General features: G+C 37.1%; 9 protein-coding genes and 1 long non-coding RNA gene across 10 annotated transcripts; 8 read left to right on the plus strand and 2 right to left on the minus strand.

Moving 5' to 3' along the window:
• The first annotated feature begins 12,786 nt into the window (after positions 1-12,786).
• LOC141649859 (auxin-responsive protein SAUR64-like) lies at positions 12,787-13,194 on the plus strand. Its single transcript, XM_074458532.1, has one exon. It carries the CDS (start codon positions 12,787-12,789, stop codon positions 13,192-13,194), a length of 408 nt encoding a protein of 135 aa, XP_074314633.1.
• Positions 13,195-24,910: 11,716 nt separating this feature from the next.
• LOC141646374 (uncharacterized) lies at positions 24,911-26,370 on the plus strand. The gene is made up of 2 exons (XM_074454286.1): positions 24,911-25,470; positions 25,807-26,370. Exons 1-2 carry the CDS (start codon positions 25,117-25,119, stop codon positions 26,233-26,235), a joined length of 783 nt encoding a protein of 260 aa, XP_074310387.1. The 5' UTR covers positions 24,911-25,116; the 3' UTR covers positions 26,236-26,370.
• Positions 26,371-27,784: 1,414 nt separating this feature from the next.
• Positions 27,785-28,159, plus strand: LOC141649860 (auxin-responsive protein SAUR66-like). Its single transcript, XM_074458533.1, has one exon. The coding sequence runs from the start codon at positions 27,785-27,787 to the stop codon at positions 28,157-28,159; it is 375 nt and encodes a 124-aa protein (XP_074314634.1).
• Positions 28,160-29,124: 965 nt separating this feature from the next.
• LOC141649861 (auxin-responsive protein SAUR67-like) lies at positions 29,125-29,502 on the minus strand. The gene has a single exon (XM_074458534.1). It carries the CDS (start codon positions 29,500-29,502, stop codon positions 29,125-29,127), a length of 378 nt encoding a protein of 125 aa, XP_074314635.1.
• An 890-nt stretch (positions 29,503-30,392) lies between these two features.
• On the plus strand, positions 30,393-30,767 carry LOC141649862 (auxin-responsive protein SAUR64-like). Its single transcript, XM_074458535.1, has one exon. The coding sequence runs from the start codon at positions 30,393-30,395 to the stop codon at positions 30,765-30,767; it is 375 nt and encodes a 124-aa protein (XP_074314636.1).
• A 5,983-nt stretch (positions 30,768-36,750) lies between these two features.
• Positions 36,751-40,840, plus strand: LOC141648244 (lysine histidine transporter-like 7). Its single transcript, XM_074456763.1, has 5 exons — positions 36,751-37,213; positions 38,681-38,814; positions 39,321-39,763; positions 39,894-40,025; positions 40,163-40,840. The coding sequence occupies exons 1-5, from the start codon at positions 36,816-36,818 to the stop codon at positions 40,649-40,651; spliced, it is 1,596 nt and encodes a 531-aa protein (XP_074312864.1). The 5' UTR covers positions 36,751-36,815; the 3' UTR covers positions 40,652-40,840.
• A 9,595-nt stretch (positions 40,841-50,435) lies between these two features.
• On the plus strand, positions 50,436-53,147 carry LOC141648245 (lysine histidine transporter-like 7). Its single transcript, XM_074456764.1, has 5 exons — positions 50,436-50,862; positions 51,175-51,308; positions 51,497-51,939; positions 52,169-52,300; positions 52,467-53,147. Exons 1-5 carry the CDS (start codon positions 50,483-50,485, stop codon positions 52,953-52,955), a joined length of 1,578 nt encoding a protein of 525 aa, XP_074312865.1. The 5' UTR covers positions 50,436-50,482; the 3' UTR covers positions 52,956-53,147.
• Positions 53,148-53,618: 471 nt separating this feature from the next.
• Positions 53,619-54,874, plus strand: LOC141646375 (uncharacterized). Its single transcript, XM_074454287.1, has 2 exons — positions 53,619-53,844; positions 54,188-54,874. The coding sequence occupies exons 1-2, from the start codon at positions 53,662-53,664 to the stop codon at positions 54,743-54,745; spliced, it is 741 nt and encodes a 246-aa protein (XP_074310388.1). The 5' UTR covers positions 53,619-53,661; the 3' UTR covers positions 54,746-54,874.
• Positions 54,875-55,355: 481 nt separating this feature from the next.
• On the minus strand, positions 55,356-58,927 carry LOC141648246 (uncharacterized). The gene is made up of 3 exons (XM_074456765.1): positions 58,236-58,927; positions 56,643-56,828; positions 55,356-55,912 (listed from the first exon to the last, which is right to left on the minus strand). Exons 1-3 carry the CDS (start codon positions 58,713-58,715, stop codon positions 55,613-55,615), a joined length of 966 nt encoding a protein of 321 aa, XP_074312866.1. The 5' UTR covers positions 58,716-58,927; the 3' UTR covers positions 55,356-55,612.
• A 15,805-nt stretch (positions 58,928-74,732) lies between these two features.
• Positions 74,733-75,825, plus strand: LOC141646377 (uncharacterized). The gene is made up of 2 exons (XR_012545528.1): positions 74,733-74,807; positions 75,484-75,825. It is a non-coding gene; the product is annotated as an uncharacterized LOC141646377 (long non-coding RNA).
• Positions 75,826-144,179: the final 68,354 nt, after the last annotated feature.

A 144,179-nucleotide genomic window follows, 5' to 3' on the forward strand; every position in this document is an offset into this window, starting at 1 on the left:
CGGGGGCCGACTCGAGTTTTGCTAGTAGCCGACCGGGAGGTTCATGGGGCAACAGAGGTGGACGGGGTAACCGGGGGCGGTTACAACGCGGTGGTGGTGGATCTTATCGGCGTCGAATAACGGTGTCACCCAGGATTCGGCGCAGCTAAGCCTAGTACCTCCAATGCTTGATTCGGGGTGGAGGACGAGAAGAATAGTGGAAAGCTCTTCATGATGGATAAGCGGGAAGCACGGGATGATGCTCATGTAGTTCCGGTACCTTTCTTGTTAATAATGTACCGTCCTTTGTTTTGTTTGATTCCGGGGCTACACATTCTTTTGTGTCTAAAAGTCATCTTTGTGTCTATGGGTTTGGGTAAGTTTGAGGTTGTAAAAGATGATGTGTTCATACCTTCTGGGAGTCGTGTCGTGTCTCAAGTTATATAAGGGTATATCCATGGTGATTGGAGGGGTAGATTTACCAGTAAACTTGTTAGAGTTTCCTAAGGATGGGTTTGAGGTGATCGTTGGGATGGATTGGCTAGGTAGGTATGATGCCAGGATAGATTGTAGACAGAAGAGAGTGTCTTTAAAGAGTCCCAAGGGTGTTAAGGTGTCCTATAGAGGGTTTGTGGTAAAGCCTAAGTGTAGGTTTATAGCGGTTATGACTTTAAAGTCATGTTTAAGGAAAAAGTGTCCCTTAATCCTTTGTCATGTGAGAGATCACCGAGTAGAGCCGCCGACAACTTCGGAGATTTCTGTGGTGAAAGAATTTGAAGATGTATTTCCTGAGGAAATACCGAGTTTGCCTCCCAAGAGGGATGTCGATTTCAGCGTGGAGCTTAAGCAGGGAACGGGTCCTATATCTAAAGCACCTTATCGTATGGCACCTAAAGAGTTGGTTGAGTTGAAGAAGCGATTACATGAGTTGTTAGACAAGGGTTATATCGGGCCTAGCGTGTCACCGTGGGGAGCTCAGTTCTTTTTGTAAAGAAGAAAGATGGGAGTATGAGATTGTGCATTGACTACAGAGAGCTCAATCGGGTTACGGTGAAGAACAAGTATCCGTTGCCGAGGATTGATGATTTGTTCGATCGGCTAAGTGGAGTGGTGTATTCTCTAAGATTGATGCGAGGTCGGGGTATCATTAGGCGAGGATAGCAGGACGAAGATATTCCTAAAACAGCGTTCCGATCTCGCTATGGTCACTACGAGTATGTAGTGATGCCTTTTGGGTTGACCAATGCGCCAGCAGCTTTTATGGATTTGATGAACCGGATCTTCACACCGTTTTTGGATAAGTTTGTGGTTGTTTTCATCGACGATATCCTAGTTTATTCCAAGACTAAAGAAGAGCACGAAGAGCACTTGAGGATAGTTTTGCAGACCTTGAGAGCAAATCAGCTCTATGCCAAGTTATCCAAGTGTGAGTTCTGGTTAGAGGAAGTGGCTTTTCTAGGCCATGTAATATCCAAGAAGGGGTATCTGTGGATCCTAGTAAGATTGAGGCCGTTACCAAGTGGGAATCGCCGAAGAATGTTCCTGAGATTCGGAGTTTCTTAGGCCTTCACGGCTACTACCGGAGATTTGTGAAGGATTTCTCTACCATAGCACGGCCTATGACATCCTTGATGAGGAAAGAAGTCAGATTTGTTTGGGATGAGAGTTGTGAAACGGCGTTTCAGACCTTAAAAGAACGCTTGACCACAGCTCCTATCCTAGCCTTGCCAGAGGGTTGTGAGAACTTTGAGGTCTATACCGACGCTTCAAAGAACGGTTTGGGTTGTGTCTTGATGCAGGGAGGAAGAGTGATAGCCTATGCTTCGAGGGTGAAGCAATATGAGGAGAACTACCCTACTCATGATTTGGAGTGGGTGCGATTGTGTTCGCACTTAAGATTTGGAGGCACTACCTTTACGGCGCAACTTTTAAGGTGTTCTCTGATCATAAGAGTCTAAAGTATATCTACACTCAGAAGGAGCTTAACATGCGACAGAGGCGGTGGATGGAGCTGATTGGAGATTATGATATGGAGATCATCTATCACGAGGGTAAAGCTAATGTTGTCGCAGATGCTTTGAGTAGGAAGAGCGTTCATTCGCTATGTACAGCTATGTCCTTGCTGAAGTTGAGAGATGAGATGTCTAGATTGGGGATCTTTATGATTCGAGAGGGGAATACCATCGGGGATTTGACGATCGAGCCGGAGTTGTATGAAAACATCAAAAGTAAGCAAGAGCTTGATCCTAAGATCCAGGAGTGGAAGTCAACGGTAGAGAGCGGAGCAACATCTAGGTTCTCTATACATCCAGATGGGAGTGTCCGTTTTGATGGGAGATGGTGTGTTCTCGACGATGCGAGTTAAGGAGAATGATCTTGTCTCGAGGCTCATTGCACTCCTTATTCAGTTCACCGGGTGGTGACAAGCTTTACTGAGAGACCTTAAGAAGACTTTTTGGTGGCCGAACATGAAGAGAGATGTAGGCGAGTTCGTGGCTAGATGTTTGATTTACCAAAGGGTCAAAGGTGAACAAAGGAGACCTCAAGGTAAGATTCAGTCTCGACAAGATGCGAGTGGAAGTGGGAGTCGATCTCCATGGACTTTATTGTGGGGTTACCTAGGTCACAACAAGGTAACAACATGATTTGGGTGATCGTGGATAGGCTAACCAAATCAGCCCATTTCGTCCCCATGAAGGATACTTGGTCTAAGATGCGGCTGGCATTGGGTTACAGAAAGCATGTGGTTCGGTTACATGGTATCCCGAAAGATATTGTTTCCGATCGTGATGCGAGGTTCATATCAAAGTTTTGGCAAGAATTGCAAGAGTTGATGGGTACAACATCGAAGATGAGTACGACTTTTCATCCGCAACCGATGGTCGACAGAACGGACCATCAAGACCTTAGAAGACATGCTAAGGGCATGTGTTATGGACTTTGGAGGCAGTTGGGAAGACAGACTGGATTTGATCGAGTTTTCATACAATAATAGTTATCATACAAGTATTGGGATGGCACCATTTGAAGCTTTGTATGGCCGGAAATGCCGAAGTCCGGTTTGTTGGGATGATAGTTCCGAGACGGTGGTTTTAGGGCCACAATTGGTTCAGGATATGGTTGAGCAAATCCAGTTGATTCGCCAAAAGATGAGAGCAGCTCAAGATCGTCAAAAGAGCTACGCCGACTTACACCGCAGGGACATTGAGTTCGCGGTAGGTGACAAGGTGCTTTTGAAAGTGTCACCTATGCGAGGTGTTATGAGGTTTGGGAAAAAGGGTAAGCTAAGCCAAAAGTTTATAGGTCCTTATGAAATTCTGGACCGTGTTGGCGAGGTAGCCTACAGATTAGCTTTACCACCAGCTTTGGATAGAGTTCACAATGTTTTTCATGTGTCTCAACTCCGGAAATATGTGAGTGACCCGTCGCACATCCTCGAGATGGAGAACATCGAACTTGATGAATCCTTGTCCTATGCCGAGATTCCTAAGGAGATTCTTGATCGCAAGGTTCGTAAGACCCGGAATGGTGAGACGGTCTTACTCAAGGTCCTTTGGTCTAATCATAATGTAGAGGAAGCAACATGGGAACCCGAGGAAGCTATGCGAGACCGCTTTCCTAACCTTTTTGATCAGGTATGTTTGGTTACGGGGACGTAACCGTTGTCTTTTAGGGGGGTAGGAGATGGTCGCGATAGTGTTTTGTGTTTTCTTTGCTTTGTTTGATTCGTGTCGGGAGGTGCGTTTTGTGTAGTTCCTTGGAGTTGTCTCATGTGAGTGTTAGAGTCTTGTGTCGTGGTGTTGTGAGTCTTGTGTCGTGGTGTTGTGCTTGTGTATAGCAGAGTGTGAACTTCGGGACGAAGTTCTTTTTAGGGGGAAAGATTGTAACAATACGGATCTTCTTTGGAGCCTGCTCGACCGAGTAGAGCCTACTCGGCCGAGTAGTGCTCTTAGTGCGTGTTATTTCGGTTCTGCCGAGGAATACTCGGCCGAGTATAGCGAATACTCGACCGAGTATTGGACACTCGGCCGAGTGTTGTTTCACTCGACCGAGTGTCCGGTTTGGCGAAGTTATATTTCGACGGTTTGATTAAGGAATGATTAGGGTATTTTATAATTCCGCGTCAGTTTCTAATATCACTTTTCACAGCGTTAACATTGCTACGTACCCTAATCCTACCCAAATCATTCCCTAATCATCCCTTTGAGCATTTCGTAGCATCTTTGTGTCGATAATTTGCGGTGATTCTTGCGTAAAGGTTCTTGTTGCTTTGTTGGTAAGTACATCTTTGTAATTATTGCATCGTTTCGGGTTGCTATACATTTATATGGAAGGGGATGTTGGGAATTGTTCAAAGTGTAATTGTGTTGTATGATCTTTGTATAGGAGAAGACTTCGTAGATGAGCCTTTTTGATTGTCCGTGTTGCTTCTCTTTGTGATTGCTAAGGTAGGGTTTCCCTACTCAATTGCTGTGCTTTACATGACATATTATTGTATTTATCGTTGTCTATTGATCATCGTAATATGGAGATTGTTGTGACAGTGTTGGTGTGAGGGGATTGAGATGACAGTAATGTCATGTGATTGTGATTGTGGTGGAGTCACTTGCGGGAGTGGCTTCACACCCTAGTTCGCCCTCCGTGGAACCCGCCACGGGAGGGGATGTGCACATGAAGGGACAGGGATTATTGTCGCTCGTTGAGGAGCTGGACTAGGTGGGATCGGCTGCGGTCACCCACTGGCGGCGAGGATTACCTGTTGCGATGGGTAATCTGGCAGGGCTACACACTTTAGTGTGTAGTCGGTTACTATGTGAGACAGGGTGATTGGGAGTGGACGATGATCAGACAAGTATTGCATTTGTTTGTCTTGTTGTTGCATAACACTGACCCCGTTGTTGTTTGTGTAATCTGCGGTGATCCATTCGGGGATGGTGAGCAGGCTTGACAGGTTTTGCTAGTGAGAGCTTGGGGATTATCTTGGGAGAATTGCCACCACGAGTCATAGCATCACTGTCTGAGTCTTAGCGAGTTTTCCTTTATTATTAAGACTTTGAGGTTGTATTTCTTTAGACAGTATTTGGTTTTGGATATTGTAAACTTTGCATTTTACATTACTTTAATAAATGTGCTCAGTTCAGACGCTTTTGATATGTACTAACCTCGGGCAACCGAGATGGTAACAGTCTTTCATACTTGGGTGGTCCTGGTAAGGTACCTTGGTATGAGGGGGTGTTACAGGTACGTATTCCAAAAAACGCTTTGAATTATTTTTTTATTATATTTATAGTTTACGCTAAATAATAAGCGTGACTCACTGACTAAAATTGGTAAGAATACTAGAAAAAATCGACGAATAATATAAAGGGTTATTTGATAAGAATAATCCAAACTATGACCGTTCTGCTCAAAATAATCCAAACTATACATTATCTCATAATAATCTGATCTATTCTATCAATTAACTTTTAATACCTTGTTGCTCCTAATGACCGATTGTCAGCGGTCAATTTTACCTATTCCAAGTTACCTACTTTTTCTCCCCTTCTCTTCATCTTCCACCTTGGTTTTATTGTTCATCTTTTCCAATGGACACTAAGACCGTTCTTCTCCAATTTTCTTCCTCCATCTCACTTCCCCAGATCTGTTTTTGAAAAATCTCTTCCTCCATTTTATTTCCCCAATTGATAATTAAATATTTTCTTCTTCATCTTCTTTAAATTGAAGAAGCATAAATGTCTATAATCATATTTTTTTTCTGGGAAAATTGATTGATTTATAATGGTGAAGTTGAGAATTCAAGAACACATTCTTATTCTCAAACAAAATTAATCATAACTGTTACTTTGTTAAAAAAAAAATCAATCAAATTGCACATTTGACTCTACCCTTTCCTGTTTCTTCATCCTACTCCCTCCCCCTTTTTTGTGAATTTTTAAGCTTCTGGGTTCACCCAAGATTTATGTTTTATTGAAGCAATCACTGTTTTTGTAAGTTCTAGGTTGTTTTATTTTAGTAATTTAGATGGCTAAAGTTTGTGAATTTCAACACAAAAGTTGATTTTGGTTAATACCCAAAATAGTTTATAGTTATTCTCTTGTTAAAGTCGTAAACTTTACCCCTCTTTGTAGCTGATATTGAATCCTGATTATTGTCTATTGAATCCTGAGTATTGTGTATTGTTATTGTTATTGAATCATACCCAGAAGGGCATCTCAAGTTTCTTGAATCACATATAATATTAAGTTGTTTCGGTTTGGATTTGAGGGTGCAAAGGGGAACGGACATGTTGGACAAAAATCAAGGATGATGAAGATTACAAATTGATGATCAATGAAGCATACAAAAGAAAAAGATGAGAGATTGGATGAGGAGATGAATAAAAGTTGGTAAAAATAGGTTTAAAATGGCTTTGGGGCGAGGTGACCTGGTAAACAGGTTGCCCTTCCACCAAAGCATTAATAGTTAAATGATAGAATAGATCGGAGTTTTATGAGATAATGCATGGTTTGGATTATTTTGAGCAGGACCATCATAGTTTGGATTATTTTTATCAATTAACCCTAATATAAATTGATACTCCATGAGTAAAAAAAAAGAGGAGGAGAAAAAAAACAAAAATTACATTAATTATTACTGTGGATAGTAGAAACTACAAACTACAAACAACAAACTACAAACACTTCCCCTCACCCTCCCACTACCACTACTTTTCACAAACTGCTTCAGCCTTCTTATTTCTCAAACAATGATTTCGCTCAATTTTTTTTCCAATATGAATTAGCTAGATATTTAGCATTATAGTAACTAATTAAGATTTATGACGGTAGATTGTGGTAGTACAAAATAAATTGTTTTCTCAATAATTTTACTTGTTTTGTTTTTTTTACTCATGCATGTCGTCCCGGACGTCAATTTCAACATTGATATCGACTGGGGGTTTAGAGGCGAGTTCTGAGAATTTCTGGCTAAAATATGCAGCATGTATCGACGACGTTCATGAGAGGTGTTTAGCTCCGGCTCGGTTTGAGGATTTCACCATTACAGAGGCAAATCCTAAACCATCCCTTTTCAACATCGTTTTTGAGGGAATACACCCCGATGAAGGTAAATGTCAGATTTTCAGAATATAACCGATGTGAAAGTAGCCGGGAACGAAGGATGATAAGTAGCCGGGGAAGATGATGACGTAGCCGTGGAATATGATATACATATACCCCTGGAAAATTTAATCATGTGAAACGATGAAGAAAGGCTGGTATGGTATGGTATGGGTGTGATCGATTGATGTTCTATTTCACTGAATTTGTAGCTGTTAATGTTAGTATCAGTTTACTCACACGAGTTTCTGAAATATTTTACTGGAAAAAATCGGCCGAGCTTAGCTGGGTTTTAATTATGATGATAGCCGGCACTAGTATTTAGCATTTTTGAAGAGTTAGGAACAGGGCGGCCGGTGAATTCTGGAGGCCCTGTAGCGATTATTAAGTGGAAGACTCAAAACTATTAATTGCCATTTACTTGTCCTAAATGAAAATTATTAACACCGAGCTTATAATAATTGATCATGGTCGACTCGTCGTACATTCTTACGAAGTAAACGAAAAAACAAAAAATTTGAGAAAAAAGGACACAAATATATGAAAAAAAAAGAAATACTACGATTTATTTTAGGCATATACAAAACGCAAATTATATAAATAAGACGATTTCATATCATGAGACGATTCATTTTTGTAAAATAACTACTTCCTACTTGTTTATTTGTTGTAAATACTGTATCTTTTTACACAATAATATTGTCTCACAATAATTAATAATTTATTATAAAGTATAAATAAAAATAAAAAAAAATAAACGATGAAGATACTCCGTATAACAAAAGAACTGAAACCAAGAAAGTAAAATAAATTTAAATAAATAAATTTAAAAAACTGATGGGGAATGGGGATGCACGTGAATGTTGGGTAAACAAAAACACGGTAGAGTGTAGACTAGCGACTTTACGAGTAGTCCATAGAAAGGGAAAAGGCCAAAGTCATTTTCTTTTAATGTTATGGATTGGGCTTAAATTTTGGGGCCCTATTTCCCCTTGGGCCCTTGTGCAGTGAACCGAACTGCACAGCCTTTGCACCGCCCCTGGTTAGGAATGATAAACACCTAAGAGGGGGAGGGGGTGAATTAGGTGTACCTTTTTAAAATTGTGTTCTTAACTTTGTTAATTGATAACTTAAGTAAAGAACCTTAAAGCACAAACCTTGAAAAACTTAATAGAATGTAAGTTCACAAGATGGTACAATCGTTTTATGTCACAGTATAGCTGACTGTGACACAGAACTTGATTAGATATAAACGAGAAATAGCAAAGTGAAAGAACGTAAAAGTAAATGAACAGACAAACGACATTTAAAAATTGGTTCAACCTCTAGTCTGTGGCCTACGTCCAACCGTTATTTTATTGCTTGTTTAGAAATTTACTCAAACTTACTAAATCCCTTACAATGAAAATAACTCGCCAGCCTACTCCGGTTGCACTCAAACTTAAAGCTACTCCGCTTCAAGAGTTTATACGTTCTATCTCAAGGTGTACAGAATCTTTGAATCTCAAGAGTTCATTTGATGAACATGGAGATTACAATTAAGACTTAACACGAGAATTATGGAACAAACTCATTATGTCATAGTACAGCGAACTGATACTTGGAGATTTACAGCTTTTCGAAAACAAATGAAGAGTTTAAAATCTGAAAAACGTTTTGCAAATACTTGAAGAACAAAGCTTTAAATGCACAAATGATTTGCAAGGTTTTACAATAAATGCTTTAGAAAGTTTTAAGAAATAAATGAGACTAGGCCTCGTTTGGTTGCCCTTTCTAAATCATGGGAGTTGTAAAATCCCATGAATTAGAAAATTGCAACTTGTTTGGTTGCTCATTTTTTGCCATGATGTTGGAATTTTATTTTCCAAGGAGTTTCAAACTCCTCCATAATGGAGGAGTTGGATTACCTAGTCCCCCCTAGGTAATTGCAAACTCCCGTGTAATTGAACTCCTACATCAGCAACCAAACGGATTTAGCTAATTCACGTGAATTTGATGTGGGAACTTAAATCCCATGAATTCGATATTCCGGTGGAATTGTATTCCAACGGGCAACCAAACGAGGCCTAATACACTCTATTTATAGTGGATTTGATCATCAAGTAGTACAACTTAGATAATTAAATTCAATATTAAATAGATAGCCTTTGATTGATGGCAAGTGTTGGGTTGTAGGCTTGGATCACAAGGTCTTGAATTAAAATCAGAAAACTCTTCCTAAAACACTCAACATGCGACACTTTACCAAAATGGCAAAAAAACTTTTCTAGCTTTAAAAATTTGACTAGTTCAACTTAACATTTAGGTAAAAGGTAAATGCACAAATCTAGAGGTTTAATCAATGTGGATTTGTGACTTAAGATTTCAGATTTGTTTTCAAACTTTGAAGATTCAAATGCTAAGGTTTGAAATTTGTAAAGTTTTAATACTTAACATTTCGAGTAAAAAGATTTTCCATACGGTAGTATCAGAAACCACGGTGCAGTGCACTGTTGATCTACTTGACATAAGTGAGAGTGTTGCACTTACTCTTACAATTTTCGACTAAGGCTAGGATAATATCTTGACTTCTTGATTGCTCCATCTTGATCATGTTGAGCCGTCATGTCATTTGAGATTCCATTTAATTGCTTCAATTACTAATGATTTTCAACTAAAAGCAAACAGTCAAATAACAAAGGGACTTGGCATCATTAACCAAATGTGTTATAACAATTTTTGTATCTTGCTTGCATGCAATTGTTGGTTGTTGGTTGTTTAAAAGTTTCTGCAATCAATGACTACGATATACCATCTCTTATTGCTTTCATTCTAATTATAATTTTTCGGATTTCTCAGCTTTGATGTCCTGAATTATACCCATCTCTTGTTATTATTCATTTATTCATGTACTTTCACTCGTGCATACACATCTTTTAACGCTGTTTCATTTATCGGATATTGCTCATCCCAAGGCGACACCAGAGGGGACTGGACTAGGTTCCCTCTTGCCTGCCTCTCTCCATCGTAATCTATAAACCTCACAATTGATATGCATAATGACGACTATCTAGCCACTGATTTCATTTCTCTCATGTCATGTATGCATTTACCCTTCATCACAACTGATAGATGTCTGAGTCTGAGTCTCACTCTCACTAGCTTAGTTTGTCATACATGAACATGATGGTCGCATTAATCAACTGAAGCTCTTATGCGACAAAGATTATCCAGAGAAACCACCCAGTGTCTGTTTCCCCACTCGGGAATGGTAATTTCTGTTTTCATCATATGCATGACTTATGTGCCTGCCTGAATTGTGTCCGACCCTCCTTCCTGCAATTTGTAATATGCGTTACATTTGGTTTGATGGTTTGTAATAGATGAAACATCTCAACCAAAACCTTAAGGTGATGATTGAGGCCCAACTATTATAAATATTCATATTACGCTCCCTCACTCATATGCCTGTCGGGCTTGAAGAGTGGTTGGTTGTGCACCGGCTCCCCCATACCGTGTGCTTGAATTCCACTTCGAGTTTTTGAGAAGTTTTGAGGTTGCTAGGATTCGAACTCGTGACCTACGGTCACACTGGCTCTGATACCATGATAGATGAATCATCTCAACCAAAACTTTAAGGTGATGGTTGAGGCCCAACTATTTTTTTTTTTGGTACACTGAGGCCCAACTATTATAAATATTCCTATTAGTTTGTATGCTGGAATCTGACAAGTAATTGTCCGGGTCGCAGGTTGAATTTAAAAAGTTCGGAATGCTTGCAAATTGGCAGAGGGAGTATACTCTGGATGACATTCTGACCAGCTCAGCAAAGAAATGGCTTCAACACCTCATCGACCTTATATTTTGCCTACATAGTTGTTGTTGGGGTAATAACCCAAGTCCCACATTGAAAAAGAAGAGGAGTCTTACTTAGTTTATAAGAGACCCACCACTCCACTAGTATGAGGCCTTTTGGGAAGAAGCCCAAGAACAAAACCGTGAGGGCTTGGCCCAAAGCGGACAATATCATACTAATGTGACGGAGTGGTGGAGGCAGCAGTCCCAACAAGTGGTATCAGAGCCTTGTGTCGAAAGTCTTCCTGATAATGTGGTGATCAGGCGGCGGGGGGTCCCGTTGGGTGATAACGGCGGTGCAAGATGGACAGATATTATCATTGGAGGGGAGGACAATGATGTGGTCCTTGGTTTGAGGGGAGGTTTGTTGGGGTAGCAACCCAAGTCCCACATTGGAAAAGAAGAGGAGTCTTACCTAGTTTATAAGAGACCCCCACCACTCCACTAGTATGAGGCCTTTTGGGAAGAAGCCCAAGAACAAAACTGTGAGGGCTTGGCCCAAAGCGAACAATATCATACTAATGTGACGGAGTGGTGGAGGCGGCAGTCCTAACAGTTGTCTAATATTTCATACTGGTTGATTCGGATTAAAAGTGTGTTTTTCCTGTAAGACTTTTAAGAAAGTAACTCTACTGTGAAACCTTGCCCTTGTTATTCGTGCATGACATCTTGTAATGCTGTAACACCAAGGCGACAACAAAGGGCATTAGGTTCCTCTTGCAGGCCTCTCCTATCGTAATTTAAACCTCACAATATGTTGAAATCCAAGTTTTCAAATAATTATTTTGAAGCAAACAAATTGTTATAATATGCATACTAGCCACTGGTTTCTAATCACCCATCATCACATTTGAAACATCTCTTACTAGCTTCGAATCCATACTATAATCTCAATTTTACAATATACGTACCAAGTTAACGCCAAATTCTTGTTAGTCCAAACTCCTCTTCTGCCATTCTAAAGAGCTGTTGAAGAATATCACTTTGGAGAAAGGATAAGGGAATCATAAACCTTTTGCCGTCATTCGCGTAAATGAAGAAGTGGCCTTCAGCTACATTAATTAGTTCTCGGCCAGGAAATCCTCCTTCTGCTGGCAGCTGCTAGCTTTTGCCACTTCCTTCCCATTTTTATGAGTTTCTTTGTACTAATCATATTTTGAGTGTATTGAAGAATTGAGTTTCGAACTACAAAACGTAAGATTGTAATAAGAAGTTTACAGGGAAAGTTGTTTTAAGTTTGATGAAGGTGGGATTACTGGCCAAGGATTTATAGCATTTCACCAAAAGACAGGAGACTTAAATGTATCTTGCAAGATTGTAACTCTTTGGTGCAAAACCATGTGAATGTAGGTCCAAAAGAACTAGACAAAGCTGGTGGAAATGTTTGGCTTCTGGTTGCCTGAATTGAACATTTGAAAGGAAGTAGTCTTCAAACTTCGGACCCATCACCCATGTAGGGGCGAACGTTGGTTGGAAAACATTAGTGCAGGCCTTGGGTTAATATTATGTACAGGTCGAATTTAGCCTCAGGTCTGTTAGTTAGGCCCCGTCTGTTTGGTCAGGTATATTATCGAATGTCCCGTGCTGCTGCATTGTCTCAGTTATGATTAGGTAGCGTGTCGTAATTGCAGTGCAGACAGCAAGGAAGCATTGCCAGTGAATTACTCTAAATGATGAAATGAACATCCACATGGGCCTGCCTCCGAAGGAGGACAACAAGGTTGTTACATTAATGTTACATGTTTTCAGCTTGGACCTATAAAAGCCTATAGCCCTTTTATCCAAATTTCATAACTCACCTAATCTCAAAAATTTTCTACACTTTCTATTCTTCGGAAGTATATCTCTTTATCGCAAATTAAAATTTTCAAAAATGATAAGTACAAAGAAGCTCATCAAGATGGCAAGGAAGTGGCAGAGAATAGCGATTGCTAGCAGGAAGAGGGTTTCTTGGCGAAGACCAGTGACCGATGAAGGTCATTTTGTTGTATACACAACTGATGGAAGACGATTCATGATTCCCTTGGCGTATCTAGAGACTGATATTTTCAGAGAACTATTAAGAATGGCAGAGGAAGAATTCGGCATAGCTGCTTCGGTGCCAATTACCTTGCCGTGTGATTCAAGTTTGTTGGAGTACATCATCTCTATGATCCAAAAGTATGTAGCGAAGGACTTGGAGAAAGCACTGATTGCGTCTTTGGCGAGCTGTAGATACTCGTCCATAGCTGAACATCAACAGCAAAATAGGGAACAACATTTGCTCATCTCGAGTTTCTAAGACATTATTTGTTCCTTTCTTCTGTACATAGCAGATGTAGTTTTACCTAGGAATTAGAATTTTCCTCACTTTGTGACTATAAATCATCTGATATGTTTACTCTTTTAAAACAGTCATAATAAGGAACCATACGACATCGTTCTACCATGTGGAAACCTAATGAAAAAATCACAAGTCTTATAATGTGCTCTACAAGATTTATCAACAGTTACTGTACTTTTCTACTTACAGTATCTTGCTAATTACATATTTACACTTCCATTAAAGTATTAAACCAAGCAGCAACATATGTCTTTCTGACTTGTCGAAGAGACGAAGAGTGTATTTGTGGTGGTTGTTTAGAGTATGTAGGTCTTACCGCCTTACCCGAAAACATGCTTAGAACAAAACCATGTGCAACTAGAGGAGAGAGGGAAGCACATGGGGTGCTCCACCTTGTCCCCCTATCCGTTTTGTGAGTAGCATTACCCGTAGAATATTATATTAGGAATATTAATATTAGAGTAAATTATCAATTACACCCACGCCAAATGCACTTTTTTACATTTACTCCCACGTCAATTTTTTTTTTTAAATTACACCCAAGTTAATAGCTCGGTTAAAAATTACACCCCATCCCATTTTCAGGTGAAAAACTGTGTAAAATGACAGATTTGCCCCCGCGTGTTTCTAATTGTGAATGAACCTGTTAACTCTTCATTCACTTCCCCCCTTTCAAAATCTGCCCCTTTCAAATTCCCCCAATTAAATCTTAATTATTAGTATATTGATCATCCGTCACCATCAATCACGTTAATAATCATCTGTAAGTTCCCCTTTCATCTCTTCTTTGTAATTTGTTTGTTGGTTAATTTTTAATTTTTGATTTCTCTTGCTATCAGAACATGCTAAGTTAAATCAGCCAGAATCTATACAATTGCAGCGATTCATCAAAACCCGAATTCAGGCCTAATTAATCCATCAAATTATCTTCATTACTGTCAAAATTCCCGAGAATCAGAAGAAAGGTGCCCTGCAGGGCATTCCTTTTCTGCTCTTCTTCCTAAAACTCAAGCTAATTACACTTATGTTCCCGTCATCAATCTTCTGCCTTTTACCCTCTTGTTGATTTCCGCCCTTCGCTACATCGTCGAAACTCCTCTTCTTCCCCGTCATCAAAAATCGGAATGTTGTTTATCCTAATTTGCGACTTTATCTTTCCCATTGAATTAGTTAGGTTAATTTTGCTCGTCCTAATTTCTAGGTTTTCATAATCTGTGTTTAAAATAATTTGCCATTAAATTAAGTTATGCATTTCTGGATTTGAATTGTTTCTTTATGCATTTCTGGGTTTGGTTTGTATTTCTGGGTTTGGGGAATGAATTACCTTGAGGATGAGGAAAACAATGGAGGAAATCAAATTAGGGAAAATATGAGAGAAGGATGAAGAAGGGAAGGGAATGGATGAGAGAGTAAACATCAAACACACACCAGGTTAATAAAGAAAGGCAGAAGGGCAAAATCGTCCTAAAAATATGTTTTATCCCAGAAATTTTGAAAATTGACGGAAATTTGGCCGGATTCCGATATTGGGTCACTACTACAAATACAGGCAACCACAACGGCCCTTTAACAACGCTTATTCACGAAAATCATCAAAACACGTTGTAGAATTTATTCCGCGAATTTTACCAAACTTAATGACAACGGTTATGTGTTGCTAACCGTTGTTATTGGTTTTAACAACGGGTCATACTTAAACAACCGTTGTTAATGAAAAAACTAATAACAACGGTTAAATTTTAACCGTTGTTAATGGTTTGGCGCCAAATTAGTGAAAAGTAATCACAACGGTTATATTAGAACCCGTTTTTAATACGTTTTAACAACGGTTGTAGACTCAATAACCGTTGTTATTAATATTATGAAAATCTTAAGAACAACATATTGCTTTATTCTGCTATACGCTACAAATACAAACACAAGCTAATACTGCTACTATATCATCCTCCATTCCTCCCTGATCGTCTCTCTGTCTTCATCTCCGTCACTGTTGTCACGTCTTCTCTCCCTCATCGCGCGTGTTTATCAATCAGGTATATATATGTTTCTTAGCAACGCTTATTATAACTAGATATAGGATTTTTTGGATTATTATCTAATTTGTTGATAATTTAGCTTAATTGCTTTCCTGAATTTCGTTTATTTGTTTGCCTATTATTGTATTTTCTGAATTAGTTGCCTATTATTACGAATGTAGAATAATGACTCGAACTTGGATGATTGATGCAAATATGAGTGACCGCACCTACAAGGATGGTTTAGCTGAATTTTATGAATTCGTTTAGAACAATTTGAAAGGTTCTTCTAGTATTGCATGTCCTTGTGAAAGATGTGGTAATATTAGCTATATGGCTTTTCCGGACGTTAAAATACACCTAGAAAAGTGGAGATTTAGTCGATCCTATACACTTTGGATTTTTCATGGGGAATCATTAGAGGAAGAGAATAACTCGGAAGAAGATGATGTTGAGGTACACGAAAGGCTAACTGATGATCCTGAGTTTGCCGAGTTTTTGAGTTGGAAGAGTTGGAAGTAGAGAAGTTGAATGTTGGGTCTATAGATAATGAAGAGAATGATGATGAGTCCATTGCTTTTGAAGATGTAGGTGATGACACTAGTAATTGGGATGACCTTAACAACATGTATGAGAAGTTGTGTGAGTCTGAAGCACCTCTTTATCCTGGTTGTAAGTTCACAAAAATGTCTGCTGTGGTGAAGTTGTATAATATCAAGGGGGCAAATGGGGTGAGTGACACGTGTTTCACTAGTTTTTAGCCTTGATAAAGGAGTTGCTTCCAGATGGTAATGTTCTACCTGTTAAGACATATGAGGCGAAAAAACTAATAAGAGGAGTGGGTATGAAATATGAGAAAATACATGCATGTCCAAATGATTGCATATTGTATCGGAAATTATATCAAAACTTAACCAATTGCCCTAAATGTTTGGAGTGGCGTTATAAGGATAAGGAAGGGATCCCGGCTAAGGTGTTGTGGTATTTTCCATTGATACCAAGAGTCATAAGGATTTATGCGAATCCCGATGATGCAAAAATGTTAACTTGGCATGAAACGGGAAGAATAAATGATGGAAAGCTAAGACACCCGGCAGATGGTAAGCAATGGAAATCGTTCGACGCTAAGTATCCCGAGTTCGGCAATGAACCTAGAAACTTACGTCTAGCGCTGTCCATTGATGGAATGAACCCACACGGAAACATGAGTAGCCAACATAGTACTTGGCCAGTAGTGTTGGCTATTTATAACTTACCTCCATATGTGTGCATGAAAAGAAAGTATTTGATGTTGTCGTTGTTAATTTCCGGCCCTAAACAACCTGGAAATGATATAGATGTATATTTGGAACCTCTTCTAGATGATTTGCGATTGTTGTGGGATAGTGGGATAGAAGTATTTGATGCATATAAGAACGAAACTTTCAATTTGAGAGCGATGTTATTGTGTACAATAACCGACTATCCGGCTTATGGCGACCTTTCGGGCACACAGTTCATGGGAAAGAGGCTTGTCCATTGTGTGGGGAGGATATCGAGTCCGAATACTTGAAGTCTTCTCGTAAGTATGTGTATATGGGAAATAGGAGGTTCTTGTATCATGACCATTGTTATCGCAAGATGCGGAAAGCATTCAATGGAAGACAAGAACTTCGTCAACCTCCTAGAATTTTGAGTGGGCATGAAGTTTATCAGAAAGTAAAGCATATTGAGATAGATTATGGGAAGAAGAGCGGCTCTAAATTGTCTACTCGTGGGTATAAGAAAAGATCCATATTTTTTGATAAACTTCCATATTGGCCTGACCTGGAGGTCAGGCATTGCCTCGATTTCATGCACATTGAGAAAAATGTCTGTGATAATATTATCAATACCCTTTTGAATGTTCCTGGTAAAACAAAGGATAACGCCGCAGCTAGGGAAGATATGAAAATGATGGGTATTAGGCTAGAGTTGGCACCACAGAAGAGAGGTAATCGTACATTTTTACCGCCAGCAGCTTTTACCCTTTCACGGAATGAGAGAAAAGAGTATGTGCATGCTTGAATGGAATTAAAGTGCCACATGGTTATTCGTCGAACATCAAAAGCCTAGTGTCGATGCAAGACCTAAAACTCACCGGGTTAAAGTCACATGATTGTCACACTTTGATGCAACAATTACTACCTGTGGCTATTCGTTCCATTTTACCTGAAAAGGTAAGATATGCTATAACTAGATTCTGTCTCTTCTTCCAGTCCATATGCGAGAAAGTCATCGATCCCGATGACGCGGATTCATTGCGGGACCTCGTTGTAACCTCTCTTTGTCGTTGGAAATGTATTTTCCACCCTCTTTCTTCACTATCATGATTCATCGGACCATTCACTTGGTTAGGGAGATTTTGTACCTTGGGCCCGTGTACTTGAGATACCAATATCCTTTCGAAAGATTGATGAAAGTCTACAAGGACTATACATCTAATCGGTATCGTCCGGAAGGTTGTATTGCTGAACGCGCTATTTTAGACGAAGCTCTTTCATATTGTTACGCTCATCTCTCCCCGAAGGAGTTGATTGGCGTTCCTAAGAATCGTCATAGTGATTGGATGACCGGAAAAGGTATTAGGGGCCGGGTTGAAAAAATTGTGACACGTGAAATGTTGCATTTAGCACACATATATGTGCTAAACAACGAAGATGAGGTGCAACCTTATATTCAACAACACAAAGATGAGCTCAAATACGATCACCAAAACAAGACCGAGAAGTGGATTGCGAACGAGCATACGAAGACGTTTCCGGAGTGGTTTAGGAATATTGTCTTACAAAGTGTCTTGATCAAACTGGTGATGACATCTCTCCTAGGTTACTACGTCTTAGTTTAGGTCCAAATGCCAGGGTCACCTTTTACAACAGTTTTGCCATTAATGGATATACTTTTTACACCCGTGAGCAAGATGAGGTGAGCACAATGCAAAATAGTGGTGTGAGTTCTGAATTTGAGGCAATGCACTTTGCTACTTCAAAAGATAAAAAGCCTATTTGGGGAAAATGCCTTTATTATGGTGTTATTCAAGAAATATTGGTACTAGATTACATTGATTTCACAATGCCTTTGTTTCGATGTAACTGGGTTGATAACAACATCCATTGTGTCCGAAAGGATAAGATGGGATTTACGTTGGTCAATCTGGGTAAGGTTGGCAATAATAAGGATGATCCTTTCATAATGGCATCCCAAGCTAAACAAGTGTTCTATGTCACCGATCCTATGGATAAGAAGTGGTGTTGTCTTGTCTATAAGGAAAAGAAGGAGTAGTCCATCCGATAATGATGATGATGATCGGGATGTCGTTTTTGAGGGAATGGATCAGTCTACCACCGTATCTTATTTCGACGATGTTGACACCGATCATGAGGACACTGAAAGCATCTATATGCGTGATGACCATGGTGAAGGTATTTGGGTTAACGAAGAAACTATGACATCCAAGAAACGTCCCCGATCCCGAGATAGTTCATCGGGACACAAAGTATGCATGCATCTTTGGTGTAAGTTGTCTTATTTTCTTGATCTTATTATTAGATGTGGATCTTTGGTGTTGAAATTGCTTTGAATAATGTTGCGGTATGTATTGTCGAGTTTGGACTATAATGGAATTACAGTAATTTTTAAAAAAAAAAGAGGTTCAACAATAACAACGGTTATATTTAAATTACCCGTTGTTAATACTTTCAACAACGGGTGTAGTACCTCTACCCGTTGTCAATTATTTTTTTTGACATATTTCATTTTGGCGCAAATTTGGTGAACATATATTACAACGGGTATATTTTACCCGTTGTAATAAGCTTTTGACAACGGTTGACTTTTATTGACCCGTTGTTATTAACATACAACAACGGTTTTGTTTTGAGCACCCGTTGTCAATAGTTTGTCTTAATAAAAAACTAATATAGAAACCCATCCAGCATGCCATACACAAACACACACAACATTATTACTCCAACCGTTGGTATCCTGTGTTAATTCTTCTCTCTTCCTCGCTTTTTACATTCTCGTCGCCGTCGCCCGATTTCAAGCCCGATTCCGTTGCCTTCCCTTATCATCTGCTCGTTCTCTTTATCATCATCATCAACAGGTATGTTCACTTTAATTTTGTGTTTCGTCATTAGGGTTTTAAGACGATCATCTTGTTTCTTTTTTCATGCATCTGTTTGTTTTTCGTTTTCTTTGTTATCTTTATCATCCCGCATCATCTACTTTACTCCTCTTATCAGGGTTTAGGATTTTAGAAGCTCAATCTGTTGTTTTAAATTTTCATTCCTATTAGGGTTTAGGGTTTTAGATAATACTCTGCATGTACGTTGTTAAGTTGTTCATTTCAAGCTATATCATTCATATTTGGGTTTTAGGATTATCATGGGTGAAAAACGTAAAAGAAGTCAAAAGAATAATGAGCCTGGTGATAATAAGCCTGGTGAGAGGGGTGCTACGAAGTGCAAGAGAGTCCTTGCAGCTATAGCCGCTAAACAGCCGTTCGAAATAACATGGAGTGAGAAGGGTTTCCCTACTGGTCCAAATGCGGGTCTTTTCTCCAGTTGGATTGGTGCTTGCACAAGACAGTTTGTGCCTATCCATTTAGATGATGTTAGAACTTTGAATCCAAAATTGGCGGAGTTATACTTGGCTCGTATAAAGGAAGGCTTTATTATACCCGATATAAGCCATGATGAGTATTTAATGCATAAGGCAGCGGATGTCCACAGCGGTGGAAGTGTGGCGTTGCTAGGGATTGGTTGTATGTGGACAAGGCAACGGGGAGATGCGTAAGAGCCCACCGGAAAACAAGTGTCCCACCATCAAGCAGGAAGAATGAGATCTTTTCAAAAAGATGAGAACTGCGAGAAGTTTCGGGTTAAATATCCTCGCCTTTTAACGATTTACCTATCATTTTTTTAATTAATGAGTCATTTATATAATCTTTTTATTATCTCATCTACTTGCGCTTTTATATAATTATTTGAAGGCCGTTAGCAAAAGAAATCGTGCTAACATTTCATGCAAGAAGGGGAAATTCTATGGTTCTCGAGGCGTTCTGAGAAAGATAGAAGAGGACCTCGTAAGTAGCATGCATTATTGCCCCGTGAGACTTTATTTTTTTAATCACACTTGGACTTGCATTGATACACATTTACGTGTATAAATGTTACCATGTTAATGTGTAGGTGGCAAAGGGAGTGAAAGAGGTGGATCGGCATGTAACTTATAAACATGGGCACACGCCTAAAGGATCCTGGTCGTCGCATGACAAATACGATGAGGAAGTTTTGGCCAACATAGTAAGCATTATTTTATTAAGACGAGTTCATTACTAACTTTATTATTTTAGTCACAAATATAATTTGAAGTTTATTTAATATATTATAGGATAACGTATTGAAAGAGGTAGAAGAAGGGAAATTCACTCCCAATGGTCGTAATGACGTTCTTGCTAGAGCGATCGGCCGACCCGAACATCCAGGTCGTTTGAGGGGCGTCCCGTTACGGGTTGGAGTAACGAAATATTATGGGAAAACCGCCGAGATAAAGAAGAAAATGAAGACTAAGTCCGAGAACGCTGACATGGTAACATTTATTCTATTATTTTCATTTAAGTTCAATTCACATGTTATTGTTGGGATAAAAATTGTTGACACATTACATTCTTGGCAATCGACTTGATTAATGGCATCCGTACTACTAAAGTGAATGTCGGAGGTAAGCTTTCCGAAGAAGAAGTGAAGATGATGGAGGATGTCATTTCTAAAGGGGGTAATAATAAGGTACAACAGATTGGTGAAGAGGCCGCTACTACCTTGGCAATACATGAGAAGGAAGTATCGGTCAACGAGATTCGAAAGATCGGTACCTAATAATGCTTCGAAGTTGTAACAACTAAAGCCGATCGGTACCTAATATACTTCCTTTTTTTTTTTGTTTTTTTTTTGGGTAAGATCGGGGGTGTGTTCACCGCCAACTTCCGACATGGTGCCATTGAATTGGTTAATTTTATTAGGTAAATAATGGGTCTGAAAAGGAGATGCAACTTGATGAGAAGACGGTGATGGAAAACAAGATACATCCCCTTCAAGTCGGTTCCTGTTTTCGTAAGGTATGCATGAAGTGTTTAATTAGTTAAATTTATATGAATCTTTGAAGTTTGTGCAAAAATCGGCCCGAGACGAAAGCGTTTTTGCAAAATCTTTTGAATTTGAAGCGTTTTTGCAAAGATATAATAATGTATGTATGTGTATATTCTTCGGGCCGTAAACAAGAGGCCAGTTATTCTTTCGACCCTAATAGAATCGAAAAGCCACTTGTGCGTGTTGGCCGGGGTCTCGTAGAAAACAAATCTGCAGCAATGAAATCGTAGTTCATGGCGAAAAACTTTTGCCGAATCATAGAATAGTAGAGATAACTACGGTCAATCCAGGCCATGAAAAATTTCCACTTTCTGTCCCGATTCGTGACGACATTACCATTCGGGAGATGCGCTTGGAAGTTTCATCCAATGGCTCGATACTCACATCTACTTGGCGAAGATATCTCGCCGCCTCCTCCCGAGCAAATGGAAAACGATTGGGGTTAGAAGAAATACCTTTATATATATATATATGTGTTACATTTTTAATTGTTGAATGTTTTTATATGTTAAATTTATATGTTATTTTTTTTTTGTAGGGAACAAAAAAGGCGGCTTTGGCGGATAAGCCTAAGTCCACAGACATGCCAACGACCTCGACTTCACAACAACTTGATGAGGTATGTATTTAATTAACTTCTCCATTTTTTTAAAAATTAACCTCGCCCCTTTATTTATATTTTGTCTGTATTTATAAAAAGCATGGTAATTTTGTGTAGGGGACAAAAAAGACTAATAAGCCTAAGTCCCCAGTCTTACCTGCTACTACTACCTCATCATTGAAAGAGCAGGTTGACGAGGTATTTAATTAAATACGCTTTTATTTTTATTACTCCAACTAGGATATGTTACCTTTGGATTTTTTATTATTTTAATTATCTATACTACATGTGTAGGCTGGTGGTAGTAGCACCACATCAAAGACTCATTCTTTCCGTAGTGAAAGTTAGGAGTATAAACTCCACAAAATATAAAGGGAAGGATTACATGCAAAAACTAAGAACGGGGACGATGATGAGATCGTATGAGGAGGTTGGCCATCGCATAGCCTCCGAGCAACCGATAATTATTCCGCTCGAGGAGGATATTCTAGGGGCTGAGCGCCAAGCGCTTATATCATGGGATCCGCTAGCCGTATGGGTGGACTAGACTAGATTGATGATAGCACACATATTTGTTTGGATGAAGTAAGTTTCTTAATAAATAATTTCATAGTCTAATATTCGACTACTAGGTAGATAGTGTTTTAAATACCGGAATTAATACCGTAATAATGTAGGATATTGCAATTGAGAGTGATCCCTGAGAAGAATATTCCATCTGATCAATACGGATTCCTGTGCCTCTATGTTTTATCTTTATTTATTCCGGATTTCTCGTTCGAACAACGGGTAGATTATATTGCTCAAAGAATTGACGACAACCAAGAAGTCGATTTTTGGCGCTTATAATGAAAAAGGGTAATAAACAAATTAATATTACGTTTCCCCCTACAATTGCATTTTCATAACTAATATATGTACTTGTTAATAATGATGATGTCTCTTGATGTATGACTCATTGGGTGCTAGACCATCATGCCGACAAAGAAAAAGTTTTACGGTTGGACTCTTTACATCATCAACCAAGCGAGACTTTTAAGCACTTGATTAAAATGTAAGTTTATAATACTGATTTATTTATAATAACATTTTCAATTTTTATTTATAGAAAAAAGCTCGTTCATATTTTTGCCCCTAAAAAAATTAGTTTCCGCCTCCTTTTTTATTTTTTAAAAAAAGGGCCTTTAAGAAGAAAAGAGCAAACGAGGAGGATCAACCCACGAACGATTCGATGTTGGCCCCGATTTTATTACGATAACGAGGGGTACGTGCTCAAATACAATAACATTAAGTGCAATATCTGTGTTTAATACTAATACAATACCTAAAGTTCAAGATTCGGATGTGAGCCTTCTCTCGTCTGTTTGTTTTTATGTAATAATAGGCCCCTCGCCACCTTAAAACATACAATGTGGATACTACGCTTGTCGGTTCATGTTGGAGATTATTAGGCGAAGATATCTCGTTATTCCAGAAAGGGTTAGTAATAATTTAAACATGTGTTTATTACTTTTTTTAAATTAGAGCTAATGTTGTCTTGCAATTCTTTGCTATATATACCATGATGTTGCTAATGTTGTCTTGATTTCGCTATATATACCATAATGTATTCTCTTTGTTTTTTCCGCACTATGTAATCAACCAGTCACAACAGATTGAGCAATACTCAAGTATAGATATAGACGAGGTAAGAGACATGTGGGGCAACTACGTCTTAGAATATATATAGATAGAAATGCATGATACTATACTCACAGTTTAGATCAGCTTATTAGTAATTTTTTTGTTGAAGTTAGGGAATGATTAATTAGTTCATGTAAATTCAACTCCTTGTAATTATATATATATATATATATATGATGCTGCTGTTGTGGTTGAATTGAATCTATTGAGTTCTGATGAACCCAGCTATGATTTATCTTTGGTCTTTGGTATATGGTGTCTTGATATATGCGAGGTTTTGAATGACATGAAACAAATTTAATTTTTGAACATTAGGTGTACGTAATAAAAACGGTTACTAAAAAAAAACCGTTGTGAATACCTTTCACAACGGTTAATAAAACTAACACCGTTGTGAATGACATTTACAAATACCCGCGCATAATATTCAACAACAGGTTTTAATCAAAGAACCGTTGTTAAAAGTATTCACAATTTTGGAGGTAAAATTACAACAACGGGTATTAAACAAAGAACCGTTGTTACTAACAATTTCAACAACGGGTATGTAACATAAACCCGTTGTCAAAAGACTTCATAATTTTGGAGGGAAAGTTACAACAACGGTTATACATACGACAACCGTTGTTATATAATTCCCTCCAAAATTTTGAAACACTTTCCACAACGGAGAGCATCCAATAACAACGGCTTTTAACCGTTGTGAATAATTTAGACAACGGTTCCACTAAATAAGCAAACCGTTGTAAATACCTTCTACAACGGCCGCTTTAACAACGTCCGCTTTTTTATTTTACAACGGTTTTTACCCGTTGTTATAGGCTGTATCTGTAGTAGTGGGTGCAATTTGTAAACTGAGCTATTAAGTTGGGTGTAATTTAATAAAAAAATTTGACGTGGGAGTAAATGTAAAAAAGTGTATTTGACGTGGGTGTAATTGATAATTTACTCTTAATATTATTATCTTGTGGAAAATATTAGGTGATCAACTTAGACAATTATAATATATGGTAGAATGCCTTGAAAAATAATCCAAGAATATTCCACAAGATAATATCCTAACAAATATATTATCTTAACGATAATATATTTTCTTAATATTCCTAATATAATATTCTACCTAATATTCTCTAATAGTATTTTTAAATTGCTAACCCTAGAATTGTTGTGTGCTCTATAAATATAAACACAGTAATACGATTATAAATATACAATATTCTATTTCTCACGTGTATGGCTTCATCTTCCTCCCCATATTCTCCACCCAATCTCGAAAATTTCAAAGAGCTCGACCATCAGCAAAAATTCGAGTTTTTGGCCGAGTTTTTGGCCGAGTACCTTGAAAACGATAGAGTGTTGAGAAGCACTTCCGCAGGCAAAGTAAAAGCAAGACAAATCGGGGAACATATTCATAATGTCAAAGAGATGCGGCATCAATCTCGAAAATTTCAAGGAGCTCGACCATCAGCAAAAATTCGACTTTTTCGCTGAGTACCTTGAAAACGATCGAGTGTTGAGAAGCAGTTCGGCAGGCAAAGTAAAAGCAATACCAATCGAGGAACATATTGATTATGTTAAAGAGATGTGGCATATGATGAAATCAGATTTTGAATACACCATATCAGAAGAGCATCATCTCACCGCTCTTCACAATTTGCAATTGGAGAGCGTATGGTCTGGTAAATATGCTCGCTGTTCTGAATCCGTCTCAAAATCGATGCAAACTAAATTAGTAAGCAAAGCAGAAAACTTGCAGTTAAATTTCAAGGTAATTTTAGCCAATTCTGATATGTTTTTTTAATTGTTGACTAATATGTAATTTTAACCGATTGTTGTTTGATTGGTATTAGAGAGGAGATACGATTAGAGATATATTAGGGAAATATTGTTAGGATCTCTGAAATATTCTAGAAATATTACGGGTCATCCTACTATTATTAGGAGTATCATAATATTCTAAAAATATTCTAGAAATATTACGGGTCATTGTACTATACATACGATGACATACTTCATTATATAGTCTTACAATTGGAAAATAGTTTATATTGAAGATAAAAAAACGCTGATAATTTCGTGACGTTTGGTGCGGTTTGAAATGCAGGTGCTGAAGAAGGGCCAAAAACCACCTGTCTCACGCTCTCCGGCCACTCATCCACCAGCCTCTAGGCCCTCTGGTTCTCAGAACCGCCGCTCCGGCTCCGGCTCTCACCCGTCCACCACCACTGTCACTCCCATTGACGACGGAGCACCCTTTTCTGGCAGCATCTCTACTTACCAGGCGGATTCCCTCTCTGCCGCAACTCTCTCCGCCTCAAACCTCTCTGCAAACCACATCTCCGCCTCAGCCCTCAGCGCCTCCACCTTAAACTTTTCCGGCATCAAGTTCAGTGGCCTCGCTATCTCGGGCCTGAATGTCCCATCTCCTAGTATCTCCAACCTCGAGGCATCCCGTCTTGACATTGCCAACCTTAGTTGCTCTGAAATTGTCGCCTCGAACGTCATTGTTTCGGAATTCAACAATGTAGTTTGAGAGGACCTTAGTTAGCTCAAAGTTAGCTCAATTACTTTTTTTTTTTTTCGTTTGAAATTGCAATTGTAGTTGGTTTGATGATTGTTTCCTCGCAAAACCGTATTTATATACTAGCAAGTTTGATTATGAACAAAATTTAACTACATGTCTACATCTACATTATCCTGACATTTACATAAAGGCGGAAAATGGTTACTTTATTAATTTAACAGACTAAAAACTGCGGTTTGGTGAGCTCTTGCTGTAAACATGTCGATGAGGAAGGGCCACATCCACCGAAGGACAAGATGAACGCTTTCTGAAAATCTTCTGTCGTTTGTCTTTGAATCATTGAAATCGCATATTCCATTAGAATTGAATCACATGGTAATGTAATAGGCCCGTCATTCGTTAGTCCAAACTCTTCCTCTGCCATTCTAAAGAGCTCTTGAAAAATTTCACTCTTAAGATAGGTTAAGGGGATTATAAACCTTTTGCCATCATTCGCGTAAATGAAGAAGTGGCCCTTTTCAGCGACATTTGTTCTTAGCCAGGAAATTCTTCTTCTGCTGGCAGCTGCTAGCTTTTGCCACTTCCTTGCCATTTTATGAGCTTCTTTGTACTAATCATATTTCGAGTCTATTGAAAACCGTAATTTGAACTGAAAAATTAATATTGTAAGTAGTTGATAATTAATTAGTGGTTTGAGTAATGAAACTATGAGTAGTGGTAAGGTTTTATAGCAGTTCAGCAAAAGACATGAGACTTAAATGTTTGTTGTTAGATTCTAACTCTTTAGTGCAAAACCATGTGAATGTAGGTCAAAACAGACCAAGCTGGTGGATGTTGTAGTTTCTGATAAACTTAAATTGCTAATTTGAAAGGGAGACATCATCAAACTGCTAGACCATGTAGGGCGAAAGATGTCGCTATCCTGCTATGTTGTCAGTCCTAATATAGTTCCTTCAGCTTCATTCAATCTGTAAGGTTACCACTTATTTGGTTTCAGTCAATATGGAGACTAGGAAACTACAGAAAAACTATGGCTTGACCCAAATGAATACAGGTCTCGAGTCATTTAGGGGTTATTTTGGCTAGTTGGGTCGGGTTAGTTTTGACAGATCTACTACAGGTCAGACTAGTTGGGTCGAGTTAGTTTTGACAGATGTACTATAATATCGACTGTGTTAAATGACCCTCGTCCCGTGTGTCCTGTACTGCTGTTGCATTGTCTCAGTTATAAATAGGTAGGAAGTTAGTAGCTGGAATTTAGACAAGAAGGAAACATTGCCAGTTAACAGAAAATGCCAACTCAACTACTACTCCAAAATCCAAATAAACAATGCACATGCCTCTGCCTTCAAATTATGTGAATAAGTTTGGTTGCATTTAAGTGACATGTTTTCAACTTGGAGCTACAAAACATAGCCTCTTCTATCCAAGTTTCACAACAACCAAGCTCAACATCTACTTCATCTCAAAACTTCCAAATTATTTCCTCATCTATTCGAAAAATAATTTATCTTCTTCCTTTAAAAACAAAATGATAAGTACAAAGAAACTAATCAAGATGGCAAAGAAGTGGCAAAGAATAGCGATTGCAGGCAGGAAGAGGGTTTCCTGGTCGAGACCAATGACCGATGAAGGTCACTTTGTTGTGTACACAACTGATGGAAGACGGTTCATGATTCCCTTGACGTACCTAAAGACTGATATTTTCAGAGAACTATTAAGATTGGCAGAGGAAGAATTCGGAATAGCTTCTTCCGGTCCAATTACCTTGCCTTGTGACTCAAGTTTGATGGAGTACATCATCTCTATGATCCAAAAGCATGTGTCTAAGGAATTGGAAAAGGCATTGATAGCATCGTTGGCCAACTGTAGATACTCCTCAGTTCAACAACAAGAGCAAACTAGTCGACAGTTTCTCGTCTCAAGTTTCTAAATCATTTTTCCCTGTACAGATTAGATGTAAATTTACTTAGAGAATTAATGATATTTCAGGACTCAGGTCAAGGTTTAAACTATTTCTTCATTTTTTAGTCTGTTTGGTGCTTTTAATAGGCTGCGAATGAACCTGATCAACATCACAGAATATGAATTAGGAAGATTTAATATCACAGAAGAATTTTGTTAAAGATCGCGTGAGAAAATACTACTGTCAAATATCACAGAAACAAAAATATACTCCGTATACTGCAAAGTTTGATGCAGTCAATCAGATTGTTCACAGTTCATATTTATATCTGGAATTAATCTTGTCGCGAATGTAATGCCGAGTAATGCTTATGCTTTTTACCTGAACATGATTTATTTTGATTTAACTGAGAGGTTGTGGAAATTAGGATTTAGGACAATAAAGCATTCAAAAGGCCGAGCTTTCTGTCGCAACTTGCAAGGATGAGACTGTTTTATCAGGCGAAGCTATCTTAACATGCCATTAAGTTTTATGCAGGACCTGTTGTACCATTGTTCTTCAGCTGCACGATTTCATGAAAAACTATCAGTAACAATGTGGGAACTGTCATACCATTGTTCTTGCGACCATGAATCTCTTAATCCAGTTTGCTTACCCATCCTTATCTGGTTACGCGAAGTTCTCCATTTCCTATACCATGAACCGATCTTACTGGCAGGAAATCTCATTTACTATAGGTCATGTTATCCCCTTGACTTATCAAGATTGTAAGTTAATTCCAATGAATGAGGTCTCTGCTCATATATGCAGAAATGCGCAGAAAACTACGACTGAGATTAGTTAACATATTGGAATTTTTCGACAGCAAAAGATGAATTGTATAGGCTAAATGATCTGCTATAAGCAAAATTTTGTTACATCTACAATTTCCTGATATTTACATGTAAACAGAAGAAGATGGTTATTTCTTCCATGTCTCACTACAAACTAATTTAACAGACTAAAAATTGTTGTTCGATGAGCTCTTTCTGTAAGCACGTCGATGATGAAGAACGACATTCACCAAAGGACAAAATGAACGCCTTCTGAAAATCCACCGTCACATGTCTTTGTAGCATAGAAATAGCATACTCGATTAAAACTGAATCAGATGGTAATATAATAGCCCCTTCGTTTGTTAGCCCAAACTCCTCTTCCGCCATTCTAAACAACTCTTGAAGAATGTCACTCTTAAGATAGGTTAAGGGGATCATGAACCTTTTACCATCATTCGCGTAAATGAAGAAGTGACCTTTTTCAGCAACATTTGTTCTTGGCCAGGAAATCCTCTTTCTGCTGGCAGCTGCTAGCTTCTGCCACTTCCTTGCCATCTTTATGAGCTTCTTCGTACTAATCATATTTCGAGTCTATTGAAAAACGGGTTTTAGATTGAAAAATGTAGTATTGTATGAAGTTGATGATGAATTTGTGGTTTGAATGATGAAACTATGAGTTGTAGCTAAGGTTTTATAGCAGTTGAGCAAAAGACATGAGACTTAAATGTTTCTTGTAAGATTATAGCTCTTTGGTGCAAAACCATGTGAATGTAGGTCCACAATAAGCTAGACCAAGCTGGTATACCTGAATTGATCATTTGAAAGGGAGTCATCATCAAACTACTACACCATGTAGGGCGAAAGATGTCGCTATATGCCTATATGCCTACATTATCGCCTTATCGGTCCTAATTTTCAAGTTCCTTTCAGCACCATTCAATCTGAAAGGTCAGTTGAGTTCGGTCAATATAGGGACGAGAAAATTGAAGGCCAACTATGGCTTCAACCAAATGAATGCAGGTCTCGAGTCACTTACAGGTTAAGTCTCAGGTCACGGTAGTTAGGTCGAATTAGTATTGACAGGCTAATATTGACGGGGTTTAATGACCGTTGTCCCGCGTGTGCTGTACTGCTGTTGCATTGTCTCAGTTATTAGTAAGAAACATTGCCAGCTAACAGAAAATGTCCAGTGAACTACTCGAAACAAACAATGCACATGCCTCTGCCTCTGCCTCCAAATTATAAGAACAAGTTAATTTCATTTAAGGGACATGTTTTTCGACTTGGTGCTATAAAACATTGCATTGGCCTCTTTTATCCAAGTTTCATAACAACCAAGCTTTAACAGCTAGTTCATCTAAAAGTTTCCCAATTATTTCTCATCTTAAAAATCGCTTTTCTTAATTACGAAACCAAGATGATCAGTACAAAGAAGCTCATCAAAAATGGCAAAGAAGTATCAAAGACTAGCAATTGCGAGCAGGAAGAGGGTTTCCTGGCCAAGATCAGTGACCAATGAAGGTCATTTTGTTGTTTACACAACTGATGGAAGACGGTTCATGCTTCCCTTGACGTATCTAAAGACTGATATTTTCAGAGAATTATTGAGAATGGCAGAGGAAGAATTCGGAATAGCTGCTTCAGGGGCAATTACCTTGCCTTGTGATTCAAGTTTCATGGAGTGCATCATTTCTATGATCCGAAAACAAATGGCCAAGGACTTGGAAAGGGAATTGATTGCATCTTTGGCCAGCTGCCGATACTCATTAGTCGAACATCGAGAGCATACTAATCAACATTTGCTCATATCTAGTTTCTAAACCACTTCTTCTCGTCATTATTTTAAACAGATTCGATTGAATTTATTTAGAGATTTACTGACAGTGCATTATTCAGGTGTAAATCAACATTTTTCCACAATTTGATCATAAGTTGAACATCAAAAGCATACTAATCTCTAGTTTCTAAGACAGGTTTTTCTAAAGGGCACGCGTTAAAGAAACCGTATACAGAATATTTGCAATTTATGGTTTTTTGTGAAAACGGAATATTTACAAGATGGGGCTACCAAACATAACACATCTCATGTAAATTGGTATTTGGCAAATGGCAAGTTGAAATTGAAATATAATTAATTAATTAAATAATTATGAGAATAGTAAGAAACAATTATGCCGGCTGACTCACAATATCATCATGCAAGTCCCGAACAACAGAATAAAATAAGACATCATTATGTTTCTTGTTGCAACAATGCTAGTACTACTTTTGTCTTTGCAAAACGATTCGATTTGAAGGAAATACGAAATTAAAGTTTAAACCCGTGAAATTCTACGTTATTGCGAAGACGTCACACAATCTTATTATTAAAGTGTTCCTATGGGATATTGTATAATATGCTAAGGTATCACTCATTTTCTCTTAGAATAATAATGCTCCTAACTCATCATAGATCCATGGTTTGTTTTTTAATGAAAATAGTCGACTCTAGGTTAAGTTCGGTTAATAAATTATACATAAAATTTCATAAAATTTCATTTAAATTTGAGTACTGACTTAAAAAAATTATTATATGCTTCAAAAACTCGTAGAAAGAAATACATAAAAACTCTATTAAACTGATTATAACGGTACGATACTATTGTACCTTTAAAGGTATAATCTTTTTACCGGTTAAATGAGAATATGTTAGGAGTCAAGACACATATATTCTTTATTAGCAGTGGTGGATCTAGGGGAATGGGGCGAGCAGAGACGCTCGCCCCCGCTGACGGTTAAAAATTTCAAAAAATTTCGTTAAAGTTTTTAAACATTTTCGAGTTTTCCTTCAACCAATGTCTCTGTTTATCTCCGCTGAAATTTTTCACCCAACTGGAATCAATTCGTGACTTCGCAATTTTTTATTAGAGTATACTCCGTACAAAGAATTGTAAGTCTATTAGGTAGGATGAGAGGCCTTATTCCACTAAGCAAATAGCCAAATCGTGACAACTTGTGAAATGTGTTTAGAGTGAGTGGCAGACTATTGGACTTATTTTTGGCCCCTTTAACTTTTGGACTTTGATTTTAATAGCCGAAAAGTATAGTGCTTAGCCGGCCCTATTACAGAGTTAACTAGTATGGGTGCCCGGCTTCGTCCGGGCTACCTAACATCTCTATAATCTAATAAATTATAAATTTTAATAAAATTACATATATTTTAAATTTAATATATAATTTTATGATGATAATAATTAATACCATAAATGTGCATGTTTATACTAATTAGTTATTTTATTTTAAGGAAATTGACTATCTCCTAGTCTTCTACGGAGTATTAATATTTAGGAAAATTATCAATATCTTCTTTATTTTAGTCTCCTTGAAATTGACCATCTTAATTAATTATTTTATTTTAAGGAAATTGACCATGTTTTAGTCTTTTATGTTTAGGAAAATTATCAAGCTTCTATATAATTTAATTTTAACCCAAACTCTATAATATTTGCATTGAGATCCCTTAATCGGGTCCATCACACGGTGCTAGTGATTTAAAACTATATAGTATAATTAATTTGTATAACTTTCTTTAATTATATTGAAGTCCCTTGATTTCTGGATTTAATATATAGTATTGATTTATGATTTTGTTTGTTTATACAAATAACCGAGAAATTGATCTACAAATTCATACTCCCTCCTAGTATGATTATTAGTTCCTTTTTCTTTTTTTTTTACGCTAATTGGGTGTTGGTTTTTCTTTTATTTTTTGGTAAGTTTTGTGTGGTCCAAATTTAAATCTATGTGAAATATGGTATTTTGTGTGGTCCAAATTCATTTCCTTAATTTTGGTACCCAAAAGAAAGAGAACAATCAGACTAGGAGAGAGTATTTGTTATAATTAACGAAATAATCTTTAAGTCTTTCTTTGATTAGCTTTTTTGGCATTAAATGAGGTACAAGGCGGCCAAGGCCAATATGATAAATTGGAGAAAGGAATTCGAACTCATCATGACCTATTTCATAATATATCTGTCTCACTATGACTTATTTCATAATATCCTTGTCTTTAACTTTTAACTACTAGACTAAGACCTTTTCGGTAATTAGCATGTTAACGTGTGCTCTTAGAAAAACCATTACTATATGATTATGTTAATTTATGTAAGTTTCGATTAAGATATTTTTAGTCTAATTGGTTGGGGACTTTGTCATCTCATATTATATATTTGAGACTCATCATTTCAAAATTGGGCAAATTTTGCTTACTCAAGAGGTCAATTATAGATCGGGGGCTTAAAGCTCTGTTCTTTTCGGCTTAATTTCAGCTTTTATTTAGCTCACTTCAGCTCAGCTCAATTTATCTCGACAAATTTCAATCCAATTCAGCTCAGAGCCTTATCAAGTTATCATTACTAAATTTAGATCATGTTGAGTTAATGTATTTTGGGATGAATTGAGATCTTTAGCTAGCCGTATCAAATTGATTTAATTTCACGTGACCTATCATAAGTCATAACACCTAAAAAAAGAAAAATGTAAAGAATTAGAAGGATTAGAGAGTGAGTAGTATACAACTTTTTTTCCTTTTAAAGAGTGTTCTATAACTTGGAACAATGAAGCATTGCATTTTGTTCTTTAGTATAACAAAGTGGATGGCACTTACAAAGCTCGTCCCCTTCACACTTATTCAACAAGCAGGTGCATCTTGTATTCTTGTGTGAGCTTGTTATTTACTTCCTCCTTATCAGTTAATAATTTATATTTTTATTCACTTATAAAATAAAATAAATATAAATTATTCACTGAACAGAAGAACTACATATACATAACAAGTTCTAAATTAAATTACTGTTATACAAACTCGTGCTCGATTGAAGAGTCGGAAAAACTCAATTTCTTGTATAAAATTGTATTGTAATAACTTATTACGGACTATAGAATCATTTTAGGGTATAAAATATAAAATTATGTGCAGAAATTAGCGTTTTATTTTTCTACATCTTTTATCGACACTTTATATTTGTCACACATTTAATTGATGCACATTTTTATTATGTTGTTACTCTATTGTATCTCGTTGAAATAAAAAATTGTCAAGTTTGAAACTCGTTAACAAGAGATATGATCACTCAGAATTTATTCTATAAAAAAAACTTTAACATACAAAAACTCCTAGTTATGGGGTCCAATACGATAACCTTTTTTTTATCAAATTGTAGTTCTCGGAAATATAATCGATTTGAAAAAAAATTGTCACTTTTAGAACTCGTATACAAGAGTTATTACCGCCTTTTAAAGCTTTTCGAATTAAAAAGTTGGGTATTTCGAATAAAAATGACAAACTCTTAAGAATATCGCGTACATTTTTCATATTTTCTATCATTGAACATCTTCTAAAAAAAAGAAAATGAAAGGTCAAATTGATGAAGAAAAAAACAATCTCAACTCTCAACTCGACATAGTTGACATACTTGTATTACAATTTACAATACGCATGACTCTTGAGCGTTGCCCTTGGAAGACATGCATTAAAATTAGTGTCGTGGTTTAGTAAGAGTACGAGGATCAATTACTCATGATTACGTCAGTATGGTCACGTCATTCTTCTTAATATAGTTCAACATATTTTCAACATTTATTGCTTACTCCCTGCATTCAACTCCACCCTGCAATTTTTTTTTTTTGTTCATTCAACTCACTTTACATATTTTCTTATTTGGCTAAAAAATAATCATTTTATTCTTTTTGAAAATTTATATTTACAAAAAAATGTCATCTATGCGACCATCCCCACACTAATCCACCATAAAACCTCACATTTATATTTTTTTTAATATTTTTAACCTCTTCATTCTTGATCCCTGTATTATACTTTTAATAGGTTTTTTTAATCCGTTCCTTAATACCCATGCAAAAAGCAAACTTGTAAAGTGAAGTTGAATGAAGGAAAGTATAAACGATAAAGTACTCCTATGTGAAAAGTCATTTTGTTTTTTTCTAAAGAGAAGTCAATTTGTGATATAACCGCAAGTCTTTCTTGTGACAGATAAAAATAAAATGTTATTTTTTAGACTTTTTACTTTTGTTTTATCTTTTTATGTAGATAATATTTGACCCGTTGCAAGTTTGTCACTGATATACTCGTCACAAATGAGAATTTGTGATATAATATATATATATATACGTTAATTATTTTAGTTGGAAATATATTTTCTAAAAAAGACATTTTGGCGGAAACTACGTACAAATATTTTTCATAATTTTCTACTTTTTCATGGTCAACTTCTCGTCACAAATGAGACTTTGACGAGTAAGGATCCTCATATTAAATCTGGGCCATTACTTATCAATGACTCATATTAAATCTGGGGCTGATCAGATGGTTGTAGACTTATTTCGAAATTAAAAGGTAAATGAACGAGGTAGAAGTATGTAATATAATAATATATATGAGAGAAAAATGGACACAAAAATAATGGAGAGGATCCATTTGGAACTTTGACCCTAAAAAATCAAAATAAGGTCTTGTGAAAAGGAAAGAGTATTAAATAAGCAGCAATTCTCCCTTGTGACGGTCACAAATAAGAGACGGCCAAATGTGACCACTTTTTGATAAAATGTAACCACTCATAAACTGTTCATAAAATGTTACCTATGAAAAAATGGTCACATTTTCTCATAAAATGGTCACATTTGGCCCGTCTCTTATTTGAGACGAACAGTACCCGTCGCAAATAAGAATTTGCATTAAACAAGAACAAAATCTCATTTATGACGGTACGTATCCGTCACTTTGGAGTGACGGATACCATTTTCCCTCACAAATGACCCAAATAGAGGAGAGAGGGAAGCACATGGGGGTGCCCCCACCTTGTCCTCCCTATTCGTTTTGTGAGTGGCATTATCCGTCATTTGCTCCGACCCGTCTTCAACAAGACTAATTGTTAAATAAGATGTTTAACCATATAAACATAAATTTGCAAAAAAAAAAAAAAAAGAGCAAGCGCTAGCTCAAGTGGAGTTTTTTTTACCTTAATCTTGAAGTTGAGAATTCAATACTCACCTACGATATTGTGCCCTCATTTGAACCAAAAAAATTATTTTGATAAAAAAATGATTAATTGACATTGAAATCATTTATGCAATTGCAATTTTTTTCAATTATTATCGTTAAATAAGTTTTATAATGTACCGTAGTTTTATTATTACTATATAAAAATAGAATCCATTTTTGAAATAATGCTCAAAAATAAAATATTTGTCATTTTGGGTCGGTTATGAAAATATTTGTCAAAATGATGTCCATGTAGGCTCATTGTAAACACGCCATTGGTAGTGGCGTGTTTTGTGAAGAAAACACGCCATTAGCAGTGACGTGTCTTTACAACGATTTTTTTTCTCTAACTGACAGAACTTAAAAAAAAAAATTATACATAGACACGCCATAGGGAGTGGCGTGTTTGTTTTAGTCCATTTTAATGAAATGTCTTTCCCTACTCATTGTAAACACGCCATTGGTAGTAGCGTGTTTAGGTCCAGAAATCCCGAGCCTACGTGGACACCATTTTGACAAATATTTTCAAAATCGACCCAAAATGACAAATATTTTATTTTTGAACATTATTTTAAAAATGAATTCATAAAAATAAGATGTTTATGTACTCCTTGCAATAATTACGCGTCACCAAATTGTCCAAATAGCACCAAGTCACAGACTCACAGTGCCACCTTTTTACATACTTGTACAATATTTAGACCCTACATACGAGCATGTAAATAAGAGGGTATAATGCGAAACCTAAGACCACCCAATAACGCCATCTTGTTTTTCAGCATATAAATATAAATACTAAGCTCAAAAGTTAACGCTAAAAAAGTGATCAAAAATGTGGAATACGAGTTTAATACACTTAATGCAACAAGAAGATGAAGAAAAACAAATTACATCTAATAATTCAAACAAAGAATCATCGGTAGAAGAATGTTCATCCAATTCCGTAAGCCACCATGGACCGACGTTGTCGCGGTTTAGTAAGAGTATTACGAGGATTAATCCTTTGGAAGTAGATACTCATGGCAGCAATGGCGATTATGATACCAAAATCACGGTCGACGACGACGTAGAAGAGAAAAATGTTGAAGAATTATTATTTAATCCAGAAGCATGGCTTCCTATTACAGAATCAAGAAATGGGAATTTGTATTATTGCATTTTTCATTTGATTTCTTCTGGAATTGGAATTCAGTCTCTTGCTCTTCCTTTCGCATTCGTTTCTCTTGGATGGTAATTAACTTTTCATATTCATATTCAAGAATTATAAGTTTTTAGTTTCATGTCATTTTCATTTTCGGTTTTTCTATCGTGTGCCTGTGAGACCCGTAATGGTGAGACATGTTCATGCATTAAAAACCTATAATGATGTTCACATGATCAAATATGGTAAAAATTGTGTTCACACTTGAATGATAAAATATCGTAAATCTTTCCTTGTATAGTTGTATAAACTTTTAATGTGTTACTTGTGTGTCTTAAGGGTAGAGCTGATCAAAAGCGGGCTTGGGCCGAACATGGGCCGGGCCTAGCTGCCAAAAAAGTATCCGACGGGCTGTATTTAGTAGCTCGAGCCCGCTAAGCGGGCCATTTTCCACTGTCCGTACCCGCCCACTTCAAGAGAGCGGGCCGGCCCGTGGGCCTGACTAAAATAAAATACAAAAATTAGTGTTTTTATTAAAACACGAGTTTGTTATAGCGACATCCCCTAAATCTTTACAATTATCTTTAAAAGCTTGCCCTTAAAAAAGTATACTAATTTTCAAAATATAAGTTTACTAATTTTGGAAAAAACACAAGTTTGGCAATGTTCTACTACGAACATCAAAAGTTCATTTTTGCCTCGGTATTTGTGCGGCACTGTTAGCGGTTACATACACTCCCGTGTAAATACTTGAAAGTTACTATCTTTATACGACAATCCCGTTAGCATGTCCAATCTCGGAGAATCTTTATACGACAAGTGTAAATACCGACAATCTCCCACTTATACGTAAGGCATAAGTATTCATTTGCGCTACTAATTGATTTAGAGTGTACAAATTGCAAATGAAATGAGCAGAGAACGTCTGAGATTGAGGGTTTGCGGACTTTTATGAAGTTACTAATAATAGCGGGCCTAGCGGGCCGCCCATGGGCAATATTGTTTAGTCCAAGCCCGTCCATTTATTCTAGCGGGCCGAATTTTCTTGTCCATTACCCGTTTAATTTTTGATTTTTCTAGTCCAAGCCCGCTATTTTAGCGGGCCGAACGGGTCGGCTCGGACTTGATCAGCTCTACTCAAGGGCACACATCAGACAGATCGAATTAATTTTATTAGTTTCACGTCTTTTTCAATGTGAAAACTTAAAAGTGGTTGAATAGTGAATTTATGAATCTTACGGTTTGATTTACAAGAATTACAACTGCGGAATTTTAGGTATGATATGATTATAGTATGATGTATTGTAGTACTGTTTTATTTATTTGTTTACTTTTTTATTATTATAAAGAATAAAAAAAGTAAATAAATGATTATGACAGAGCGAGAGTATCTTTTAATATTAATATGATCTTATTCATATAATTTCATATTGTACTGTTGACGATAATGGTAATATGATGTGTTATTCCCTTTTCCTTTTAACAAAAAGCTAACTCAATTTGCATGTAAACCAAAAAAAATTTGATTTATTCAATTGCGTGTGATTGGATTTCAGGATATGGGGGACAATGTGGTTATCAATAGCGTTTATATGGCAACTCTACACTATATGGCTTCTTGTCCGACTCCACGAATCGAACTCGGGTTATCGGTACAGTCGATATATCCAATTAGCTATGTCAGCCTTTGGTTAGTCCACTTACCTACTTGCAAATAATTTGATACTCTATAGTCTATAACTTCTTTCAATACCAATCAAATTTGTTAATAGTGAAGTTTCGTAATCTAGACCGTGCAAAATTGACCCGCTGTCAATGATTTGAATGCTATACATACCGTGATTGAGTTCTGAAGTAAATTAAAACCGAACAAAATTACCTAACACGGAAATTGTCAAATTGATCCCTAGTCGTAACTATTGATCGAAATGACTAATTTGAATTAACTCGTATGAGTTATCTACCTATTGATAAAAGCTACGATATACACGACCCAAAATGACTCGATTTATATTCCAGAGACTCAAAACCCATAACAAACAATTTACCAAAACGACACAGTAATAACACACATGTAAGAACGCGAAATGACTTGACCTGGTTTGGTGTGCATAACCCATATACAACTCAAAATCAGATGACCCATTTGCGAGTTTTATTCCGTAACTATGAAATGTCGTAATTTTGTCATGAAAGGTCCAAAGCTTGGGAAGATGCTAGCTCTATTTCCAGTAATGTACCTGTCAGGTGGAAGTTGTGTAATGCTGTTGATTACCGGTGGAACAACCATGCAGAAATTACATCAAATTCTCTATGAAAACGGTCTCATTGCGCACACAGGATCACTAACAACCGTAGAATGGTACTTGGTATTCATATGCTTAGCCATAGCAATAGCACAACTCCCTAACTTGAACTCAGTTGCTTGGGTTTCCCTGATTAGCGCAATCACTGCACTGGTTTACTGCTCACTCATCTGGGTCCTTTTCGTCACTGAGGGTGGTAGGCCTTCTAGCACGGAATTCAGACCTGTGTTCAAAGGTCCGGAAACTGAGTTGAGTCGGGTCATGACTGTTATTTCCGCAGTTGGTGTCATCTCATTTTCTTTCAGAGGTCACAATCTTGTGCTTGAGATACAGGTGCGCCTCGACAAACTCACCTCCTAAGACAAATTGCTTGCGGTTTTCACACAAAAACGCGCATAATTTATTTTTACGAAAATCATTCAGTTGCATCTTATTGATCAAAGTTGTTTTCTTTTAAATTCAGGGGACTCTGCCTACAAGCCCAAAAGATCCAACACACAGAAGAATGTGGAAAGGAGTACTAGTTTCGTATGCAATGATAGCACTATGCTTGTTTCCCGTAGCAATCGGTGGATTCTGGGCATACGGTACATTGGTAAGCCATTCACTCCCAACATTCTTATACGAGACCGTCTTACAAGTGATCTTGGATCACCTTCATTATTTCGTGAAATTATTTGTTAGTAATAATTTAATATGAGGCCGTCTTACAAGTGATTAAATTGGTTGCAGATGCCTAAGGCAGGGCTACTAAATGCATACGGGAAGTTCCATGGAAACCACGGCTCAAAGTTATCAATGGCAGTCATATACTTCTTTCTCATAATCAACAGTTTATGCTCCTTCCAAATTTACGCAATGCCTGTTTTCGACAACTTTGAGCTACGGGTTGTGAGCATCAGGAAGAAGCCTTGCACTGGGTGGATGAGAACTGGACTAAGAATCCTTTTCGGAGGACTGGCATTTCTCATTTCGGTTGCATTTCCATTTTTACCCCTCTTATCGCAACTAATCGGAGGGATAGCATTGCCTGTCACCTTCGCTTATCCTTGTTTCATGTGGATCTCCATCAAAAAACCCGACCCATACGGGTCAATGTGGTGGGTCAACTTAGTTCTAGGCTGCTTAGGTATTTTACTAAGTGTTGTCTTAGTCATTGCAGCAATATACAACATTGCCACTGAGGGCATTCCTGTACATTTCTTTCATCCGAAGCCATAGATTATAACCTACTAGATTTGACAGTGACATTATAGATGAAAACAATTTTATAGCTTTGTCAAAATTCTTAATATCATTTACATATTATGTTTACATTATTAAGGATATTATAGCTTGACCTTCAGTCAACTATAATCCTACGTAACAAACTTCCTATTCTCATGTATTCACTCAGTCAATTAGATAGTCTCCTACTCCTACTTTATAGCATTAGTTAGCTTAGGGTTCTCCTAATATTGTTAGCTTAAGATTTGTATAAATATAACCTCCTGTAAACTATTCTGATTATCGAATACAATATACATACTATTTCATTCTCTATATGGTATCAAAAGTCTGACGATCCTCACGATCAAAGATAAAACTCCGTCTTCATCTCTGTACCCGCACCCGACCTCTCCTATTCGATCACCATGGCTAACAACCAAATGCAAATCGTCAACACTGCCGACCCGACTCACCCCCTCACCCTTGTCAACTTCTCAAATTGCATTCAACTTAAGGACACCATAACATTCCGTCAATGGAGATTTCAGGTCCGTGCTATCATGAACGGTCTTGAACTCTTCTCTTATCTTGACGGAACCACCGCTGCCCCACCCACCACCATCACCGTAGACCCCACCCCACCCGACACTAAGACCACGACTGCACCCAACCCCGCCTATTCCACTTGGTATAGACAAGACCAACTCATTTTAGGAGCCCTTACCGGTACCCTTGCACCCCCGATAGCTGCGCTAATTGTCAATGACACGACTTCCCATGCCGCATGGACCACCTTGTGTCGTACCTTTGCCAATTCCTCTAGAGGACACCGTCTCCAAATTAAGGACCGCCTTGAAAACATTACCCACACCGATAACATGACCATCACCGAATATATGACCGCCATAAAGGCTTGCACCGATGACTTGGCTCAGCTCGAACATCCGATGGATGTTGATGATATCACTGCTCGTATCCTTCATGGTCTTAATTACGACAAATATGGTTCTGTAATTGAGGCTGTGCGCGCACGTGATACGTCAATATCCTTTGAGTCGCTCCATGAAAAATTGATCCAGCAAGAACTACGCCTCAAACATGCACCCGCACCCACTGTCAACCCATCCACCAATTTTTCACCCTCTGCCAATGCAGCCCATACCCGCCAATATCACACCCACGCCAATTCTCAAACCCGTCCTCCCTTTACTCCACGCACCAACCAACAAAACCGCAACTACACCCCAAAATCGAACTCCCAATCCGGATACTCCAAACCTTATAAAGGACGCTGCCACTTTTGCGATGAAGTTGGTCACGTCGCATCCGACTGTCGTGACTTTCAAGCTAAATATCCCGATGTTGTTTTCCCAACCCGACAGCGCCGTGGCCCTACCCCTCAAGCCCACTCTGCCTCCCACCCATCGACCCAGCCCTCCAATGCTTGGACCATCGACAGTGGTGCTTCGCACCATATTTCCGATGACCTCAATACTCTCTCCCTTCATCAGCCCTATGAAGGTGATGATCTTGTAATTGGCGATGGTTCCGCTCTCTCCGTCACTCACACTGGTTCTTTTCGTTTTTCCTCCCTTAATTCCTCTCTTTATTTTAATAATGTCTTAATTGTTCCGTCTATATCCCGTAAATTATTATCCGTCACACAATTTTGCAATGATAACAACGCCCTTGCTATTTTCTCATCGAGCTCTTTTTGTTTTAAGGCAAAAACGACGGGAGCAGTTCTTCTTCAAGGATCCCTTATTGATGGGTCATACATATGGACGCCATCTCCGCCTCACGCACACACTGCTGTCGCTCCTGGTCAAGACTCCTGGCATCATCGTCTTGGCCATCCCTCCAACAAAGTTATTCAAGTTTTAAATTCCAAGTTTAATTTTCGCATTTTGCTTTCCGATCCCTGTATTGCGTGTCAGATCAATAAAAGTCACAAATTATCTTTTGGTGATTCTACTCTTACATCCACAGCTCCCCTTGACTTAATATTTTCTGACTTATGGACGTCACCCATTACCTCCACCGAATCATACAAGTATTATGTCGTCTTCGTTGATCACTTTACCCACTATATTTGGTTTTATCCACTTAAACGAAAGTCTGAAACCGAAACTGTCTTTCAAAAATTCCGTGCCATCGTTGAGAAATTCTTTGAAAAACCGATAAAACGATTTTATTCCGATAATGGCGGTGAATTTGTTAAATTAACTTCTCACTTAAATATCAACGGAATTACACACTTAACATCTCCGCCACACACGCCTGAGCACAATGGATTTGCCGAACGTCGCCATCGACACATTGTTGAAACTGGCTTATCCCTTCTCACTCATGCTCAGCTTCCATCCTCACTTTGGCCGTATGCGTTTTCTACGGCTGTGTATTTAATTAATCGTCTCCCTACTCCCACTCTCCAAAATGAGTCTCCTTACTTTAAATTATTCTGTCAAAACCCGAACTATTCTAAACTACACAATTTTGGTTGTCTTTGCTTCCCTTGGCTCCGTCCATATACGACTCATAAGCTTCAAGCCCGCTCCATTCAGTGTGTATTTATAGGTTACTCTCTGACCCAAAGTGCCTATTTATGTCTCGATCCTATTACGTCCCGTATATACACTTCGCGTCATGTTCGTTTCTTTGATGAGAACTATCCTTACAATTCCCTCATGCACCACTCGTCTCCTGTCACCTCTATCAACCCTACTGCCTGGTGCCAATTTTCCATCCCCATTGTTTCCCTCCCCTCATCCGTCCCCTCCCCTGCTCCACCCGACTCCACCCACGCCTCCTCTGAAACCACTACTCCCTCCTCCCCACACGACCCACAGCCTACAACGAACCCCACCCCTGCTTCCCCTGCTTCCCCTGCCACTCCCGCGTCAACCCCGACTGCTGCCTCTCCTTCCTCTGCCTCGTCCCACTCTGCACCACCCCCACCACCACCTCCCCCACCGCCACCTCCCCCCTCCTCCTCTCGCCCAACAACTCGCTTGTCTAACAACATAATTAAACCGAACCCGAAATACACCAAACCCTCTATCCCCTCCAAACGCACTACGGCCCTTCTCTCAACCTTACCTTCACAGCATATCACCCCCTCCACCGTCAAACAGGCGCTAGTTGACCCGTCATGGCGTGCTGCAATGCAAGCCGAATATGACGCATTAACCCGTAATCACACTTGGACTCTTGTTTCTCCTGACTCGGCTCCCAATGTCATCGGTTGCAAATGGGTTTTCCGTATCAAATATAACCCGGATGGTAGTTTAAAACAACATAAAGCCCGTCTCGTAGCCAAAGGATTTCACCAAAGACCCGGACTTGATTACACTGATACATTCAGCCCCGTTATTAAACCCACCACCATTAGACTTATCCTATCTCTAGCTGTTACCCATGGTTGGTCATTGCGACAGGTCGATATCAATAACGCATTCTTGCAAGGTACTTTGAATGAAGACGTATATATGGTCCAACCTCCCGGATTCATAGACTCCAAATTTCCGTCACATATCTGCAAATTAACGAAAGCTATTTACGGGCTCAAGCAAGCTCCTCGGGCTTGGTACAATGAGCTCAAACGATACTTTATCTCCTCTGGTTTTCGGCACTCTGTTTCTGACCCGTCACTGTTTATCCTCGCCACTGCTAATATCCGCCTATATGCATTAGTGTACGTTGACGATATAATTGTCACAGGTACTAATGCTCTTGCCGTCGACAAGTTTATTGCTGCCATTTCCACACGATTTTCGCTCAAGGATCTGGGTTATTTATCTTATTTCCTTGGGATGGAGGTCACTCCGACATCGAAAGGTTTGCATTTGAATCAATCTAAGTATGTTACTGACATTCTTACTCGATATAACATGATGGATAGTAACCCTTCTACAACACCTATGCTCCCTCATCCGCCTCTGACACGACAAGATGATCTTCCGATTGAAAATATTTCCGACTATCGTGCTATCATTGGAAGCTTACAGTACTTGTCACTCACCCGACCTGATATTGCGTTTCCCGTCAATAAGCTCGCTCAATTTCTTACTCACCCCACTGTGCACCATTGGACGTCTCTCAAACGGCTACTTCGGTATTTAAAGGGCACTGTTCATCACGGCATTCACCTGTTTAAAAATACTCCCTTTAAATTTCATGCATTTTGTGACGCGGATTGGGGTGGTGATCGGTCTGATTATGTTTCTACTACCGGCTATGTGGTGTTTATTGGTCAAAATCCAATCTCGTGGTCATCTAGAAAGCAGCGAGCTATTTCACAGTCTTCTACCGAAGCCGAGTTTAGAGCGATTGCGGCCACTACATCTGAAGTTTTATGGTTGAAATCTCTTATGTCTGAACTCAGTATTACACTACCGTCTGCCCCTACCATTTTTTGTGACAATCTCAGTGCCACAAGCTATTCTGCCAATCCCGTCTTCCATTCACGAATGAAGCACCTGGCAATTGCCTTTCATTTTGTTCGGGAACAAGTCCAGTTGGGTGCCATACGGGTGCAACATATCAATGGTGACGATCAAATTGCCGATACTCTTACCAAACCTTTGTCCAAGACTCGGTTTCTTCTTCTAGCTTCCAAGATTGGACTTACTCTACGACCGTCCATCTTGAGGGACGGTATTAAGGATATTATAGCTTGACCTTCAGTCAACTATAATCCTACGTAACAAACTTCCTATTCTCATGTATTCACTCAGTCAATTAGATAGTCTCCTACTCCTACTTTATAGCATTAGTTAGCTTAGGGTTCTCCTAATATTGTTAGCTTAAGATTTGTATAAATATAACCTCCTGTAAACTATTCTGATTATCGAATACAATATACATACTATTTCATTCTCTATATACATTGTGCATAACAGCATAAGAACATTAGGAATCTGATATTTGACATCCTAAAAGATGTTAAACACTCCGAAATGACAACATTAGTAAGATGATTTGATTAAACTAGAAGAATATTAATCAACTAAAGAGCTAAGCATTTTAAAACATTTTCTCGACCTAAGTTAAATCTGTATGAAAAGGCCGACATATACAAGCTTTAATAAGGTACATGTACTTTGGGTGATTAGTAGCACAAATTCTCATTATAGACGGGAGATATCCGTCTATAGTTATAGGCCGGCCAAATATCCACCCATTTAAAGCATATAAGAAAAGCAACAAGTTGCATGGTGGGGCCAAAAAATGTTACCACTTTAAGTATATTTAACCCGTCTTTCACTGAATATATCTGTCTATAGTGAGACTAATTGGATTAGTAGTTCAATGAATAATTTGATTCATTGAATGAGCTATGGAAAAGGTCGACAAATGTTTTTAAAGATAATGTTTCATAGGTTCTCCTATATAAAGGATAAATTTATTTGGAAAATCAAAACAACAATATCTCACAAACATTTTTATCAATTATCATATATACCATCTTGTTTAGTCGGATTCGAATCGAATAGAAAACTCTTACTCGTAAGTTTTAACACTGCTACATTTACATGGGCCTCGAATATGAAATATCTGATTAAGTTAAAATTTACCCCTTATCAATTGATTTAAGTGTTCACGACTAAAAGTTGTTCGTTCATTTGTAGGCCGTTAATTTGCAAGTTGAACTAAAATCAAAGGAATAATGAGGAACAATTATGAACAGCACTCTTGGAAAACTACTAAATTAGGTTGCTGGCTGACTCACAATATCACAATGAATCACCTGAATAAGATACGAGAATCTCTTACGTTCCCACTTACTAAAAACACGCTCTTATTACCAAAGCGTGGGGAGAAACGGATTAGTTTAATGTTAATATAATGTACAATTGGTTCATAGAATCATACTTAGCATAGTCAAGTTCCTTTGCTCAAAAGTTCAAAAAAAGTTGTCTACAAAATAATTATTATGACCCTAACAAATGTTGAGACAAAAAAAAAGTAATTATACATGGAGTAATTTACTCCACTAAATAACCAATATTGTTAACTAAGGCCATGTTCTTTCCGACTTTTTAGAAATTTGAAATCGAATCGAAAAATTTGAATTGAATGGAGCCGAATCAACTAGACTGATTTGAATCGAATCGAATCAATTGAGCTAAGTTTGAATCGAATCGAACTAAATCGATTAGAGTGAATCGAACTAAAATAATATTAATATTAATATTGATATTGATATTGATATTGATATTGATATTAATAACTATAATAATAATAATAATAATAATAATAATAATAATAATAATAATAATAATAATAATAACTACTACTACTATTATTATTAAATAATAATAATAATAATAATAATAATAATAATAATAATAATAATAATAATAATAATAATAATAATAATAATAATAATAATAATAATAATAGTAATAGTAATAGTAATATATTAATTTGAGTGATTAACTAGGTAGCGACCATGAACCACCGTTCGCCATCAATCTAATTAGGTGAAATAATGAAGCACCAATTTTCTAGATTGATGTTCAAAGTCTAGCCGTTTATAATCCTAATTTGACAGATTATGTAGCCACCACGAAGCAGCAACAATCCTAATTTAATTAATTAGATAAATAAAAATCGACATACCCTAATTTCATCTTTAACAAAATAAATAAAATTTGGTTGATTAATTAAAACTCAACAAATAATATTAATAATTTATAACAAGTAAATTAATTTATTATTTGAAAAAGTAGAATCCGTCTTGAAAGTTTTAAGTCATTTGAGCAATTAAATTAAGTTTTAGGGAAAAATATTGATTTAAAAGTTCACTTGGTTTAATTTTAGGTGAAAAGGGTACAAAATAGAACGTTATGAAAAAGTGTATGTGAAAGAGTAAAGTTCGTATATGAAAAAACAATTAGGTATTAATAATAGTTATATTAAAATTAACAATGTTATTAATAATATTATTCTTAATTAATATTCATAGTAATAATAATAATAGTAATAGTATTAGTTATATTAATATGAATATTATTGATTTTAATAACCATAATATTCATAATAATAACAATAATGAGGATGATTAGTTAATAATAAATTAATGATAATAATAATAATAATAATAATAATAATTATTATTATTATTATTATTATTATTATTATTATTATTATATAGTATTAATAATATTAATAAAATCTATTAAGTTTAAGATTCGCAAAATTGAAATTGGCTGAATTTAGTGGAGCTGAACTATAGTGAGTCGAATGAATCGAATGGAGTTCATTTGATTTGCATCTTGAATCGAATAGAGTGAACTTAATGAATCGAAATGAGCCGAATCAATAGATGAATCAATTGAAATCGAAATGAACAGGGCCTAAATATAATATAGTTCGAATTGAACTTATCGATTAGTCTCACTTTTATTAATTACACATTTTTATAATGTAAACCATCACAAAAAAAAATGATAATAAAACATGAAATGAAACGCAAAATAAGAAAGAACATTATCTCTACATATACGTACTCTCTCTGTCCGGTCCACTTAATAGACTATACTACCAGTTGTACTATAATTGATGGTGTACAATCTGAACTTTATAATAAACATTTCGAGTTTTATTTTAAAGAATTCGAGATATACCATAAAGTTTCTGAACCTACCTATTTAAACATAAAAAAAAAAACTTTAAGAAAACTCAGAAAAAATTACACATAAGTTTAGATAGACGTGGGTTGGTTGTACGTTACTATTATACCACTTCAGGTATAATGGTATTTGTGGTCCCGATTAATTGTTTACCTTTAATTTTGACACAAAGACCAAGAAAAAAAATAATGGATCAATTATTGGATGATAATTGGATCAAATTGAGTGTGGAGGATTAAGTAACCCATGAAGGGCATTCCTAAAATAGAAAGATAAATAATTGACTAAGACACTCAACATGGAATAGATAAATAAATGACTGAAATGGAGCGAGTAATTAAGGTCATCTTCTTTTGGACTTAATTTTAGCTCATTTTAGTTCAGCTTAATTGTATTTAGTTCAGTTCAGTTCAGTTCAACTTCATTCAGTTCATCTCTTCTCTTCACAAATTAACTCTTAGTTCAGTTCAATTCAGCTCTAATAAGTTTAATTCAGTTAAGCTCCATTAAATTTAGACAGTTTCAGTCCAAAAAAATAGAGCCTAAGTTTAACATTCTTTTATTTTTATTTTTTGGACTATCTATAAGTCTAAGGCGAGGACCATGGTTCTTTGTAGGGGTGGTCAACAGTGCGGGTCGGCCTTGCTAACCCGGACCCGACCCGCCTGTGACCCGCTGATGAAACCGGCCCGCCTAACCCGGACCCGCCCGACCCGCCCTATATCCGGGCCGGTTACGGGTCCCAAATGTCAAACCCGGACCGCCCTAACCCATACCCGCCCATAAACCCGCCCTTGACCCGCCTCACGGGTCACTTCTGACCCGCCCCGCCCCAACCCGGCCCGTCCCGCCCCCTTACCTGGGCCGGTTCCGGGTCTCCCAAAACCTGATCCGGCCTGCCCCGACCCGGCCCGAACACGGCCGACCCGTACTGTTGACCGTTTGCGTTCCATCATTTCGCCTACCCCATATGTCTCCTTATACAACCATTTCATAATTCACGTACCACGGGATTAAAAAAGTAAAGGAAAAATGTTGGCATGTTGCTTTCAGAATATTCAAATAATGCAATTGATTCTCAAATATTACAAAATCTATTACTAAAATCAACACCATAATCAATCAATTAATGATGATTGTATGAATGTATGATGATGATCTATGCATCTTACGTCACTTTATTACATCACAGTCATAAAAATACTAACAAAAAGTAATGGGTCAAATAATAACCTTTAACAATGATTATGTCTAATTGAATTCGTTGCATTTGTGCTAAACCAATGAATTTAGAGATCAATGAAACATACGTGTGAAATATTGGCCCTATAGTAAAGTAGTAGTCCTTGTGGCGGAATTAGAATTTGGACTTAAGGGGTCGGAGAAATTGAGGGGTAGGGATATGAGACGGGTAATGATATAAGGAACACTTGAAAAAAAATATTGTTATTTAGTACCAAAAAAAAAATACAGTAATTTTAACTTAAATTTCCGAAAATCTCATCCATCAGGGTGGGCGAGCACGAAACGCCCCTACTAACCGCCTACACTAATGATGTTTTTGTAACTTAGGAAATGACTCTTAAGAATGTCTAGCAAATTGACATCAAAATGTATAAGAATCATTCTTAAAATGTTCTACAAAAATTATTATGAGTCATTATTTCAAACTAATAATACATTTAAGAGAATTTGTTAGGTGTATCGATTGTATGTACAATATTATAGTACACCTCAATAGTCATTTTGTAGAAGTCTTTTTTTTCTATTCTACTTATACTCCATTTAAAACTCAATTTCAATATTCTTATTGGTAGAGCATGCAATAACATGTTGCTTTTTTAAGTAATACCTCATCTCTCAATCATTTGTTTACATTTGTGGATGTTATTATTGATTGACAAGTAGATTAGTAGATAATAGGTTATGTGCATGATTAAATTACCATTGAAAAACGTGTATAATATAGAAAGGTAAACAAATGAATGACTTTCTAAATACGAAATAGATAAACAAATAATTGGGACTAAAACAATGAATTATTGCATGCTTTAAAAACAAGTATTATGAATTGACATCTAACCGCGTAAAAACTATTCTTACTCCATCGTCGTATATATAGGACTATACTAGGAGCATGCAAAATTGCGTCCTTAAAATATAAAAATATAAGTAGGGTAATTAAAGTATAAATTAGTGATTAAAAATGTGGAAAACAAGTTTAAAGCAGTTAATGCAAGAAGATGAGGAAAATAAAACAACATTTCCAACATCGTTGGAATGTTTACCTATTTCCATAAGCCACCATGGACCGATGTGGTCGTCGCGGTTTAGTAAGAGTACGAGAGTCAATCCGGTGGAAGTAGATACTCATGGCAGCAGTGGTAGTAGCGGTAATGATACAAAAATCACGGTCGAAGACGACGTAGAAGAGAAAATTGTGGAAGAAGAATTTAATCCAGAAGCATGGCTTCCTATTACAGAATCAAGAAATGGGAATTTGTTTTATTGCATTTTTCATTTGATTTCTTCTGGAATTGGAATTCAGTCTCTTGCTCTTCCTTTTGCCTTCGTTTCTCTTGGCTGGTAATTCACTTTTTTCGTGTTTTAACTTTTAACCTTTCGTCATTAGAACTACTGTAATTATCGTCAATTTTAGTTTCGAGTCATTTTCAATGGTTTTCAAGGTTTTAATTATTTTCCAGATTTTACAAAACTGAGAGTAAATGTAAGAATTCGTAAAAAATTTAGAAGTTCGCGATAGGAAGTCTCATTATCGTTAGGGTTGGTATCAAGTCTTTTTCAATGAGTATAGCAACTAGACTATAAGCTAAACTTGCGTATAAACCGAAAAATAATGATGATTCAATTACAAATTCATGTGACTTGGAATTTCAGGGTATGGGGGATAATGTGGTTATCAATAGCCTTCATATGGCAACTCTACACTCTATGGCTTCTTGTCCGACTCCATGAATCGAACTCTGGTCATCGGTACAGCAGATATCTTCAGTTAGCTATGTCAGCATTTGGTTAGTCCACTTACCTACTTGAACAAATAACTAGACTCGACTTGTAAGCAAAAGCTCTGAAATTCAAGCCTAAAGTTCATAAAAATGCTAAAAATAACCCGACTCATACTGACACAAACCGTTCCTGACCCGTTTGACAGTTTTATATGTTTAGTTAATTCTGAAATGTTGAAATTCTGTCATGAAAGGTCCAAAGCTAGGGAAACTGCTAGCTCTATTTCCAGTAATGTACCTGTCTGGAGGAACTTGCGTGATGCTGTTGATTACCGGCGGCAATACAATGCAGAATTTACATCAAATTCTCGGTGAAAATGGTCTGATTGGGCATACAAGATCGCTAACAACTGTGGAATGGTACTTGGTGTTCATCTGCTTGGCCATAGCAATAACACAGCTCCCTAACTTGAATTCAATTGCTTGGGTTTCCCTGGTCAGCTCGATCACTGCAGTGGCTTACTGCTCACTCATCTGGGTCCTTTCCGTCACAGAGGGAGCTGGCCCTTCTAGTCCGGAATACAAACCTGGGTTCAAAGGTCCGGAAACTGGGTTGAGTCAGGTCATGACTGTGATTTCTGCTGTTGGTGTCATCTCATTGTCCTTCAGAGGTCACAATCTTGTGCTTGAGATTCAGGTGCGGCCTCGTCATATATGTTTCGCTCATATCTATAGGCAAATCTGCCTCATTGTATGAGACGCCTTCTTAAATTGGTTACTTCCCGTATTCATACAATGAGACAGTCGGCGTACATTTGCATCAATTTAAAATGAAACCTCCTATAACGGACCACTTTCCGTATTCATGCAAAACGAGTATTTTATTGAATTGCATCTTAAAGATTAAAGTTTTCTTCTTTACACAGGGGACTCTGCCTACAAATCCAAAAGATCCGACCCACAGAAGAATGTGGAGAGGAGTGATAGTTTCGTATGGACTGATAGCTCTATGCTTATTTCCCCTGGCAATTGGTGGATTCTGGGCATATGGGACTTTGGTAAGTCATTCACTTCAAACATTCTATTTTAAGCAAGTTACAAAAAAGTCGCAAACACAAATTCTTATACGAGACAGTCAAATGATCATAAGAGGCTTATGGAAAGTGGATAGGGATTTCAGTTAATAATACGAAACCGTCTAACAAGAGACTAATTTGGTTGCAGATACCAAAGACAGGGCTACTAAATGCATTTGGAAAGTTCCATGGAAACCACAGCTCAAAGTTACCAATGGCAGTCATATACTTCCTTCTCATTATAAACAGTTTGTGCTCCTTCCAAATTTACGCAATGCCTGTTTTCGACAACTTGGAGCTTCGGGTTGTGACCATCAGGAAGAAGCCCTGCACCTGGTTGATAAGGACTGGACTAAGGCTCTTTTTCGGAGGACTGGCATTTCTCATTTCGGTTGCATTTCCATTTTTGCCCCTCTTATCACCTCTAATTGGAGGGATAGCATTGCCTGTTACCTTTGCCTATCCTTGTTTCATGTGGATCTCCATAAAAAAACCCGACCGGTTTGGGTCCGTGTACTGGCTCAACTTAGTTCTAGGCTGCTTAGGTATTTTGCTAAGTGTTTTGTTAGTCACTGCAGCAATATTTAACCTTGTAACCGAGGGCATTTCCGCTAACTTCTTTCATCCGAAACCATAGGTTAAAATCTAGTAGTAACTCCTTTACAAGCCTCCTAGATTTAACAAGGCATTACAAAATACATTTAGGAATTTTTATATACCTAAGTCGAAAATCGTCATATATTATGTAAGAGGATGAGAATCATCTTCCATTCAACAGTGATGTTGAATTAAATGTATAGTGCTAATTGTTGGTCGATACGTAAACAAATGATTGGAATGGAGGGAGCACTATGTTTTACGGGGCGATATTAGGTAACATGAGAACATGATAAACAATAGACTACCAGGATTATAAACAAACAGGACAGGGATCTAGGAACTTGGATCCTTCTCCTACCTAGGACATTGTCACCATAAACAAGTATACAATGATCTCAAAAAGACAACCATGGGCAACATACACGTGGCACAACCCGATAAGTTACAATTATTTACCACACCGTCCAATCAGAGCTTTGTATCTGTTCTATGGACCGACTTGGGTAAATACATCCCCCTTCCAATGCATCAAGAACACAAATGCACTAAATGCAATACTAAGTAGTACTTGATTAAAATATTAAAATCATTTTTTTATGATACATAATTTGGGTTTCAGGTGTTCTTTGCCTATAAATAATCTGCCAATTTCCAAGACTTAAAAAAAATATTACTGTGATTAGCATATAGTAACTTCAAGTTAAGCTTAAAAGTAGTTTTATTGTATCTTACCGGTCATAAGTATGTCGATCCCACACCCAACTGCCTTCAAAAGCGATAAGCCTGATGCCCCGGCTAAAGACCGAGGCCTCTTTGATTGCTTTGGGAAGAAGGAAGCGAAACATGATGTGCCCATGACTGAGGCAGAGCACAAGCCGACTCTTATGGAAAAGCTCCATCGCTCTGGCAGTAGCAGCTCCAGCTCAGTAAGAACCTTGTTATTCACTTTTGTATCAATACACTTCATTTACGTACCATGGCAATTGACCGGGTCTGGGATGGGTTTTGCAAGTCCCAGACTCGTTCAAACATGATCTGGATCCATCGGGTCCAACATCCCATGATCTAGACTCGATGGATTTTGGTCTCATGTGAGCACATTTCAAAATGTTATCTTTTCCGTATTAGAATACCATGATCCGCCTCAATAGTATTGAGGCTGATAGTCTAGCTCGGTGGAGTTTAAGACTCGTTATCATCCCTAACTACAATTAGAGGCGTTCTTATATAATGATCTAATGAAGTGTGGTTTTAATGAATATTTAACAGTCCGAGGAGGAGGTAGAAGAAGGTGGCATGAAGATAAGGAGGCGAAAGAAGAAGGGATTGACCGACAAAATCAAGGCGAAGCTGCCTGGTCACAAGAATGAAGGCCCTGATCCTTTTGCCGAGGGTGATCATAACCACCAACATGCTCCAGAGGGAATGCACTACGATGAAAAGAAGGGATTTGTTGAGAAGATCAAAGATAAGATGTCGGGCAATCACAAGGACGAGACAGCTTTTGGTGAGGGTGATTACAAGCATAAACATGCTCCAGAGGAAATGCACTCATCTGATGACAGCAAGGGCTTCCTTGAGGAGATCAAGGATAAAATGCCAGGTAATCACAAGGACGAAACAGTAATCACCCCAGCTTATACAGCAGCTCCGGAACCTGTTGCAGCTCATGCTCCAACTCCGGCCCCACAGTATTGCCAGCCAGGTGGGCATTGTGGAGGAGAACATGGATCAAATGAGTCGCCAGAAAAGAAGGGAATTTTCGACAAGATCAAGGACATGCTTCCTGGTGGGCACAAGGATGGAGATGAAGCCAAGAAGGTTTAATGATTTACTGATTATCGTCGCTTTACTGGCTTATTGTAGCTTAAGCTTTTACATTCCTGTAATTCCCTTTTTTTCATGCATTTTGTAAGTTATGTGTTAGTTTTTCTTTGTTTCATCTTGTAAGCTTTCTTTTTTTAATCCCAGCTTTAGTTTGTCCATCAAATCTTCTTGTAAGAAATTCTTATGACTGCCTTTTCATGCTCTAATGAAAAACTTGGATGCTTGTGTAAGGTGATTTTACACGAAAATTATTATAAAACCACTTAAAATTTACCTAAACAACACTATTATGTACTCAGGTTATAAATAAGTTTAATAAGGTTATTTGGTTAAAAAAAAAAGTGGTTTTACAGTGTAAATCCGTCTTACAGACTAATTGAACACGGAGAGAAAACTATTACTCCCTCCTATTTGGTTTTGGTCTTCCGTATTACCTCGGAAACGATTCACCTCCAAAATCATACAACTCTACATGCATTTATCAGCTAATTTACCTAGTAAAGTCGTGGAGTGGTGCCGTGGTAGTACTGATTCAGCATTACGATGGCTTTCATTATTCCGTTTAGATGGAAAAAACAACTCTGTACTACCAAATTCAGGAAGGCAAAACTGAAAAAGGTCCAAATAGATGCATCAAGAGTTCACAGGATTCATTATACATAAATTTCCAATGTTAATTACACTTACAGTTCTAACCACATTAATAAGTTGTTCAGTATCTACCCTTCTCAGTCAGCTACCAGCATTACTGCTGATCTAACTACATTAAACCCTTTCTCAACACAAAATAATCGGGTAAGACTTCAAAACCTTCTCAATCTACTACAGATTAGATAATGTTTCTACGACGTGGGGCTAAGCATTGATTCAATTATAGATACAAGAACGAACCAAATTCACAGACTTACCAAGACGGTTGCCATCTAAAGTGACCGGGCATCTGATATGTGTATAGAACTTGGACTTCACTAGCTTCCCTAAGATGTATGCTTTTGACCTCACTGTAAATGTCAAATTCAAGCCCACGCTTCTTACTTTTTCCGGGTGAATGTTACCCAGTTTCGCATCTGATATGAATGACATTCCACCATAGAGAGGGACTTGGTGACAATGAACCAGTGTGGTTATATTTGAATGGCTTTTCCTTTTTTGGTAAAACTTCTTCATCTACAACATTTCATATGATTGAAAGTTTAATTAGATGGCAGGTGAAATACTGAAGGAGAAATAATAAATTTCGACATTTCTATTAAAGCCAACACTAGGTATTCTCTAGTTCTAGATTATGACGGAATAAAACAAAATGATTCCCTAAACTAGTTGTGCTTGTTTTTTATTTCGAATTGCAGACATTTGGACCTGGATTTGAGGTTTTGGGAATTCGGCAACTTGTAATATATATACATTATAAAACTCGGATTTCGTTAGAAGTGTCCAAGTGTCCTACCAATGTCGGACACAGGACTAAGGCAGCAACGACGCCTTTTAAACGGTCAATGATGTACATTTTTGGTCAGCAACTATCACAACTCTTAGATGTACTAAGGCAGAGTTAGTTCCTGCAACTATCATGAACATTACCATAGTCCATAGGACAAAAAATTGCCTTAAAATGTCTTAAAAACAGAGAATCTCAGCCTTAAGTCACATGTGCAACATCATGAATCAAGGATTAGCGCCTTAACAGACACAAGTTGAATGTTCCGGGGTTCCTCGACATTGTAAACTCGTAAAGCCAAAAAAATTGTTCCCTATGCACCTTATTTGTTCTGTCAAAAATAGAATAGCTAACTTCTAATGATATCAAAAACATTGTTCTGTGTCCACTGTCACCAAAAAACGATACGTAAAACTTATCAAACTCCAGTAGCTATGAAGAGATTAAGAGTCTACATACCTGTCCAGATGCAACTTTAAGGTTATAGTGGTACAACTCAAGGGGAGTAGAAGTGACATGTACTCCAAAAAATGTAGCAGGGTTCTTGTAGGTAATCTTGACTGTCGAATTAAGGGACAACATATCAGTTGGAACTCCTGTGCCATCCATTCCTGCTTGTATAGTGAATTCCGAAAACACCATATGCTGCATTTTCAAGGACATTTATCAACTTAACATATTGTCACCCCAAACTATAGGATAATGTCGTCTTACAGTATGAAACGGCCTTTTTACCCGTTAAACACTCATTTGTTATTATCAATAACCAAGTATTTTTATATATAAAAGGACCGCTTCATACTGAAAGATGTCCTACACAATAATTATTTTATTGTCTAAATATTGTATTCATTTCTATGTTCTTAAAATATTAGAATTAACAGAAGAACATTCTCCCAGGTTTAATTAACCCAATAAACAAATCAACTATCTTTGACCATGAGGTCAAACTGTCCATGAAAGATAAACCCATGTGACAGGGATCAGGATTCTTTGTCAGCATGCCCATTAATCAAAATCACTTTTCTTTGTACCCATCTTCTGGTTTTAAATAACTTCTGAAAAGGGATATGGTTTTAAACAAAAGGTTTGTCCACAGAATCTCTACATTGAATCAACCATGACCTTATCTGTTCATCACCAATTTGAAATAAATAAATCCCGGGTACCCAATATGAAACTAGTTTGACGCTGAGACATCCAAAGATGATCTCGGTTACCCAATGTGAAACTATGCTTGAAGCTAAGGTGCCCAATGATCTCGGTTACCCAATGTGAAATACACAAAGAAGAACTCGGGCACCCAATGTGAAACTATGTTTGAGGCTGAGATACCCAAAGAAGAAGATAATGTGAAACTATGTTTGAAGCCGAATTACCAAAGAAGACGTAACTGAGTCTGAGTCTGAGATAACCAAACGGCGTTCATACTGAAAATTTACCAATCAGTTAAACGAACAAGTTATAAATTCCGAAAGGGGGTGTATGGATATCGAAAAAGCGGTGTGAATAACCTGTCCTTAATGAGGCTTATTCTCAGCAAAGATTTCGTGTACAAAATGCTAATATTTTACTTCAATAGGCTAATCTGATTAAATTAATTCGATTCACAACTCCAAAATTGAATTAATTTGTTAAATCACACTACAAAGTTTCATACTTGGTTAACAACAATCCAATTTCCCAACAAATTTGACACTCAAATTAACTAATTCCTACAAAAACAGACCCAAAAATCCGATAATAAATTGAGCACACAATGTCAAAGGCTAGTCAAATTGCAAAGCTGAATCAGTCAATTATAGTCAAATGCAAGTACAATTACAATCAAAGAGTGCTGAACAAGGTGGACTGCCAAGAGGGACAAGAGCTACTGTCCATCCATAAATAAACAATCAAAAATCGCTACTTTTAGTTAAAATTTTCGATTTCTTTCCGAGTTAATCTACTACATTCAACTCATTAAGTCACATTATCGACTGGACAAAATATCATCAAATCCTAACTCCGCCACTAAAAAACCGATAAATGTAGTACAAGAATACAACTAACCTTGACAAGAATGATAGGTTGAAAAGACTTACTAGCACCCCACAAAATCAAAGAAAAGAGTCCAAACAACCCCACAAAACACACCAAAAAACACCCCACATAAAACCTCATAGTGGGCCCACCATCTCCACCATCACCATCACCATCACCATCATCGTCACCATCATTATCACCCTCCTCTAACCCATCAACATGACCCGAATACTCGAGTCTTCGCCCATGGATTCTCCGCCACCCGGACCCACGTGAGAAACGTGAGGTGGAAGACTCACGTGAGTGGTGGACAGGTGAACAGTGGTAGTGGAAATGTCGGGTTGGTGAGCCCATTGGGCTTGACCCGTATGACATTTTGTCTACGTCGTGTTGAGATGGGCTTTCCACGTAGTATACCGCGCCGGACCCGGAGCCCCGGCGCGGTGGTGAGCGTGGTGGTGTTGTTGCTGCGAGACTGGTTAAGTCTGAGTCCGTCTTAGTGTGCATTGTATTAATTTTTAAGAGTAAGTTTCCGAAGAGACGGTTTTTATTATGAGGATGAATTAAGGATGGTGAATTTTGTGAAGAATGGGATGAATTTTTGGGAGTTTTTTTTTTGTTTTTGGGTGTTTTGTAGGGGTTTTGGGGAAATGTTTGAGAGGGGTTTTAAAAACTTTGAAGGTTTTAATGAGGTGGGGTTGGTTTGTGGGGGATGTAGTGTTGAGTACACTTTTGAGCTTTCCTAGGAATAGGATGTTGTCATTGAGGAGGATCCATCATTGGAGTTTTCGACCATTCATGGAAATGGTAATTGGACCTGTAAAACTGACCAATTTAAATAATTTGATTTGTATATGATTCGACAATGAACTAAGGACATCAAGTTGATATGAAATAAGGACCCAAATTTGAGCTTATCGAATATTTGTTAGATCATTCCCAAGGAAAAGGTCGACTTAATCGGGTCAATTAGAATTTTACTCTTAATCACTCCTTATTAACTTGACCCATGTTCACCCTCCCAAGCAAAAGGTCACGACCTGGGTCAATTAATCCAATTATTTTCCACTTTCTAACATTTCCAATCATTTTCTACACTCTACCCCACTAAAACCTCTATCTTGTTGTGAAATAATGAGAAGAAAGAATAGTAGAGAGAATGAAAAGAGAGACAGAACTGTATTCTTATTCCATTATGAAGGGTATATATATACAATACAATGGGGGAAAGGTTTCCATAAGACAATATATTCTAGAGTATTCAAAGATATGGACATCCATATAATAATATTTCATAACACTCCCCCTTGGATGTTCATTACTGAAGAAGAAGCCTCGTTAAAAACCTTACTAGAAAAACCCTATGGGAAAAACACTAGAAAGGAAAAGAGTACAATAATCTTCAATAAACACGCATAATAATAGCTGCCTCGTTAAAACCTTTCCATGGAAAACCCAGTGGGACAAAACCATGGATAAGGAAAAAGAGTACAACACGTGTTTACTCCCCCTGATGATTACATAACTTGATGTATCTTAAAATGATCCATGTTTTGACATTGCTTCTTGATGATCGTTGAAGTAGTACCCATTGTGGTTGATAAACTTGAATCTTCGATCAATAGAAATTCATGACAGCTTCGATATCATATTCTTTGAGAACTCACAATCTGGATATAATCATTTTATAATAACTCTTGGATTTTCATTTCAAAATAATACTTCCGCAATAGTGATATAGTTTCTCTTCAATAAACGACATAACATTATATGTCTAAAACAATTGTCATCTTAATCAATCATGATGATCATGACTATACTATAGCATAATAATGCGTTTACAATGCTACCTCGTTAAAAACCTTGCTAGGAAAAACCCGTTGGGACAAAAAACCTAGTCGAAGGGAAAAAGAGTGTAGCCATCATTCCTTAATCCTTCTCTTAAGGAGAACCAATCCAATAATTATTGAATAAATCATCCAATACCTTTGAGCGGTTTTCTTTGCTAAACCATATATGTATGTGTTAAAAATAAAATGCAATGATGAACTAACTCTCTATATGCACATGATGACTCAAAATGCAAACTGTACAGTTTTCTTTTCCAATATTCATAATTTGGATTGACTTCAGGTCATTAACTGGATTTCTAGTCCATGAGCTCATTTATAATCATTGATTATATGTCGACAACCAAAATGGACTTAATTAAATTTACGATCCCCATTATAAAGTCCATAAAATATCGCGCGCAAATGTATGTAGGTTCCATAAATATATCAATATAATTTCATCACTTCTTGATGATATCAGTACAGTTAAATGATATCTGGATCTGAATATGTATGTGGTACCATTATATTCATTTAAGCCATCTATTATCCTTCAGATATCGTGTCACTTCAGGGACACTTCAAATATAGCAATTACACATCATACCAACTGCTTGAACTTGCTATTTCACATTCATTGGAACCGTCAATTCATCTTGACTTTTTATTATAATACACTTCAAGTGTATATACTTGTATTAATCTGGTAAAAGATATGGTTATATCAAATTCAAAAACCTCTACTCAATGAATTTAATGTATAACATGCTCTGAACTTCTGGTTCAGTAAGGGATCATATTTGTTTTTACCAGCTTTAATTCACTTTTCTCCCCCTAAGATGGTAAAAACTATAACCAATGTATAGTCTAAATATTTATCATAACCACCTTAGATCTCAATTTCTCATATCATCGATGAGAATTTATATGGGCATATTTGTACTATAATGAGATATTTCGGAAGAAATGTGTAATGCGATTGGATTTTAAATGTCTTTGATTTACAATGCCCAATTTAAGAAATCAACGATTTTATATAAAAATCTGAATGTGATTTTTAATCACGGGAACTACTCAGAAAAATCATTATGTGATTACACTCAATATAATGTCAATCCATACACGAACATTTAAGTTCTTTATTCAATATCGAGTAGTGTTTAGATCTCCAACATCATACATACTCAATCTCAGTGTAGTGTCTTGCCTTTAATAAAATTTTTACACGAGAGAATTTCAGCACTTATCTTTTCTTGAAGATAAACTCAAGCTTTATCAAAACGGGTATAGTAAGAACCCGGATGGCTTTAATTTGTCACATCTGAATCATTTCATGTCAACTTTCTTAGTTTGCCAAAAATACACGGCAATCTTTAATAAGAATTGGATGTATCTCAATAATTTAACTTATCACATGCCATATTTTTGTTGACTATATTCATCACGCTAATCTTATGGTTAGTAATACTTTATCCAACCGGATAAATGATGTGACATATGACACAATATGTGTCTCATATATGTAGGCCAGACTCGTCAATATTCCAATAAGGAATATATTCCTCTTTGAGTATTTTCATATGACCTTTCATGAAATATTCACTTTCATGAGATATTTTCATTTCTTTCAATGAACAAATTTGGCTCAATAAGGCCACATCATTAAGCTCAATTAAGGCTTCTTTACTTGGCTCATCAAATGCCATATTATTAGGCTCAATTAAGGCCGCAATGTTAGGCTTATCATAACGCCATATTCTTGATCTGTGTTACAAACAGAGTCTTTATGAGATGTCACATTCAACTTCAAAGAATGGATCAAATTTCATATCTCATCATACTGTTCAACTTCAGGTGAACAAGAATCAAGTCGCAAATAATAAATTTGCCTTTCATAAAGACCGCTTTAAACTCAACAGCGGTTCATATTCTCATAGTCGTGGACTTATGGCCACTTATACAATATGAAAATATTGTACTGATGAGACAGTGTTAAATTATACACACCTTTAAAACTTTAAACTTCATGTCAAAGTCAGAATATGGACATATCTCTCATCTTTGTAAAATAAATCTTTTGGAATTTCAAATCCAAAATTATTTGATATGTCCTTTTTCAAAACTTAAGCTCACATATAAAATTATAGACCAATAATATACGCACATTTGTGGCAATAATTATACGCACCATTATAAATAAGAGATATAATCTATATTTAACAAGATTCAACATACTTAATCATACACCATACAAAATAAAGTAAAACTGACCTTCAAATTATTTCATACCTCGCAAACAGAATATGATGATACTTGATCAAATATGAATTATGGTCATAATTATTACTGTGTATGGTGTCAAAGTTATAAGATGCATACTTTACATATTACAGGCATATTGAGAAATCCATCATCATTAAATTGGTATTCTAATCTTATATTATAAACGAGAAGAAAACATACTTATCAAAAGCTATTAGGCGTTAATCCTTTTGTCTTAATTTGTAGATCATAAGAGCATATATTAGTTGTTAACAAAGATCAACAAATTATCTTCGACATGACGATAATTTTTTTTTTTTTTTTACGAGATAATAATAAGTATCATAGCATTTGGTATATGCCTAATTTATTTTTCTTTCCTTCGTATTAGGTTTACAGCTGATAATTATGTCGTAGATAGTTAAGACATAACTTTGATCTTTGTCATAAAACTCGGAAAATAATAAATTGGATAACAGAAACGTACCTGAATCAGCTAAAGATAATATAATAAGATCTGATATGAACCTCCTGAATATCAGATCTGAATAAAGCTAAATAATAGAATAAGATATGATATGAACCTCCTGATTATCAGATCTTTAATAGATGAACAAATTAATATTCTAAATCCCTTTTTACTCAGATGGTTAAGATTCGTGCTGATAACGTGTTGTGAAATAATGAGAAGAAAGAATAGTAGAGAGAATGAAAAGAGAGACAGAACTGTATTCTTATTCCATTATGAAGGGTATATATATACAATACAATGGGGGAAAGGTTTCCATAAGACAATATATTCTAGAGTATTCAAAGATATGGACATCCATATAATAATATTTCATAACATATCTTACTTTTTTCAATTATTATTTACTAACTAATTATACACAAGTTTTTATTGTAATTTTAAAAAAATAAAAGTACTCCAATATATTAAACATTAATTTAATGACGTACACTTCGGAAAAAAATTATTAAATAACAAAGTTAAAATTTAATAATCGAAAAGCCGATTTCATTGACAATAAAAAAACCGCATACATAATTAAAAAAGCCGCATACATAATTTGAGCAATTAAAAAAAGCCGCATACATTAAAAAAACCGTATACATAATTAAAAAAACCGCATACATAATTAAAAAAGCCGCTTACATTAAAAAAACCGCATACTCTTTGTACTTTTAATGTTAATATATTAGTTTTCTTTTTTTTATTGGATTTTAAATATTGTAACCAATTACAATTTGACACATGTAAGGTCAATTCTTGGGTCAATTTGAGCAAGTGAAGGTCACCAATTGACCTCTTCTCACCTTTTTCAATCCTTGGGTCATCCTAATCTTTTGCTTAAATGTGAATTAAGGTGACCTTTCACCAATTGATCCCCCGAATTGACCTTGCTTGGGAGTGGTCTTATTGAAAATTGATCGTTAATTCATTATCACTAAGGTTGATATTATCAGCACCAATTCTCATTTGTGACGGCGATATCCGTCACAAATTTGTGACGGATACCATTTACTCTCACAAAATATCAATGAGAGGTGAGTGGGGAAGCACATGTGGGGTGCCCCACCTTGTCCCCTCTCCCTTTTTGTGAGAGGTCACAAGTTTGTGACGGGATTAGCCCGTCACAAGCAAGACGCTTTATATTATCAGTCAGGCGCATTAAAATCTTAAGATTTATCACATCAGTTTTTCATTAACTTTTATTATTTTTTTTATTGCTCAAACTCACCTCAGAATTCATAGACTCACCTCAGATTCTACTTTTCCATTTCACTTCTTTTTTTACAAACTTAAAAAAAAAATGACACATGAGATCCATTCATTAGATAATTTTCTTTGAATGTGGGGTCAAGACTCACCCAAAGTCTTAAGTTGAGTCTTAAATTTCCAAGACTCAACTTAAGACTTTGTTAAGACTTTTATAGATTATTGGTAGTCTTGAGAGAATTTTGTCTTAAGAGTTACCAAAGTCTTGTCTCAAGACTACCAATAATCTTACCCTAATAACTCGTTTGTTAAGTCTAAATTGATTATGAGTTTTCCGGTAAGTTTTCCGAAGGACGACAATTTCCGAGTTAGGTTAAAAATGGGTTAAATATTATTCTACTTGTATATTTGTGATTTAAGACTAATTCGTCTCATTGTAGATGGATAGTGACCCTCTCACAAAATGCAAGTAGAAAGGCAAATGGGGGTATCCATTTCCCACCCACTTGCACTATCCACTCTTATTTTATGAAAGGAACGCTATCCTCTATAACTTTAGACGGATCGTGTCCGTCTAATGTGAGATTTTATGATTTAAGACATGACTTTTACTAATTTTTAGACATTTTTCACTTTTTCTTTTGTTCATCTATTATAACTTTGTATATTTTAAGTTTAAAAATGAATATTGTCGTTTTAAATAATAATTTATATGAGTTTTGTAATGAATAAGATGTTTTTGAGGAGGAGGATATGAGATTGGACTATTGGAGTTTTGGGCCATGGATTGTGAAACGGAATTACTTTTTCATGGTATTGAGTTTTTAAAGATGAATTAAAACAATTTTTAAAGGGAAGAAGAATGAATAGATTGTGAAACAGAATTACTTTTTTCATATACGAACTTTATTATTTTACATAATTTTTTTTATTAACTTTGCATAACATACCCTTTTCCTAAATCTAGACATATTAAAGCTTATACATTACTTTTTAGGCAAATTTAACAAAAATAACCCAATGTTTGTCAAGTATTCTGAAAATAACTCAACCTTTTGATTTTAGCAAGAATAATCCAACATTTGATTTTATGTTACAAAAACATCCCAACATCTTACTTATATATACCAAAGATGTCTTAGTCTAGTGGTTAAGACGGAGGTATTGTGTGCAATAGGTCTCAGGTTCGAATCCCCCCTCCCCTCTATTGTAATGCGACTATGTGCGCGCTTCGTAAGACCAAAAAAAAAAAATCTTACTTATATACATATTTCCTAAATGATAATTTACTCATATATTAATTAATTCATTAACTTATTGACCATATACTTCCTCCATTCAACTCCACTCTAACTATTTCTATTTTTTACACTATTCACAAATACACATTCAATCTCGATTTTCTCTCAATATATAAGTGAAAATATATTCATGTGGGATCTTGTTTGATTCGCCTTTACGAGTACATTAAAAATATCTAACTTTTATAATTTTTACAAATACGTAGTTAACGATATTTACCGCGTAAAACACGCGTTGGCAAACGTGATAAAGGAAAGTGGTAGAGTGGAGTTGAATGGAGGAAGTATAAAGTAATTATATAAAATTATGAAAAAAAAAATAGAAAATGAAAAAAAAAGTTGAAAAATATTTCTTGTACTCTTCAAAATCCTAAAAGACGTAAATTATATGGTTTTAAAAAATTTTGAATTCCTCAAAATTGTGGGTTTATTAAAAAAATATATATCTCTTATAAGTATTTATAAATTCTACTAATTTAAAATCTATCTTATTTATTTTCAAAAAATTATATATTTGTCTTATTAATGAATTTTTCATTGTTTAATTAAGAAATTTATAATTTTTTCATTTTTTTGGTTATCAATTTTTTTGTATTTATAATCACGAAATAGACTTTAAAGATTTATGAAACTATTTTACAAAATATACTTTCTCAATATTTGGTAAAATTGTGTAGGTGAGATTTTGAGATACTTTTCTGACAAAAATGCAAAGGTTAGATTATTAATGTTTAAGTTAAAAAGTTGGGTTATTTTTGGAAGACTTGTCAAAGGTTGAGTTATTTTTGTTAAATTGGCCTACTTTTTACCCTAAAATCAAATTGTTCTAAAACTTGAATAATGGATTATAATTCTTCAACAAGTGAATTGTAATTGGTTGTTTAGCAATTAATAATGTGTTTGAAATTATTAGGGTTTGTTAATTGTTAATTATTAGTGAAATTAATTGTTTACTTGTGAATCAATTGTTATCAGTGAAGGTGTAGTGGTTTGGGTGGTGGATGGTGGGTGATGCGCAACGGCGACGATGATGGTCAGAGTAGGGGGATGAGGAGTGCGGCAAATGAGGGAGTGCGGGATATGGGGTTGAGTGCAAGGGGAGAGGGTTGTCTGGGCGTGGAGTTTGGCCGACTGGGAACGGTGGTTTCAATGATCAGGTGGACGGCTGGGGATGGGGTGGTGGTGGTCAGTGGTGGTGGGGAGGCTGGGGATGTGTTGTCGGTGGTCTGCCTTGTATTTTTTTTTTTTTATATAAATCATACTTTGTTCTTTTGTAAATTAATAATTGGTTATTTTTGTAGTTTTTTTTACTGGTTGATTTTTTTTTTTTTATTAATTAACTATATTAAATAATATAGTGGTGAGGAGGATGGCCATAGCGAGGTTGGCCGATGACTGGACTGGCCGAAGGCGGTGTTGTTGATTTAGTGGTGAAGGGAGATGACGGAAGAGGGACAAAACTCAGTCGGGGTGGGGGAATGAAAAAATGTCTAGGGTAATATTATTAAAGACAAATGTAAAAGGGTAAAATGCAAATGTGAAAAAACACGACTCGTGAAATTGGTTGAGAAATATTATTTACTAACAAGGTTTATGAAGTTTCGCCATTTCGGGTTTTCTAAAATCGGTCCGAAACAAAGATGCCATGTAACATGTTTTTAATGCATTCTTCGTAGTAGCTTTTTCATGGACAAATTTTACTCTTTCGTGGACATTTTTCCATAAATTGTCCATGCCTTACCCTTATCTAAAGAAAAAACTCTTTTTTCTTTTCTTCTTCTAAAAAATTAATCAAACCCCTGCCACTTGTCCACCGACCACACGACCTCGAGAAAAAGGAACATACATCAGATTTTAATTTTTTTGAACATTTGTGTGTTTTTTCTGAGCTTATTACCTTAAACTTTATTTATTTTTGAGCATATGTATATTTTTTCTGAACTTATTAAAGTTTATAAGTAAATTTTAATTTTTTTTCCCGTCAAAACTCAAATTTAACTAAGCTTAAATGTAATGTTTTTTAGTTTTATTATAATTTTTTGTGATTAATGTTTAAGTGAATGAAATCAAACACTTTATAATAAAACTCGTAATTTTTAAAACAAAACTCAAAAACTTTATTATGATGCTCAAAAACTATACATTTGGTGGTAGTACATCAAATGTATGATCTGCTTATTGACCTTTACCTTTGCCACCATCAGTCCCCTCCCCTGCCACCCCATTTCCATCAATCTAAATTTTCATACACTCTAATTTTATCTATCCTCGCCTATTAGGCCATGTTTTTAGACTTAATTTTAGCTCATTTCAGTTCAGTTCAGTTCAGCTCTTTTCTTCACAAATTAACTCTTATTTCAGTTTAGTTCAATTCAGCTTGAATAAGTTAAGTTCACTTTAACTTCATTAAGTTCAATTCAGTTCAGCTCGAACAATTTAATTTCAGTCCAAGAAAAATAGGGCCTTACTCATTTACAAATCTTAATTCTCAAAATAAGCAATTTAATAGTTCTAATTTTAACTTCATTACTTAGTTATTAACATTTTTATATCAAAGTAGCTAGATGTAAATTAAATTGGGATAGATTTTAACAAAATAACCCAATTTATATTCATATCCCTTTTCAAAAATGGTTCCAAAAACAACCCATGGGTTTAGATTTTAACAAAATAATAACCCAATTTATACTTTCATGCCACAAAAATGATCCAAAAATTTACATTCAGTTCAAATGCTTATATATTCCTCAAAATAATGGCAACATTATAGATTTTGATTTAATCAAGTTTTATAATTATCGTTTAATTTTGTTAGAAATCCTAATCATTATGCCTAGTTTTTATGTTAAACTAAAAAAAAATAATACCCAATTTAAACAAAAACTCGAGGAAATAGAGCTAGAAGACTTTAAAGGGCACAATTGTAAATTTGTATTAAGCCGATTATTACAAGTTTTACTACAACGATTAGAAATAGAATTCACAAAAACCTTTTCTCACGTTATAAGTTCTATAAATATATATTTACCCAAAACATTCTTATTCAATTAATTTCATCTATAACCCACAAAAAAATTACTTACAACAAACACTACTAAACTATAGAGATATGGATGTTGAAGAAGATATTCGATGGGATTTGGAGTTTGATAAAATTAAAGATAAAGACGATTTAAGTTCGATTATGGAGGATATTTGGCTTTTGAGTGATGATATCCTAATCAGTAGGGTACAGGAGTTATTTGATTTTCGAAATCCGTTAAGCGACGAGTTGAACGAGCTTGGGCTTCAAGTTAGGTTTGAAGAAGTGAACGGAGATCACGTGAAGGGTTTGAAGAGAAAGGCGTGTGATAAAGATGAGAAAGAGGAGGATCGAGGTGGTGAATGTTTGAGACGGAAGAGGGTTTGTCGAGATTTGGGTCTCCATCAAAAGAAATCGAATGATGAGAAATTGGAGAAGGCGAAAAGAAAGTTGCGTGAAGGGTATGATTCCTACTCTAAGAATCGAAAGATGTCCAAGGTGCTTAGCTTGAAGGAGGTCGGATCGAAGGGGAAGTTAAAGAATAATGTTGTCACTACAAAGACGACGATGAAAGGAAAGTTGAACAACAAAGGGCAACAATGTACGAACCAAAACAAAGTTTGTAATAAAGATGGTGCAAAGGATGTAATGGTGATTGACGAAAAGAAGAGATTAAACGACTTGTTCAAATTTTCGTATGCTGAGAGGGTGGAGATGGCGAAAGCAAAACTGCAACAAGGTTACAATCGATGTGCGAGTGAAAGGAAAAAGACTTGTGTGATCAGTTTGAAAGACATCCCTAAGCCGGCTTGTGTCAAGAAAGTTAGTGGGTTCAAAGGTCGACATAGTATCCCGGTGTCAAACACGATACATGGTTACTAATGTTTTTGATGAAAGCATGCTGCGGTAGTATTATTATGGTATAGCTACGTTTATCGTCTGTTTGGGAATCGTAATATTCCAGATCGTTGTGTTACAAATTGTAATGCTCCAGAGGGAATGCACTCACCTGGTGAAAACAAGGGCTTCTTGAGAAGATCAAGGGTAAAATCCCGGGTAATCAATCACAAGGACGAAACAGTAACCGCCGGCCCCTGCCTCTGCCTCTGCTCCAGCTCCAACTTATACTGCAGCTCATGCTTCAGCTCCGGCTCCACAGCATTGCCAGCTAGGCAGACATTGTGAAGGAGAACATGTATCCCATGAGTAGCAAGAAAAGAAAGGGATTTTGGACAGATCATGGCCATGCTTCCGGGTGGGCGCATGGATGGAAACGAAGCCAAGAAGGGTTACTCATTTACTAATTATCTTCTCTTTACTGGCTTATGAACGTTTGGAGACCGGTATTTTCATGTCTTATTGTAGTTTAAGCTTTTACATTCCTGTAATTTCTTTTCTTTCATGCTTTTTGTGAGTTCTTTGTTCATCTTGTCAACTTTCTTTTTAAATCACAGCTTTAGTTTGTTCATCGAATCTCTTTCTAAGATCTTTTTTACGAGTATGCCTTTCATGCTCTAACAAAAAGCAGAAATACTCGCGCAAGGTGGCTTTAAGTTTTAACCATGCTAAATCAAGAAATTATAACACCACAACAACCGCGCCTTTTAAACGGGCAATGATATGCATTTGGTCATGAACCTAGACTAAATCAATAAGTTACAACACGACAACAACCACGCCTTTTAAGCAGTGAATGATATGCATTTGGTCATGCTACGACCACAAATCTTAGGTTTACTACAAGTTAGTTCCTGCAACTCCCAAGAACACTACCCTAGCCTCAAAAAATGTCTCAAAAACAGATAATCTCGACTTTAAGTCAGATGTGCAACATCATGAATCAAGCATTGGCGCCTTGGCGGACACAAGTTGGAGGATCCCGAGTCCCTCAACATTGTAATAAACTCGTAAAGCCAAAGAAATTGTTCTGTATGCACAATAGTTGTGCTGTAACAAAAATAGAATAGCTAACTAGTTCTCATGTTATCAGTCATTATTCTATTATGTTCGCCGTCACCAAGATGATTCTGTCACCCAATGTGAAACAAATAAGAAGATCTAAGTTACGAAATGTGAAACTACATTTGAAGCCGATGTAGCAAAGAAGACGTAACTGAGTCTGAGTCTGAGCATGAGATTCGTCAAAATTTAGAATATTCCAATCAGTTAAACAAACAAGTTCTAATTTCGAAAGGAGGTGTATGGATATAGAAAAATGCTAATATTTCACTTCAACATGCCAAATTTGAATTAATTTAGTAAAATGACACTAGAAAGTTTCATACTTGCTAAACAACAATCCAATTTTCTAACAAATTTGACACTCAAATTATGTACAAGTAATTCCTTCAAATCAGACAGAAAAATCCATTTCAAAGGCTAATCAAATTGCAATGCTGAATCAGCCAATCACAGTCAGCTGCAAGTACAATCACAATCAAAGAGTGCTGAAAAGATAAAGTACCAATCACATTCAGAAAAATCCATTTCTAAGGCTAATAAAAAAACCCGAAATGTATAAGATTACAACTAATGAACTAACCTATACGAGAATCATAGATTGAAAAGACTTACTAGCACCCACTAAATCATAGTTCTATATTTTACCAGGTAACATCAAATCCTAACTCCGTCATTAAAAAAAAAAAACGAAAAGCTTAGTACAAGAATACAACTAACCTTAGTGTTGTTGGAAATAGAGGCTTTGAGAGCCTTTTTTCTTAGTTTCCATTTGTCCCACATTGGTGAGGAAGTGGGTGTTTTATGGGTTTATATAACACCCCTTCCCTTACCTTATCACTAGTGGTCATGGGGAGTCTTTTGTAGAGACTTTGCGAGGTGCTTAATTCAGCTCGCACACACGCGCGAGCTCGGCCCGGATTCGTGATTCGGGATTCGGGATTTGGCAATCGCCTGCGGCGGGCTGTGCCTATCTTTTTGGGCCGCGGGTTTTTGTGTGTCTGTCCAGATTCATTCTGGAATGTGTGTTTATACTCAGTCAATTGAGACTGTTAGTGGGGAGAGGAGTGCTCCTGGTCTCACGCCTGCTGACCGAGTTAAGGGGCTTCTGTTTTGGCTCCTTAACAGCTCTCCTTCACTGCTATAAATAGCACTGCTCTTCACTGCTCCAGAACACACAACACACACTTCTCTTCTCTGCTTTCTCTATATATTTCTGGGTTAAGTAAAATCGTTCCAGGTCTTGCAAACTCGAGTGGGCGAGTTTGTGAGGCAGCAGTAGTGTAATCCTTGGGGACTACCGGTCGTCGCTGATCGCCACCACGGTCGCACCGGAGAAATAGTTTTTTAAGGCAGCGGTTCCGCACCGCGTCACTACCTTTCCTCGTTTGGTATCTCTAATTCTGATCTTGCTTTTTTGCTACTGTTTTTTCCGCATTTATTAATTACTGCTTCGGATTTCAGTAATTAGTTCCATCAAGTGTTAAGTTTTAACTATGTACACCCGGAGAGACGGTGTTTATGGGGATGAATTAAGATGGTGGATTTTGTGAAGAATGAGATGGATTTTGGGGAGTTTTTTGTTTTTGGGTGTTTTGGGAGGGTTCTGGGGAAATGTTGTCAAGGTCTCAAGGAGGAGGATGCATCATTGAAATTTTGGACCATGGATGAAAATGGTAATTAGACCCGATTTAAATAGTCCGATTTGATATCTGAAAAAAAGATCCAAAATTAACCTGAAATAAGGATCTGAGTTTGTCTTGACCCGAATGTTTTCTATTGATAATTGGTTGTTATCCTTAAATAACTTGATAATAATCGACATGAGTATGACCCTAACCCAAATTGACCAACCCAAACCGATCCCACCTGAATTTTGTTAAACCCGAACATACCCGTTTGTCAAGTCCAAATTAGTAATGAGTTTTTCAATATGTTTCTCTTAAGACGACAATATCTGTGTTAGGTTAAAAATGGGTTATCAAGTCGGCACAATGTTTTAGCATTTCTCGCGTACTTTGCCTCTATAATTCCACACGTTGGCTATTATCATTAAAGTTGAAAAGTTGGTTTTTATGAAGACTATACAAAAGACACAAATTTTTCAATCTAGACAACCTGTTTCATTGATACAATGGATACTCCTTTTTTTTTTATAGGAGACCAATTGTACAAAAGATGGATTGCTTTAATAAATAAATTTTCTTTTATGAAAATTATCATTTTAATAAAATAATAATTTTTATGTGAGACAATCTCATTACATAAAAAACAGCTTATTTATTAATACTAAGTACATAAACTTCATATAAAAATGACTGTCTTAGGCCATGTTCTTTCTGGCTAGAGCTGAGGTGAACTGAACTGAACTGAATGGAGCTGAGCCGAGCTAAACTAAACTGAATGAAGCCGAGGTGAACTGAACTGAACTGAATGGAGCTGAGCTGAACTGAACTAAGCTGATTGGAGTTGAATTGAACTGAAATAATATTAATATTAATATTAATATTAATATTAATATTATTATTATTATTATTATTATTATTATTTCAAAACATTATGAAAAAGTGTATGTTAAAGAATAAAGTTCGTATATGAAAAAATAATTAGGTATTAATAATAGTAATATTAAAATTAACAATGTTATTAATAATATTATTATTAATTAATATTCATATTCATATTAATAATAATAATAGTAGTAATAATACTCGTATTAATTATATTAATAATAATAATAATATTATTAATAATAATAATAATATTATGAATTATATTAATATGAATATTATTGATTTAACAATAATGAGGATGATTAATTAATAATAAATTAATGATAATAATAATAATAATAATAATAATAATAATAATAATAATGATAATAATAATAACAATAACAATAATAATAAATAATAAATAAATAATAATAAAAATAAAAATAATAAAAATAAAAATAAAAATATAATATTAATAATATTAATAAAAACTATTAAGTTTAAGATTCGCAAAATTGAAATTGGCTTAATTTAGTGGAACTGGACTGAGCTGAATGGAGCTGAACTGATCTAAACCGAACTGAATAGAATTGAGCTGAAAATAAGCCAGAAAGAACCGGACATCATATCATCATATCATATATTATATTAAAACAACAACCGACTACCTCATTGAATGCCACGTGTCAACAACCTATTCATACGCCACGTGTCATTTGCTTGATTTCTAAGACATAAATTAAAAAAAAAAAAAATTTCATGGCAATCACGTAAAATATGTATGTAGGTAGATTTTGGAGTAATTTTCATACTATATCTTAGGGAATATTTTATAACAATCACAATAATTTAAAATAAACATTAAAATATCAAGTAAATATCCCATCATATTAAATTACAAAATAATTTCCTAAACAACTCCCTAAAATCCAGGATCTATTAACAATTTTGAGTAACATTGCCAAAATTTTATAATGAGAATAACAATCACATATTTTGCTCATTTGACTCTGCCAAAATCTCGCCAAAATCAACTTTGTTCAAATTGAGCATGTTTTTAAAATACGGAATTAATTTTATTCTCCGCCAAATTTGCAACAGAAAAGGAAAATATATTTTTGAAACCATATTTGAAATCTTGCTATTTGTGATATTTTTACAATATGATTAATTAATTAATCGTGAACTTAGGTATTAAGAAAATGTTAAAGACTTGCAGATAAGATAGCCAAAGGCGCAAAAGCCATTTGCCTTTATGTTGTTTTATTTTATTGCTAGAGCGAGTAAATCGTGGTTGATATTGATTTATTATTGCCACCGATCAAAGATGCATACTTGACTTCTCATCATTTCACTGTAAGTGTTTCATAGTTGATTGATTTAATTAATTAATATATTTGTTGGCTTTTGTACAACTATCAAAATTTTCTTGCATATTTTTTAATGAGAAGTTCTTTACGCAGTTCATTAGTTTTGAGTTTGATTTTTTTTTTCTTTAGGTTTTGACGTGAAGCCAGTGAGTAAATGCATAGCTTGATTTGTCATCACTTGTGTAAGTATCGATTTCTCATCTCTTATCTATGGGAATCCATTTCAATTCCTCACTCTGTCTCAATTATTGTTTGCCTTTAATTAAAATAATTTTCATAAAAAATAAAAAACGCAAACAATCGATTACCACATTTATTACAAATTGTAGATTGTTGTATATAAATTTATTAAGAGACCTCTCATAGACTTTTGGATGTGCGATGGTATTCTACTCCTGTATTTAGAATTTTTATGTTGGGTTTGATTTAGTTCAATGTGGACTTAAGTTGTTTACAATTCATTATATTGAATTCAATTGTCTTACGTATGGTCTTCGTCATATCGTTCAACTATTCTTCCTATTTTCAACAAAATGTGTTTGATTTCCGACATTCATCGGTGACCAGGCAACTTCAATAGTTTGCGACGATTTATAGAATAAGGCACTTGACATGCTTTGGAAAAATGTCGTAGAGAGGTACGAATTATCACGTTTTTAATGTATTTAATTATTATTAGTGTTAGCTTGGAGATTTCAAGCTAAAACTGTTTAATTATTTGATTGAGATTTTTTTTTTAGTTTGAAATCATTATTGATCCGAGTAACAATGACTTGGAGCTTCACGTAGGTGATTTGGACAACGAGAGTAATGAACTACTGTTATATGTTAAGCATTGTCATTGTGGACTATTTTGTTCGTGTTGTGCTTCTTATGAACACAATAACTCGACTAAGACCAATGTATATACTATCTCATTTATTTTACGATATAAGTCTTATTTAATGAGATTTTTATTATAACTATTGTTTACATGTAGTAATAGGTGAATCCCCAAGTATACGTGATAACTTGCAAACCACGCATCTTATATCAACCACCCTTTTTGTACCATGGTGAAAGATTTGAAGTCTAGAAGACATGGTCTCATACCATAAATAACTCCTTGAGAATTGTTGTTGAAGGGGTTAGAACCTAAGACCATTAAAAATTTACCAAGTTTTAATTATTAGACTTCACCTTTGCGGGAAAAGGTAGTAACTTTGTGATAAGCTTACCATTGCAAAGAAAATCGCAGAAACAAGTAGAGTTGCAATTTTTTTATTGAAATTTATTCTATATTACTCATGTCTAACTCTTACCACTTCTATGTAGCTGAAATATCAAATTTGAGGTCGTACAAGAGATGCCAATTACGATGAGAAGTGCAAGGAAAGGTCAAACTCGGTAGCATTAGCAATTATGAGCAGAGAATTTCTCCACGACGGCTCCTAATGAGTACTTATTTAGTTTCATAAATTAATATTGCTACTATAAGAGACAATAATTTACGACGATGGTGCTAATAAAGTTCTTTTAATGTAACTATGAATGGTTATAATGTTGTCGGTAAGTGTTTTGTTTTTCAAATGGTGCAAGGTAAGTTTTTCGAATGGTTCAAAGTAAGTTTTTCAAATGGGAAGATTATTTTGTCAAATTATGTACACCTTTTCTATATATTTTCCTTTGTATAGTGACAAAAGTATAATAAGGCGAGCTTAAAAGACTAAAAATATATTTATATTGAATATTAATAGCGAATCCAGAAAAATTTCTTTCTGGGGTCCTGATGAATATTTAAAATCTATATAAACATAAAAAATTATAAATTTATTTTTTTAAACCTGAAAATTAGACAAAATACTCAAAAAAAAATTATGTTTCCGGTGTCCTCACAACGCGGAATGTTGTTAGTAGATCCGCCGCTGTTGAATATATAAAGTTTATTTAGTGTGTATGGACGTGAAAGGATTACACTTTCATTGTTTAATTCTTCACAAATATGTCACCAAATGATCATTTTAAAATAAATTAGTCAAATATAAAAAAAATTTACAACTTTATAACATTAATAATAATATAAAAATAAAAAAGTTTTTTCAATAAAATTGAAATTATTAAAAAAAATTTGCTCCAAATCATATACAATATATTAATATAAAATAAATCTTTCTGGTAGTTTAACGAGAAACAAAAAAGGAGGTTGCATTTTAATCTTGGTTATTCCAACTGAAAACTTACGACATCTAATTTCACCATTGTTGAAAGTTAAGGAGTTAATTGCCTCTTTCGAGATTTTAAAAGGAAATCACAATGACTCAAACTCGCCTCACGGCTCACGCACCGCCCACAAAGGGAGAGCAAACTTGGAAACTGGAAAAAGATAAATGAGAGTCGAGTTGTGGACTTGTGGGAGTTATACGTACGTGATTGATGAGTGGTGAATGGTGGGACGTGAGTCGTGACTGGTGGGTGGTGGACATGGATCATGACTAGATGGTTATTGGTGAGTCACGACCCACGTGTGCGTTGGTGTTGTTAGTTGGCCGGTTGTTGTTGTTGGGTAATTATGTGGTATGTTGAAAAAGTTGGAGGAGAGAATCAGATTTGGGTCTCTAAGGAGTTGATTGTTGGAGTATGTAGGTTTAAGGAACAAGAAGGGTTAGGTGCAATTAGAGTTGGCAAATGAGTCAAACGGGTCGGATTCGGGTCCGGTCAATATATCTACCATATAATTTTACACAAGTGACAATACAACACTAACCAATGACGTAGAAATTCACAACGGTTATGGTTGTATTTACCACCATTTTGATACTTCACATTATAAATGCATAGTTGGTATTTCTTAAGATGGGGTTAAATAACACTGTACTTGGATGGATCGAACAAGCTTATTATTAATCCCTATATATTATGCTTTTGTCCTATGTATTTTATTTGATCCGTTTTAAGTTTAAGACGATATATTAGAATTTAGAACCTAAACATTGATATGTCAACGGGGTAGGAAAATAACATGTGTCGCATTGCAATAGTTCCAGTTTGTGCAATAACAATTCGGTAAATAAAGTATGAAGTTTCATACTCCCTTGACTCCGTTTGTCCCGATCATTCATTCGTTTGCCTTTGGTTTGGACACAAATGACAAGAAAAGAGGAGGTGGTCAATTATAAAATAACAAGTTAATCAAATTGAGTGTGGAGTATCAAATTGCTTATCAAAGGCATTCCTAAAATATAAAGTCACACAATTGATTGAGACAACCTAAAATGGAATAAGCAAACAAATGGAGTTTCTTATAAGGAGTTACTTATCCATTGTTTTACACAATTCGGGTTCAGATTAAGCTTTGGTCCTGAATTCGGGTGTCAGGTAGGGTTATTCAGATTCGCTCAATTTGGACAAGTCTAAGTTACCTCAGCCGCCTACTTCGACTATTTGCAAATAACTTATCAAAAGTCGAGAAAAAAATCATAGTATTTCGAATAAAAAAATTCATAGTATCAAAAGTGTATGGGTAGTAGACAAATTGAATTTTTCTATAATTTAATAATTTACTAGATTCAAAATATATGTAAGTTGTTACTTTTAATAATACTTTTTGTTTCCACCCGTGCAATGCACGGGTTCAAAAACTAGTTATTTTAGAATTTGTGTTAATAAAATATGCAGATCAGCATATGTAATGGATTTAATCAAGAAGGTATACGCGTAATTAAAAAAAAAAACAAAAATTACTCAATTCAAAAAAAAAATTGACGCGGGAAAACGTTGAAAGGGCATAATTGTAATTAGCCCACTAATTTTCCACCGCCATTTGTTTATTGTATACTCCGTATTTGAATTGTACAACGATTAGAAATTAGTTTCCTAAATTCATTACACTTTCCATAAATCAGCAACAAAAACCCTATTCATTCTATTACAATCATTCCTAATTCATTAATTTCATTCATAAATCAGCAATAAAAACCCTTTTCAGTCCATTACAATCATTCCTAATTCATTAATCAGCAACAAAAACCCTTTTAATTCCATTCCAATCACTCTTAATTCATTAATTTCATTCATAAATCGGCAACAAAAAATCTCTGTAGAAGCTGTAATACGTAAAGTTAAATTAGAGAAGTGCTCCGTATTTGTTATTATTAATTAATAATCATGGCTGATATTGAAGAAGATATACGATGGGATTTGGAGTTTGATAAAATTCGAGATAAGGATGATTTGGGTTTGATTATGGAGAATGATTGGCTTTTGAGTGATGATATCCTAGTGAGTAGGGTACATGAGTTGTTCGATCTTCGAAACCCGTTATGTGATGAGTTGAACGAGCTTGGGGACAAATTAGGGTTTGATTTGATGGAGCTTTCGGAGGATATTAAGTTGAGAGACGTGAACAAGGGTTTGAAGAGGAAGTTGTGTGATAAAGATGGGAAAGACGAAGAAAGAGGCGGTGAATGTTTGAAACGGAAGAGGGTTTGTGGAGATGTTGGTGATCTAAACAAATCGAATGTTGTGAGGGAGTTGTCGTATGGTGAGAAATTGGAGAAGACGAAAAGAAAGTTGCGTGAAGGGTACGATTCATGTTCTAGGAATCGAAAGACGTCGCAAGTGATTAGCTTGAATGAAGTTGGTTCAAAAAGGAAGTTGAAAACTGTCGACACTACAAAGACGGAGATGAAAGAGAAACAACAATGTTGGAAGCAAAACAAAGTTTGTAAAGATGGTATAAGAGAGATAAGGGTGATTGACGAAAAGAAGAGATTGAACGACGTGTTCAAATTTTCGTATGCTGAGAGGGTGGAGATGGCCAAAGCGAAACTGCAACAAGGTTACGATAGATGTGCGAGTGAAAGGAAGAAGACTTGTGTGATCAGTTTGAAAGACATTCCTAAGCCGGCTTGTGGCAAGAAAGTTGGTCGCTTCAAACAACGCCAACATTGTTTGCCATTGTCCAACACGATTCGCAGTTACTAGTATTATTGTGTAGCTTAGTTAATCCGATTGGGGATTCTAAATTCCAAGATTGTTGTATTGCAAATTGTAACTATTCTGTTTTTAAGTTTGTATAAATTGAAATTGGTACATGTTTCTTTTTCGATTCCATTATCATGGCATGATTAAGTCTCGAATTGAAGGTGCAGCCAATTTTGATTAAAAAATCACTCTGATGTGATTTGTATATCTCTTTTATGATTTCATTTTACTATTTTTTTAATGGCAATGTTTTAGTATCGGGATTGTCAGTCTCGACAGTAGAGTTGCATTATTCAGAACAGCCTGAATCATTTGCTGTGGTTCCTTGGTTGGCTTTTTGAGGAAAAGTTTGACAGTAGCCGTCAGCAATTGCAGTTGAACTTGTGGAGGCTCTTCAGTAAAACTCTCTAAGAAACCGTCCAGTAACTCGTCAGCATTGTCAATTCGTTCCGCATATTCGCACAGATAGTTGCAGCATGCTATTGTGCTGTTGTGCTTTCGGCTGTGAAGCAACAAATGAAACTTATAAGTAACTAGTACCGACGTCGTTAGAAACCTTCCTTCTGCAGAACCTGAAATACAATTATATGTTGCTTTGAGAAACATCAATCGTATTGTGCAGAAGAGGCCAACAATTTTGGCCTATGAAATTAAGGTGTTCTTCTGCAAATACAATGATCCGATTTATGTCAACAATTTTGGCCTATGAAGTTAGAAATTATGATCAAGCTCGCTTCAGACAGGAATGGTTACTTCTTTCTGCAGAACCAGAAATACAATTATATTCCTGTATGTATGGACACTACAACTCAAGTGTTTAATGGTTACTTCTACTGAGTCCTTGAGTAGAGAACAGCAACACGTATCACGTATGGTCAGAAAGCAATCAAACTATTAAATTGTTTTACTGGTCACAAGTATGTCGAACCCTCACCCAACTCAAGAGTCAAGGCGGATGCCTCTTTGATTGCTTTGGGAAGAAGGAAGAGAAGGATGATGCGCCAATGACCAAAGGCAGAACACAAGCTGAGTCTTATGGAAAACCTGCATTGCTTTGGCAGTAGCAGCTCCAGATCGGTAAAAACCATGTGTTAATTATCTGCATTAATAAATATCAGTTACTAAATTACTTACCAATTACCATGGTAAGTGACTGTGATGGCTTCGCAAGACCCAGACTCGTTCACTCATGTTAGAGACAAACAAGAATGAAGGCCCTGATTCTTGTCTATGTTAGTTCATTTGTTGTATTCTTATACTTTGAGGTAACAAATGAACTAACATAGACAAGAATCATAGATTGAAAAGACTTACTAGCACCCCACATAATCATAGTTCAAATTTTACCAGGGTAATATCAAAATTCAAATCCTAACTCCGCCATTAAAAAGAACCCGAAAGCTTAGTACAAAAATACAACTAACCTTAGTTTTAAGTTTTACCTATGTAGACCTGGAGAGACGGTCTTATGGGGATTGAATTAAGTTGGTGAATTTTGTGGACTTTTTGTTTTTGGGTGTTTTCAGTTTTGTGGGGGGTTCTAGGGAGATGTGGTGAAGGCCTCAAGGAGATGCACCATTGAAAATGTGGACTACGGTCTACGGATTGAAATAAGGACCCGAATTTGACCTGACCCGAATGTTAATTATTTAAAATTTACTGTTATCATTAACTAATTTTCTAATAACCGACTTGAGAATGACCCCAACGCAAATCGATCGACCCAGACCGATTATACCTGAATTCTGTTAAACCCGAAAATAACGAGACTTGGACATACCCGTTTGTCAGGTCTAAACTGGTAATGAGTTTTTCAATAAGTATCTCCTAAAACGACAATATCTGTGTTAGACTATACAAAAGACAAATTCTTGTATCTACTCAACCAATTTCATTGATACAACGGATACGCCTATTTTATAGGAGACTAATTGTATAAAACATGGATTGTTTCGGATAAATAAATTTGCTTTTACAAAAATTGCCATTTTAATAAAATAATAATTTTTGAATGAGACGATCTCATTACATAAAAATAACTTATAAAAGCAGATTGACCCTAAATATGTTGTTTCAGCATAAGGAGATTATAAATGACAGATTATAAATGACATATTTTATCAGACGGTTTGACTAACATATTATAATTAGCAGAATTAATTTAAGTGTTTGGTAGTTGATAGATTACGATTAGTAGATTGTTAGTTTTCTTTGTAAAATGGAGAAAAATTTCCTATTTTACAATATGCTAACCAATATGCTAGGGTAAGCAGCATATTATAAAACAACATATTGACCCCACTAGTAGAAAAAGTCTCATTGACATCGGTTATTTTGCCCCATTTACAACGGTTTTGTGGCGATGTTTCTGGGGGCGACTTATACAGTATTTAACAAAAACATCAGTTGTATAACCGATCTTAATGGAATATAATATACATCGGTTGCAAGGTAAAACCGATGTTAATAGCATCTAAATATCACCTTATTTACATCGATTATGATTAAAATCGATGTATTTTAAATGCTACTCACATCAGTTTTACTTAGTAACCAATGTATATTATATTAACATGAACTTACATTAACATCGGTTCTTAAAAATTGATGCAAATACTTTTTTTAATTCATTTGGGCATTACGGATTCAATAATTACCCGCAATTAAATGTTGCATAAAATACAGTAGCGCCTCACATTCCCACACTATTAAAGACATGCAAATGCAATCAATATAACCCAACCACTCAGGACTTCCAACAATTCAAACACAACCATCTATTATACTAAAAAGTATCATACATATTACAATTTTGTCCATTCATACAACACAAAATGTTAAATGTTTTCAATAGCAATTTCTAGGAATCTAAACCAATTGTACATTATTAGATACATCTGGTGTTCTTTACACAATAAAACGGCCAAAGCTCTCGAACCTCGTTCATTTGTTCAGTTGTCGTCATTTCGTACTTGAAACAAACTACATAAAAATGGACAATAATCAGGAAGGGGATGCAGGATTAGGAGGATTAGGAAGAGGTAGGCACTTTAAAAAAAATACGAACAATATTTATACATTAAAAGTCAAATGAGGTCATTAATAATAATAATAATAATAATAATAATAATAATAATTTTAGCTTCGCCACTTGTCCACCCACCAGACGACCTCTACCTTCGCCACCATCAGTCCCCTCCCCTGCCACCCCATTTCCCATCAATCTAAATTTTAATAATCCCTAATTTTATTTATCCTCACTTATTAGGCCATGTTCTTTTAGACTTAATTTTAGCTCATTTAAGTTCAGTTCAGCTCTATTCAGTTCAGTTCGACTCTTCTCTTCACAAATTAATTCTTATTTCAGTTTAGTTCAATTCAGGTTCAATAAGTTCAGTTCACTTCAGCTTCATTAAATTCAGTCTCGGACAGTTTCAGTCGAAAAAAATAGGGTCTTACTTATTTACGAATCTTAATTCTCAAAATAAGCAATTTAATAGTTCTAATTCTAACTTCATTACTCAGTTATTAACATTTTTATATCAAAGTAGCTAGATGTAAATTAAATTGGGATTGATTTTAACAAAAAAAACCCAATTTATATCCATATACCTTTTCAAAAATGGTTCAAAAACAACCGAATTCAAACAAAAACTCAAGTAATTAGAGCTGGAAGACTTTAAAGGGCATAATTGTAAATTTGTAATAAGTCCCAATATTTTTCCACCGCCATAATTTTTGTAAATCTGAAATTACAAGTTTTACTACAACGATTAGAAATAGAATTCACAAAAACCTTTTCTCACGTTATAATTTCTATAAATATACATTTACCCAAAACATTGTTTATTCAATTAATTTCATCTATAACCCAAAAAAAAATTACTTACAACAAACACTAAACTATAGAGAAGATGGATGTTGAAGAAGATATTCGATGGGATTTGGAGTTTGATAAAATTAAAGATAAAGACGATTTAAGTTCGATTATGGAGGATATTTGGCTTTTGAGTGATGATATCCTACTGACTAGGGTACAGGAGTTGTTCGATCTTCGAAACCCGTTAAGCGACGAGTTAAACGAGCTTGGGGGCCAATTAGGGTTTGAAGAAGTGAACGGAGATCACGTGAAGGGTTTGAAGAGAAAGGCGTGTGATAAAGATGAGAAAGAGGAGGATCGAGGTGGTGAATGTTTGAGACGGAAGAGGGTTTGTCGAGATTTGGGTCATCATCAAAAGAAATCGAATGATGTGAGGGAGTTGTCATATGATGAGAAATTGGAGAAGGCGAAAAGAAAGTTGCGTGAAGGGTATGATTCGTACTCTAAGAATCGAAAGATGTCCAAGGTGCTTAGCTCGAAGGAAGTCGGGTTGAAGAGGAAGTTAAAGAAAGTCGTCACTACGAAGACGACTATGAAAGGAAAGTTGAACAACAAAGGATGTAAAGATGGTTCAAGGGATGTAATGGTGATTGACGAAAAGAAGAGGTTGAACGACGTGTTCAAATTATCGTATGCTGAGAGGGTGGAGATGGCGAAAGCAAAACTGCAACAAGGTTACAATCGATGTGCGAGTGAAAGGAAGAAGACTTGTGTGATCAGTTTGAAAGACATTCCTAAGCCGGCTTGTGTCAAGAAAGTTCGTGGCTTCAAAGGTCGACATAGTATCCCGGTGTCAAACACGATACGTGGTTACTAATGTTTTTGATGAAAGCATGCTGGGCTCGTATTATTATTGCATAGCTGCGTTTATCGTCTATTTGGGAATCGTAATATTCCAGATTGTTGTGTTACAAGTATGTCTAATCCTCACCCAACTGGCTTCAAAAGCGATAAACCTGATGCACCACCCCAGCTCAAGACGGATGCCTCTTTGATTACTTTGGGAAGAAGGAAGAGAAAGATGATGTGCCCATGACCAAAGGCAGGATTCATTGTACACAAACTTCCAATGTTAGTTACACTTACAGTTCTAACCACACTAATAAGTTGTTCAGTATCTACCCTTCTCAGTCAGCAACCAGTTAAATGACTACTGAGCTAACTAAATTAAACCCTTCCTCAACAGAAATTAATTGGGTAAGATCGACTTCAAACCCTTCTCGATCTACCACAGATTAAATAAAGTTTCTACGACATGGGGATAAGCATTGATTCACTGATAGATACAAGAACGAACCAAATTCACAGACTTACCAAGATGATTGCCATCTAAAGTGACAGGGCATTTGATATGTGTGTAGAACTTGGACCTCACTAGCTTCCTAAGATGTATGCTTTTGACCTCACTGTAAATGTCAAACTCAAGCCCAGGCTTCTTACTTTTTCCGGGTGAATGTTACCCAGACTCGCATCTGATATGAATGACATTCCACCATAGAGAGGGATTTGAAGACCATGAACCAGTGTGGTTGGTTATATTTGAATGGCTTTTCTTTATTTGGTAAAACTTCTTCATCTATAACATTCATATGAAGCCGATGTAGGCATGTAGCAAAGAAGACGTAACTGAGTCTGAGTCTGAGATTCGTCAAAATTTAGAATTTTCCAATCAGTTAAACAAACAGGTTCTACTTTCAAATTTAGTAAAAAATCACACTACAAAGTTTCATACTTGCTAAACAACAATCCAATTTTCTAATAAATTTGACACTCAAATTATGTACAAGTAATTCCTTCAAACCAGACAGAAAAATCCATTTCTAAGGCTAATCAAATTGCAATGCTGAATCAGTCAATCACAGTCAGCTGCAAGTACAATCACAATCAAAGAGTGCTGAAAAGATGAAGTACATCACACTTCCTAAAAGTTTCATAGAGATCCTCATCTCTTGCGACACTTTTAGAATGTGTGAGAGCACTAGGAAAAGGTACCTCCACAACATATTCTCTTTCGATCTCCTCAACATGATCCTTGGTTTTGTTGCTTTCACTCTTTTCTTTGTCATTCCTCAAGGGAGTCTTCTCCTCTTCCCCATTAGCTCTAGAGGGTGTCTCTTTCTCTTTCTCAACCACTAGCTCTTCTTCAATTTGTTCTTCAATGTCAATGACCCTCTCATGTGACTTGGCCTTCTTCTTCTTCTTCGGGGGAGATTCTAGGGTTCTCCCCTTTCTCAAAGTCATGGAGCTTGCATTTTCCTTTGGTGGAAATGTTGTAGATGGAATTGAGTTAGAGTTCCTTTGATTGTTCTTGGCCATTTCTTGTGCAAGTTGGCCAAGTTGGATCTCAAGGTTCTTCACTCTAGCATCACTTGAAATTTTGTCCGCATCCATTTTGTCAAATCTCTTGGTATTTTCGGCTTGCCCTTTCATGAGCATCTTAAACATCTCATTTGTAGACAAATCTTCATTTCCTTGGGAGGAAGAGCCTCCTCCTTGGAAGTTCTTGTGGTTACCTTGGAAATTCCCTTGGTTTCCTTGGTTTCCAAATTGGAAGGATCCTCCCTTGGATTGTTGATGATTGTTGTTTCTTTGGTAATTGGAGTTTTGTCCTTGAGAGTTGGAGTTCTTCAAGTGGTTGAATTGACCATTTTGGAAGCTCTTGGAGGTATCTCCTCCCCAACTAAGGTTTGGATTGTCCCTTGACCCAATGTTGTAAGTATTGCCACTCGGATCATACTTATAATACCCTCCCCCATTGGGGTTCCTAGAGTTGTATTGACCGTGCATCATGGCACTCACATTCTCCTTGGTTAGTCCTTGCTCTTCCATGATGGGACAAGTTTCCATTGGGTGTGGCCCTTGACAAAAATTACACTCCACATTAGATCCTTGTGCTCCTCCTTGATTGTTCCCCACTAGTTGAGCAACCATTTTTGTGAGATCATCCACGGTTTTCTCAAGCTTGTGGGAGGAAGGAGAAGGTGTCTCAATGGAGTTAATATTCTTTGACACTCGGCTTCTTCCATAGTTCCTTGTGCTAGCGGCCAACTTTTCTATGATCTCATTTGCCTCCGCCACGGAATAGTTGTCAACTCCACCACCCGTAGCGGAATTAACCATGATTTGGTATTGTACGGTAAGACCATCACAAAAGTTGACCAAAAGGTCATCACCACTAAGGCCATGGTAAGGACATTGAGCAACTAGCTTCTTGAATCTCTCCCAATACTCATATAAGCTCTCATTTGCATCTTGCTCCGGAGAAGTGATGGCTTTCTTTGCATGGTTATGTCTTGAGTCGGGGTAGTATTTCTCAAGAAAAGCCGCCTTCATGTCCTTCCAAGTACGGATTGTACCCGGTTGAAGGTAAAACAACCAATCTTTTGCCGCATCTTGAAGTGAAAATGGGAAAGCTCTCAACTTAAATTGATCTTCCGTGACACCATTTGGAATTGCACCCTCACACATCATATGGAATTCGGAAAGATGGCGATTTGGGTCATCCCCCGCATGTCCATGAAACTTTGGGAGGTTGTGAATGAAATAGCCCTTCAACTCAAAGTTGTCATTAGCCCCCATGGGTGGGTAGGCAATGCAAAGAGGTTGAGTGTCATAATTTCTTGCCCGGAGCTCCCTAATAGTTCTAGTATCATTCGCCATTTGTGGGTATTCCACTTCAATTGGTTCTACTTCTATTGGTTCTTCTTCAATAGGGACTTCTAAAGGTGGTTCTTCTACTCTATGTTCTCTTGGTGGTCTTCGGTACCAAGGGTTAGTGAATAGCCAAGAATATGCTCCAAAAGCGTCTTCTTCCACGGGGGTTGATTCACCGTGTGGTGGAGAGCTAAACATAAACCTTCACACTAACCACACCAATTAGAACTTCCACGTATTTATCAAGGCAAAGAGGAGAGAAATAACTACTAGCATGCAATTTAACAATCACTCTTTTACAAAGACTAACTACACTAATTTAAAGACCAATAGTTCAAAAACAAGCTTTAGCTATGTTGCCTTCCCCGGCAACGGCGCCAAAATTTGATAAGTATAAAACTAGGTCGCTAAAATACTAGAATTAACTACCAAATTAACAATTTATAGCCTAAACTTTGACTCTACTAACTTTCAATAAAAACAATAGTAAAGCGGAAGTAAAGGGTCGAACCCAAGAGAAGGGGTTAAGACTAAAGACTTGAAATGTAAACTATTGACAATTAAGTAGGTCTCTACTTACTAATTAAGGTCCTAATGTCAATATTAACTTAACAAAAGCAATAATCACAAACAATGGATATTAACAAAGGTCAACAAGTAGGGAACATATATGGAAAGGGAATGGTTTTGAGAAACAAACATGGAAATAAGAGTAGAAATTGGAAATCTTCCTATTGAGACAATTCCACAAACAACTAGTATGCAAGATTCAATATAAAGGGAAAACTTGATGTAATTCTCTCTTAGTAACCCAACAATGATGATGCTTGACTCTTTTATTCCTCTCTTACAATTTTCTACCCAATACTATCATCTCAAGATATTGATACATGTAAATTAAACCATCTACAAATACCCTTCAAACTTAAGCAACAATTCATTAAACCATGAAAGGAGACTAAGCATGAGCATAAAGAATTTAACCAAGAGATGAAGCTAGGATCAATTCCTCATAAGATTAAACCATACAAATGAGTAAAAGACATGAACTTTTCTATTTGTTGCATGAATCCTTTAAACCAAATCAACAAACAACAAACTTGCTTCAACAATCCCAACTAAATTAAACCATTTCATTAGGATTTGCACTAATTAAGCAAATAACATGCAAGGATGGCCAACCCAAACATTCATCTACTCAACATAAGAAATAAAGAACAAGAAAAGAACATTAGATAAATTAAGAGAGGTTTAAGAGTCTTACAATCACCAAAGTTGGATACTTTGATTAAATTACATCAAGAATGGAAAGATTAGCCTCCCATAGTCTTCATAAAACCCAAAAACAAAGAAAGATTACAACTTGAAATGGAAAATAGTCTTCTTAATTACTACAAGATTAACCCTAAAAATGAGATTAAAAGAGATGAGATGATGGTAGGTGATGATCCCAGGTCTTCAAACTCTCGGGTATTTATAGGCCTTCACGAAAACCTAGAAAGATTTCCACTTAACAAGCCCACGAAGAAGATTAGAAAAACCCGTAAAGCGGGGATGCGCAGGTGCGCGCAGCTGCGCAAGCACTCGTTCATGCCTGCGCATTTTGGCGCACTACAAGACTGCTTTTGCGCAGTCGCGCACGATCTCGCAAATCTGAACTTCTTTTTCCCACGAGCTAGACCTCTACAATAGCCTTCATTTCTTCTAGTCTTCATTCTTACTTCTCCCAATTGATGTCCGGGTTACAAGTGATCCTTTTGTGCTTTGCCTTGACCTTTGAAAGGTGCTTTAATGCCACTCGGGTTCCATGCATAAGGATTGAGTGCCCAACCGAGTAAACATGCACAAGTTACCACCATATAACCGATTGCCAATTGTTAGGAAAAGTGTACCAAAAGACCCATATTAAAAGAGACGAGGGTGATAAAATCGCCCTCTTAGACCGACACAAAACATAACTATCAAACTCCCCCACACTTAGACTTTTGCTAGTCCCGAGCAAAACCCGCAACAAGCAACCATGAAGTCTACAAGAGAGCGTAGGAGAGTAAGACCACTCTTCCCTTTCCTCTACCTTCTTATGTCTCCCTCTAACACAACCACCAATTAAAAAGAAAAAGACATGACTCAAAATTTGCACATACTCTTCACTCACTCACCCTCCTTATTTCTCCCTCAAACAAGACACGACACAACCACCAACTCCGACTCATCACACAACTCCACCCTCCTTATATCACCAACAAGAGATGGCCACTTTCACCTTATCCCAAGGTGGAAGCAAAGTGGCCTAAGCAACTCCTAAAACAATCTAATTCACCACTTATATCACCCCCTTATCACTCCAAGCAAGGTATGATCATGCTACTTGGTTGGCCACACTCCGAAGTAAATCAACAACCAAAGTAGCCAAAGCAAAAATCCACCGATTTGGGACAAGTTTTGTGACTCAAAAAGAAATTAAATCCTAATCTAGCCTCCTTCCAAGACCCTCCTTATCACTCCCTTCTTATCCCTCCATCTTTTTGGTGTTACAATTTTTCAATTTTTCAATTTTTTTGGTGAAAATCCCTCATTTTGCCTAAGGTGCCCTTCCGGGTTTTCACCTTAGCTTTTCCTTTCCTCTCATGGTGGCTCGCAACTCATTTCTTCATTTTACCTGGAATGCCCTTTCGGGTTTTCATCCCGTCCTCGGCCACCTTCCCAATCTTGCCTAGGCGCCCACCCTTGTGGGTTTTCACCTAGCCGGGATTTTCGTTTTTTTTTTTTTTTTTTTTTTTTTTTTTGCATTTGCATTTGAAAGACAATATACATATGTTACAATTCTCACTCCCCCACACTTAAATTTCACATTGTCCTCAATGTGAGGGAGTGCCAACTTCTTCAAGATTTTAGTTGGAGGGGCCCGAGCCTTCGCCTTGCTCATATGCCCCCCGGTTCTTTCTTCTTCTTTCTCTTCTTTCTCTTTCTTGTTGGGCCCTTATGTAGGCCTCATTCACTTGCGGTTCATCGATGGTGGGTTGATAGGTTGGGTCATTGGAGTGAAGAGTCATGCCGAAAAGGCCTCGAATAAGGCCAAAAGAGTCTTCATGGGCTTTGGCGTCATAGTAGGAGTCGTCAAGGTATTGGTGGTGCCTTTCGTTTTGCACCCCAAATTGTTGACTCACTTCTTCCCGCCACTTGTTTTGTTCTTGCCACATAGCTTGATTGTCCGCCCAAGCTTTGGCACATTGTTGTTGCCATGCTAGAGACTCCTCTTGCCTCTTGGCAATGTCGTCAAGAATTTTCTTTTGGGCCTTTTCGGCCTCATCTCCCAACCGTCTATGCTCCTCAAAAGATCTTCGGAATTGATCAAAACTCTCCAATCTTGGCGTTTGTTGTTGTTGCCAAGAATGGGAGCTCTCAACCCTCCCACTAATCGTTTCCAACGTCCCCCGGGTATCCTCAAAGTACTTAAACAATTTGTGTTGCCACGGTGGTAAAGGTGTACTTGAAGAACCCTCGGCCTCAAACATAGGAGTGTCTTGAGGCGGTTGGTAGGTCGATGGAATGTGTGGGGTCTCATGGAAGCCCCCCTCAATAATCTCGACTTCTCTTTCTTCTTCTAGTTGGGGACCTCGGGAAGGCTCAACGGCTCTTCTCTTCCTCATTCGTTGCGGTGGTGGGTTAGGGAGGTTGCCCTCGGGAGGACAAAAGAAATCGCGGACTCGTGGTCCACTCGGGAGGGGGTCATTCAAGGGAAGCTTCATGTAAGGTGCACCCCCCTCCCCCAACCAATGACAACTCCATGGAACCGTGTCCAAAGAATGAATCATGTGACACTCCACCAACCCCGCTTCATTGTAGAGGTGATTTCCCCACACATGAGGTTGTTCGTCCGGAATTTCCCCAACCAAACTAGCCACAAAAAGAGTGACCAAACCTCCACAATTTATACTTCCTTTCTTTTCACGTTGCTTAGTTGCACCCACCACAAAAAGCCTAGCCCAATCCGGCACTCCCTCCCCCTCGGGCAACATCGCCCACAAACACTCACGGACCCCATCATTGAGCTTGGTAGGCTCCCCCATCGTAAAGAAAAAGCATGAAATCATTCGGGTGAGAATCCGGATGGGAGGGTTTGTGATTGAGGCTATTTTGTCATTGTTTGTCCGGGGTGTTTTCCTTGTGAGCCCAAACCAAGAATCATCCAAGGCCGTACCCGGTAGGTTTATTGGGGAGGGTGGTTTGGTGATCCTCAAAATTTCCCTTACCCGCTCAAAGGTTATGGTGTGCCAAGTTTTGTTCAACCTAAAGTTCACCCGTTCATTCCCTCTTTCCCCCGTGATTTCGATGGTCGAGAGGAATTCTAAGGTGTAAGCGGAGTAGGTGCGAGGTTGAAGAGTAAGGTACCTCTCTAACCCCACCTTAGTGAGGAAGGCAAGGGTGTGGTCAAGGATTCCCATATCCCTCAAGGTTTCCGGGTGAAGGAATTTGGAAATTGGGAGGGGCTTACTCTCAAGGAACCTAAAGTAAGTCTTAATGTTGCTTGGTAACCCTTCATCCCCATTAAAAGGTTTGGGTGGTGCACTTGGTGGAGGTTGGTTTGAGGCTTCCCCCTTCTTCTTAGACTTCCCTTTTCCAAGACCAAAAACCATCTTGTTTTCTTTGTAAAAATTTTCAAAAACAACCACTTACAACAACCAAAAATCTGAAAAATTTCTAAGGGGCAATTCAACAAACACCTTGTGTGCACTAGCACCAAATTGTGTATCTAAGGTAATTTTGTTGAATATTTGCCTTCCCTAACAGAAAATGATTACCAACAATCCCCCAAACAAGCAATTACAAGCAAGAAATCAACTCAACTACTCAAAGGAAATCGAATTGAAAAAAAATAAGACAAGGATAGTGAAGAAAGTTGTTATACCTCCCCGAAAAAATCCTCAATCTTGCTTGAATGTTGTATAAAAACCCTTTTAAAACCCAGAAATCCACTTGAACAAGCTTCAATTCAACCCGGAAAAATTCTAGGGTTAGGGGGATTTGGGGATTTTTGTCAGAAAATTGGAGATTTGATGGTGTTTTTGATGTCAAGGATGAATTTGGTGAAGAAATTGGTGATGAGAAGGAGGTTTGTTGTTGATATGGAGTGATTTGGTAGGATTTTTAGTGGATGAGAGAGGGGGTTTGGTGTTTGTCGAAAAAAATAAAGGAGTAAGTTATGAGGAGGAAGCACGGGCTAAGAGAAGAAAAGAATCGAGATAGCGGAGACTGCGCAGTCGCGCAGTCGCGCATTCTCGTTCCCTCTGCGCAATTTTGCGCTTTTGCGCATGCCTTTTGCGCAGTCGCGCAGATGTTTCGCGATTTTTGCTCGTTTTCTTGTAATTCCAATTTCACTCCTTAGCCAAAATTTTTCCCATTTCTTCTTGTTTTTCTTTTCCTTGGTCTCTTCCTATAACTTTGTTCATCAAACCCGACTCTCATCTCCTCTTGGGCACGCCTTCCAAGAGGGTTCTTGCAAATCACTATATCAATAAACAAACCTCAAGTGCCTTTTTACATGTCAAATGCAAATGAAATTAATTCAACGAAAATTAACATGCGAGTAAATAAATTGCGGAATTAAATTGCGGAAATAAACTACTCTAAGAAAGCAATGAAATTGGGATAGAATATTTACAAATTTGCCGTTATTTAACGTCGATGGCTCGACTTAGTCAAAGTTGGAGAATCAATCTTTATAAATTGGATCTTCTAAAAGAAGATCCTCTTCACCTTGTAGATCGATTCCTTTGTAGTACTTCTTCAACCTTTGCCCATTTACCTTTATCACTTTCCCCGAGGTCGGGTCTTCCACCTCCACCGCTCCGTGGGGAAAAACCTTCTTGACTTTGTAAGGTCCAAACCACTTTGACCTTAGCTTGCCGGGAAAATTCTTGAGGCGACTTTGAAAAACCAACACATCTTCTCCCTCTTTGAAAACTCTTCTTGTGACCATCTTGTCATGCCAAGACCGAGCCTTTTCCTTGTAGATGCTAGCATTGTCATAGGCATTGTGCCTAAGCTCTTCCAATTCTTGTATTTGAAGCTTTCGGTGCAATCCCGCCTCATCGACATTTTGATTAAAAGCTTTGATTGCCCAATAGGCTTTGTGCTCCACTTCTACGGGAAGGTGGCATCCCTTCCCATAAATTAGCCTATATGGGGACATGTCGATTGGGGTCTTATAGGCCGTTCTATAAGCCCAAAGAGCATCTTCAAGCCTCTTGCTCCAATCCTTTCGGTCGGGATTGACCGTTCTTTCCAAGATGTGTTTAACCTCCTGGTTAGAGACTTCCGCTTGGTCATTTGTTTGGGGGTGATATGCCGTAGAAACTTTGTGAAGCACACCATATTTTTGAAGCAAGGTTGAGATTACCTTGTTACAAAAATGAGTCCCCCTATCACTCACAATGGCTTTTGGGAAGCCGAATCTTGAAAATATATTACTTTTGACAAATGCTTGCACCGTCTTTGCATCATCACATTTTGTGGGGATGGCTTCTACCCACTTAGACACGTAGTCGACCGCCAAGAGGATGTAGATGTATCCATAGGAGTTAGGGAATGGCCCCATGAAGTCTATTCCCCAAACATCAAAAATTTCCAAGTAGAGCATCGGTTGTTGGGGCATTTCATTCCTACGTGATATGTTGCCAAAACGTTGGCACCTATCACAAGTAGTAACGAAAATATGAGCATCTTTAAATAACTTGGGCCAATAGAAACCGCACTCAAGGATTTTACGTGCCGTTCTATGCGGCCCAAAGTGACCCCCACAAGCGTACTCATGGCAATGCTTTAGGATGGACGGGATTTCTACATCCGGCACACAACGGCGGATGACTTGATCTTGGCACATTTTCCACAAATATGGCTCATCCCATATATAGAACCTAGAATCGGACTTGATCTTGTTCCTTTGACTAGATGAAAGAGAGGTGGGAAACTTCTTGGTGACCATGTAGTTTACCAAGTTGGCATACCATGGCTCCGTCATCCTCAAACTATAAAGAGATTCATGAGGCAAACTCCCATCGACTACCCCCATTCGTTGCATTTGTTGATCATTAAGTTGTAGTCGACTTAGGTGGTCGGCCACCACATTTGCCAATCCCTTTTTCTCTCTTATCTCTATGTCAAACTCACTAAGTAGGAGAACCCACCTCATTAATCTTGGTTTGGAGTCCTTCTTGCTCACAAGTTGAGTGATGGATTTGTGATCGGTATAGACAATCACCTTGACTCCTAGTAAGTATGAGCGGAACTTCTCTAGAGCATAAACCACCGCCAAGAATTCCTTCTCGGTGACGGTGTAGTTTCGTTGGGCATCATTCAAAAGAGAGGAAGCATATTGAATCACATAAGAAGCTTTGTCATCCTTTTGTCCCAATACGGCTCCAATGGCAAAATCACTTGCATCGGTCATGATCTCAAAAGGTCGATCCCACTTGGGTGCTTGAATGATTGGGGCCGATACAAGTCTTTCCTTCAACAAGTCAAATGCTTCCCTACAATGATCATCAAACACGAACTCCACATCCTTGTGCAAAAGTTTGCACAAGGGGTTAGCGATTTTGGAGAAATCTTTAATAAACCTTCGATAAAAACCCGCGTGGCCCAAGAACGACCTCACGTCTCGAGTATTAGATGGATACGGTAAGGTTTTAATCACATCCACCTTTGCCGTATCCACCTCAATCCCTCTTTTCGACACTATGTGTCCTAACACGATTCCACTACTCACCATTAAGTGACACTTTTCAGAATTTAAAATGAGGTGAGAGTCTATGCACCGTGATAGGACCATAGCGAGGTGGTCTAGACACGAGTCAAATGAGTCCCCATGGATGGTGAAGTCATCCATGAAGACTTCCAAAATGCGCTCTACATAGTCCGAGAAGATGCTCATCATGCATCGTTGGAAAGTGCCGGGGGCATTGCACAATCCAAAAGGCATGCGGCGGTAAGCATAAGTACCGAATGGGCAAGTAAAAGTTGTTTTGGATTGATCCTCCGGGTGAATGGGGATTTGAAAATACCCGGAATATCCATCCAAAAAACAATAGTACTCTTTCCCACCTAACCTCTCTAGCATTTGATCTAGAAAGGGTAAGGGGAAATGGTCCTTCCAAGTGACTTGGTTGAGGCGGCGATAATCAATACACACCCTCCATCCCGTTTGCAACCGGGTGGGGATCAATGCCCCTTGAGTGTTTTTGACTACCGTCACCCCTCCCTTCTTTGGTACAACTTGAGTAGGACTTACCCATTGGGAGTCACTAATTGGAAAGATAATACCCATTTGAAGGAGTTTGATGATCTCTTCCTTGACAACTTCCATCATAGGTGGATTAAGCCTCCGTTGTGGTTGTCGGACGGGTTTTGCATCCTTTTCCAATCGAATTTTGTGCATGCAAGTGCTTGGGCTTATCCCCTTGATATCCGCGATGCTCCATCCAAATGCTCCTTTATACTTTTGCAAAACATCCACCAACCTCCTCTCTTGTTCACCCTCAAGTTGGTTTGAAATTATGAGGGGTAGAGTGTCATTTGCCCCAAGAAAGATGTATTTCAAATTGTCGGGGAGTGGTTTGAGGTTGGGGGTGGGTGGCTTAATGATGGATGGAAGGGGCCTTTCAAGGGAGGCCTCTAAGGATAGAAAATGGGACGGGTTATCATAAGAGTAGGAAGAAAAACATGACTCGGATGGGTGGGAATTCGCGCAGTGCGCATAGATAGGGTCTCCGCGCAGTCGCTTGCAGATTGCGCAGCCGCGCATTGTGGGTGCGCAGCTGCGCATGGTCTCGGCATTCCTTCTTCAATTTTCTTCACTTCTTTTTCATCTTTTGATTCTTCTAGTGGTTCTTCCTTTTCCAATTCTTCTACACTTTCCTGCACATCATTAGACAACAAAAAACGCAACCCTTCCTTCTCGACATTGTTAGTGAGGGCCACCTCAAGTGGGTCCCTATGACACAACATATAAACTTGAGAGGTAATTGGTTCAATGATGTCTAAGAAATAACATGAATGTGAATCGCTAGGTTGTTTCATAGCATCATAGATGTTGTACGTGAGTTTCTTTCCATCAAATTCCATAGTGAGGTTCCCATTAGACACATCAATCTTGGTTTTAGAGGTCTTCATAAAAGGCCTCCCCAAAAGGATGGGAGTGGCCCTCGAGTCGGCTTCCATGTCAAGAACATAGAAGTCGGCCGGGAAGGTTAAGTGATCTACCTCTACCAACACATCCTCCACCATCCCCTTTGGGTATATGTTTGAGCGATCCGCAAGTTGGATCACTACATCGGTTTTGTTCAATGGTGGAAGTCCCAAAGTCTCATAGAGGGCATATGGCATAACATTGATTGATGCACCAAGGTCTAACATAGCATGAGTGAAACTTTTGTCCCCAATAGAGCATGGTATGGTGAACATTCCCGGGTCTCCACACTTTTTGGGAAGTGATTTTTTAAAAATTGCGGAAACATGTTCACTTACCCTTACGCTTTGGGTTCCCTTCCTTGGGCTTCTCCTAGGTGTGCAAAGTTCCTTGAGAAACTTGGCATACCTAGGCACACCTTTCAAAAGATTTAGCAAAGGGATATTTACTTCACACTTCCTAAAAGTTTCATAGAGATCCTCATCTCTTGCGACACTTTTAGAATGTGTGAGAGCACTAGGAAAAGGTACCTCCACAACATATTCTCTTTCGATCTCCTCAACATGATCCTTGGTTTTGTTGCTTTCACTCTTTTCTTTGTCATTCCTCAAGGGAGTCTTCTCCTCTTCCCCATTAGCTCTAGAGGGTGTCTCTTTCTCTTTCTCAACCACTAGCTCTTCTTCAATTTGTTCTTCAATGTCAATGACCCTCTCATGTGACTTGGCCTTCTTCTTCTTCTTCGGGGGAGATTCTAGGGTTCTCCCCTTTCTCAAAGTCATGGAGCTTGCATTTTCCTTTGGTGGAAATGTTGTAGATGGAATTGAGTTAGAGTTCCTTTGATTGTTCTTGGCCATTTCTTGTGCAAGTTGGCCAAGTTGGATCTCAAGGTTCTTCACTCTAGCATCACTTGAAATTTTGTCCGCATCCATTTTGTCAAATCTCTTGGTATTTTCGGCTTGCCCTTTCATGAGCATCTTAAACATCTCATTTGTAGACAAATCTTCATTTCCTTGGGAGGAAGAGCCTCCTCCTTGGAAGTTCTTGTGGTTACCTTGGAAATTCCCTTGGTTTCCTTGGTTTCCAAATTGGAAGGATCCTCCCTTGGATTGTTGATGATTGTTGTTTCTTTGGTAATTGGAGTTTTGTCCTTGAGAGTTGGAGTTCTTCAAGTGGTTGAATTGACCATTTTGGAAGCTCTTGGAGGTATCTCCTCCCCAACTAAGGTTTGGATTGTCCCTTGACCCAATGTTGTAAGTATTGCCACTCGGATCATACTTATAATACCCTCCCCCATTGGGGTTCCTAGAGTTGTATTGACCGTGCATCATGGCACTCACATTCTCCTTGGTTAGTCCTTGCTCTTCCATGATGGGACAAGTTTCCATTGGGTGTGGCCCTTGACAAAAATTACACTCCACATTAGATCCTTGTGCTCCTCCTTGATTGTTCCCCACTAGTTGAGCAACCATTTTTGTGAGATCATCCACGGTTTTCTCAAGCTTGTGGGAGGAAGGAGAAGGTGTCTCAATGGAGTTAATATTCTTTGACACTCGGCTTCTTCCATAGTTCCTTGTGCTAGCGGCCAACTTTTCTATGATCTCATTTGCCTCCGCCACGGAATAGTTGTCAACTCCACCACCCGTAGCGGAATTAACCATGATTTGGTATTGTACGGTAAGACCATCACAAAAGTTGACCAAAAGGTCATCACCACTAAGGCCATGGTAAGGACATTGAGCAACTAGCTTCTTGAATCTCTCCCAATACTCATATAAGCTCTCATTTGCATCTTGCTCCGGAGAAGTGATGGCTTTCTTTGCATGGTTATGTCTTGAGTCGGGGTAGTATTTCTCAAGAAAAGCCGCCTTCATGTCCTTCCAAGTACGGATTGTACCCGGTTGAAGGTAAAACAACCAATCTTTTGCCGCATCTTGAAGTGAAAATGGGAAAGCTCTCAACTTAAATTGATCTTCCGTGACACCATTTGGAATTGCACCCTCACACATCATATGGAATTCGGAAAGATGGCGATTTGGGTCATCCCCCGCATGTCCATGAAACTTTGGGAGGTTGTGAATGAAATAGCCCTTCAACTCAAAGTTGTCATTAGCCCCCATGGGTGGGTAGGCAATGCAAAGAGGTTGAGTGTCATAATTTCTTGCCCGGAGCTCCCTAATAGTTCTAGTATCATTCGCCATTTGTGGGTATTCCACTTCAATTGGTTCTACTTCTATTGGTTCTTCTTCAATAGGGACTTCTAAAGGTGGTTCTTCTACTCTATGTTCTCTTGGTGGTCTTCGGTACCAAGGGTTAGTGAATAGCCAAGAATATGCTCCAAAAGCGTCTTCTTCCACGGGGGTTGATTCACCGTGTGGTGGAGAGCTAAACATAAACCTTCACACTAACCACACCAATTAGAACTTCCACGTATTTATCAAGGCAAAGAGGAGAGAAATAACTACTAGCATGCAATTTAACAATCACTCTTTTACAAAGACTAACTACACTAATTTAAAGACCAATAGTTCAAAAACAAGCTTTAGCTATGTTGCCTTCCCGCAAGAACGGCGCCAAAATTTGATAAGTATAAAACTAGGTCGCTAAAATACTAGAATTAACTACCAAATTAACAATTTATAGCCTAAACTTTGACTCTACTAACTTTCAATAAAAACAATAGTAAAGCGGAAGTAAAGGGTCGAACCCAAGAGAAGGGGTTAAGACTAAAGACTTGAAATGTAAACTATTGACAATTAAGTAGGTCTCTACTTACTAATTAAGGTCCTAATGTCAATATTAACTTAACAAAAGCAATAATCACAAACAATGGATATTAACAAAGGTCAACAAGTAGGGAACATATATGGAAAGGGAATGGTTTTGAGAAACAAACATGGAAATAAGAGTAGAAATTGGAAATCTTCCTATTGAGACAATTCCACAAACAACTAGTATGCAAGATTCAATATAAAGGGAAAACTTGATGTAATTCTCTCTTAGTAACCCAACAATGATGATGCTTGACTCTTTTATTCCTCTCTTACAATTTTCTACCCAATACTATCATCTCAAGATATTGATACATGTAAATTAAACCATCTACAAATACCCTTCAAACTTAAGCAACAATTCATTAAACCATGAAAGGAGACTAAGCATGAGCATAAAGAATTTAACCAAGAGATGAAGCTAGGATCAATTCCTCATAAGATTAAACCATACAAATGAGTAAAAGACATGAACTTTTCTATTTGTTGCATGAATCCTTTAAACCAAATCAACAAACAACAAACTTGCTTCAACAATCCCAACTAAATTAAACCATTTCATTAGGATTTGCACTAATTAAGCAAATAACATGCAAGGATGGCCAACCCAAACATTCATCTACTCAACATAAGAAATAAAGAACAAGAAAAGAACATTAGATAAATTAAGAGAGGTTTAAGAGTCTTACAATCACCAAAGTTGGATACTTTGATTAAATTACATCAAGAATGGAAAGATTAGCCTCCCATAGTCTTCATAAAACCCAAAAACAAAGAAAGATTACAACTTGAAATGGAAAATAGTCTTCTTAATTACTACAAGATTAACCCTAAAAATGAGATTAAAAGAGATGAGATGATGGTAGGTGATGATCCCAGGTCTTCAAACTCTCGGGTATTTATAGGCCTTCACGAAAACCTAGAAAGATTTCCACTTAACAAGCCCACGAAGAAGATTAGAAAAACCCGTAAAGCAGGGATGCGCAGGCTGCGCAGGCTGCGCAAGCACTGTTCATGCCTGCGCATTTTGGCGCACCTGCGCACCCTGTTTGCGCAGGCTGCGCACAGTCTCGCAAATCTGAACTTCTTTTTCCCACGAGCTAGACCTCTACAATAGCCTTCATTTCTTCTAGTCTTCATTCTTACTTCTCCCAATTGATGTCCGGGTTACAAGTGATCCTTTTGTGCTTTGCCTTGACCTTTGAAAGGTGCTTTAATGCCACTCGGGTTCCATGCATAAGGATTGAGTGCCCAACCGAGTAAACATGCACAAGTTACCACCATATAACCGATTGCCAATTGTTAGGAAAAGTGTACCAAAAGACCCATATTAAAAGACACGAGGGTGATAAAATCGCCCTCTTAGACCGACACAAAACATAACTATCAAACTCCCCCACACTTAGACTTTTGCTAGTCCCGAGCAAAACCCGCAACAAGCAACCATGAAGTCTACAAGAGAGCGTAGGAGAGTAAGACCACTCTTCCCTTTCCTCTACCTTCTTATGTCTCCCTCTAACACAACCACCAATTAAAAAGAAAAAGACATGACTCAAAATTTTCACATACTCTTCACTCACTCACCCTCCTTATTTCTCCCTCAAACAAGACACGACACAACCACCAACTCCGACTCATCACACAACTCCACCCTCCTTATATCACCAACAAGAGATGGCCACTTTCACCTTATCCCAAGGTGGAAGCAAAGTGGCCTAAGCAACTCCTAAAACAATCTAATTCACCACTTATATCACCCCCTTATCACTCCAAGCAAGGTATGATCATGCTACTTGGTTGGCCACACTCCGAAGTAAATCAACAACCAAAGTAGCCAAAGCAAAAATCCACCGATTTGGGACAAGTTTTGTGACTCAAAAAGAAATTAAATCCTAATCTAGCCTCCTTCCAAGACCCTCCTTATCACTCCCTTCTTATCCCTCCATCTTTTTGGTGTTACAATTTTTCAATTTTTCAATTTTTTGGTGAAAATCCTCATTTTGCCTAAGGTGCCCTTAGGGTTTTCACCTTAGCTTTTCCTTTCCTCTCATGGTGGCTCGCAACTCATTTCTTCATTTTACCCGGAATGCCCTTTCGGGTTTTCATCCCGTCCTCGGCCACCTTCCCAATCTTGCCTAGGCGCCCACCCTTGTGGGTTTTCACCTAGCCGGGATTTTCGTTTTTTTTTTTTTTTTTTTTTTTTTTTTGCATTTGCATTTGAAAGACAATATACATATGTTACAATTCTCACTCCCCCACACTTAAATTTCACATTGTCCTCAATGTGAGGGAGTGCCAACTTCTTCAAGATTTTAGTTGGAGGGGCCCGAGCCTTCGCCTTGCTCATATGCCCCCCGGTTCTTTCTTCTTCTTTCTCTTCTTTCTCTTTCTTGTTGGGCCCTTATGTAGGCCTCATTCACTTGCGGTTCATCGATGGTGGGTTGATAGGTTGGGTCATTGGAGTGAAGAGTCATGCCGAAAAGGCCTCGAATAAGGCCAAAAGAGTCTTCATGGGCTTTGGCGTCATAGTAGGAGTCGTCAAGGTATTGGTGGTGCCTTTCGTTTTGCACCCCAAATTGTTGACTCACTTCTTCCCGCCACTTGTTTTGTTCTTGCCACATAGCTTGATTGTCCGCCCAAGCTTTGGCACATTGTTGTTGCCATGCTAGAGACTCCTCTTGCCTCTTGGCAATGTCGTCAAGAATTTTCTTTTGGGCCTTTTCGGCCTCATCTCCCAACCGTCTATGCTCCTCAAAACAAATTTGCTTTTACAAAAATTGCCATTTTAATAAAATAATAATTTTTGAATGAGACGATCTCTTTACATAAAAAATAACTTATTTATTAACACTAAATGCATAAACTTCATATAAAAATAGAATGTCTTGGTTTAGAATTTGTGTTAATAAAAATAGAACGTCTTAGTGGAGGGTGGGAGTGCCTCAAAGCGTTGCAATTGGCAACGAATTGAAAGGTCTCGGGTTCAACTCTCTGCGATTATCTGTTATTATAAGGGATGTCTTACTTGGCATATGTGCTTCGCAGGGTATTGCATATGCCCGGGGATTAAACCCCTCGCCATTAAAAAAAAACATCTCAATTCAAACAAAAAATTGACGCGGGAAGACGTTGAAAGGTCATAATTGTAAAATTGTAATTAGCCCGCTAAATTTCCACCGCCATTTGTGTATTGTATATTTGAATTGCGTAAATTTAACAACGATTAGAAATTAATTTCCTAAAATCATTACACTTTCCATAAATCAGCAACAAAAGCCCTATTCATTCTATTACAATCATTCCTAGTTCATTAATTTCATTCATAAATCAGCAATAAAAACCCTATTCAGTCCATTACAATCATTCCTAATTCATTAATTTCATTCATAAATCAGCAACAAAAAATCTCTGTAGAAGCTGTAGAAGTACTCCGTATTTGTTATTATTGAAGTAAATTAACAATCATGGCTTATATTGAAGAAGATATACGATGGGATTTGGAGTTTGATAAAATTCGAGATAAGGATGATTTGGGTTTGATTATGGAGAATGATTGGCTTTTGAGTGATGATATCCTAGTGAGTAGGGTACATGAGTTGTTCGATCTTCGAAACCCGTTATGTGATGAGTTGAACGAGCTTGGGGACAAATTAGGGTTTGATTTGATGGAGCTTTCGGAGGATATTAAGTTGAGAGACGTGAACAAGGGTTTGAAGAGGAAGTTGTGTGATAAAGATGGGAAAGACGAAGAAAGAGGCGGTGAATGTTTGAAACGGAAGAGGGTTTGTGGAGATGTTGGTGATCTAAACAAATCGAATGTTGTGAGGGAGTTGTCGTATGGTGAGAAATTGGAGAAGACGAAAAGAAAGTTGCGTGAAGGGTACGATTCATGTTCTAGGAATCGAAAGACGTCGCAAGTGATTAGCTTGAATGAAGTTGGTTCAAAAAGGAAGTTGAAAACTGTCGACACTACAAAGACGGAGATGAAAGAGAAACAACAATGTTGGAAGCAAAACAAAGTTTGTAAAGATGGTATAAGAGAGATAAGGGTGATTGACGAAAAGAAGAGATTGAACGACGTGTTCAAATTTTCGTATGCTGAGAGGGTGGAGATGGCCAAAGCGAAACTGCAACAAGGTTACGATAGATGTGCGAGTGAAAGGAAGAAGACTTGTGTGATCAGTTTGAAAGACATTCCTAAGCCGGCTTGTGGCAAGAAAGTTGGTCGCTTCAAACAACGCCAACATTGTTTGCCATTGTCCAACACGATTCGCAGTTACTAGTATTATTGTGTAGCTTAGTTAATCCGATTGGGGATTCTAAATTCCAAGATTGTTGTATTGCAAATTGTAACTATTCTGTTTTTAAGTTTGTATAAATTGAAATTGGTACATGTTTCTTTTTCGATTCCATTATCATGGCATGATTAAGTCTCGAATTGAAGGTGCAGCCAATTTTGATTAAAAAATCACTCTGATGTGATTTGTATATCTCTTTTATGATTTCATTTTACTATTTTTTTAATGGCAATGTTTTAGTATCGGGATTGTCAGTCTCGACAGTTGCATTATTCAGAACAGCCCGAATCATTTCCTGTGGTTCCTTGGTTGGCTTTTTGAGGAAAAGTTTGACAGTAGCCGTCAGCAATTGCAGTTGAACTTGTGGAGGCTCTTCAGTAAAACTCTCTAAGAAACCGTCCAGTAACTCGTCAGCATTATTGTCAATTCGTTCTGCATATTCGCACAGATAGTTGCAGCATGCTATTGTGCTGTTGTGCTTTCGGCTATGAAGCAACAAATGAAACTTATAAGTAACTAGTACCGACGTCATTAGAAACCTTCTTTCTGCAGAACCTGAAATACAATTATATGTTGCTTTGAGAAACATCAATCTTATTGTGCAGAAGAGGCCAACAATTTTTGCCTATGAAATTAAGGTGTTCTTCTGCAAATACAATGATCCGATTTATGTCAACAGTTTTGGCCTATGAAGTTAGAAATTATGATCAAGCTCGCTTCAGACAGGAATACTGCCTCACACTAGTCACAACTGCGATTAACAGAAAACGGTAACACCCACCTTAGAGAAATTATGATCCTGTATTCCTGTATGTATGGACACTACAACTCAAGTGTTTAATGGTTACTTCTACTGAGTCCTTGAGTAGAGAACAGCGACACGTATGGTCAGAAAGCAATCAAACTATTAAAGTTATTTTACTGGTCACAAGTATGTCGAACCCTCACCCAACTCAAGAGTCAAGGCGGATGCCTCTTTGATTGCTTTGGGAAGAAGGAAGAGAAGGATGATGCGCCAATGACCAAAGGCAGAACACAAGCTGAGTCTTATGGAAAAGCTGCATTGCTTTGGCAGTAACAGCTCCAGATCGGTAAAAACCATGTGTTAGTTATCTGCATCAATAAATATCAGTTACTAAGTTACTTACCAATTACCATGGTAAGTGACTGTGATGGCTTTGCAAGACCCAGACTCGTTCACTCATGTTAGAGACAAACAAGAATGAAGGCCCTGATTCTTGTCTATGTTAGTTCATTTGTTGTATTCTTATACTTTTGAGGTAACAAATGAACTAACATAGACAAGAATCATAGATTGAAAAGACTTACTAGCACCCCACATAATCATAGTTCAAATTTTACCAAGGTAATATCAAATCCTAACTCCGCCATTAAAAAGAACCCGAAAGCTTAGTACAAAAATACAACTAACCTTAGTTTTAAGTTTTACCTATGTAGACCCGGAGAGACGGTCTTATGGGGATTGAATTAAGTTGGTGAATTTTGTGGACTTTTTGTTTTTGGGTGTTTTCAGTTTTGTGGGGGGTTCTAGGGAGATGTGGTGAAGGCCTCAAGGAGATGCACCATTGAAAATGTGGACTACGGATTGAAATAAGGACCCGAATTTGACCTGACCCGAATGTTAATTATTTAAAATTTACTGTTATCATTAACTAATTTTCTAATAACCGACTTGAGAATGACCTCAACGCAAATCGATCGACCCAGACCGATTCCACCTGAATTCTGTTAAACCCAAAAATAACGAGACTTGGACATACCCGTTTGTCAGGTCTAAACTGGTAATGAGTTTTTCAATAAGTATCTCCTAAAACGACAATATCTGTGTTAGACTATAGAAAAGACAAATTCTTGTATCTACTCAACCAATTTCATTGATACAACGGATACGCCTATTTTATAGGAGACTAATTGTATAAAACATGGATTGTTTCGGATAAATAAATTTGCTTTTACAAAAATTGCCATTTTAATAAAATAATAATTTTTGAATGAGACGATCTCATTACATAAAAATAACTTATAAAAGCAGATTGATCCTAAATATGTTGTTTCAGCATAAGCAGATTATAAATGACAGATTATAAATGACATATTTTATCAGACGGTTTGACTAGCATATTATAATTAGCAGAATTAATTTAAGTGTTTGGTAGTTGATAGATTACGATTAGTAGATTGTTAGTTTTCTTTGTAAAATGGAGAAAAATTTCCTATTTTACAATATGCTAACCAATATGTTAGGGTAAGCAGCATATTATAAAACAACATATTGACCCCACTAGTAGAAAAAGTCTCATTGACATAGGTTATTTTGCCCCATTTACAACGGTTTTGTGGCGATGTTTCTGGGGGCGACTTATACAGTATTTAACAAAAACATCAGTTGTAAAACAGATCTTAATGGCATATAATATACATCGGTTGCTAGGTAAAACCAATGTTAATAGCATCTAAATATCACCTTATTTACATCGATTATGACTAAAATCGATGTATTTTAAATGCTACTCACATCAGTTTTACTTAGTAACCAATGTATATTATATTAACATGAACTTACATTAACATCGGTTCTTAAAAATTGATGCAAATACTTCTTTTAATTCATTTGGGCATTACAGATTCAATAATTACCAGCAATTAAATGTTGCATAAAATACAGTAGCGCCTCACATTCCCACACTATTAAAGACATACAAATGCAATCAGTATAACCCAACCACTCAGGACTTCCAACAATTCAAACACAACCATCTATTATACTAAAAAGTATCATACATATTACAATTTTGTCCATTCATACAACACAAAATGTTAAATGTTTTCAATAGCAATTTCTAGGAATCTAAACCAATTGTACATTATTAGATACATCTGGCGTTCTTTACACAATAAAACGGCCAAAGCTCTCGAACCTCGTTCATTTGTTCAGTTGTCGTCATTTCGTACTTGAAACAAACTACATAAAAATGGACAATAATCAGGAAGGGGATGCAGGATTAGGAGGATTAGGAAGAGGTAGGCACTTTCAAAAAAAATACGAACAATATTTATACATTAAAATTCAAATGAGGTCATTAATAATAATAATAATAATAATAATAATAATAATAATAATAATAATAATTTTAGCTTCGCCACTTGTCCACCCACCAGACGACCTCTACCTTCGCCACCATCAGTCCCCTCCCCTGCCACCCCATTTCCCATCAATCTAAATTTTCATAATCCCTAATTTTATTAATCCTCACTTATTAGGCCATGTTCTTTTAGACTTAATTTTAGCTCATTTAAGTTCAGTTCAGCTCTATTCAGTTCAGTTCGACTCTTCTCTTCACAAATTAATTCTTATTTCAGTTTAGTTCAATTCAGGTTCAATAAGTTCAGTTCACTTCACCTTCATTAAATCCAGTCTCGGACAGTTTCAGTCGAAAAAAACAGGGTCTTACTTATTTACGAATCTTAATTCTCAAAATAAGCAATTTAATAGTTCTAATTATAACTTCATTACTCAGTTATTAACATTTTTATATCAAAGTAGCTAGATGTAAATTAAATTGGGATTGATTTTAACAAAAAAAAACCCAATTTATATCCATATACCTTTTCAAAAATGGTTCAAAAACAACCGAATTCAAACAAAAACTCAAGTAATTAGAGCTGGAAGACTTTAAAGGGCATAATTGTAAATTTGTAATAAGTCCCAATATTTTTCCACCGCCATAATTTTTGTAAATTTGAAATTACAAGTTTTACTACAACGATTAGAAATAGAATTCACAAAAACCTTTTCTCACGTTATAATTTCTATAAATATACATTTACCCAAAACATTGTTTATTCAATTAATTTCATCTATAACCCACAAAAAAATTACTTACAACAAACACTAAACTATAGAGAAGATGGATGTTGAAGAAGATATTAGTTGGGATTTGGAGTTTGATAAAATTAAAGATAAAGACGATTTAAGTTCGATTATGGAGGATATTTGGCTTTTGAGTGATGATATCCTAATGAGTAGGGTACAGGAGTTATTTGATTTTCGAAACCCGTTAAGTGACGAGTTGAACGAGCTTGGGGGCCAAGTTAGGTTTGAAGAAGTGAACAAAGATACTGATGATACTTTATTGAGAGATGATGATGCCTTAGTGAGCAAGCTTGGGGAATTGTTTGATTTCCCGACACCAATCAGACCGTTAAGTGATGATTTGTTGGAGCTTTCGAAGGATAATGTTAGGTTGGGAGACGTGAAGAAGGGTTTGAAGAGGAAGGTGTGTGATAAAGATGGGAAAGACGAAGAACGAGGTGGTGAATGTTTGAAACGGAAGAAATCGAATGATGTGAGGGTGTTGTCATATGGTGAGAAATTGGAGAAGGCGAAAAGAAAGTTGCGTGAAGGGTATGATTCCTACTCTAAGAATCGAAAGATGTCCAAGGTGCTTAGCTCGAAGGAAGTCGGGTTGAAGAGGAAGTTAAAGAAAGTCGTCACTACGAAGACGACTATGAAAGGAAAGTTGAACAACAAAGGATGTAAAGATGGTTCAAGGGATGTAATGGTGATTGACGAAAAGAAGAGGTTGAACGACGTGTTCAAATTTTCGTATGCTGAGAGGGTGGAGATGGCGAAAGCAAAACTGCAACAAGGTTACAATCGATGTGCGAGTGAAAGGAAGAAGACTTGTGTGATCAGTTTGAAAGACATCCCTAAGCCGGCTTGTGTCAAGAAAGTTAGTGGGTTCAAAGGTCGACATAGTATCCCAGTGTCGAACACGATACGTGGTTACTAGTGTTTTTGATGAAAGCATGCTGCGCTCGTATTATTATTGTATAGCTGCGTTTATCGTCTATTTGGGAATCGTAATATTCCAGATTGTTGTGTTACAAGTATGTCGAATCCTCACCCAACTGGCTTCAAAAGCGATAAACCTGATGCCCCACCCCAGCTCAAGACGGATGCCTCTTTGATTACTTTGGGAAGAAGGAAGAGAAAGATGATGTGCCCATGACCAAAGGCAGGATTCATTGTACACAAACTTCCAATGTTAGTTACACTTACAGTTCTAACCACACTAATAAGTTGTTCAATATCTACCCTTCTCAGTCAGCAACCAGTCAAATGACTACTGAGCTAACTAAATTAAACCCTTCCTCAACAGAAATTAATTGGGTAAGACTTCAAACCCTTCTCGATCTACCACAGATTAAATAATGTTTCTACGACATGGGGATAAGCATTGATTCACTGATAGATACAAGAACGAACCAAATTCACAGACTTACCAAGATGATTGCCATCTAAAGTGACAGGGCATCTGATATGTGTATACAACTTGAATTTCACTTGCTTCCCTAAGATGTATGCTTTTCACCTCACTGTAAATGTCAAATTCAAGCCACACTTCTTACTTATTCCGGGTGAATGCTACCCAGTCTTGCGTCTGATACGAATGACATTCCACCATAGAGAGGGATTTGAAGACCATGAACCAGTGTGTTTTTTTTTTAATGGCTTTTCCTTATTTTGTAAAACTTCTTCATCTACAACAATCATATGATTGAAATTCTTATTAGATGACAGGTGAGAAACCGAAGCAAAAAAAAAACACATTTCGAAGTTCTTAGCATGATGAGGACGGTTTTCATTTCTTCTAGAGCCACAAACTCGTATTCCTTTAGTTCTAGATTTATGATGGAATAAAACAAAATAACTCCCTAAATGGTCAATGATATGCATTTGGTCATGAACGTAGACTAAATCAATAAGTTACAACACGACAACAACCACGCCTTTTAAGCAGTCAATGATAGATATACTACAAGTTAGTTCCTACAACTCCCAAGAACACTACCATAGCCCCAAAAAAATGTCTCAAAAACAGATAACCTCGACCTTAAGTCACATGTGCAATATCATGAATCAAGCATTGGCGCCTTGGCAAACACAAGTTGGAGGATCCGGAGTCCCTCAACATTGAAAACTCGTAAAGCCAAAAAAAATTGTTCTCTATGCACAATAGTTGTGCTGTAAAAAAATAGAATAGCTAACTAGTACTCCGTAGTAACTTCTCATGTTATCAGTCATTATTCTATGTTCGCCGTCACCAAGATGATTCTGTCACCCAATGTGAAACAAATAAGAAGATCTAAGTTACCAAATGTGAAACTACATTTGAAGCCGATGTAGCAAAGAAGACGTAACTGAGTCTGAGTTTGAGATTCGTGAAAAGGCTAATATTTCACTTCCAAAATTGAATTAATTTAGTAAAATCACACTAGAAAGTTTCATACTTGCTAAACAACAATCCAATTTTCTAACAAACTTGACACTCAAAAATCCATTTCTAAGGTTAATCAAATTGCAATGCTGAATCAGTCAATCAAATTGCAATGCTGCATGTACAATCACAATCAGAGAGTACTGAAAACGTGAAGTACCAATCACATTCAGAAAAATCCATTTCCAAGGCTAATAAAAAAACCCGAAATGTATAAGAATACAACTAATGAACTAACCTACACAAGAATCATAGATTGAAAAGATTTACTAGCACCCCACTAAATCATAATTATATGTTTTACCAGGGTAACATCAAATCCTAACTCCGTCATTAAAAAAAACGAAAAGTGTAGTATAAGAATACAACTAACCTTAGTTTTAACTATGTAGACCCGGAGAGACGGTCTTATGGGGATAAATTAAGGTGGTGAATTTTGTGAAGAATGAGATGAATTTTTGGGAGTTATTGCTTTTGGGCGTTTTGTGGGGGTTCTGGGGAAATGTTGTCAAGGTCTCAAGGAGGAGGAGGATGCACCATTGGAATTTTGGACCATGGATGGAAATCGTACTTAGACCCATAAAATTGACCCGATTTAAATAGTCCGATTTGATATCTGAAAAAAAAGATCCGAAGCTGACCTGAAATAAGCATCTGAGTTTGTTCTGGTTCGAATGTTTTCTATTAAGAAATGGTTGTTATCCTTAAATAACTTGATAATAATCGACTTGAGTATGACCCTAACCCAAATTGACCAACCCAAACCGATCCCACCTGAATTTTGTTAAACCCGAACATACCTGTTTGTCAGGTCCAAATTAATAATGAGTTTTTCAATATGTTTCTCTTAAGACGACAATATCTGTGTTAGGTTAAAAATGGGTTATCAAGTCAGCACAATATTTTACCATTTCCCGCGTACTTTGCCTCTATAATTCCACACGTTGGCTATTATCATTAAAGTTGAAAAGTTGGTTTTTATGAAGACTATACAAAAGACACAAATTTTTGTATGTACTAAACCTGTTTCATTGACACAACGGATACTCCTTTTTTTTGTAGGAGACCAATTGTACAAAAGATGGATTGCTTTAATAAATAAATTTGCTTTTACGAAAATTATCATTTTAATAAAATAATAATATTTGTGTGAGACGATCTCATTACATAAAAAACAGCTTATTTATTAATACTAAGTACATAAACTTCATATAAAAATGACTGTCTTAGGTCATGTTCTTTCTGGCTAGAGCTGAACTGAATGGAGCTGAACTGAACTGAATGGAGCTGAGACGAGCTAAACTGAACTGAATGAAGCCGAGCTGAACTGAACTGAATGGAGCTGAGCTGAACTGAACTAAGCTGATTGCAGTTGAATTGAACTGAAATAATATTAATATTAATATTAATACTAAATATAATAATAATAATAATAATTATTATTATTATTATTATTATTTTTTTTGCAAGAAGGGTATTACTCATATATTCCAAAAATAGGAGTACAAGAGTTTTCTTACAAAGATATATCCCCTATACCATATACAAAACTCCTCCACTATCTATACAAGAGGACTATAAGTCTAAGAAATGAAAATTGTGTCTATGTCAAGTAATATATTTTCAGGGCCTCTACATGCTAGTAGTGCAGTGACAGTGAATTTGAGTTCACTGAAGACAGCTTGGACAGATCTCTCCTGATCCCTAAATGCTCAAGCATTCCTCTCTGCCCAAACAGCATAAACCAGACTACCAATACCGCAGCTAATCAAAGGTTGCTTACTTCCCTGACCCCTGCTATGCAAAGTAAGCAAGGAGTAGAGTGATGTGATGGAGGAAGGTATCTGTATCCACTGCTGCAGAAGAGTGAGTAATCCTGCAGCATAAGGACAAGCAAAGAACAAGTGATCTGCACACTCAGCTGCAGCTTTGCACAAGTAGCATCTATTCACAATGGTAAGCCCTCGAGTAATTAAGAGATCTTGGGTAGCTAGCTTCCTTTGAATAGCCAGCATGAGGATGATTTTATGCCTTGGAAGAATAGTAGTTCTGTGAATAGCTTTATAGATAGCAAGGACAGGATAAGAACATCTCAGGCTATCATAAGCTTTCTTCACAGAAGGCGATTCCGATAATGCGGTTGGAGAGCATAGCCTCGAAATGCCGAATAAAGTGCCTAGCTGCTTAATGCAGGCATCTCTAAGAAGAAGAACTCCTCTGAGACTTTCAGAGAAACAGTCCCTAACAGCAAGGTCCCAGATAGAACATTCTGTTAAGAAATACTTTGTAACCCAGGAAGTCCAAATTGCTCCAGTCCCTCTATCCAAATGCCAAAGCCATTTCAGATGGCACTTTGTTCAGTGCAAACATCCTTAACCCGGAAACCCCTTCCTCCTCCCAGGCCAGGGTGCACAAATGCTCGCCAGGCTTTAAAGATAGGCTTCTTCTTCTTTGTCAAATCTTCCCTTAAAATATCTCTCGCTAAGCTTGGAAATAAGAAGACAAATCTGCTGTGGTAGTAAAAAGCCAGTGCACCAGAAGTTGTTAAGACCAAAAAATATGGAGTTCAGGACTTGAATTCTTCCAGCATAAGAAAGATGCTGAATAGAGTAGGTCCCCTTTAGAGTCTGAAGCTTTAGAATCAAAGCATTATACATGTCCATAGTAAGCCTGGAATCATTTATTGGATAGCCCAGATATCTGAAGGGAAAGGATCCCTCCTTAATCCCAACTCTTTCCAGAATAAGATCCTTAACTGTAGGATGCACACCCCCAAAATAAATGTCAGTTTTCTCCAAGTTAGCTGTCAAGCCTGTCCAATGGGAGAAGGTGCTCAAAATGGCAGTAGCTTTTTGAACTGAAGGCAAATCCCCTCTAGTAAATATCATGAGATCATCAGCAAAAACCAGATGAGTGAGCTTGAGTTTTGAACATCTAGGGTGATAGGAAACATCAGAAGAAAGGCACATTGTTCTAAGCTGTCTAGATAATATCTCCATGCTTAAAACAAACAAATAAGGGGATAAAGGATCCCCTTGCCTCACACCACTTTGCCCTTTGAAGAAACCATGATGTGTACCATTGACTTTAAGAGTAAACCAAGAGCCAGTGACACAAGCCATGATCCATTTGATGAAAAAGGGAGGGAAATTAAGACCAGCTAGCATGTTCCTGATGAAGGACCATTGTAGAGTGTCAAAAGCCTTACTAATGTCAACCTTAAGCATGCATCTAGGGGTGATATTCTTCCTTCCATAGCCCTTAAGAAGGCCTTGGGTAAGCATCACATTCTCAAACAAACTCCTTCCCTGAACAAAAGCAGCCTGTTCTGGCCCAATAATTTCAGGGATAACAGTTTGGAGTCTAGCAGTTAAGATCTTACTGATGGTTTTATAGACAGTAGAGCAACAAGAGATTGGTCTAAAGTCTTTAACAGTTTGTGGGAAAGCCTTCTTAGGTATTAATGAGACCAAAGTAGTGTTAGCTTGCTTGGGCAAGAAACCAGTTTTAAAAAAGTCCTCCACAGCCAGACAAAAATCATTTCCAACAATCTCCCAAGCTTTCTTGAAAAATCCAGCAAAGAAACCATCCATACCTGGACTTTTGTTAGAATCTATGTCAAACAAAGCCTTCTTGATTTCAGCTCTGGTGACAGGAACAAGGAGAGCCTCATGGCCATCATTGCTGACACATGGTCCATTTGAGAGCACACCAGGATCAAGAGGAGCTACCTGGACAGTATTGCCTAACAGCTCTTTATAATAGTCAACAAAAGCTTCCCCCACCTCCTGCAAACCAGTGTGATGAGTACCATTGTGACCTTTAATGTCACCTATCATTTTCATTTCTCGCCTTTCCTTTATTTTATTGAAGAAAAATTTAGAGCTGGTATCATGATATTTAATGCTATGCACCTTAGCTCTCTGAGATAGCATATGTAGCTCAGTATCTTTAAGTGCCCAAAGCTCTTTAGAAATTTCCTTTTCCTGAGTGATGAGAAGATCATTAATAGGGTCCTGCCTAAGCTTTCTAAAACACTGGGAGAGCTCCTCTTTTTTAATAATAATAATAATTATTATTATTATTATTATTATTATTATTATTATTATTATTATTATTATTATTATTATTATTATTTCAGAACATTATGAAAAAAATGTATGTGAAAGAGTAAAATTCGTATATGAAAAAATAATTAGGTATTAATAATAGTAATATTAAAATTAACAATGTTATTAATAATATTATTATTAATTAATATTCATATTCATATTAATATTCATATTCATAATAATAATAATAATAATAATAATAATAATAATAATAATAATACTCGTATTAATTATATTAATATATTAATAATAATAATAATAATAATAATAATAATAATAATAATAATAATAATAGTAATAGTAATAATATTAATTATATTAATATGAATATTATTGATTTAACAATATGAGGATGATTAATTAATAATAAATTAATGATGATGATAATAATAACAATAATAATAATAACAACAACAACAACAACAACAACAACAACAACAACAACAACAACAACAACAACAACAACAACAACAACAACAACAACAATAATAATAAAAATAAAATAATAATAATAATAAAAATAAAAATAAAAATAATACTAATAAAAATATAATATTAATAAAAACTATTAAGTTTAAGATTCGCAAAATTGAAATTGGTTGAATTTAGTGGAGCTGAGTTGAACTGAATGGAGTTGAGCTGAGCTGAACTGAATAAAGCTGAACTGGACTGAATAGAATTGGAGTGAGCTGAAAATAAGCCAGAAAGAACCGGACCCTATTTTAGAATTTGTGTTAATAAAATATGCATATCAGCAGATGTAATGGATTTAATCAAGAAGTTATACGCGTAATTCAAAAAAAAAAAAAAAAAAAAAAAAAAAAAAAAAAAAAAAAAAAATCAATTCAAGAAAAAATTGACGCGGGAAAACGTTGAAAGGGCATAATTTTAATTAGCCCACTAATTTTCCACCGCCATTTGTGTATTGTACGAGTATATTTGAATTGTACAACGATTAGAATTGATTTCCTAAATTCATTACACTTTGCATAAATCAGCAACAAAAACCCTTTTCATTCCATTACAATCATTCCTACTTCATTAATTTCATTCATAAATTTTAACAATCATTCTTATTCTTATTCATTAATTTCATTCATACGTAAAGTTAGAGAAGTATTTGTTATTATTAATTAACAATCATGGTTGATATTGAAGAAGGTATACGATGGGATTTGGAGTTCGATAAAATTCGAGATAAGGATGATTTGGGTTTGATTATGGAGAATGATTGGTTTCTGAGTGATGATATCCTAGTGAGTAGGGTACACGAGTTGTTCGATTTTCGAAATCCGTTATGTGACGAGTTGAACGAGCTTGGGGCCCAATTAGGGTTTGAAGAAGTGAACAGAGATACCGATTTTCCGACACAAATCACGGTATTACGTGATGATTTGATGGAGGTTTCGGAGGATATTAGGTTGGGAGACGTGAAGAAGGGTTTGAAGAGGAAGTTGTGTGATAAAGATGGGAAAGACGAAGAACGAGGTGGTGAATGTTTGAAACGGAAGAGGGTTTGTGGAGATGATATGAAGGAGTTGTCGTATGGTGAGAAATTGGAGAAGGCGAAAACAAAGTTGCGTGAAGGGTATGATTCCTACTCTAAGAATCGGAAGACGTCCAAGGTGCTTAGCTTGAAGGAAGTCGGGTTGAAGGGGAAGTTAAAGAATGTTGTCACTACGAAGACGACTATGAAAGGGCAGCAACGTTTGAACCAAAACAAAGTTTGTAAAGATGGTACAAGGGATGTAATGGTGATTGACGAAAAGAAGAGATTGAACGACGTGTTCAAATTTTCGTATGCTGAGAGGGTGGAGATGGCCAAAGCGAAACTGCAACAAGGGTACAATCGATGTGCGAGTGAAAGGAAGAAGAGTTGTGTAATCACTTTGAAAGACATTCCTAAGCCGGCTTGTAGCAACAGAGTTGGTCGCTTCAAACGCCAACATTGTTTGCCATTGTCAAACACGATTCACGGTTACTAGTGTCTAGTATTATTGTATGTATAGGTTAGTAATTTAGTATCTAACTGGGAATCTTAATTTTCAAGATTGTTGTGTTGCAAATTGTAAATCTGTTGTTTTTAGTCCGTGTAAACTGAAATTGTTTCCTTTGTTGGATTGAATGTAAAGTTGTACTGAAATTTGTTACAAACATCACTTTCCTGTGAATTGTACATCTCTTTTACAGTTTCCTTGATTCACTTTGCTGTGAAATTTGTTACAAATTTGATACAAACAAATGTTGATATCATATCATATAGGCATCTCAATTTTGATACAAACAAATGTTATTGAGAGAGTTGTCTTGAGATTTCTTCCGCAATCCCATATCATATACCCCATTTTTGAAATAAGTGTGAGTAAGGCCATGTTTATCTGCCTTCAGCTTCGGGAGGTCAACTTCTTGATGCGAATGGCGGGACGGTTAATAAACGACCACGCATCATAAAATTCAAAGACAAGTTTATGAATAATTGAGTAGCAGTGAAAGAGCTGTTGGACCCAAAAATTCAAGAAGTATGCATGATCTCGACTCAAGAAAACGAGACCCGCGTGGGAACGCACTAAGAACTGTGTGGTCCAAATGTGCCGCCCCAAAAGAAGAGGCGTAAATCAACCACATGGAAGAGGTTGTGCTTAATTTTGAGGACCAAGCAAAACCAAGCCCAAATAATACATTACTAGTGTAGATCCCGCGCAAATGCGTGGTAAATATAGGCCTTTTAATTTTTAGTGTATTAGTTATAGATTTTTCATTTATATCTCACGAATTTTTATAAAAAATAACTAATATTAAAATTAATCAAAAGAATTGAATTATTCCATAAATTATGTTTTTTATTAGAATATTTTAACTATATCAAATTATTTTAAGAAAAATTCTTTTTCGTCACGAAGTTAATAATAGGAGATGCATTTTTTATGTATAGATTATTTTAAATGAAAAATTAGTTTAATAAATGAAAATCTAATTTGTTTTCATATATAAATTTGCGCACTTTGAAAGAAAACTTTAGAAAAGTTGTATTCTCTTAGTATATAGGAGAATTTATACTTTTTAAATTTGCACCTCATTAATATTTATCAGTTAAAAATTAAAATGGAAAACTAATAAAAAAAATTATTTAAGTTGTGAATTATTTTTAGTGAATGTTTTTTTGCCACGAAGCTAATAGTAAGCATGTGTTAAGTTATTCTCTACAGTAATAATTATTGCATTACTGAAAAATTTAGCAACTTATACTTTATAGTTTAATATCAATTTTATTTTATTTTAATGAAAAAATCGTAATTATGAATTTATTTTAAAAATTAAAGTTTATTTATAAGAATATATTTATTGAAAAGATGATAATGTAATGAAAGAAGATTGTATTTGTTACCTTATTTAGCTAGATGCTTTTTGGAGGGAAAACTAAGAGAATCTCCCCTACTACTAAGAGAATAAAAACTCTTAGTAGTTTTCCCGCCTAAAAAAATAACTCTTAAAACTATACATGGAAACAATATTACATTTATATTTTACCTCTTTTACAATAAACAATTATTATCCCTAATTTATTATACAATCTTTCACATAAATGTTATCCTTCACCAGTTACATCTCCCCTACTACTAAGAGAATAAAAACTCTTAGTAGTTTTCCCGCCTAAAAAAATAACTCTTAAAACTATACATGGAAACAATATTACATTTATATTTTACCTCTTTTACAATAAACAATTATTATCCCTAATTTATTATACAATCTTTCACATAAATGTTATCCTTCACCAGTTACACTCTAAAATTACGCAAATCGCCTTTTTATATTATCCTTCATCAGTTAGACTCTAAATATGATTTTCTAAATGGGGTAACAAATTTTACGTATTTTTTTTATTGAAAATATAAAATATTAGTTAATTATTTGTAAATTGTCCTTTTAAATGCGTAGTATACTGTTTTTACCTGTTTTCGTTATAAGGTAATACGCATTTTAATTAGATCTTACATCACCTAAACTTACTTTAATGTCATATCATGTAACGATATAACATTATAGTGTTATTTTTAACAGTAAAACAAAAATAGTTTGAGACAAAAATAACTCAACTTAAAGTGTCTTTTGATGGTAGTAAACATTCGTTTTCTACCTCTTACTATGATTATATTTAGTACTCTACACATTATAATATTAAACCGCAAGTATAGTTAATTTATGCAATTAATTTAATAAGAAAGTTTCTTTATAAAATAAATCTAAAAAAACATCGTGCTGTAGCACGGGAACTATACTAGTTTTTATTCTCTTAGTAGTAGGGGATTCACACACAAGAATTGGATGGGCTCAAATAAAAGAATGGAAATATGTGCAATCGAGGCTCAAGACCCGTGGGAACGCTAAAATCGTGTGGGAACAAAGGAAGTGGCGACAAGGGGGAGGATGTGGCGGCACCAACAAGGGGAGAGGAATTCCATTTTAGTTTTTTGTATTTTCAAACTAGGTTGAATAAAAAGTTGACAAAAGAGTCTGGGTTGTGAGTTCTATGTTTTCATTCATCCTAGAACTCACAAATTGGCATTAAATGCTTGCTTGGAGGCCGAGGCTTTTGTCCTATATAAAGGACCTAGTATCCTCATTTGTAATCATCCAAGAATTAAGAAAAACCTTTTAGAGAGAGAAGCTTGTGTTTCAATCTTTTCAAAGAGTCGATGCTTTCGAGTCTTGCCTGGAACTAAGGACGTGCTCCGCAGTTTAAGTTGAATTACTTGACGCGTTTTCGAGTAATTCCCCATTGTTATCGTTATAGGTCTAGCGATTGCAAATATCCCATTGATTCGATCTCTTCACAAGAAATCGAAGCAAATATCCCTTTCATTTCTCCACAAAGAAACACAAAAACAAAACAAAAAGACTTCCGTTTCGCCCCAAAACGCCTCAAGTGGCACGATCAGGTCGGGTTGCACCTAGTGCATTCGGATCTTCCGTCTCACTTGAATCCACAATTAAGTCTTCCGCTCCGTATACGCATCAAGTGGTATCAGAGCTTCGGCTCTTGATCACCCACAAAAATCAAGACGGTCCTGAGAAAGTCCAAATCAATTAGTAGTTGAATATCCAATCGCGATTGGTATTCAAAGGTTAAACTCAACGAGGTTGTTGAGATTTAATCGGTTGGATCTAAAAGGCACGGATTGAACAAAAAAAAAAAAAAAATCACTGTTCACGCGGTATTGTTCACGGTACTATTCATCAAAAAAAAAAAAAATTTATCATCAACATGAACTTTGAAGATCCCAATTTTCTTAAGAGTCTTCAAAAGGCCTTGAAGAATTTTCAAGAATCTGATCCCAAATGGCAGCCTAGGCGCGAACGAGTCATTGACTAGTTCGACGTAAGTGAACTACCCGAGTTCACAGGAGGTACGGATCCCAAAGATTATCTCGATTGGGAGAGACAAATCAATCGGATGTTTGAATTTAAGGATCTTGATGATGAACAATGTTGCAAGTACGCCATTTTGAGATTGAGACGTGGGGCTTCGCTATGGTATGAAAGCTTTAAGGCCAGGCGAGTTCGTGCAGGAAAAACAAAGATAACATCATGGCACGTGCTTAAACTCAAATTGCGTAAAAGATATGTCCCCGCAACACATAGACTCACGGCCTATCGTAAGATTGCCGATCTTACCCAAGGAAGGCTAAGTGTCCTAGAGTACATCAATGAATTTGAGAATCTCACTCTGATGAGAGAGTTGGAAGAGAGTGAAGAATAATTAAAGATGGCTCGATTTCTTCGTGGATTAAATCGTAATATAGCTAACTCGGTTGAATTACAATCCTACGTTGATTTCGATGCTTTGTGCAACTTGTGTCTAAAGGTTGAAGCACAAGGGAAAGCTAAATTGCCTACAATTTATGGTGAGAGTAGTCGGAATTGGAGGAACGAGGGAGGATCGAAAGGGAGTCCTACGAGTAGTGTTGGCGAACCCAAGTCGGCTGCCACCCCTAGTTCCAAGGCAAGAACGCCCGATTCTAAGGAAACAAGTCTCTCCAAAATACGATGTTTTAAGTGTCAGGGGTTTGGGCACTATCAAAGCACGTGTCCAAACGAACGATTGATTACCTTGAGAGACGCTGTTGCTTGTCGGGATGAGTTGTTTGATGAGGAGGGACGATTGGGTGATGTGTTCAAGTTCGAAGAAAAGGAAGAGGACAAGATTATCATAATAGAGCCATTGAGTGATGATGATCAAATTAAAGATGTGGTTGAAGATGACTTATTTCCTTTTGAGGATGAACCTCATACAAAAGGTACTTCTTTAGTTGATCCAAATCTACCAATTGTTTTTAATGAAGAATTTGAGGAAGTTTATGATGAAACTCACATGGAAGAGAGTGATCATACAAGTTATGACAATGCAAATCAAGATAATCTTAATCTTGTGTCAATCTCGGATGAGGTATTCAAGTATGTTTTCCCCGAGGAACTACCCGTTGCTTTAACGCCTATTCGAGGGATTGAACACCAAATCGATCTCCTACCCAGAGCTACCTTGCCAAATAAAGCCGCCTATCGATGCAATCCAATGGAGACAAAGGAATTGCAACGACAAATCAAGGAATTAATGGAATGAGGCTATGTGCGCGAGAGCATAAGCCCATGTGTCGTACCTACGCTACTTGTTCCAAAGAAGGATGGAACGTGGCGAATGTGCACTGACAGTCGGGCCGTGAACAACATAACTATCAAGTATCGATTTCCAATCCCGAGACTTGACGACATGCTTGATGAGTTACATGGATCCGAAAGCTTCTCTAAGGTCGATTTGAGGAGTGGTTATCACCAAATTCGGATAAGTGAAGGGGACGAGTGGAAAACCGCGTTTAAAACCAAGCATGGTTTATACGAGTGGACGGTTATGCCATTCGGCTTAACTAATGCTTCTAGTACCTTTATGCGACTCATGAACGAGATACCCAAGCCTTTCTTAGGTAAATTCGTGGTCGTCTACTTGGAAGACATTTTGATCTACAGCCGGAGCAAGGATGATCATTTCAAATACTTTCGCGAGGTGTTCAATACGCCCCGAGAGCAACAACTCTATGGTAAAAAGGAGAAGTGTTCATTCTTGGTCGAGAGCGTTATCCTTCTTGGCTACAGGGTTTCAAAAGACGGAGTTTCAGTCGATCAATCTAAAATTGAAGCATTCAAGTCATGGCCTACTCCTAAGACCATCACAGAAGTCCAATCATTTCATGGATTCGCCTCATTCTATCGGAGGTTCATTCGGGACTTTAGTACCATTACTAGTCCTATCACCGAGGGTACGAAGAAGGGAACCTTCGTATGGACCACAGCCGCTCAAAAGAAGTTCGAAACCATTATTCAAAAACTTTGCGAGGCACCGTTATTGGCACTCCCGAATTTCACTCAACCATTTGAGGTGGAATGTGACACAAGCGGTGTTTGAATTGGAGCCGTATTAATACAAGGAAAGCGACCCATCGCTTATTTCTCCGAGAAATTGAATGGTCCTAGACTCAACTACTCTACGTACGACAAAGAGTTCTATGCGATTGTGAGAGCTCTTAATCGTTGGAGTCATTATCCCCGTCCGAATCACTTCATACTACATTCAGATCATGAATCGTTGAAGTACATTAACAGGAAGCAGAAGTTGAATCTGAAACATGCCAAATGGGTGGACCACATTAGTTTTGATTCCCAAGTGAAAGAACCGTATCAATCACCAATTGATAAATACATTGACGAGAAACTACATGGTGGGAACTCCAATTTCTTATTGGAGTCAATTTTCATGGAAGCTCATGATGATCTTGTTGCTTCGAGCAACCATTATTTGGATTTTGGTAGAATTGTGCATGGAAGGTGGTGGGAAGGAAATCACAAGAAAGTAAAGCACAAGCAAAGATGGCACAAAATGGTTGTGATTTACAATACTCATTACAAATTCAAATCACCGGAGATGCATAAACATGAAGACTACATTGAAGATGATGAGCTGAAGAAGAGATCAACGGGGTGCGTAAACTACTTCATGTTCTTAATCAAGTTTGAATCTAACTTCCAGATTTGTTTTGATCCCGGTGGCATCAAAGATGATTCGACTACGTGTTCGGGCTTGTTCGGGTTCATAATATTCATCTTTGATCCCGGCATACTGAGGCAAAGAATTGAGGACAATTCTTTTTTAAGGGAGAGAATATGATGCGAATGGCGAGACGGTTTAATAAACGACCACGCATCATAAAATTCAAAGACAAGTTTATGAATAATTGAGTAGCAGTGAAAGAGCTGTTGGACCCAAAAATTCCAGAAGTATGCATGATCTCGACTCAAGAAAACGAGACCCACGTGGGAACGCACTAAGAACTGTGTGGTCCAAATGTGCCGCCCCAAAAGAAGAGGCGTAAATCAACCACATGGAAGAGATTGTGCTTAATTTTGAGGACCAAGCAAAACCAATCCCAAATAATACATTATTCACACACAAGAATTGGATGGGCTCAAATAAAAGAATGGAAATATGTGCAATCGAGGCTCAAGACCCGTGGGAACGCTAAAATCGTGTGGGAACAAAGGAAGTGGCGACAAGGGGGAGGATGTGGCGGCACCAACAAGGGGAGAGGAATTCAATTTTAGTTTTTTGCATTTTCAAACTAGGTTGAATAAAAAGTTGACAAAAGAGTCTAGGTTGTGAGTTCTATGTTTTCATTCATCCTAGAACTCACAAATTGGCATTAAATGCTTGCTTGGAGGCCAACGCTTTTGTCCTATATAAAGGACCTAGTCTCCTCATTTGTAATCATCCAAGAATTAAGAAAAACCTTTTAGAGAGAGAAACTTGTGTTTCAATCTTTTCAAAGAGTCGATGCTTTCGAGTCTTGCCTTGAACTAAGGACGTGCTCCGCAGTTTAAGTTGAATTACTTGACGCGTTTTCGATTAATTCCCCATTGTTATCGTTATAGGTCTAGCGATAGCAAATATCCCATTGATTCGATCTCTTCACAAGAAATCGAAGCAAATATCCCTTTCATTTCTCCACAAAGAAACACAAAAACAAAACAAAAAGACTTCCGTTTCGCCCCAAAACGCCTCAAGTGGCACGATCAGGTCGGGTTGCACCTAGTGCATTCGGATCTTCCGTCTCACTTGAATCCACAATTAAGTCTTCCGTTTCGTATACGCATCACTTCTCGATAACCCTACAAAATAAAGAAAATTAGAAAAAATAAGAGCAAGAACTAGAGGAGAGGGGCTGAACATATTTTAAAAAATAACTAGTTTCGTGGCCCATGAATTTCACGGGATACTTTGTTTTTAGTATTTCTACTAATTGAGACTTTATAAAATATCAAATCACATAGTAAGATTACCTCATGAATATTCATGATAGATCGTGTACTAAAAATACGGTCATTGACATGTTAACATAAAGATCAAAGTCGATAAATTAAAGAATGCTATTTTTTCAAAGGTAAAATGATGAAAAAAAATCAACAAATACCAAAATAAAAAATACAGTTAAAAAAAAAACTAAAAAACTATACTCATTCACGTTGATGTCGTCAATCTTACACTTACTTTTTATATATAGTTTTTTAAGCAATCCTAATATTTTGCTTCTCCATATAGTCTTCTTTGTCCAATGAATCGTCCCTATAAAAAAAGTAACTCAGTAATTAGTGCGAATTAACCAACAAAACAGTGGAATTTGTTTTATACAATATTATCGTTATTAACTTAAACTTCCTCCTAAATAGAGAAAGAAATAGGGAATAGGAATGAACTATGAAGTCTTAGAGATGTAAGTAGGTTAACCTTTGAATTGGTCAACACCAAAAATCTTGGTAGACCCTAAATGAGAACAAAACAAATACATACGATGAAGTTGAAAATGTGATCAAAACTTCATACCAATGGAACTTGCACTAAAAAAGAAATAAATTAGTTAATCTAAAACCTTAATACATTTACCTTAATTGGAATAGAATTATAGGAAGATTAGTGGCACATTTAGTTCTACTAACAATAGGGATGAGAAAAAATTTGGTTTATAAATTTTGCCTTCCAACAAAAATATATAAACAATTGAGGATGCGTTTATGACTTTTGATCATCATTTTTTCATTATTATCATATTTAATATAAGTATAGATATGAATCAATGTTCATGACTTTTGAGTTTTGAGCATCATTTTTTTTATTATTATGAAATTTAATATAAACATAAATAAGGAGAAAGGAGAAATGGAATGTATAAGGTTTGCTTGATTACTAATAATTATAATTTTTTTTTACAAAATCTACTTTATACAAGAGTGGTTTAAGATATTATCGTATGCATGTAATTAAATATGACATGTAGATTATGGTAGATAGTTAATTTGGCTTGTCTTTTAAATAGATTTATAGATTATAGCTTTTTTATTAAGATTATAGAATTATAGATTTTTCTCAGTATAATGAAGTCTAATATAGACATAAATATGGTGTAAGGAGAAATGGAATGTTAAAGGTTTGCTTTATTATTATTATTATTATTATTATTATTATTATTATTATTATTATTATTATTATTATTATTATTATTATTATTATTATTATTATTATTATTATTATTATTATTATTATTATTATTATTACTACTATTATTACTACTACTACTATTATTACTACTACTACTATTATTATTATTATTATTATTATTATTATTATTATTATTATTATTATTATTATTATTATTATTATTATTATTATTATTATTATTATTATTATTATTATTATTATTATTATTATTATTATACAATCTGCATTCATATACATGATGTTTTTGTATTTCTTCCCTCTTCAGATTACCCACGTGATGCTTTGTCTTATCTGCATTCACACACATTTCACGATGCTTTAAAATTCATATAAAAAATATATTGACCAAAAGGTAAAACATCAAGATGTCAAAAACTTCACAAACGAATCAACATTGTCACATGTAAATCATTGAAATTAAACCAAATGGAAAACATGAATTTAAATATAAATCAAAGGATTTATAAAACCAATAATATAACAATTAAAATATACTTTATTGGACATAACAACAACAATACTCAATAATAATACTCAATATACTCTCTATAATCAAATGAATAAATTAAACAATAAAATATAATCCACAACTTAGAAGCTCATGGGCAAATGAGCAATAGATTTTAAATAAATACTGTTAATAAAAACTGTCATAGGTATTATAGGTTTTATAGCCATCACACAACCATAGACTCCCATATTTTAATTTTATTTTTAATTTATTTTGTGGTATTATTAAATTAGATAATTGATTGCTGAGGTATTATAGGTTTTATATCCATCACACAACCATAGACTCCCATATTTTAATTTTATTTTTAATTTATTTTGTGGTATTATTAAATTAGATAATTGATTGCTAAGCAACTCAAGAGATGAATTAAATAAGGAAAATTTTTAATGAAAATTATGGTTATTAAGTAGTATAAAGAAATATAATCAATTTATTAACATGTTATATTACAAAAATTAATTAGATAGGAAGAAATTTTAATTAGTTTGGTGGGTGTTAAGTATTATGAAGAGTTTTAATCAATTTATTATAATGTTTAATTAAAAAAAGGAATTAAATAGGAAAGTGTTAATAAAAATGGTGGGTGCATATTAAGTAATATGAAAAGTTTTATATTATTAACATGTTTTATTACCAAAATTTCAATTAAAATGTCAATTTTAATTATAAATTATGACATTTATTAACATGTTTTTATCACAAAAGTTCAATTAAAATGTCAATATTGATTATAAATTCTGAAATTTTGATGTAAATTTGTAAAAGTTACATAGATTAAATTAATTTATAGAAAAATGAATTAAATCTATAAAATAAGACAATTACGTGGCAATGAGTTTTGATGCTCACATTTACGTGGCATTTACGTGGCATTTTTGGATACTACGTGGCTTTGTCTACGTGACGTTTATTAGTCATTTTAGGCTAGCCTTTTAATTATATTTTATAGATAGTGATGATAATAGAAAAGAAAAATGCATAATAATTGGCCTAAAAATGACAATCGCTAAACGCCATCGATAATATTATTCTTCAGTTTTCTTCACCATCTTTTTATACTGGACTTGACATATTCTACACCACCTATGGATAGCCCATGACCGAGGTAGAACACAGGCCGACTCTTATGCAAAAGTTGCATCGCTCTGACAGTAGCAGCTTCAGCTCGGTAAAAACCATGGGCTCCAAGACTCATTTATATCCCTAATTACTACTATTGAAGGCTGTTCTTATATAATTTTCTAATGAAGTGTTTGTTTAATGGACACTTCGCACTTTAACAGTCCGGAAAAAAAGGGATTACCAGACAAAATCAATGCAAAGCTGCCTGGTCACAAGAATGAAGGCTCTGATCCTTTTGCCGAGAGTGATCATAACAACCAACATGCTCCAGTGGAAATGCACTCTGATGAAAAGAATGACTTCGTTGAGACCAAGGATCAGATGCCGGGTAATCACAAGGAAAAGACAGCTTTTGGTGAAGGTGATTACAAGCATAAACATGCTCCAAAGGGAATGCACTCGTCTGATGAAAACAAGGGCTTCTTGAGAAGAGTAAGGGTAATCCCGGGTAATCACAAGGACAAGACAGTAACCGCCCCTACCTCTGCTCCAGCTCCAGCTTATACTGCAGCTCCAACCCATGCTTCAGTCCGGCCTCACAACATTGCCAGCCAGGCGGACATTGTGAAGGAGAACATGTATCCCATGAGTAGCAAGAAAAGTAAAGGATTTTGGACAAGATCATGGCCATGCTTCCGGGTGGGCGCAAGGATGGAAATGAATCCAAGAAGGGTTACTCATTTACTAATTATCTTCTCTTTACTGGCTTATGAATGTTTGGAAACTGGTATTTTCATGTCTTGTTGTAGCTTGAGCTTTTTGTGAGTTTTTTGTTCATCTTGTAAACTTTCTTTTTTAATCCCAGCTTTAGTTTGTTCATCGAATGTTTTTCCAAGATTTTTTATATGAGTATGCCTTTTCATGCTCTAACAAAAAGCACAAATACTCAAAGTGCAAATGTCAGCTAATTTACCTAGTAAAGTCGTTGAGTGGTGAAACTTATTCAGTTACAATGGCTTTTGTAACTCAATTCACACAAACTCTTTACCACCGTAATCATTAAGGAGAAACTAAAAAGACCCAAATAGATGCATCAAGTTCATAACCGCTAATAAGTTGTTCAGTATCTACCCTTCTCAGTCTATAACTAGTAAAATGACTACTGATCTAACTACATTAAACCCTTCCTCAACAGAAATTACTTGGGTAAGACTTCAAAACCTTCTCGATCTACTACATATTAAATAATGTTTCTACGGCGTGGGGATAGGCATTGATTCACTTATAGATACAAGAACGAACCAAATTCACAGACTTACCAAGATGATTGCCATCTAAAGTGACAGGGCATCTGATATGTGTATACAACTTGGAGAGGGGGTGAAGTGCAAGGGGAGGGGGAGGGGGTTGTCTGTGCGTGAAGGTTGGCCGACTGGGAACGGTGGTTTCAATGATCAGGTGGATGGCTGGGGATGGGGTGGTGGTGGTCAGGTGGTGGTGGGGAGGCTGGGGACGTGGTGCTAGTGGTCTGCCTTGTTGTGTTTCTTTTTTTATATATATATAAATCATACTTTGTTCTTTTGTAAATTAATAATTAGCTTTGTTTGTTTTTTTTGTAGTTTTTTTTTTGTTAAATGATGATTTTTTATTTTAGTTTTTTTTATTAATTAACTATATTAAATAAAATAGTGGTGAAGAGGCTGACCGGAGCGAGGTTGGCCGATGACTGACTGGCCGGAAGTGGTATTGTTTATTTGGTGGTGAAGGGAGATGACGAAAGGGGAACAAAACTCAGTTGGGGTGGGGGAATGAAAAAATGACAGGGATAATATTGTAAAAGACGTATGTCAAAGAGTAAAATGCATATGTGAAAAAACACGATTCGTGAAATCAGTTGAGAAATATTATTTGCTAACAAGGTTTATGAAATTTCGCCATTTCGGGTTTTCTAAAATCGGTCTGAAACAAACATGCCATGTAGCATGTTTTTAATGCATCCTCCATAGTAGTTTCATTTATGGACAAGTTTTACTTTTTTGTGGACATTTTTCCATAAATTGTTCATGCCTTACTCTTATCTAAAGAAAAAACTCTTTATACAATTAGTCTACCTATAGATGAATATATCCGTCTAAAGTGAAAGACGGGTCTAATATGTTTAAAGTGGTAACATTTTTGGGTTTCACCATGCAACTTGTTGCAAAGTACTATTATCAATAAATTGACTGAAGAGAGAGAAAATCCAAAAAAACCCCAAAAATAAAAACCCCCAATTATCCACCTTCTCCTCGTCGGCGGCTACTCCGGCTGCCACTTTGGGTCGCCGGCGAGACTCTTTTAACCTTCTCTTTTCCTTCCCCTCACTGTTAACCGGTGAGTTTTTATCGCATTAGTTTCGCTTCACTTCGTCAATCGCGATTGGGATTTGGGGACTTGCTCTTTGTCGCCTGCGAGCATGACGGTTGTCAATACCGACCATCGCATCTCCGTTTCTTCACTCTAGATTGATCTTTGTCTCTTTAAGGTTCGGGTTTGTTTCCTTTTACGCTATAGTCTGATCGTCTGATCGATTGTTTCCCGCTGTTGTTGGTATTTTCGTGGCTGATAATCACCGGGGACACCGTCTTCTCCAATCGTCTGCTCTCTGTTGTTGTCAGCTTGTTTTTCTGGGTATTTGTTTTTCTCTTTTCAAGCCTGGTTGCCGGGTGTTTGCTCTCTGTCGAGGGGTTTTGCTTCCGTTTTTATCAGTTTTTATAAGTAGTTTGTTGTGGTGTATTGTACCCCTATTTCGGTACTGTGTATTTATGGCTTCCGCTACCGTTTATCATAAGTTTCTTGAAGCTTTTGCTAGTGCCCATGTTAGCGATGGGTTTATGGAGACTGATGGGGATAGGATGTTAGGCTACTTTATGAATTTGCACGGGTCAGCACCGTTAATCTTAGCTGAGGTGAAGGAGCTTAAAGATAAAGGGAATGGTCTTTTTAGGCAAAATTTCTTTGATAGTGCCGCAGCATGTTACGATGAAGCTTGTAAATTGCTTAGTCTGAGCTTGGGAAATATTGAAGGTGAAGATATTCAAGCACTATCTGATCTTGTTGTTTCCCTTATGTCTAATATGGCTGCATGTGCCCTGAAACTTGAGGAATATAGAGCTGCCTCGGGTTTATGCTCCTTGATTTTGAACACTTTCCCTCATAATGTTAAGGCACTTTTTCGTAGGGCGGTTGCTTATATGAAGTTGAAAAGGTTTTCGAAAGCTGAATTGGATCAGTTCGAGGCCTTAATGGTTGAACCTAGTAATAAGGATGTCTTAAGGGAGTTAGAGGTGGTAAAAGGTCACCTTCTAATCAAGGAAAATGGTAAAAGAGTTCTCGAGGTTGCTACTGAAGATTGCTTGGATGGGAACAACAAGAAGTCTGTTCATGTTCATGTTTCGGCATCGGCATCTGGTACGGGTATAAAAGATAGTGAAAGCGTGGTTACGGAGGTGATGGAAGAACAAAGTGATGTGAGTATAATGGATGTGAGTATTAATGATACTCTGAGTGTGAATATGGAAGGAAAGGAGGTTCAAAGTATTTGTGCTAAAAAGTCGGTTCTTGAGTTCTCCAAAAAGGGAGGCGGTAGTTCCACTCTAAGGATCCCCGCTAATTCTTATGAAAAGTTGTTGGAAGGTAGAACGGTGAGCTATTACCGTAAAGGAGATATGTCAACTTTAACAATTCGAATTTTTAAGGGTGTGACTACTAAGGAGAAAGACTATAATAAGAGAACGATGTAATGAAAAGAAGAAGAGAAAGAAGAAGAAGAAGAGGAGAGGTACTAAAAAGGGGAAATTTAAGATGATGGAGGCTATGAATGAAGACATTCCCCCTTCTGATGTTATCAATGTGGAACCTGATATTCCTAGCGTCATTTTGAGCTCGTCCTGTACCGAGGACGTGACGTCTTGCGCATCTTCAATTTGTGATAATTTTCCTCCTCCTAGTACTCATTTTCCCAAAGGTAACACTGGGAGTATTGTTAATGATCCGAGCGACGCTGCCTTTTTGGTGAATACAACAGCTTCTTCAATTCGCCCTCCAGCTCAGGATGATTATAATGACCATCAGCCTTTCGTTTTTTCAGCTCGCCCTAAGAAGTGTCAGATTCCCTCGTTTGAGAAGCCTTCGGGCGCCCTTTTTACTCCTCTGTTTTGCAGGTACCCCTCTACTCATAATGTGCACGAGAAAAGGAGAATCGCCACTTCCAAGAAGAATCAAAGCCAAGGGGATGAACCTCCAAGACACAATTTATCTACTTTCTCAAAAAGTAGATCTCTCTCCCATAAATCTCTACGTCCTCGTGGCGTAAGTGTGTCTTGTTGGAGGTACTCCACTGAAGCTCAGTTAATGAAGAAGAGAAAAGGAATATTCGCGCAATTGTCAAGCTCTGATCGTCCCATTAAGAAACCTTCTTTGGCTGTCAACCCCATTTGTAGTTTACTTCCTTATGCTAATAATGTACCGACCCCATCCCTTAGCTATGCACCTAGGTCGTTTAATAATATTGTTCATGACCTTGCATGTAAGGTTATGACTAGTTAGGGATACCTCTTTTTACCGCTGCCAAAAAAAAAAAAAAAAAAAAAAAAAAAAAACCATGCAACTTGTTGCTTGTCTTATGCTTAGTGGGTGGATATTTGGCCCGTTTATAACTATAGACGGATATCTCCCGTCTATAATGAGAATTTGTATTCTTCTTTTCCTCTTCTAAAAAATTAATCAAACCTCTGCCACTTGTCCACCGACCAGATAACCTCTACCTAAGGGTGTTCATTGGTCCGGGACCGGACCGAACCGGACCAAACTCTCTGGATCGAAAACCAAAGAAGGGTTAAGAGGTGGACCGAGGACCAGACCATATTAATATTAATCCGGTCCAGTCTGGACCATAAAAACGCGCGGACCGGACCAAATGGACCAAAGTGGACCAAATATTATTGTCATTGACATGTTTTAGCATATAAAACTAGAACTCGAGAAGTTCGTAACGATCAAAATAAACATTATTTTCTTACTAGATTTAACTACATAATTACACATCTTATAATACGTGTAAACAAAGTAGAAAATAAAATCAATAATATTACAATTTAAAAAATTCTTTTACATAACTTCGATCCACGGTCCGGTCCGCGGTCTATTCGGTTTGGTCCAGGAGCGGACCGAAGACCAGAGCAGAGTAAATAGGTGGACCGTAGAGCGGACCAAATATAATTCGGTCCAGTCTGGTTTGGACCAAATGGTCTGGTCTGGTCTAGTCTTTGATCCGGACCACTGAGTGAACAGCCCTACCTCTACCTCCGCCACCATCAGTCCCCTCCCCTGCCACCCCATTTCCTAATTCCCATCAATCTAAATTTTCATAAACCCTAATTTTATCTATCCTCACCTATTTGACCCTGCTCTTTTAGACTTAATTTTAACTCATTTCAGTTCAGTTCAGCTCAGCTTTATTCAATTCAGTTTCATTCAGTTCAATTCAATTCAGTTCAGCTCTTCTCTTCACAAATTAACTCTTACTTCAGTTTAGTTCAATTCAGCTTCAATAAGTTAAGTTCACTTCAGCTTCATTAAGTTTAGTTCAATTCAACTCGAACAGTTTCAGTCCAAAAAAAATAGGGCCTTACTCATTTACGAATATTAATTCTCAAAATAAGCAATTTAATAGTTCTAATTCTAACTCCATTACTCAGTTATTAACATTTTTATATCAAAGTAGCTAGATGTAAATTAAATTGGGATAGATTTTAACAAAATAACCCAATTTATATCCATATCCCTTTTCAAAAATGGTTCCAAAAACAACCCATGGGTTTAGATTTTAAAAAAATAATAACCCAATTTACACTTTCATGCTACAAAAATGATCCAGAAATCTTATCTATATAAATTCAGAAGACAATACTTATTGTACAGCGCGCCACGTCATAAATACATTTTATTTTTCTTTTTTTTTTTTGGAAAATCCAGGTTATGGTGGGACCAATGAGTGTGCAACGTATTTAATTATTCAGATATCCGTCTTTTCGAACATGCGCTAAATTCCGTGTCGCAACAAATTATATAAAATAATCTTATGGAATACTTCTTCGAATTAATATTATGATAAAATTTTATACATTCCGTGTAAAGAAAATGCATAACATTTACGCAGAATTAATTACAAATGCGAGTAAATGTGATTAAATTACATAATTTTTAAAACAAAATTACACAATAAAATTACAGAAGGATTACAGTTAGATACGGGATTGAACATACAACGGAAATGAATTACATGTATTTTTGTTAATATTATTGTACCACAAATTCACAACATAATTTTCTAAAACTATAGGGTACAATTTTTTTTTTTCAAAAAACAATAATGACGGCATATGTACTTGGAATATAAAACTCGGCATCTTAACTATCAACCGCGCACACCGAAATTGGTAGGTGACAATGATAGGAAACCGAGTTAATATAGTCTTCAACAAGCATTTAAAGCTATTTTTAATTTTTACAAGAGTAGATTACGTTATTTCCTTATAAACCAGTACATGTGAACACATGTTTGTAACAAATTTAAACATTAATTATGTACATCGTTGATTTACACCAATTAGATAGGTACAATAGAAATGCAAAAACAAATATACATCAAAAAATATTCATTCTGGCCTAAATACATACCCGTGCAAAAATTACACGGATTTAAAACTAGTTTTCATTTATTTCAAATGCTTATATATTCCTCAAATTAATGGCAACATTATAGATTTTGATTTAATCAAGTTTTATAATTATCGTCTAAGTTTGTTAGAAATCCTAATCATTACGCATTTACGCGTAGTAGAACTAAATATAAAATAAATACCCAATTCAAACAAAAACTCAAGTAATTAGAGCTGGAAGACTTTAAAGGGCACAATTGTAAATTTGTAATGAGCCTATTATTTTTCGACCGCCATTATTTTTGTAAATTTGTAATTACAAGTTTTACTACAACGATTAGAAATAGAATTCACAAAAAAAACCTTTCTCACGTTATAAGTTCTATAAATATACATTTACCCAAAACCTTCCTTATTCAATTAATTTCATCTATAACCCACAAAAAAATTACTTACAACAAACACTAAACTATAGAGATCATGGATGTTGAAGAAAATATTCGATGGGATTTGGAGTTTGATAAAATTAAAGATAAAGACGATTTAAGTTCGATTATGGAGGATATTTGGCTTTTGAGTGATGATATCCTACTGAGTAGGGTACAGGAGTTGTTTGATTTTCGAAACCCGTTAAGCGACGAGTTGAACGAGCTTGGGGCCCAAGTTAGGTTTGAAGAAGTGAACGGAGATACTGATGATACTTTATTGAGAGATGATGATGCCTTAGTGAGTAGGCTAGGGGAATTGTTTGATTTTCCGACACCAATCACGCCGTTGAGTGATGATTTGATCAATCTTTCGGAGGATGTTAGGTTGGGAGACGTCAAGACGGGTTTGAAGAGGAAGGTGTGTGATAAAGATGATAAAGAGGAGAAGGATCGAGGTGGTGAATGTTTGAGACGGAAGAGGGTTTGTCTAGATTTGGGTCATCGTCAAAAGAAATCGAATGATGAGAAATTGGAGAAGGCGAAAAGAAAGTTGCGTGAAGGGTATGATTCGTACTCTAAGAATCGAAAAATGTCCAAGGTGCTTAGCTCGAAGGAAGTCGGGTCGAAGGGGAAGTTAAAGAATGTCGTCACTACGAAGACGACAATGAAAGGAAAGTTGAACAACAAAGGATGTAAAGATGGTGCAAAGGATGTAATGGTGATTGACGAAAAGAAGAGATTGAACGACGTGTTCAAATTTTCGTATGCTGAGAGAGTGGAGATGGCAAAAGCGAAACTGCAACAAGGTTACAATCGATGTGCGAGTGAAAGGAAAAAGACTTGTGTGATCAGTTTGAAAGACATCCCTAAGCCGGCTTGTGGCAAGAAAGTTAGTGGCTTCAAAGGTCGACATTGTTTGCCATTGTCTAACACGATTCGCGGTTACTAGTGTTTTTGATGAAATAATGCTACTGTATATATATATGATTATTATTGTGTAGCTTAGTTAATCCAATTGGGGATTCTAAAATTCCAGATTGTTGTGTTGCGAATTGTAACTATGTTCTTTTTAATTTTGTATAAACTGAATTTGTTTCCTTTGTTGGATTGAATGGAAAATTGGTACATGTTTCTTTTTACGATTCCTTTATCATGGCATGATTAAGTCTCGACTTTGATTCAAAAATCACTCTACTGAGTCGTTGAGTAGAGAACAGTAACGCGTATGATCTGAAGGTTTTTATAATCTACGAACAGTCAATTAATACTGAACGGAGAACAATTCAAGACCAACAAAAGTTCAAAACACTAGAAGAGATCATTTACAAGTACAATTTAAGGTCTATAATTCTCTTAGTAGGCAGTAGCAGTGTCGGACAATCATTTCCGAACTGATATTCAAAATTAAGACGGAATAAAGTCAGTACGATTACTGTATTAATATAGAAAAATCACAGTATCACGCGCACCACTGCTAGGCCGATATTAGATTCAACAATCTAAGCAATCAAACTACTAAAATCATATAAATCAACAGTAAAGGACTAAAATGAAGCATATCAACAGTACGCAAGCTCTCACTTAGAAACATCGATCGTGGGTTTGGTTGAGTGATTAGTCCGAAAGTTTTGTTAGTTCAGCCCAATAACTGGAAAAAGCCCACCCATTAGACCATGTAAAATTAAATAAAGTATGTGAATTCAGCAACTCTCTTATAGGACCGTCCTATAGCATAAGACTGGCCCAATGGGAGAAAAGTCCAAGCAAAAACATTGAGATATTAAGTTTTTGATTTTATTTTGATAACTTTATACTTTATAATGAAAATTAACATATTTAAATATATAAGTTAATTTAAAATATTAGGTTATTAAAATAAAAGTATTATTTCATATTTTTATTAAGTAATTTTGTTGGGCCTTATGTTATTGGGTTAGTCTTACCTAAATGTAGGTCTTATAGAATAATTTGTGATGTGAATTTATACGGGTTTAATAATTAATATTCCGTCATCCCAGTTTTATTGCCCCCATTTTATTTTGGGGAAATTTAAGGAAAATGAGCTAGAATTATAGTCCATAGAAAATTGAGACAATATTGTGGTGGGGGAAGGATTGTTTATATATAATCTAGGGGGAATTGGATCATCTGCATAATAGTGCTCCGTATATCAAATGAAAACAAATGTTACTAGTATGTCGTAGGAGTGAGTTATAAGTTAGGTAGCACTAAAATAGACATGGACATCAGGATATGTAAGACGACATTCCCATGAAATTTAGGACACGGGACACATAATTTAAATTTAATAAAATTCAATTCCATTTCCTAATAAAACGTGGGTTCTCCTAATTTTGAGGGGATTTAATTTCTTTCCTCTCTACAACTAATACATACATATACATACACCAATTAATACAAAACATATGTTAAAAATATAATTGTGAACGTCAAAAAATCGGATCAATGAAATGAATTATAAAGTGTAAAAAAAAATAACACTAAAAAATTAAGTAGATTACAGATTTTACAGTAGAAACAAATTCACAAAATATCAAAAAATATTTAGAACCACTATAAAGATAAAAAGACCATAAAAAAAATATGGACATAAATAAATTTGAAAAACATATACTGAAATGTGAAAACCATAATAGGTAAATATCCTAAAAAATGTAATTTACAGTAAAATTAATGAGTCCAATAATCGGAAAAAAAAATACAGGAGAAAAAATACGGATAAAATTTATAAAAAAAAGAACAAAAAATATACTTTAAAATACATGAAAGTGAATATCAAAAGAGCCCAGTATAAATTTGGGAGCATGCATAAAAAAAATTCTTCTGATTGTTTTCTTCAATAATTAACTTCAAAATTGCAGCCCGACATTAGTGTTAGATAGAATAAGTATTTTCGAAAAGCTTTTTTTTATTTATTACTCCCTTCATTCAACTTTTATCACCCAATGTCTCCAATACTCCCTCCATTCAACTCCACTTTGCAGGTTTCTCTTTTGCACACTATTCACAAGCGGACATTCAACTTCAGTTTTCTCTCGATACATAAGTTAAAATATATTCATGTGGGATCTTATTTGATTCGTCTTTAAGAGTACATTAAAAATATCTAACTTTTATAATTTTTACAAATACGTAGTTAAAGATATTTACCGCGTAAAAGTCGCGTTGGCAAATGTGATAAAGTAAACATGTAAAGTGGAGTTGAATGGAGGGAGTATATGTGAGGGATATTATATTAAAATGAGGTTATAAAAGTTGAATGGAGGGAGTATATGGGAAGATGAATAAGGTTGTTTTGGTTAAGTAAGATAAGAGATAAAAGATTAAATATTACTTCATATTATGAAGATGTAGAGATTTGAGAAAGAGGAGGATGGGGATTGGGGAGTGACGTGAGGTGATATGAAAATCATGAAGGGGTCGACAATAGTGTTGCGTACTTTTCATTTTGATCCATGTTCAATATATTCACCAAAATCGCATTTAGAGTTATAACTCCTTTCATACAGAAAAATATATTCATTTTCAAATTTTTTTTTCAATTTAATTAAATTCATTTTTTAAAGCACTTATTCTTATTTTTGTTTTAACAATTGAACTATTTAATATTTATATAATCAATATAGAATAGAGGTGTTTTAGAGGGCTCTAATTGGTCCTCATAGTTATTAGCTACGGGGCGGCCACCAAATTGACATTCCTTTTTTTTTTCTCCTTTTACATGATATTTTTTTTTTCTTATTTCATTAATTCCCTTATTCTCTTAATGTTTTTCATTTCAGTCTGAAAATAAAGTTTCTTTATATGTAAAAGCAAAAGTTTCGAAACTATCTAAATTATTTAAATGGTACATTAAAGGGCATAATTGTAAATTTGTTAAATGAAAGTATACCCGTGCATATTTTGCACGGGCTTAAAACTAGTTCAAATAAAAACTCGAGGAATTTAGAGCTGGAAGACTTTAAAGGGCATAATTGTAAATTTGTATTAAGTTTTTCCACCGCCATTATTTTTGTAAATTTGAAATTACAAGTTTTACTACAAGTCTACACCGATTAGAAATAGAATTCACAAAAAAACCTTTTCTCACGTTATAATTTCTATAAATATACATTTACCCAAAACATTCGTTATTCAATTAATGTCATCTATAACCCACAAAAAAATTACTTACAACAAACACTAAACTATAGAGAAGATGGATGTTGAAGAAGATATTAGTTGGGATTTGGAGTTTGATAAAATTAAAGATAAAGACGATTTAAGTTCGATTATGGAGGATATTTGGCTTTTGAGTGATGATATCCTACTGACTAGGGTACAGGAATTATTTGATTTTCGAACCCCGTTAAGCGACGAGTTGAACGAGCTTGGGGCCCAAGTTAGGTTTGAAGAAGTGAACGGAGATACTGATGATACTTTATTGAGAGATGATGATGCCTTAGTGAGCAAGCTTGGGGAATTGTTTGATTTTCCGACACCAATCACGCCCTTAAGTGATGATTTGTTGGAGCTTTCGGAGGATCGCGTGAAGGGTTTGAAGAGGAAGGCGTGTGATAAAGATGGGAAAGAAGAAGAACGAGGTGGTGAATGTTTGAAACGGAAGAAATCGAATGATGTGAGGAAATTGTCATATGATGAGAAATTGGAGAAGGCGAAAAGAAAGTTGCGAGAAGGGTATGATTCGTACTCTAAGAATCGAAAGACGTCGAAGGTGCTTAGCTTGAAGGAGGTCGGATCGAAGGGGAAGTTAAAGAATGATGTTGTCACTACAAAGACGACGATGAAAGGAAAGTTGAACAACAAAGGATGTAAAGATGGTGCAAAGGATGTAATGGTGATTGACGAAAAGAAGAGATTGAACGAAGTGTTCAAATTTTCCTATGCAGAGAGGGTGGAGATGGCAAAAGCGAAACTGCAACAAGGTTACAATCGATGTGCGAGTGAAAGGAAAAAGACTTGTGTGATCAGTTTGAAAGACATCCCTAAGCCGGCTTGTGTCAAGAAAGTTCGTGGGTTCAGAGGTCGACATAGTATCCCAGTGTCGAACACGATACGTGGTTACTAATGTTTTTGATGAAAGCATGCTGCGCTCGTATTATTATTGTGTAGCTGCGTTTATCGTCTATTTGGGAATCGTAATATTCCAGATTGTTGTGTTGCAAGTATGTCGAATCCTCGCCCAACTGGCTTCAAAAGCGATAAACCTGATGCACCACCCCAGCTCAAGACGGATGCCTCTTTGATTACTTTGGGAAGAAGGAAGAGAAAGATGATGTGCCCATGACCAAAGGCAGAACACAAGCTGACTCTTGTGGAAAAGCTGCATCGCTTTGGCAGTTGCAGCTCCAGCTCGGTAAAAACCATGGTAATGCACTCACCTGGTGAAAACAAGGGCTTCTTGAGAAGATCAAGGGTAAAATTCGAGATAAGGATGATTTGGGTTTGATTATGGAGTATGATTGGTTTTTGAGTGATGATATCCTACTTAGTAGGGTACATGAGTTGGTTCGTGTTATTTTGTCAGTCTCAACAGTTGCATTATTCAAAACAGCCTGAATGCTTCAGACAGGAATATTGATCAGGTCTTGTTGGAACCGTATGGAAGGATAACAAAATCAAAAGTGTAAGGCCTTACATAGCGAAAATTAAATGGCAACTACAGCTCTAGCGGACCTGTACAATCGGTCGTCCTATTACAAATTCCTGATATTATCAGGCATATTATCAGCTGTCGGCTTATCAATATTCAAAAGTTGAACACTGAGCGAGCCATGAAAAGTGCTATCCTTGCAGCATATCAATTTAATGAGGCGTTTAACTTGCAGCAACAGGAGAGAATAAACCGACAAGGTACATTGCCTCGCACTAGTCATAACTGCGATTAACAGAAAACGGTAACACCTTAGAAAAACTATGATCCTGTATTCCTGTATGTATGGACACTGTGACTTAAGTGTTTAATGGTTACTTCTACTGAGTCGTTGAGTAGAGAACAGCAACACGTATGATCGGAAGGCTTGGTATAAACTAGGAACAGTCAATTAATACTGAACGGAGAACAACTCAAGACCATCAAAGCACTAGAAGAGATCAGTTACAAGTACAATTTTCAAGCCTATAATTCTGTTAGTAGCAGTGTAGGATAATCATTTCCGAACTGATATTCAAAATTAAGACGGTTAGACGGAATAAAGTCAGTACAATTACTGTACTAATATAGATAAATCACAGTATCGCGCGCACCACTGCTATGCCCATATTAGATTCAACAATCTAATAAGCAATCAAACTACGAAAATCACATAAACAAACAGTAAAGGACTAAAATTTGGTTGGCTGGCTGTTGGTTGTGGTCGGATCGAGCGATGAGGGCGGCGGATGTTGGAGGTCTGCCGAGGAGATGTAAAAGGGTATATAGGGGTATTTTGGTCATAAATTTAGGCGCTAAAACTGAAAATTTGAAAAGTGACGGAATAAGTCACCGGAAAGTCCATTTGGGTGCAATTTTTGACCTGAGAACATTTTATGAGAGTAAATTATTAAAAAGTTTTCATAAGGGAGTAATTTTAGAAAAGTGGTTTATAAAAGGGTGTAATTATTAAATTACTCTTCATATAACTTGTTGTCTATTTGTCACTTATTAACAACACTCTTGAGTAGACCTGACAAAAACTGTTCCGGGTGTAATTCCAGAGCAGATATTCGTTACCACCCGTTGCTTGTAGAATGATGTCCTTGGTTGAATCCTTCTTGTCTTTATCGTTCCTCTCGGCCTCTCCTGCAACAATGAACGAACTGAGGGCTTGGCTTTGTGCCAAGCGTACTCACTCCGACGCTCAAGTCAGTAACTTAGGGGATAAGTTGTTACTTGGCTCAATGTATATTGTAGAGAGATAAGGAAGATTATACCAGATGAATAGTGTTTCTTAGGTTAAGTTGTGGATACTTTCCTCAATGAAGGTTGAGGAGTATTTATAGACTTTCACCTTTTGTCACGTAGTGGCCAAGTGGCCAAGTGGCTAGCAGGTGGAAAGACTGATCTACCCCTCGGCCGAGGGACCTATGGCAGGCCGGCGGGCCCTGTTGACTCACCGCCGAGGGGTCTTGGATGTGAGTACGCGGGTATGTGCCCGGTGGCAAGTTGTCATCCGAGACCAGCCGACAGCCGATGTTTGCATCGGCTAGGCTGCCTAAGCCGTTGACTTGCTGTGGATATCTTTGACCTTGCTCAATATGTTGACTTGGTCAGCGGTGCAGAATATGCCCCATCAATTTGCCCCCAGCGTAGTCTATGTCGTGGTATGGGCTCCGATGTACGTCTGAGCGTATATTCTGCGCAAGTAATTTGTAAAAAAATTTCTGCATCGGCTTCTTCTGCGGCGGCTTCTTTTACCTCGACCTGGTCTTTTCTTAGGCCGTACCATATCCCCCCTCCGCATGGATGCGTAAAGGGCATCCGATGTGGAAAAGAAAGTGACGCTGGCCGAGACCAGGGTTGAGAGAGCCGGTTGTTTTTGATTGCCCCCGGCCGGCGCTACTTAGCTTGGTTGATCATGTGGCCGGCGGAGAACAGATGCTTGGGAATTTGTTGAGGAAGGTGGATAGGCGGAAAAATACGAATGGGCGTGTTGAAGACGCTTGGTCACTGTTGCATTGATTGACGTTCGACTGTTGCAACGATTGACATCCCGTGGTTGCATGTCTGACACGTGTCTGCACGCTGATTGGTTGACGCTTCATGGGCTGTTCGCTGATTGGTCCTTCTTTATGGGCTTTTCCTTATAAATAGGGCAGTTATTCCGTGAAATTGGCCACCAATTTCATTCTCCAAAATTTTCTTCTTTCTAAACTTTCAAAGGCTTCTTTGTCCTCTATTTCTCAGAGTTGTTACTCCGGCGAGTGTTTTCTTCAAGGTAAACAAACAAACTTTCCAACTTCTTAACTTTGTAAGTTTTTATTGTAAACATGTCTTCTGCTGATACCGGGCCTAGTAAACCGGCGCCGGGGGGTTCCCCGTCGCGTCTTGATGAGGAGGAGAAGTTGGACGCCCTCCTGATAAGGCCTGGGGACCCTAGGTCTCCCTCTCCTGAAGTCGATCCTCGGATTTTGGAGGAATGGGAGGATGACTCTGATGTCGATGATGACGCAGACGATTTTGGTGATGATGCTGAAAAGGCTCGTCCCAAAGAGGGGAGGCGATGACGTTATGGATCACGGTGGACGTCGCAAGGTACGCGCGTTGACCGAGCTTGGACCCATAAGTTGGCCAGTTGTTCTGGTGAGAAATTTTTCGAGGGCCATTTCTTCTTTGGCAGGGGATACAAGATTGTTATCCCTGAGGAGGGTCAGGCCGTCTATTGCCCTCCGCCGGGCCATACCGGCGTATACATGCGACACTTGGAGTACGGGCTCCGGTTTCCGCTGAATGAGTACGTCATGGCCATCATTAAAGCTATGAACGTCGCTGTGGCCCAACTGCATCCGTTGGCCATGAGGACGATAGTCGGCTTTGTGTGGCTTTGTCTCTTCAAGGGGGAGGCCCCGACGGTGAATTTATTCCGCCGGCTTCATTATCTCCACCACAATCAATCTCGGCGCGTCGGTTGGTACGGTGTGCACACGGAGAAAGGTTATGTCTCTGTTGACAAACTTACTTCTTGCAAAGACTGGAGAGATCGGTGGGTGTATGTTAAGGTGCCGGATGACTATCCGCTGCCCCTCTCCTTTCAGCACCAAGTGAATTTGCGGTGTGAGACTAAGACGGAGCATGACAGATGGGTCAGCCGGAAGAAGCTCAAGATGGATGCCAGCAAGGTCCTTCTTAAAGAGGATGAGAAGCTGGCGATGAGGCTTTTTGAGGCGGACAAGGGTGGGGTGCCGAAAAAATGGATTCCCCAACGCGAGATCATTCTTCGGATGAGCCGCTCGCCATGTCGGCCTCATACCGGCCCTAGCACGGGGGTGAGTGGGGTCGGTATGAGGCCCATCACCGCTCTTAATGTTCTTGTTTTTCGAACTTCGATTTATTTCTTCTACTTAATTCTTGCTTTTATTTCTTTTGAGACTACTTTGGACCGGATTTGTCCGAGGATATCCTCCGGAGAATGGGGCTGCACAAAGACAAAACCGTTGCTAACTTGCATCCCAAGGCTCTGACCCATGACCGTAGGACGTCGCCGAATGATCTTATGGACCAAAGGTGAAAAGTTTGAATGCGGTGGAGGCCAGGCGAAGGTTGTTAGTAACATGCCGCGCCATACGCGAAAAACAAAACCTTCGGCGGTGATGGCGTCGACATCGGCTCCGCCTTCCATCCCCCCTGTTCAGAAGGAGACGGTGGAGATCGTTTACATCTCCAATGGGGATGACTCCGATGAGGAGGAGGGGTCTCCCCTTGTCCGTAAAAGAAAGCAGACAGCCTTTACCGCTGCCGTTGCTTCTGCTGCTGACGAGGAAATGCGCCCTTCGGCCAAGAAGGCCAAGCACGGTATTGATCTATCCTGTGGCTCAGACTTAGCCGGTTCATTAGGCGCTGCCGGTGACAGGCTCTCCGGCATGTCTATGTATGTTGATACTGATGCTTACTTTAAATTTTGTAGATCAGCCGCTGTCGGCCGCCGCTCTTGTCGAGCAGCAAGTGGAGGAGAAACCCGCGCAGGCTGGTGATCATAACGTCGCCATCGACTCTTCATCCCAGAAGGTTTCCCTTTCCCGACCGCAGGCTGGTGATCATAACGTCGCCAGTGACTCTTCATCCCAGAAGGTTTCCCCCTCACAGCTTGTAGCGGAAAGCGCGAGGTTGATCAAGAGACTGGCGAGGTGGAACGAGCTGACCGGTGCTCGTATCATGGAGCAGGAGAAGGCCGTGGCTCAGTCCGCTTTTGAGCTTAATGCCACTAAGAAGGTGGCCGCGAAGGCGAAGCTGGATCTTCTCAATGAGCAGAGGCTTAGGGGGGAGGCCGAGAAGGCGCTCTTGGCTGAGAGAAAGCTCAGGGAGGACGCTGAAAAGGAGGTCCTTGCTGAGAGAGCCAAGGCCGAGACTGCTGCGGCCGAAATTGAAAAGCTGCTGGCGAAGTGTAACCTTGTTCAGAGGCACGCCGACCTCTATTTCCAGCAGAGGAATGAATTCAGGGAACGGTTTCAGATCCAGGGGAAAGTGATTCGGAGCAAGGAGGCCATCATCAGGCAAAAGGAGGACGACATTGAGATGCTCCAAACCAAAATGCTCCCTGACATGTGCTCCGAATTCCGGGATCTGGCCGAAGACGCTGCCAGGGAAGTAATTGAGGAGCTTTTCCCTCTTGAAGGTTCCTTTCCGTGGAGCAAATTCGACGAGCTGTTTGACGACAAGCTCGAAGCTAAGGAGAAGGCCGTGGAGGAGAAGGCCAAGGAGGCGGTGCGGGTGAAGATAGAGCAGGAGGCGGCCGAGGAGGCAGCAGCTCTTGCTGAGAAGGCTAAGGCGGCCAAGGAGGAGGCCGAGAGGGCAAGGGTAGCTGAGGAGGCCGAGGCTAACGAAGCCGAGGTCGCCAAGCCGAGGCCGCTAGGGAAGCCTATTTGGGTTGCCCCTTGAGGAATGTCTTTGCTACACGCGCCGCCGATGGCGAGCAAAGAACAGACATAGGGAGATGATATCTGTACCCTTTTGCCTTTGTCTTTGCATTTTGTGCAACTTTGGTAGGTTGTCTTTTGGCTGACCCTTATGGGGACGGTCGTCGTTTGTATTTTTTGTAATTTGTTGAACATATTTAATAAGAGCTCGTTTCTTCTGCCTCCGACTTGGCCGAGGTCTTTACCTCATTCCTTTTCTGAGTTTTTTTTTTTTTTTTTTTTTTTTTTTATTAATTGGGCGTCTCCTTTGTTTCCGCCTTGGCTTGACCGAGGCGATCTAGAGTGCGTTCTCAACGTGTAATGCTTCTAAGGCGTTTTGATTGCTTTGCGAGTATCAACTGCGCTGGTCGTGATTGCCGCTCTTGTCGGTGTGACAGTGTGAGCCAGCATCTGCTTCTTGTTATTGACTGCCGTGGCGTCCACTTCTTGATGGAGACTGCCGTGGCGTCTACCACTTGGAGTGACTGCGACGGCGTCAAACCTCTTGGGGTGACTGCCGTGGCGTCTACTACTTGGGGTGACTGCGACGGCGCCTATTTCTGCATGAGACTGCCGTGGCGTCTACCACTTGGAGTGACTGCGACGGCGTCAAACCTCTTGGGGTGACTGCCGTGACGTCTACTACTTGGGGTGACTGCGACGGCGCCTATTTCTTCATGAGACTGCCGTGGCGTCTACCACTTGGAGTGACTGCGACGGCGTCAAACCTCTTGGGGTGACTGCCGTGACGTCTACTACTTGGGGTGACTGCGACGGCGCCTATTTCTTCATGAGACTGCCGTGGCGTCTACCACTTGGAGTGACTGCGACGGCGTCAAACCTCTTGGGGTGACTGCCGTGGCGTCTACCACTTGGAGTGACTGCGACGGCGTCAAACCTCTTGGGGTGACTGCCGTGGCGTCTACTACTT

This window comes from Silene latifolia, chromosome 3 (genome assembly GCF_048544455.1).
Source record: "Silene latifolia isolate original U9 population chromosome 3, ASM4854445v1, whole genome shotgun sequence".
Classification (NCBI taxonomy): domain Eukaryota; kingdom Viridiplantae; phylum Streptophyta; class Magnoliopsida; order Caryophyllales; family Caryophyllaceae; genus Silene; species Silene latifolia.

Coding starts and splice junctions, on each gene's coding strand:
- LOC141649860 (XM_074458533.1), top strand. CDS start 27,785: ATGGCAAAGAAGTGGCAAAGAATAGCGATTGCAGGCAGGAAGAGGGTT.
- LOC141646374 (XM_074454286.1), top strand. CDS start 25,117: ATGTCAAAGAGATGCGGCATCAATCTCGAAAATTTCAAGGAGCTCGAC. Junction 25,471..25,806: donor ACTTGCAGTTAAATTTCAAG/GTAATTTTAGCC, acceptor TTTGAAATGCAG/GTGCTGAAGAAGGGCCAAAA.
- LOC141648244 (XM_074456763.1), top strand. CDS start 36,816: ATGTGGAATACGAGTTTAATACACTTAATGCAACAAGAAGATGAAGAA. Junction 38,815..39,320: donor ATTAGCTATGTCAGCCTTTG/GTTAGTCCACTT, acceptor TTGTCATGAAAG/GTCCAAAGCTTGGGAAGATG. Junction 39,764..39,893: donor ATCTTGTGCTTGAGATACAG/GTGCGCCTCGAC, acceptor TTTTAAATTCAG/GGGACTCTGCCTACAAGCCC.
- LOC141649861 (XM_074458534.1), bottom strand. CDS start 29,502: ATGGCAAGGAAGTGGCAGAAGCTAGCAGCTGCCAGCAGAAAGAGGATT.
- LOC141649859 (XM_074458532.1), top strand. CDS start 12,787: ATGATAAGTACAAAGAAGCTCATCAAGATGGCAAGGAAGTGGCAGAGA.
- LOC141648245 (XM_074456764.1), top strand. CDS start 50,483: ATGTGGAAAACAAGTTTAAAGCAGTTAATGCAAGAAGATGAGGAAAAT. Junction 51,309..51,496: donor GTTAGCTATGTCAGCATTTG/GTTAGTCCACTT, acceptor CTGTCATGAAAG/GTCCAAAGCTAGGGAAACTG. Junction 51,940..52,168: donor ATCTTGTGCTTGAGATTCAG/GTGCGGCCTCGT, acceptor TTCTTTACACAG/GGGACTCTGCCTACAAATCC.
- LOC141646375 (XM_074454287.1), top strand. CDS start 53,662: ATGTCGATCCCACACCCAACTGCCTTCAAAAGCGATAAGCCTGATGCC. Junction 53,845..54,187: donor GCAGTAGCAGCTCCAGCTCA/GTAAGAACCTTG, acceptor AATATTTAACAG/TCCGAGGAGGAGGTAGAAGA.
- LOC141648246 (XM_074456765.1), bottom strand. CDS start 58,715: ATGCACACTAAGACGGACTCAGACTTAACCAGTCTCGCAGCAACAACA. Junction 56,829..58,235: donor AACCTATCATTCTTGTCAAG/GTTAGTTGTATT, acceptor TTGAAAATGCAG/CATATGGTGTTTTCGGAATT. Junction 55,913..56,642: donor TTAAAGTTGCATCTGGACAG/GTATGTAGACTC, acceptor GAAATGTTGTAG/ATGAAGAAGTTTTACCAAAA.
- LOC141649862 (XM_074458535.1), top strand. CDS start 30,393: ATGGCAAAGAAGTATCAAAGACTAGCAATTGCGAGCAGGAAGAGGGTT.